The sequence below is a fragment of the Podarcis muralis genome, chromosome 12 (genome assembly GCF_964188315.1).
Source record: "Podarcis muralis chromosome 12, rPodMur119.hap1.1, whole genome shotgun sequence".
Taxonomy (NCBI): Eukaryota; Metazoa; Chordata; class Lepidosauria; order Squamata; family Lacertidae; genus Podarcis; species Podarcis muralis.
The window spans coordinates 2,038,619-2,157,368 of NC_135666.1; the positions used below are offsets into that span (position 1 = coordinate 2,038,619).

The window sequence follows — 118,750 nt, forward strand, 5'->3', positions numbered from 1 at the left end:
AAGGAAAGGATGCAACCCCCCTTTCTCCATTGAAGGCATGTTTGTAGTACAGTGGTACCTCAGGTTACAGATGCTTCAGGTTACAGACTTCACTAACCCAGAAACAGTACCTCAGGTTAAGAACTTTGCTTCAGGATGAGAACAGAAATGGCGCAGCGGCAGCGGGAGGCCTCATTAGCTAAAGTAGTACCTCAGGTTAAGAACAGTTTCAGGTTAAGAACGGACCTCCAGAATGAATTAAGTTCTTAACCTGAGGTACCACTGTATTTGTATTTTAAAAACATCTCTTCTGCGCAAAAGTGCTCTTACATTAAACAGCTTTTATCTGGTTCTACGGGAGGCAGTGATGGCAGCCAACCTAGATGGCTGGAGTCCTGTGAGTGCTGGAGTCCTGCTTAGTCATGTTACATGGGATCAATTCCAATCCGTTACCCCCGAGGATGTGGACAGGCTGCTTGGACGAGTGAAACCATCCGCTTGTCTCCTTGATCCTTGCCCATCCTGGCTGATAAAAGCGAGCCGGGAAGGGCTGGGCGATGGGCTCTGTGGGGTGATGAATGATTCCCTCTGTGAGGGAACATTCCCAAATCCGCTGAAAGAGGCGGTCATTAAACCGCTTCTTAAAAAAACATCTTTAGACCCGGCCAGTATGGCCAATTATCGCCCAGTCTCAAATCTTCCATTCTTGGGCAAGGTGATTGAGCGCGTGGTTGCTGAACAACTCCAGGCAAGCCTGGAAGAAGCGGACATTTGGATCCCTTCCAATCGGGATTCAGGTCTCACCATGGGACTGAAACTGTCTTGGTTGCACTGGTTGATGATCTCCGGCGGGCTAGGGACAAAGGTGAGAGCTGCTTCCTAGTTCTGCTGGATCTCTCAGCGGCCTTTGACACCATCGATCATAACATCCTTCTGGACCGTCTTGAGGGGTTGGGAGCTGGGGGCACTGTCATACAGTGGTTCCGCTCCTTCCTCCTGGGCCGTGTTCAGAAAGTGGTGTTGGGGGATGAGTGTTCAGACCCCTGGGCTCTTACTTGTGGGGTGCCTCAGGGCTCTGTCCTCTCCCCCATGCTTTTCAACATCTACTTGCATCCACTGGGAGAGATCATCAGGGGGTTTGGGCTGGGTGTTCATCGATATGCAGATGATACCCAGCTCTACCTCTCTTTCAAATCAGAACCAGTGAAGGCAGTGAAGGTCCTGGGTGAGTGCCTGGAGGTGGTTGGAGGATGGATGGCGGCTAATGGATTGAGGTTGAATCCTGACAAGACAGAAGTGCTGTTCTTGGGGGACGGGGGAGGGTGGGTGTGGGGGACCCCCTGGTCCTGATGGGGTAACTGTGCCCCTGAAGGACCAGGTGCGCAACCTGGGAGTCATTTTGGACTCACAGCTGTCCATGGAGGCACAGGTCAATTCTGTGTCAAGGCAGCTGTTTACCAGCTCCATCTGGTACACAGGCTGAGACCCTATCTGCCTGCAGACTGTCTCACCAGAGTGGTACATGCTCTGGTTATCTCCTGCTTGGACTACTGCAATGTGCTCTTTGGGGCTACCTTTGAAGGTGACCCGGAAACTGCAATTAATCCAGAATGTGGCAGCTAGACTGGTGACTGGGAGTGGCTGCCGGGACCACATAACACCGGTCCTGAGAGATCTGCATTGGCTCCCAGTACGTTTCCGAGCACGATTCAAAGTGTTGGTGCTGACCTTTAAAGCCCTAAATGGCCTCAGTCCAGTATACCTGAAGGAGCGTCTCCAACCCCATTGTTCAGCCTGGAAACTGAGGTCCAGCTCCAAGGGCCTTCTGGCGGTTCCCTCCCTGCAAGAAGTGAGGTTACAGGGAACCAGACAGACAGTGGGCCTTCTTGGTAGTGGCACCTGCCCTGTGGAACACCCTCCCACTAGATGTCAAGGAAATAAGCAGCTATCCTATTTTTAAGAGACATCTGAAGGCAGCCCTGTTTAGGGAAGCTTTTAATATTTAACGCTGTACTGTTTTTAACACTTGATTGGGAGCCCCCCCAGAGTGGCTGGGGAAACTCAGCCAGATGGGCGGGGTATAAATAATAAATTATTTATTATTCTTATTATTATTATTATTAAAAAGAGGATTGTACAAGAGGGGGGTTTCTTATGTTCTTTTCTACGTTCTTATGGGACTTGGAGGGGGGGGGGTCCCTTCCAACTCAGGAGGAAGAGACTGATTTCCACGAAGTGCTGCTGACCTGGAGGAACCTCTCAACTTCCTTTCTCAGTTGAGCAGATTTTGCTGAGGTATTTATTTTCATTACTGTGTGAGATTTTTGAAAGGACTTGAGGCCTCTGCGGCAGCGTTATTCTGAAACCAGTTCCAAAAGGGGCAATGATAGTTGCAGATGTTCAGAGGGTCCTCCATGACATTCCAGTCACCAGTCTGGTGCAGGACTGTGTTGAGGTTCACTAGCCCTGGTGGACACTGACATTGTGTGTACACTTTTTCACATTTTAAAAATGCATTTATCTAAATTTCTACAAAAAGGATAAGGAATAGGAGCAAATGTTAGCAGTCTTGTCTTGTAAGCTCTGCCCTGCTCTTCTGCCTTTTGGCAGCTTCGAGGTTTGGCTGGATCTAATGGGGAGTGCAGGGAGTTCAGACTGGGCTCTGCCAAGTGAAGTGAAAGCGGAAGAGACGAAGGCACAGGAAGCTCAAGTTCACAGCCGGTCAAGGCCAGTTGTAAGGAAGGTTTCTACTCAGCCAGAGCATTTCCCAGAAAGGGAGAGATTTCGCCAGTGTAAATACATCCCAGCCTACATCTGGTTAGGGTTTTCTGGTCAGGGGTGTGTCTGTGTGTGTGTTGGAGAAAATAATAATTTCTCTTCCAGCAAAGCCATCTTGCTGGGAAGCAGGAAAAGGGGGCTAAAGAAATAGGGAGAGGAAAGGTTTTTATTTGCAATTCACCTTCTGAAGTCTGAAGCTGAAACCCAAAGTCCTCCTCCATGCAGAAAAGCACGGGCAGAGAGCTATCTAAGGAGGACAGCTCCCAGGTTCACCAGTGTCCCCAGATCCCAAAAGCCCTCAGGGACCTAACTCTGACACCCACAGGATCTGGTGTGAGCATCCTTAGCCCCCCAGAGCTGGAGTGCGGAGTGGGCTTTGCCCAGCAAGCAAGGCAGGGAACTTAAAAGCTCTTTCTGTGCCAGGTCCACCTGGGTTATTGGGTACAAAAGGAGCGTTTAAGCTCTCCTCTCCGCCTTGCTTGCTGGGCTGGGCCTGCTCAGCATGCGGTCTCTGGGAGTACTGCAGGTTCCCTCTCTCTTCCCCTCAGCTGTTAGCAACAGGAGGGATCCAAGAGTTTGGTAAAGGTGGGTAAACGACCCCTGGATGGTTAAGTCCAGTCAAAGGTGAATATGGGGTTGTGGCGCTCATCTCGCTTTCTGGCCAAGGGAGTCGGCGTTTGTCCACAGACAGCTTTCCAGGTCATGTGGCCAGCATGACTAAATTGCTTCTGGTGCAACAGGACACAGTGACGGAAACAAGAGAGCGCGGAAACACCATTTACCTTCCCGCCACAGCAGTACCTATTTATCTACTTGCACTGTTGTGCTTTTGAACTGCTAGGTTGGCAGGAGCTGGGACCAAGCAACGGGAGCTCACCCCATCGCAGAGATTCGAACTATTGACCTTCTGATCGGCAAGGCCTAGGCTCTGTGGTTTAACCCACAGCGCCACCTGCTGCTTCTGCCTTTCCCTGGTATCTGAAGAAGTGTGCATGCGCACGAAAGCTTATACCCAGATCAAACTTAGTTGGTCTCTAAGGAGCTACTGAACAATTCCCACCCCCACGTCAGACCAACATGGCTACCTACCTGAGTCTGCCTTTCCCTGTTATGAGATGGGAGGTCTGTGCCATTTAAATCCCAGGGACTCAAAGCCTCCCTTACATTTGCCACCCAATTTATGCCCCTGAAATCTGTTTGTCTCCTGTCAAAATGCACATCAGGAACGTGAGCAGCTGCTAGCGACCCATCTCCTTCATGGGCCAGAGCTAAAAACATCCCCCACATCCAGACTAAAATACCAGCCATTCATACATTCAATTATATCTCACCTATTCTATTCACTGAAAACATGCCTTTTGGCTTTCACAAAAGTCTGCATAAAAAATGTGAGAGGCACACTCAACATATAAAAGCAATTTGAAATTAAACGATAAGCACTGACAGGATTCAATGGGAGAAGAAACCGACAACCCCAAGCAGCAAAACAGCAAACTGCAACTACAAAAAATGATTTCCCCCCTATATATAAAAAAAATCCAGTACATTTTATTTTATTTTGTTTCACAAAAAGTTTCCAAGGATCCATTACATTAAGCCGCCGCCGCGCTCGGGGAACGGTTCCACGTTAAGGGATTGAAAAGGAATCACGGATTTCTGCAAAGTCCGCGGCATTTTGGAGCGAGATGAGGCCACCAGCGAGGTCCCCCGTCCCCGGGGATTTGTGGAAGCCCCGGACGCGGAGAGACAGAGACGCGTCACTGAGACCGGCTGCCAATTCCTCGGCTGGGCACGAGGGGAAGACTGGGCAATGCTCCGCCCGGGCAACGGAGACGCGTCACTTTCACTTTCACTTTCACCTTCCGCAGAGAAGTTCATCTCGTGCTTCTTTGAAGTGCAGGAAACAATTCAAACGTGTTCAAGGCTGTCCGGGAACAGTAGCAGCCGTGGCTGAGCCCAGCAGACAATCTAGAAAAGAAAGGATTTGGCAGACTTCGTCGCCCTCTGCTCTTATAAGCAGGGATGAGAACCCAGAAGTGCCTTAAAATTAAAGTCACAGGCAGGGGTCAGCGACCTTTTTCAGCTGTCCGCCGCCCTTCAGGCCATGGGGGGCGGCGGACTATATTTTTTTGGGGGGAGGGGAATGAACGAGTTCCTATGCCCCACAAATAACCCAGAGATGCATTTTAAATAAAAGGACACATTCTACTCATGTAAAAACACGCTGATTCCCGGACCGTCCGTGGGCCAGATTTAGAAGGCGATTGGGCCGCATCTGGCCCCCGGGGCCTTAGGTTGCCTACCCCTGGTCACAGGGATGTGTGGGGCTTCTTGGCTCTGAAAGGGGAAAGACCCTGATCCCCTTCCCCTGTGCCAGCTAAGAAAGCAGTGGGTGCTCTGAGGTTGGGGGGGGGCGGCGGCGGATAGGGTGGAAGGGTCTTATGGCGTGTACCAACCCCCCCCCCCCAGCCACAAAGTTCACTGGGTGACTTGGGCTCCGTCACTCTCTTTTCTTAAACAAATATTTATATTCATTTTTCTCTTATCATCACAAATAAATCATAATCATGTACACTTGGATTCTCTGAATCCGCAGACTTTCCTCCGCCCCGCCCTGGTTTCCATCATTATGCTGGGATTTTTTTGCCTACGTGCTGTTTGATGCAGCTTCCCACAAAAGCAATTAAGAAGTTGGCGGAAGGCCAAGAAGACCGAGCAGAGGGAGTTATTCTGCTTAGAGATATGGGGCCTCTGCTATTGGTCAAGGTCTCCACATAGGCATGATGGCTCACGACCTTCCTTGTTCGTTAGGTTGTTGGTCAGTGGTGTTCTGAGAGTTGTTTGGAGTTTGTTAAGAGAGAGAGTTAAGATCAGTATCTGTATCTTGTATAGAGTAACTTGTAAAAGGTAAAGGACCCCTGACAATTAAGCCCAGTCGCGGACGACTCTGGGGTTGCAGCGCTCACCTCGCTTTATTGGCCGAGGGAGCCGGCGTACAGCTTCTGGGTCATGTGGCCAGCAGGACTAAGCCGCTTCTGGCGAACCAGAGCAGCGCACAGAAACGCTGTTTACCTTCCCGCCGGAGCGGTACCTATTTATCTACTTGCACTTTGATGTGCTTTCGAACTGCTAGGTTGGCAGGAGCTGGGACTGAGCAACGGGAGCTCACCCCGTCGCGGGGATTTGAACCGTTGACCTTCTGATCGGCAAGTCTAGGCTCTGTGGTTTAACCCACAGCGCCACCCGCGTCCCCTATTAGTAACTTGTAGAGTCTGCTGCAAATAATAAACACCTCTAAGTAATCAAGTTACTGGTAGCAGCGTCTTGTTCCTGCTTCATCCTTCCTGCCAGCAACTGATTGCTTCTGGAAGTCTGCGTATGCTCTGCTATATTCCACTGGGTCTGGCTAAGATCCTGCAACAGGTTAAAGTTGCGAAACATCAATATGCTATTCTTTTCCAACTGCATCTTATAACATTCTCCATATTTTCTCAATACGCTCGAGGTACCACTGTACTCAGTTTTCACCACAGTTCTGGCTACATTGCAAGTGTTTGTTTGTTTTATAGAATCCTGCCAATGTTTTTAATTGTTGACAATATTTTTCTAAGTAACTTATAAATTTCCCAAGTTCTTTATTAAATTTATTATCTTCTTGATCTCTGATCTTCCCAGTCATTTTCGCCATTTCAGCACAGTCCATCTTTATCAGCCATTCCCATCACTCTCTCTCAGCCTAATCTACCTTGCTGTGTTGCATATTCCCCAATATTCCTACAATGAAATTAGGGATCTCCTCCTCCTCTTCTTCCTGTCCATCCAGCCACAACATATATAAAAACATAATAAGACAATGGACATTAAAAGAATACTGGGCTGCCTTCAGATGTCTTCTAATGTTGTATAGTTCCTTATCTCCTTGGTTCCGGGGTCACATAACTCCAGACCCTCCGACGTTTCTCCAAAGAAAATAGGGACGTCCTAAGGAAAAGCAGGACATTCCAGGAATCAGAATCATAGAATCATAGAATCATAGAATCCTAGAGTTGGAAGAGACCCCAAGGGCCATCGAGTCCAACCCCCTGCCAAGCAGGAAACACCATCGGAGCACTCCTGACATATGGTTGTCAAGCCTCTGCTTAAAGACCTCCAAAGAAGGAGACTCCACCACACTCCTTGGCAGCAAATTCCACTGTCGAACAGCTCTTACTGTCAGGAAGTTCTTCCTAATGTTTAGGTGGAATCTTCTTTCTTGTAGTTTGGATCCATTGCTCTGTGTCCGCTTCTCTGGAGCAGCAGAAAACAACCTTTCTCCCTCCTCTATGTGACATCCTTTTATATATTTGAACATGGCTATCATATCACCCCTTAACCTCCTCTTCTCCAGGCTAAACATGCCCAGCTCCCTTAGCCGTTCCTCATAAGGCATCGTTTCCAGGCCTTTGACCATTTTGGTTGCCCTCCTCTGGACACGTTCCAGTTTGTCAGTGTCCTTCTTGAACTGTGGTGCCCAGAACTGGACACAGTACTCCAGGTGAGGTCTGACCAGAGCAGAATACAGTGGCACTATTACTTCCCTTGATCTAGATGCTATACTCCTATTGATGCAGCCCAGAATTGCATTGGCTTTTTTAGCTGCCGCTGGGATGGGTTCTGTAAATCCAGGACCGTCCCTGGAAAATAGGGTTGTCTGGGTCTGGGGTTGTTTATATTTTGATTATGTATTTTATGGTTTTATATTTTGATTTTATTCTGTGAGACCTCCAGGTTTAGGGCGGTATATAAATAATAAAATAATAATAACCATGCATGGTGTCTTGAGCTCTGTGGAGGAAAAGTGGATTATTAATAGTAGAAAAAGAATAATAAAATAAAGTCCTGCTACCCATTTCAGCTCTTCTGTTTCCCTGCCCCTCTCATTCTGGTAGTCTTCTAATATGCTTCTTAAGAAGCAGAGAATGGTAGAGTTGAAAGGGGCCATGAGGGTAATCTAGTCTAACCCCCTGACATCATGGGCATAGCCAATTTTTTTTGGGGGGGGCAGGATTTTGTTAGGGGGGCAGAACAGACGTGATAAGATTACTACTACTACTAATTTATTTATACCCTGCCCATCTGGGTGGGTTTCCCCAGCCACTCTGGTAGCTCCCAACAGAATTAAAAGCACAATAGAACTTCAAACACTAAAAACTTCCCTAAACAGGGCTGCCTTCAGGCGTCTTCTAAGGTTATATAGTTACTCATCTCCTTGTCATCTGATGGGAGGGTGTTCCACAGGGCAGGCGCCACCACCGAGAAGGCCCTCTGCCTGGTTCCTTGTAACTTGGCTTCTCGCAGTGAGGGAACCGCTAGAAGGCCCTCGGAGCTGGACCTCAGTGTCTGGGCAGAACGATGGGGGTGGAGATGCTCCTTCAGGTCTACTGGGCCGAGGCTGTTTAGGGCTTTAAAGGTCAGCACCAACACTTTGAACTAAGAGGGGGTGTTCCAGCCCCAATATCAGTCTTTTACCTGTGGCTGTGCTCTCCCCCACCTCATTTAACTTCTGCTCTGTTTTCACTCTGTGGTCTCCCTGCTCCCATCTGAAATTCAGGTTTCAACCTGCTCTGTAGGAAAATGAGCCACGCTGCTCCAGTTAAACTCTCCACACTCAACCAGCTATATAAAAAACAAACAAACCCACACACTGCCATCCAACTTTTTATTTGAATAGCTTCTTGAAATAGGTGTGTTTCCAGGAAGGTGACCAAGGAAGCGGGTTCTGAAAGGGAGTGGTGACAAGTGGTTGGAGGTAAACACAGATAAGTGTTTGGGAGTGTGGACACGCACACACTTTTGGAAGAGCAAATGGTTGGAGGAAACACACCTCCCTCCATATTTGGCTGTTTGCCCCCCACCCCAGAGCCAATCAGGGTGCTTAGAAATACGGTAAGTTGTTTTAAAAAACTTGTGAATTTTTGTTGTCCCTTTCTCATCCCCGACACAGGGACTTTTCAGTGACTCATAGCCAGTGCACACACAGAAAATAATGCTTTTAGTTTCACCCAGGCCAGAAGTGCAGCCAGTATTTGTGCTGGGGGGGGGGGGGCAGAAACCCACCTGTCATTATCCTCTGTCTGGCTCTGTCTAGCAGATTCAGAATGAAATGTCTCAACAACAGTTGTTTTTAAATTGCTTTTTCTTTTCTTTTTACCCCAAGTGCTTAGAACAACCTGCCCAAATCTTTCTACAATTTATTGTTGTTGTTGTTGTTTAGTCGTTTAGTCGTGTCCGACTCTTCGTGACCCCCTGGACCAGAGCACGCCAGGCACCTCTGTCCTCCACTACCTCCCGCAGTTTGGTCAAACTCATGCTGGTAACCTCGAAAACACTATCCAACCATCTCGTCCTCTGTTGCCCCCTTCTCCTTGTGCCCTCCATCTCTCCCAGCATCAGTGTCTTTTCCAGGGAGTCTTCTCTTCTCATGAGGTGGCCAAAGTACTGGAGCCTCAGCTTCACGATCTGTCCTTCCAGTGAGCACTCAGGGCTGATTTCCTTAAGAATGGATGCGTTTCCTTTTAGTTAAATATTTTCATTCTTTTACTTGATTTTTTTGGGGGGGGGCAGCTGCCTCACCCCAACCTTGGCTACATTCATGGAGGAGAATGCATTTGGAAGATGAAAAGGAATGAGTGGGTATGTTTCACCTGAAAAAGAGAAGACTCAGAGGTGATGGGACAGTCATGTTTGACTAGCTGGTGCGCTGCCACTTAGACGAGAGGAGGGAATAGAAGCTTGGCAGTTTTTTTGGTTTTTTGTTTATAATTTTTATTAAATCTTCTGTTTTACAATTTAGAATATTCATTTAAACAACCTTAAAATACTGATGACTTCCCTTCTTCTCTTCCCATGGTTTGCATAACATAAATCCCCACATATCTTATATAAATTAAACCATTCAGTATTCCATTATTACATCCATCAAAACTTATTTACATTGTTGAATTTATCTTAATGCTGCCAGCGTTTTCAAGTGTACACAATTCCCCCAAATACCTTCCAGTCTTCTTTAAATGTAGTCATACCTCGAGCTGCATTTGCTTCACGTTGCGTTTTTTCTGGTTATGAATGCGGCAAACCCGGAAGTGTTTACTTCCAGGTTCACCGCTTCGCACATGTGCAGGAGCGCTATATCGTGCCACGCGCATGTGCAGCGCTCTACTTACGGACTTTTCGGGGTGCGAACGACACCCTGGAATGGATCGCGTCTGTAAGTAGAGGTACCACTATATGTTCTTCTTGTTCTCTTATTCTATATGTTAGGTCTGCAAGCTGCACATATTCCATCAGCTTAAGTTGACATTCTTCTTTGGTTGGGACCTCGCTCGTTTTCCATTTTGGGGCTAACAAAACATGGGCCGCAGTGGTGGCATACAGAAATAACCTTTTTTGACACCTGGGAATTTCTGTCTGAATTATCCCCAACAAACAGGACTCTGGCTTTTTTGGAAGAGTGCTTTTAAACTTTTTAAAAATTCATTATAAATTATTTCCCAATACTCTTTTACCCTTGTACAGGTCCACCACATATGAAAGAACGTCCCCTCGACCTCATTGCATCTCCAGCACTTCTCTAATTCAGTCTTATACATCTTAGCAAGCCTACGTGGAGTCAGATAACAGCTGTAAATCATTTTAGATAATTCTCCCTCAGGGAATAACATGCTGTAAACTTCAGATTGCTCTTTCCGGAAAAAGTTCGTTTCTTGCTGCACCCAAGCCAATGGTTTCAAATTACCAGAAAGGTGATTCTTACTAGACATGAGGGAGAACTTCCTGGTGATAAGAGCTGGTCTCACCTTCATTGGAGGTTATTAAACTGAGGCTGGATTGCATTGGAGGTTATTAAACTGAGACTGCGATTCCTGCATGACATTGCAGGAGTTGGGTACCTTTCAACTCTTCAGTTCTGTGATTCCATGACAGGGGAGGTGGGATCAGGGACGAAGGAAGGGGGGTGGTGGCTCGCCCCAGGTGTCATCACTGAGGGGGGTGACATTTGGTGCGCCGCCCACCCGCCCACGACTCCCAAGTCTACCCCAAACCATTGGGGGAAGGAGCAGAGCTGTGCTGCCTTCCCCCCTTCATGCTTCATTTTGACAGCTCAGGGGAGGTTTGGGTGGGTGGCGTGCCGTTGCGCCCCCCACTCCCGGGGGGCTGTTTCCTTGGGGAGGAAAGCCTCCTCCGAGCTGTCAAAAGGAAGAGGGAAGGGAGGAAGGCTGCTGGCCAAGCGATGCAGCTCCCTCCCCACTGCCGCCCAGGAAGCAGCCCGCCATGGGTGGCTCGCTCCACCCCCTGGTCATCTTGCCCCCTGGGGCGCTTGCCCTGCCCCCATGTCCCCGCCCCTGGGTGCCAGAGCAGCTAGCTCCTCCTCTGGGTGGGATGCATGATTCTGCGGACAGCCACCCATAATAACCAGGGCAATGAGGACTCTGGAGGAACTGGGTGGGGTGTGCAGTGGAAAGGGTATTTAAGTAGGCAAGGAGAAGCAAACAGCAGGAGCCAGGAACCACAAAGAGCAGAGGAGAGCGCGATTTCTCCTCTGAGATTTCACCAGGACCCTGGAAATCTGGAAAAGAGAGAAAAGGTGAGATTGGAGCTGCTGCAGGGTGGTTGCAGGGTGGTTGAGACAATGGAGGAGTGGGGAAGATGGTTGTGCTGCTTTTTTTATATATTGCTCTTTGTTAGAAAATCTGGTAACAATTTGCCAGGTTTGTTTCCTTTTCCAAAGAAACACTGTCTTACAAACCTCAGCTTTTTTCTGTTTGAGCACAGTTTATGAGACCATATTGTTTTCTTAATACCTCTAATTTTCTATAATGTTTTTGTTGAGCAACCCCCACAGCTGCTCAGTTTGGACCAAAAGTTGCCTTCTCCCTTTGCTTATTTTAATGATGCCTTTTGAATTATTTGACCTCTCATTATTGCTTTTGAAGCCTCCCATACAGTAGTTTTTACCAGCTTTACAGAAAGATTAACATGGAAATGTTAGTTAAATATAAATTAAAAGGAAAAACAAAATGCAACCACGAAAACTGCAATTTTTACTGCAAGACCAGCACAGAGGGCTCTCTCTCTCTCTCTCTCTCTCTGTTAGTTGCCACTGAAGTCCCTCCAAAAACTTTGAAAATAAGCCCAAGAGTCCCAAATCCCAGCAGCAAGTGAAAATCCGTGTGGACATGTGACTCAGTTAAGAAACAAGCAGAGACAGACAGGAGGATAAGAGACTGCAGCCAACATGGTCTATTCAGGGGCAGAGGAAGGGGGTGCGGTGGGGGTGGATCGCCCCGGGTGTCTTCGCTGTCAGGGGGAGCTGCGCTGCTTTGACGGTGGCATTCCCCCCTTTCCCCTTCGTTTTGCCAGCTGGGGGAGGCTTAGGAGTTGCAGGCGGGCAGCGCACTAAATGTCCGCCATCGGTGGCTCATTCCACCCCTGTGAGCAGCTTGCTTCGCCCCCGGCTGCACGGCACATTCACTGCTCTGTGCACCTGAGCAGCTATCCCGCACCTGGGAGGGCACCAGTGTGGTGTAGTGGTTAAGAGTGGTAGACTCGTAATCTGGGGAACCGGGTTCGCGTCTCCGCTCCTCCACCTGCAGCTGCTGGGTGACCTTGGGCCAGTCACACTTCTCTGAAGTCTCTCAGCCCCACTCACCTCAGAGAGTGTTTGTTGTGGGGGAGGAAGGGAAAGGAGAATGTTAGCCGCTTTGAGACTCCTTCGGGTAGTGATAAAGCAGGATATCAAATCCAAACTCAGCACAAGATATTATGGGCTGTTCCGTGAATCCGCTGGATGAAATAGAAGAAGAACGTTGAGGAAAATTATCAGGGATGATTCACACCCTGGCTGGCACTTTCTTGATTTCCTGCCCTCGGGCATAAGATATAGAAGCATGATTAGTCGCACCAACAGGGTGAAGAACGGCTTCTATCCGTGGGCTGTTAGGCTGCTGAATGAAAAGATAACAGCAGGGCAACTGACTTTTGGGTTTGGTGGGTGTGCGTCAGTAAACAAGGGGAATTAAGACGAAGAGAGCTGAGTGGGAGGGTGCTCGAGTAATCTCACTGTATACAAGTTGTACAAGTGACAATAAAGTATTTCAATTTCAATTTCTTCTCTACTGCTGGGTCTATTCTGCTGCTGCCAACTTGCTGCATGAACATGGGATTGCTTCTCTCTGCCTCTCACTCCCGGCATGTCTACCTCTGTCTGAAAGTTAACTATGAAACACACACCCCTCCCAAGACACACAAAAGAATGTTTTCCAGTTTCCGACATTCTATATTTCTACATGAGTTGGATAGCTGGGGAGAGGGACTCTGTAAACAGAGGAAGAGAGCAGTAAGCAAAGGGCAAATTGTCCATATCTTTAGACGACTGAGATTAGGAAGGCCAACTCCCATCACTGCCCTTGGAGAAGACAAGGAAATGATTTTTAAGAGGTGACCTGAGCACCTGGCAAAGTGTGTTTGGAAACAGAAAGAAGAGGGTGATTGGTGTCAGGGTGTAGGTGTCTTTTGATGCAAGAATAAAGGTTCGGTTATTTGCTTTTTGCAAAGCAAGGGTGCAGCGGCAGTACACACCTACACACTCTGGCCAAAGAACAGCCCAGGATCCAAAAACCTCTTTGCTAATAGTTAACATTTTAAATTCCGGGTGTCAACCATAGCATCTCAGCTGGCTGCAAGCCAGAGGGCCTGGTTGAGAGCCCGGCTCTCACTGCGAATGAGCCCTGTGGTCATGTTGGGCCTAACCCTTGTCACCTCACAAGTAGACTAGTGGATGCTTGGTGAGACCAGAAGCCTTCTTGGAAAGGGTGGCTTCGATATGGATAGGGTTCAGAATGCAACATGGTGGCTAAGACATAACATAGCAGTGGGGGCTAGATTTCACCTCTGCCCTTGGTTACCCTCAAGTGATGGGAATCAAGTCTGTTTCGTTCTGAACAATTTGGTTCCTTCAGCTCCACAGCAAAGACTTTGGGGCAGGGAATGTGTGAGTTATGTTACTTTGGGGTGAGTGGGATGATGGCATTTGGGTCTCCCATATGCTCCAAATCATAGAGTGATAGAATTGCTGAGTTGGAAGGGGCCTGATCCTCTGCATTACTGGAATCACACCTGAATGTTCCGACTTGGGACAGTCCTGATTTTGTTAGTTTGTTTCTTTGATAACCAATAAATTCTTACCCGAGATATGCACCCAGGTTCTAACTGGTAACTCAGAGCAGGGCTTTTAGTGTGGCTGCCTCTGATCTGTGGAACAGCATTTCTGTCAAGATAGGACAGGCACCCAGAAAAAAATAGAAGACATCTTTCTGTTCCAACAAGTTTGTGCCTTGGCAGTCTGTTTGGCACTGGGTTTTTTTATTTTGTAAGTTGCAACTATTTGTATTAGAATATTTTTGAATTTTTTTTATTGCATTTTGTGTCGAAAGCAATAAAATCATAATGATAGGAAGAAGAGTACATTTATTTTTCTAATACATGTGTTTCTCTTTTAATTGTGACAGCAAGTTTGTTAAAAAGAAGATGGCGTCTTCCAGAACACAGGAAAGAAGTAAAATCAAACCACCTCAGAAATATCTCAAAGAAAGTATCCTTGTAGAAAGGGGTGAACCTTCTGTTTATGCATTAAAACTGAAAAAGGCGTCTGAAACGTCTCCAAAGTACCATCTAGGAAAAGAGAACTTGCAGATCGCCAACAAAGTGATCATGATGATGGGAGCGTCTGGATCAGGGAAAACCACTCTCATCAATGGGATGATCAACTACATCCTGGGCGTGCAATGGGGAGATGAATTCCGGTTCAAACTTATTGATGAAGTGACCGGCAGAAACCAAGCAGAAAGCCAGACATCCGAAGTGAGGGCTTACGTGGTGAACTATCAAGAGGGTCTCAAGATCCCTTGCTCTCTCACTTTTGTTGACACTCCAGGATTCGGAGACACGAGAGGAATAGAACAGGACAAAAAGTTAGTGGAGAAGATCCGTAAGTTTTTCTCCATCCCAGGAGGAATCGACCACATCGATTGTGTCTGCTTTGTGGTCAAGGCTTCCACAAACCGCTTAACAGCAGCCGAGAAATACGTCTTTGATTCCGTGCTCTCCATCTTTGGGAAAGATATCAAGGAGAACATCCAGTTCCTGATCACCTTTGCAGATTCACAGACTCCCCTGGTCCTTGAGGCCATTAAGACGGCCAACGTTCCATGCGCCAAAGATGGCAAGGGGAACCCTGTGCATTTCAAATTCAACAATTCCGCCCTGTTTGCCAACAATGTTGTGGGGGACGGGGAGAGCCCTAACTTTGACGAAATGTTTTGGAAAATGGGTATAATCAGCATGAAGACCTATTTTGACTCGTTAAGCAAACTGAACACGAGGAGTTTGTCTTTGACGAAGGAAGTTCTCAGGGAACGGAAAGAGTTGGAGACGGTTGTGCAGGGCCTGTTGCCCCAGATCAAAACCGGGCTGGTCAAACTGGAAGAACTGAAGGAAACGGAACAAGTCCTTGACCAGCACAAAGCTGACATGGCGGCCAACAGAGATTTTGAGTATGAGATCCCAGTCACCGTCAAAGTGAAGCAAGATCTCTCTGGAGCTCATCAATATGCAACCAACTGCAAGAACTGCAAGGTCACCTGCCACTATCCTTGCTGGGGTACATGGGACCAGCTGAACCGCCTTTGCTCCGCTATCAGTTTCTTCTCAGGAAAATGCAACGTTTGTCCCAGCAAGTGCTCAGCCAGCGACCACCACAACCAGAATTACCAATTTAAGGACGAAATAAGGAAAGAGAAGAAGACATATGCGGAGCTGAAGAAAAAGTATGAGCACGCCTACCATGGGGTTATGACAGCGGAGGAGCTGATTTGGCACCTCAGCCAGGAGTACATCAAAGTAAGAGAAAATTTGTTCGAAAACATCGAGAGAGCGTCTCAAAGCCTGCGGCGCCTGGAGGAAATTGCCCTGAAGCCCAACCCACTCTCCACCCCAGAATACATCGACATGCTCATTGCGTCTGAAGAGGAGGAATGCAAGCTTGGATATCAGAAAAGGATCCAGTTGCTCAAGGACGTGAAGAAAGAAGCAGAGATCATACAGAAGATTGCAAATAAGGAGGCTCTGCTGCCAGAGGAGGAGGAGATGATGAGCGAACGGGGGGACAAAGGAAAATTCCGCTTGATATACAGATATTGGAAGAGAAGGGCGGTGAATATTCTCCCTAAATGAAGGGGCAACACAACAACTCCTGTTTAGCCTTAGATCTCTGTATAAGCGCCCCCCCATATCCTTTTTGCAAAGTTTAGGGACTCTGAGGCTGGATCTACACTGACCTGTTCAATATTATTAGAACAATATCAGATATATTGTTCTAAAACATCACAGGGCAGACTTGGAAAAATAAAGTGTTTCTTACCTCCATCAAAGTGCTGTCTCCCTACTGCTACTCCTCCTCTCTGTAGGCGGAGAAGAGATGCAGAATCTCCTCCTTGCCCCTCCAGATTGCACATTTAATTAGGGGTTAAACCCCACCCCCACTCAGCTGTGCCCCTGAACTGATCTGGGGCTGGATCTGGGGTGCTTGACCCCTGGCCTGACTGATCCAGGGGAGATCAGGGTGACTCTGCACAGCCCTAATGGTTAAATAGCTCTAGGATAATTCACTATATATCTGGAAAAGCTTTTAACTAGTTGGAATCAGTGGAAGTTTTTTTTTGGGGGGACGACAATAAAAGTAGAATTACATAATAATTAAATAATATTACTTTTGCATGTCATAATTATGCTCTGCCCCCACAGCTGGAGGCATCAGTTCTTCTGAATAGCAGGTGCTGGAAGCTGCAGGAGGGGAAAGCACTGGTCTTGCATTCGAGTCCTGCCAGGGGGCTAAACCTTCGGGAGAACAGGATGCTGAGCTAGATGGGCGGTGCGCATGCACGCTCTCTCTCTGTGCAATGACAATATTTTATTGAAAGAATTTCAGCTATAAAAAAAGAAAGTGATACAGAGAAAAGGGGGGGAAGGGGGGATAACAAAGATGTGTAAGAAAAAAGAACAATATACAAAAATGCAATGCAATATACTCTCAAACATTATTATATAAATTGATACAGGGTCGTTATTATAATACACATGTAGATGTTAATAGCCATAAACTCATTTCAGATGTTGTCATGTTTATCTTAACAATGTCTAGCAGTGAAAAATGGATTGCAGAGATGGAATATAACATCAAATGGACTTGTGTGTGTAAAGTAAAAATAAAAAGGGGGGGAGGACGAGCAGCTCTATTCTACAAAAGGTTTATGATGGAAACTTAAGAGCGGACTCTTCCCTAGTCTTTATCATCCTCGGACTAAACTGAATTTAATTTAATTGGAAGTGTAACTCTTTATCTTTGGCTGAATGGAGGGATAAGAGGAAGCTGTGAGCTTACCAAAAAAGGTTCATTACTGAGTTATTTTAAGTTCGACAGCTTGCTCTACTCCCCGGGCTGAGAGAAAAATGGCGAAAACAGGATATTTTTAGGGACACTATGATTTTTGCAGCTGCTGCTAATGTTGCAAAACACTGAAGCTCCGGACAGAGCAGTGGAGAACTTCTGAAACAGCAGCGGGACACTAGCTCTGCCCAAGGCATGATGGAGAACAGCAACTGACAAAAGATAGACATAATATATTACAAGGACAGGAAGAAACATCATGGACAGAATAACAAAAAGGACAAAGAGAGAGTTTAAATGCTTCACCTGCAGGACTATAAATCACTGAATGTGTTAATGAGAAGGAAGTCGTTAAAATTACAGTTGGGGTATAAGGGTTTGTTTTTCTGACTGGAGTGTGGTGGAAATCTATAAGATTTTGCAAAGCAGAAATAAAGTAAATCATCAAACTGTTAATTCTAGCTCGTGAGGGGGGGGCACCTAAATTGTACAATTTGGCTTTTGAATGATTCATATTATTAATGGTACAGTATTATAATTTGGCACTGTTATAAAGAGGCTTTTATTGGAATATTGTAACTGAAAACTAATACAAATGATTTCCCAAACCATGTCTTCGTCTGTAAGCAGCCCGTTCTTAAGGGGCGAGTGTTGTCATAATGTCAAGGCATTTCTTACAGGGTCCCGGGTCTGGATTCTTCCCCTTCGTCCCTCTCTCTCTCTCCGGCCAGGCGTCTCTTTGCTCTGTGCGCCCCCTGGAGGCGGGGGGGGCTCTGCTCCCAGAGCATCTTCCTGGCCTCCCCCCCCCCCACGAAGAATAATTCTGGGGGTGCAGCAGCAGGGCAGCAGCAGCCCCCCTTCCCCCTGCTGAGTCTCTCAGGCAGACCTGGGGGGGGGGGGGCTGAGGAGGACCAGACCGGCTTGCAACTCACATCCCGGGCCAAGCGCAGCCCAAGCAGCACCGCCAGCCTCTTTTGGGGTTTTAGAAAAACATGAAACTGGGCGGGAGCCGCTGTGGCAGGAGCCTACATCGAAGCAGATTTACAGCAAGGGAGACGAGGGTGGCCATGGGGGGTTACCTTGGCTCTCCCCCAAAAGAGAGGCTCCAGGATCCCAAGGAAAGGCTGGGATGGAGAAGAGGCGAAGGTCTGCGCAGTGGCAGGAGGTGTCTTGGGCTCAGAGATGGCTCCATCAAGAAACCCCCCGGGGGAAAACCCCCCAGCTCAGCGAGTGGGGGGGGGGAGGAGGGGGTGGCTTCCCGACCAGGAGATTCCCCCCTCCCGAAAATGATCTCTTCCCCCCGCCAAGCGGATTTTCCTGCTTCTGCAGCCGCTTTCTATCCCAGGAAAAATAAAGGAGAAAGTGTCCCATGCAAGGAATGAAACGCACACGCGATCCTTTGGGTGGGGGAGACTCAAGGGAGGGGCACATGTGGAAGGCCCCCCCCTAAGAGAAATGACCATGCCTGCCTGCATGGGAGAGTAGGACTTACTTCTGAGTAAGCATGCCTCGGGTGGGGCTGCATAGCAGTGCTTCCAAAAGTGATGGGATCAGTGTGCGGATCTTACAAAATTAATGCCGTGCTCTTATAAACGCACAGGGATAAGTGCATTCACACATACAAGGGTTCACAAACCCCTGCGTGTAACTGCAGGTGATGCAATAGGGACCCTTTTGCTGGGAGTTTCCTGAAGGGATCTGCTTCACTTGGAATGCCAAGAAAGAAAAGTGTGTGTAGATTCTGAACATGGCTGCCGACGTTGCCCTTTTTTAAGGGAAATTCCCTTATTCCGAATAGGATTCCTCGCAAGAAAAGGGAAAAGTTGAGAGTTCTGATTCTGAAAGCGGAGGAATTCTGGAGGAAGAATTAGAAGGAGCTGGGAGATCCTGCACAGGTGGAATCTCCTGAAGAAGAGCAAGTCAGAATTATTGGGGCTGGACTTGTGGTGTTTTCTTTGCGAAAAGAAAGACTCGGGTTTCTAAAATATGGCTTATAAATTTCTAACCTGGAATGTGATGGACTAAATTTGAAATCCGAAAGGCATAAGATAACACGTGTATTAAGAAAGCAGGAATGAGATTTAATAAGCTTGCAGGAGACCCACGAAAAAGGACCCATGGAAAATGGTTAATCAGTAAAGCTTGAGGCCAATAATTTATACCTTCAGATAAATCGAAAAAGAGAGGTTCTTTATGCCTGCCCCAAAGCGGATATTTAAGGACTGTGAGGGAAGAATTCTTGGTTTTGAAGTGACATTGCCAGGAACGAATAAAAGTCCTGGTGTTAGGATTATACGCAGCAAATGAAAAGAAGTCGGACTTTTAAATGCTGGGAGGGATGCAGGCAGTGGCGAAGGGGTTGTTTATACAGCCTTTCTAGAGAGAGAGAAGCTTGAAAAGCGAGAGATAGGAAGAGAAATGAGGGCGAATTAGAAGAAATCCCCCGAGAAACGAGGCAGCCCAGGGATACTGCAGCCTGGCCTGCCAGGAACCGGCCTCCTTGGCGCCTAAAACGGAGGCGAGGCTCAGATTTCGAAAGGCGGGCAGTTGGGAAAAGGCGGGAAAAGTCGTTTCCCTCAGAGCCGCTGAGGGGAGGAAGGAGCGGGGGGGAGGGGCTCCTCCTCTCTTGCCCCTCAGAGACACAACGGGGACCCTCTTGTGGGGGGCGCAGAAAGGAGGGCTCTCAGACAAAGGGGCGGCAGGGGGGTCTCTCTGCCCCCCTCACCACCCCATTGCGTTCCTCTCATGGTGGAAGGCGTTGGAGAAAAGAAGCGATCAAGCCTGCCTTCAAACACTGAGGTTCTGTTTCAACCTCTGCTTGCAAAAGGTTTCAACCGACACCCAAAAGAAGGGGGTCCCTTCGGGGAATGGTTGATCTTGACAACCTGAGTTGTTTCATGTCTCACAACCTGAGTTGAGATGAGATGAGACAAAGCAGATGTTGGACACGACAAGTGGGAATCCTCCCTCAGAGGCGCCTTTCCTTGCTGGTGTTACAACTAAAGGAAGAACGTGTCGGAAGTCGGTGGTTTGCCTTGAAAAAGGGACAGATTTACAATTGAGGTGACTCAAGATAACAAGGAGAAATAGCAGGTGGTAGCTGAAGAATGAGTGCACATGCTCAAACACTTCATGAATATTATAGAACACACCTCTGTGGGAGAAATGGCTAATTTGAATGATCAAGTAATGTATGTAACAGGTGGGAGAACATATTAAGGAGCAAAAATGAAGAAGGCCTTGCGGGAAGCCTGTAAAGTGCAATTTCTTAACTAATAGGAACTGGAGGAGGGATATTCGGACGGTCTTAGGTTAAAAATTATCTGTGATGTGAACTGGAATGCGCACTCCCTCTTTCCAGCATGAGCTGGGGGTGTGTCTTTGCCCGTGCAGTGCTGTGACTCCTTCTTTCACAGAGACATCTGAATCCCTCTGGGAAAGAGCCCCTGGACAGTTTTTGTCTAACAGCCCCCCCCCCCCCCATGAAAGCCCCACAGGCAGGCATGGAAGCGCAGGAAGGTGGGGAGAGGGATGGGGAAGGTGGGGGTGCATGTTGATAAGGGAGGCAGCCCCTCACCATGGGATTCTCCCTCCTGACTCCCAACGCTAGTTCAAAGCAAGAGGGACATCTGCCATTCTTTCCCTGTGTTTCCGGCCAGAAAACCAGTTTATACTGGGCTCCCAGAACCATCTGACCCCATTTCCCACCCCAGAGCGGGGCTGGACCAATCAGAAGCCTCTGCATTGGACAGCTGGCCAATCCGCTTTCTTCGCCCACTTTCCTGAGGGAGTTTTCCTCCTGAGTCTTGGCTGCTCCCCCTCCCAGCTTCTTCTCCATTTCCCCTTCATTCTCTTCCTGTTCCTCTTTCCCCCATTGTTTGGGGGTCAGCTGGGTTCACCCCCCCCCCCCCATGGCCAGGAGGAGCCCACAGAGGCGGCAGGGCCAGGAGATGGCATTTCCCGCCATTTTCTGAAATAGGCAGGAACACCATATTGTATCTTCTGGAGGCCCCAGCCGCTCCCAGAGATGTCATGGCTCCCCTGTGGGCCACATGGGTCCCACGCTCTTGGGGTTTCTCCTCCTGGCTGAAGGAGGGTGGCACCTTTGGGTGCCAGCACTCACGGGGTCTCCTCAGCCGCCTTCCTGCCATGATGGCTTTGCCTCCGCAGGGCGGCCTCTTTCCTCGCCATGTTTGCCCAACAGAGGAGGCCTCTCCATTGGAAGAGGCCAGGCAAGCGGCCTCAAAAGAGGAAGCCATTTTGGAGAAGAAACAAGCTCGGCTGTTGTCTGCTGAGGGTCTCCTGCCTTTCTTCCAAGGCTTCCTGGGGGCTGCTGTTATGTACTGAATTGAATAGGATCCAAACTGCAGCAGTCTGATTGGTCCTAGAACAATAGGATCCAAAAGGCAGCAGTCTGATTGGTCCTAGAACAATAGGATTCAGAATGCAGCAGTCTGATTGGTCTTAGAACAATGCAGCAGTATGATTGGTTGGCAGGAACCACCCAATCATGCTCCAGATAGAAGTGAATCCACAACCTGATTGGCTTACAGTAGAATTCCAGAATTAGCCAATCATGTGCAGCCCATTGTGTAAATAATGTATATAAGCAGACCCCTCAGACATTCATCCATTCCTCCTCACCACGATGAGCTGAATAAAGAGCATTAAATCACTTTGCGACTCTGAGTATATTTCACTGGCGACGAAGGTGGGATCCCGCTGAGCTGACTGCCACACACAGCACCGCAGCACCGCCACCTGCCGCACCGCTGCCTCGCACCGTGTATCCAGGCTTCAGCTCCGGGACACAAGGAACTCAGAATGGCAACCGACAGCAGCTTCTCGCCGTTCAACCCAGCATCTGGAGACTGGGAAGCGTACGCCTCCCGTTTCACCTTCCTCCTAGAAGCCAAAGGGGTCACCGATGCAGAAGACGCCAAGAAGAGGGCAATATTCTTCAGTGTCTGCGGAGAGGAGACGTTTGAAATCGCCCGGGCTCTCCTTGCACCTGAAGACGTCGCTACTGTTCCATACAAAACAATAATGGAACAGCTGAAGGGGCACTGCAATGGCCAGAGGAAGAGACAGCCCCCCCCCAGCCTGAATCCCCTGCAGGGCCCTGGGCAGCAACCAGAGCCTGCATCACTTTCCTTTCCCAAGGCCTTGGAGGAACCTTGGGGTGCGGAAGGAGGAACCCCAAATGGAGATCAGGCTCCTGACAAATGGGGAAAGGAACTTTATATGGCCTCTGTGAAAGAAAACTCTGGGTTGAGAGACTACTCAGCAGCCCAGCTCGTTGGGGTACAAGTCCCCCACTGGTCCATGTGGTCAGTAAAAGAAGGAAATTCCAGCCAAGTAATTTGGAGCAAAACAGCAGTCAGTAGACTTAGAACCTTTATTGTTGCGCAACAGGTTCAAATAGCAGTATGAACTCTGAGCATGGGGCGACATTAACTCTTAAAACTTTCCCACCATATCCCAGAATATCCCCCCACCCTTCCCCACCGGTGGGTGGGGTTTGCAGCACCGAGCGGGGCTCGCCTGGGCGGGTGCCACCTACCTGCTTGATCCGGCCTTTGACCTGCCCTTGGCCAGCGAGGACAATGGACGGCCGGCCGGGGGTGGGCCTAAGGCCAAAAGAAAAGAGGATGACTCCGTTGCTCAAGCCTCTTTTGCTGTTGTTCTTCCAGGATCAGGATCAATATCAGGAGTGTGTCCAGGCGGCTGGATTGAGGTAAGTAGCCAGCCTTCTTGGCTTTGCCTGGAGGGGGGGAGGGGGAGAGATTTGGCCCCTCCGCCAGGCTAGGCCGCATTTTTGGCGTGCTCGGTTGGGCACGTTGCGGCCTTTCCGGCTTTTTTTCCGCAGCGTGGGAGGGAGCTTGACTGCTCTGCCACTGGCTGCTGGCCTGAGCCCCAGCGGGGCTTCTAGTGCAGCCTGCTCGCCTTTTGCGGCGGTGGGGGAGGCATCGCTTAATGCTGGCCCGGGGCCCCTGCTGACCCGGGAGGACATCGCGGGCCCAGCTAGGCTGCAAACACGGCCTGATTGCCTTTTGCGCCGGGAGGGGGGGGATCATCAATACATTGCACAGAATCATCAATACATCTTTTTTTTAAATAATATTTATTATTTTTCCAAAAACACTAAAAGAAAAAAGAAAAGAAAAAACAAGGAAAACAATACAACACATCAAATTAACAAAACAAGATTAAGACAATAAAATAAATCAACCAATTTCGTTATCCCATCTTTCATTCACTTATTTCCACGACCTCCTCACACCTCCCTTTTTGTATTCCACTTCTGTTAGTTATTTCAGCAATTCCTTTCCATCCTCCTCTGTTTTCAATCCTATAATTATCTTAACTCATTCTAACCTTATTTTTTTCTTTTAATACTCTATTAACCTATCTATACTTAATTCCTTATAATATTTCTACTAAAGCCGTATTACTTCATTCTAACATCATTCTAACATTCATTAATTTTGCAATATTTCTCTAAATAGTCTTTTAATTTCTTCCAATCTTCTTCCACCGACTCTTCTCCCTGGTCTCTGATTCTGCCAGTCATTTCCGCCAATTCCATATAGTCTATCAACTTCATCTGCCATTCTTCCCGGGTGGGTAAATCTTGTGTCTTCCAATACTTCGCGATGAGTATTCTTGCTGCTGTTGTAGCATACATAAAAAAAGTTCTATCCTTCTTTGACACCAATTGGCCGACCATCAATACATCATTGCTACATCGCTAAAATGTCAGAAAGGGGAGGGTTACACAAGATTAGCATAGGCAAATGTGTCAGGACAACACCCAAGTATAAGATTAGCATAGGCAAACATGTCTTAAGTACCCACCACCCAAAAGTACAACAGAACCACCTTTGCATGTCTGGAGCCTGAGCCAAGTCCGGTGATGAGATCTGGCTTCCCTTGGAGAACAATGTGCCCAGCAATTGTCACCTCTGGGCATTTCCTGGGTTAGGAGGTGTGTATACATGTCTTGACACTTGGAGAGGTGGCAGGGGAAAGAGTCCTTTTTCCAAGGGCAATGGAATGGAGGAAACTGGCAAAGGAGGTAATTTATATTTTTAAAGCTAAGTATCTTCCCTGAGCTGTCAAGTTGAAAGGATAAATTCAGGCAGAATATTTGTAACATTTAACAATTTTAATGGTGTGCCCCCCCCCCCGGTCATTTCCATCACACATCTTTCCAGAATAGTCTAGGAATTGCCTCCAAGGTCCAGGGACTGATCTGCCCTGGCTTCCTTCTCGGAGGTCCCTTCCAAAGGAGAAGGGGTCCCAGGTCTCCATGGAGGGGAAGCGTCCCTGAGGCCTGCATTTGAGGCCGATGCTTTCGCCTTTCAGGCTCCGGCCACCTTCTCTGTGGTGTTTATATGTGAGCTGTAGAGATGGGATCGCATGCAGACATCCCCAAATTTCATAAGGATCCTGTGAAAAAGATGGGCTCTGCTTTGGAATAATGCCCCCCCCCCCCAGTAAACTGACCTTCACGGTATGAAATTTTTTTTGTTTTGAAATTTATCGCTAATTGATTTTTTAAAATGTTTTAAAGAGTTGTTCTTACCAAAAATTTTAGTGTTTCAGTCTCATTATAAATCACTTTCATATTTATTTATTTATTTATTTATTTATTTATTTAATTCAGTCATGTGTATGTAGGAGAAATTCAAAAAGAGAATCCTAGACTGGAGGTTACCCGCAGAAAACCAAAAGAAAAGGAGGAAGTCTCCAAGTGGAAAGATAGGCCTTTATTGAATACAATTGTGCCTGCAAAGAACCACATCCCAAAAAGTGTTGCCACAGAAACTAGTGAGCTAAAGATGCTCGCCTAAAGAGGGGTAAAATGTCATGGCAAAAGTCTTGAGGGTAGAAACTGGAAAATACATTCAAAGCACTGATACGGTTTCTGACCTGTATGAGTTCTTTGATGGGAAGTGAGACGAACTGTGACAAAAGCTCTTTCCACGCTCATGGCATTGAAAAGATTTCTCCCCTGTATGAATTCTTTGATGGCTAGTGAGCTTGGCCCCTCTCCCGGAAGCTTCATTTAGTCTCCATCTTCTATGTGTTAATTGTTCCCTTTGACATATAACTAATATTGAATAGTGGTCTTAGATTGTTCTCCGTTGTATTTCCACTTTCCAACAAAGGAGCCAATTCTTTTGTTGCCCACACTGCATCTCTTCTACTTGTTGAGTTTTAAGCATTATAATAAAATGTATATTCCCTGTCTAATGGATGTTTGTCTCCATAAGTCCACTAATTTGTCATGTACAAAAAGGAATTAGGCATTTCCCCCTCCTTTTGTGTCCAATTTCTATATTATCCTGTCCTAACCTAATGAAACGGCCCCATTTAGATCTCCCATTAACATTATATTCCCTATAAAGTTTATATCCACCCTTTATAAAGTTCAGGTGTCCTCTCATTGGGAGCATATATTCCCAAAATTATCCATCGCTGCCCTCTGACGAAGAAATGACCAGTCCATAATTTTAACGTTAGGTTTATTGTAGCTGTGAGAGACAAAATAACGACAGGAAAAGCCCCAAAAACCCAGAAGACAAAAGTCAGAGATTGATGTGCATTGTAATGAGTGAAATAAGTACTTGATCCCCTATCAACCAGCCAGATGTCAAATCTACCTGGTATCTTTACTGTATGTAATAAACTGAGATTAGAAGCACCTGCTGTAAGGCAGAGGTCTTACCTGTTATCCCAGGTTGTTACAGTACCTGTGCAAAAGACACCTGTTGACAGAAGCAATCAATCATACCAGGGCATTGAAAATGGGTCGAGAATAGGTATTCCAGCATGAAAATGACCCAAAACACACGGCCAAGGCAACAAAGGAATGGCTCAAGAAGCAGCACATTAAGGTCCTGGAGTGGCCTAGCCAGTCTCCAGACCTTAATCCCATCAAAAATCTGTGAAGGGAGCTGAAGGTTCGAGTAGCTACACATCAGCCTCGAAATCTTACTGACTTGGAGAGGATCTGCAAAGAGGAGTGGGACAAAATACCTCCTGAGACGTGTGCAAACCTGGTGGCCACCTACAAGAAACGTCTGACCTCTGTAATTGCCAACAAGGGTTTTGCCACCAAGTACGAAGTCATCTTTTGCAAAGGGATCAAATACTTATTTCACTCATTATAATGCACAGCACATCAATCTCTGACTTTTGTCTTCTGGGTTTCTGGGGTTTTACTTGTTGTTATTCTGTCTCTCACAGATACAAATAAACATACCATTTAAATTAAGGATGGCTTATTTCTTCATCAGAGGGCAAACAGGCAAATTTAGCAGGGGGTCAAATACTCACCCCCCTCCCTCACTGTAACTCCGGACCACTTTTGTCCTTTATTATGGTAATTTTTGCACGAAATGTTCCTTTCATATCTCCAATTTTCTTGAACAGATCTTTGGTGTTTCACATTCTATTGTTATATGATACAAATGTGATAAAGGGTATTTTTAGTTATTCTCCCTCGTCCCTTTCTCTTTCCCATTCAACTGTGTTTGTACAGGTTGTTTAATAATTTTTGCTTTATTACTTTTATTTTTTGGTCTTCCCTCTGCATGAATTCTTTGATGGGAAGTGAGACCATCCTTCCGATTGAAGCTCTTTCCACAGTCCAAGCACTGATAGGGTTTCTCCCCTGTATGAATTTTTTGATGCTGAGAGAGCGTTCCACTTTGACTGAAGCTCTTTCCACATTCCAAACACTGATATGGTTTCTCCCCTGTATGAATGATTTGGTGCAAAGTGAGAGTCTTCCTGTGACTGAAGCTCTTCCCACATTCCAGGCATTGATATGGTTTCTCCCCTGTATGAATTCTTTGATGGACTGTGAAATTGGCACTGTTTCTGAAGCTCTTTCCACATTCCAGGCATGGATATGGTTTCTCCCCTGTATGAACTCTTTGATGTGAAGTGAGACTGTGACGGAGACTGAAGCTTTTCCCACATTCCAGGCATTGAAAGGGTTTCTCCCTTGTATGAATTCTTTGATGGGAAGTGAGATCACCTCTCTGACGAAAGCTCTTTCCACATTCCAAGCACTGATATGGTTTCTGCCCTGTATGAATTCTTTGATGGGAAGTGAGATTGGAGCTCTGACTGAAACTCTTTCCACATTCGAAGCACTGATAGGGTTTCTCCCCTGTATGAATTCTTTGATGGGAAGTGAGACTATCCTTCCGATTGAACCTCATCCCACATTCCAAGCACTGATACGGTTTCTTCCCAGTATGAATTCTTTGATGGGAAGTGAGACCGGAACTGTGACGAAAGCTCTTTTCACACTCATGGCATTGAAAAGGTTTCTCCCCTGTATGAATTCTTTGATGGGAAGAGAGCTTTGACCTATCCCTGAAGCTATTTCCACATTCCAGGCACTGATAGGGTTTCTCCCCTGTATGAATTCTTTGATGGGAAGTGAGACTATGGCTGAGACTGAAGCTCTTTCCACATTCGAAGCACTGATAGGGTTTCTCCCCTGTATGAATTCTTTGATGGGAAGTGAGATGTGCACTTTGACTAAAGCTCTTTCCACATTCTAAGCACTGATAGGGTTTCTCCCCTGTATGAATTCTTTGATGGAATGTGAGACTCAGCCGGATACGAAAGCTCTTTCCACACTCATGGCATTGAAAAGGTTTCTCCCCTCTATGAATTATTTGATGGCTTGTGAGCTTAATCTCCTTCTGGAAGCTCTTTCCACATTCCAAACACTGATATGTTTTCTCCCCTGTATGAATCCTTTGATGTGAAGTGAGACTACCCTTCTGGCTGAAGCTTTTTGCACATTCTTTGATGGGAAGTGAGATGGTGGCTGTAACTAAAGCTCTTTCCACATTCCATGCAGTTATAGGGTTTCTCTCCTGTATGAATTCTATGATGGGAAGCGAGACTGCCCTTCCGAGTGAAACTCTTTCCACATTCTCTGCACTGATACAATTTCTCCCTACTCTTGTTCTTTCATGTGAAGTGAAGCTATCACTCCTAACGAAGCTCTTTCTTTGATGGGAGGTGGACTGGGAGCTCTGACGGATGTTCTCTCCACACTCTGAATATTTATATGACTTCTCTGCTATGTGGATTCTGTTCTGGTCCCCCTTGTTCTTCTCTTCCAATTCTTCACCATCTGCAATGAAAAGAGACGCTAATTAGAGCCTCGGAAAGAAATGGCGCTCCAGATTATTGAACAAAGTCCGCCCCCCCCCCCCGCGAGACTTGAGAGTGCGCTGTTTCAGGCTCAAGCAGACATCCTTGGAGTCTAACTTAATGTCATTGACGATGTGTGGTATCTTTGACCCCCCCAGCATTTCTGCATGCCTGCGGGGCACCTGACTCTCTTGAAACCGATGGGGCCACACTGCCAGCATACTGTGACAGGGACGCAGATGACACAGAAGCATCAAATCCAACACCTGACCCCCCCTCCCCCAGCAATGCACTGCCATGTTAGTGTAAGTCATGCAACCTCTGCATCGCTGTCCTGGACCCAAACCCCACTCAGAGCGAAGGGGACATGGTTCACATCCATTATTGAACAAAGTTAATAAATGCTTGTGATAGAGGAAGAACTGGAGAGAGTTAGGTGTGAGGCCTTACTATAGTTTTCACTGCCTTTGCTGATTGGTATTAACTGACATACTGCTTGGCTTTAATCTGGGATAGATTTTGTTTGGCTCAATCCTGGAATCCACTCCATCTCCGAGGTCAGTCAAATGTAGACAGAAGCCAAAACAACAGACCTCACAGAAGTTATTTCAACTTCCCTAAAAGCTCTGAAGCCAATATTGAAGAAGGCCTGGAGGTTCAGACAAGCCTGGTCCTTGTTTTAAAAGGCATGACTAGATGGAGAACATTCACAGAGGAAAGAGTTGATATCCTTCCATTCAGGGTTTACAGCAGGGATGTTAGAATCCCAGACGCTGTTGGTCTCCCTCCAAACAGTGGAGGTTCAGGCAGGCAGGTGGAAGAGCCTGAAAAGGTGCTCCCCTTCTCCATCTCCATCCGCCTGCCTGCCTCCCCCCACCCCCAAACTGAGCAAGCCCCAATACCTCTCCAGCTCCATCCATCCATGTCCGCATCTCCACTCCCCTGGAACTCACCAGATCTCTTTGAGGTCCCTGGGAGGGTACGCTCAGAGGTTGTGGGGAGGGATGCGGGAGACAACCTGACCAGGTCAACCGTCCATCTTCCCCCTTCCATCCTCGCTAGCTTTGCAGGATCCGTCTCTTTCATCCTTCCTAAGGAGTCGAGGAGCCTGGGAGAGAGGAAGAAGCAAAGGGAACCTCAGAGGCCCTGCAGGGATTCTCCTGCCCTAGATATTCTCCTGCCGCTGAAGAAGCACAAATGGGGCAGCCCCTTCCCAACACAAGCCCTTTTCCTAAGCATCTCCAGTGGTTCCAATGTAGCCTTATTGGAGTTCACCGATTGGGTCTGCGTTGCTTCGTGACAGGAGGAAGGAAGTCAAAATGACACCGAGTTGGTTCAAAGAAAGAGTTTATTCTGCTCTCCGGATAGTAGAAGGCACTTGCGTGGTGAGTCCACAGCAAGTCCAAAGAAATGACAAGTTACATGCAGTATATATACCCTCCAGGCACCCTCTCCCTCCTTCCAACCACGTCAGCTTGTATACGTAGGTTGACAATGAAGCCTTAGCTTACAGGGGATTCATTTGCCCGCTTGCCCAGGACCGAGGAGAGAACAAAAGCACCAGGGAAGCAACTTCTTCAGAGAAAAGAGTTTTATTGAGATCTGCGCAGAGGCAGCCAGTGGAATATCTTCCAAAGACTGGCGGCCCGTATACTGTGTTCAGCAAGCATTCTTATACCTGGGAGCATACATTGGTCTCCCGAATCAGCTGGCAAGGTTACAACTTATTACCTTATATGGCATATGGATATATGGCTAGCTAAGCTCCCCTCCCTCCCTTCTATGTGTGTTCTTCTTCTCTTGCATTACTGAAGCAGGAAGCATGAAGCAGGAAACAGCTTCTGGCCTACATAGCTGAAGCAATTGTGGTTTTAACCACAGCTGCTGCTAGCTGCTTAAACACAACTGCAGCAGTTAGCTTGGGTCCAGATATTATTGAGATTAACCCTTCCCTCTCCCTTCACTCCCTCCTCTTCTTATGAACAACCTAATCCTTAGGTTCGTTCTGGGGTATGGGCCTATACTCTCTCACATATCCCACTGAACTCAGTGGGGCCTTTGGACAGAACTTGGTGGCAAAACCAGTGGCGCCCTGTCCCCAATCCTGAAAACTGCAACCCCAGAGCATGGGCAGAAAGTAGACAAGTAGCTATTACATGTGGGTGCCCCCATGCTAGGTGCTTTGAATGGAGAGCCAGTTCACACTCTTTGAGCTCTCTCACTGCAAGCCAGGCAGATGTTGTGGCCCTATTTGCCTCTGTCAGGGGTTGCCTGGGGACCAAATCTGTATGTGGAAGCAGAGGAGCTGGTGATGCCACATTTCTGAAAGATCATGAGACAAATACACCACTCCTCCTTAGATATTGTGTGTGTTTATACACAACCTTCGCAAGTCTCCAGTCTCAAAATGTGGCCCCCACCCTGGCATGGAAGCCATCAAAGTCTGATCTTCCACATGTCCTAAATCTGTAGTGTTCTTAAGAACACCAGGCATGTATACCCTTTATAAACTCCAGAGGTGAGCTTTACACTCCTCTTGTGACAAGATTCCCAAAGGCTGAGGGGAGCTTAGAACTAGCCTATTTTGAGACTGCACCAATTTCCATTTCTTTTTTATCAAAACCCACAGACGCTCTGCTAGATTTTTCCAGAAGGTTTTACAAGTACCTTTCAAGATGGTTAGAATCTTATTACAGATAGCCAAAAAGGATTTTATGTGTTCCATGTCCTCTGTTAATAGTACAAGCCACCCAATGACTGATAATCCCTCTTCATTTGTCCCAGAAGGTTGGGAGAAGGAGTCTTTTATCCTTGTTTAGCATTTCCTGAGGATAGATCTGAAATCTGCTTTCACATTAGTTTGTCTACTTGTTTAGTCTAAATAGGGGAGAGACATGTTTTGTTGCATCTGGGGCAGAGGAAGTGGCCCAGTTGTGCTGCTGCAGATGCAGAATGGCTTTTCTTTTCCCTGTGCTCCTCCCATGTGCAAATGTTCCCGTCTGGCTACAGCCTCTGTTCAGAAATGTGACTTATCCCTCAATCTGAAGAGGGTTTCTTTGCATGCCCCCATGCAGTGGCGTAGCAAGGTCAGGTGTTAGCCGGTGCACAAAATTTCCTGTCACTCCCCCCCCCCCCCCCATTGATTTTGTTTTGACTTTATTTCATATGCCATTTCATGCCACTGTGGACAGATACTTAATCTACAGGATGGGTTGTGTTTTGGCTTCTGTTATTTTATTTATATTTATTGTTTATTTAATAAAGTTTATTTTTTAAAACCTGCAAAACTGTTTACCAAAACATAAAACAAAACAAAAAATCACAGCAGTAAAATCAATAAAAATGAACAACCCTACTTTAAAACATACAAAATCTAAACTATTAAAACAGATAAAAATTCCTTCAGCTTCCCAAGCATCTGAGTAAGCTTGCCTAAACAAGACTGCTTTTAGCAGGTGCCTGAAAAGAGTCTAGCAAAGGCACTATTTATTGGGATTTCACCATGCTCTGTATTATCTGAAAAGGAAAACATTTATTTAAAAAGCAGGACTGCACAGCCTGGGAGTCTCATCATGATCAGCGGGACTTATTCCTGAGCCGACGGTGCATAAGGTGGGCTACAATCCTATGCACGCTCTGCATCCAACTTGTACCTAAAAATCTTCACAAACCTGCACCAGAGAGTTGCAGAGTAGGAAGGGACCCCTGAGGGTCATCTAGCCAACCCCCTGGGGCAATGCAGCAATCTCCACTAGACCATCCCTGACCGACGGCCATCCAGCCTCTCCTCTGTGTGCCTTCTCCACGAGAGGTCTGGGTGGTGGCAACACAAAAATGAACCTTTTTCTGCAGTGGTTCCCCATTCGGGGGAAGGTCTACCAAGAGAGGCTCGCCTGGCACCTTCCTGACATCTTGAGGTGCCAGGCAAAAACCTTTTTCTATAACTGGGCCTTTGGTTGGTTAGCATTCTATGGCCTTTTCAATATGTTTGTGGGAGGAGAGATCATTGCCTTTGTCTTTGTTTCATTATGCATTTGGTGTTCTAATTTTGCATGTTTATGTTGTGAATCGCCCTGTAAACTTTGGATGAAGGGCAGGATACACACCTAATAGTAGTAGTAGTAGTAGTAATAATAGCAGCAGCAGTGAACAGCTACAGTTAATCAGGGGTGCCAACTGAATAAAATATTAGGAGGGAGTAGGCATCGGGCATAGCCAGGATTTATGTTAAGGGGCAGAATCTCATTTAATGAAGGATTTAATTCTCCCCATCGGACGCCCATGGACCCAAGTAAGCCCCACCCTGCAAAACTGATCACAAGATGCAGCGTGCACACACCAGTTGAATGGCAATGCCCATTAACGGGGCGGGGGCCTCAAATATTTCATGGGGGAACCAAAGGGACCTCTGTGCCCTGGGGTATGTCAATCTATGAGGAAGAGAAGCAGGCTTTGTTGCTCTCTCTCCCACCATCCCCCCTCCCCACTTTTTGGGCTGGGTTTCTACATCATTCTGGCAGGCAGAAATCCAGCAGGTCAGGAGGATTTCCTGTCAATATTGTTGCTGGAAAGTTTGCAGTGACTGTGAGCTTCCATTGGATCATTGTAATGGATTGCATTACATTGCATTTGAATTATGGTGCAGAGTCCCATGGACTGCAAGAAGATCAAACCTCTCCATTCTGAAGGAAATCAGCCCTGAGTGCTCACTGGAAGGACAGATCCTGAAGCTGAGACTCCAAGACTTTGGCCCCCTCATGAGAAGAGAAGACTCCCTGGAAAAGACCCTGATGTTGGGAAAGATGGAGGGCACAAGGAGAAGGGGACTACGGAGGACCAGATGGTGGGACATTGTTCTGGAAGCTCCCAGCATGAGGGAGGCAGCGGAAGACAGGAGGGCCTGGCGTGCTCTGGTCCAGGGGGTCACGAAGGGGTTTCTGCACCAGGTCAAGGAATCTGTTGCCCCCCAATTACACCCCCCCACACCCACACCTGCATTTTGGCCAACCAAAGGTGCAACTCTACCTGAAGCCCAGGAAGGAAGCAGCCAAAGGTCCTTGATGACCTTCCTCCCCCCCGGGCGCCCCACCTTCCTTCCCCGGCTTGTTCTCCCCCTTTCCTGCCCCTTGCCCAGCCTCCTCCTCCTCTCCGCCCCTCTCGCCCCAACTCCTGGGGCGACGCCCGCCTGCCATTTCTCCCCTTCCTTCGCTGCTGCCTCTCCTTTGCCTTCTGCCCTGGCTCTCCGCTCTCTGCCATGGGGGTCTCCCTGCCCCCTGGGACCCCCTTCTCCCCACGGCGCCCTCAGGGGGAAGAGAGAGGAGACTCACCCAGGAAGCTTTGGCCAAGGGAGAGCAGAAAGCAGCAGCCTCCTCTCGGCTTGCAGGAAGGGAATTGGGCCAGGGAGGACCTTCACTTCCGGTGCCCTCTAGGAATCCAGCTCGGCTCCTCTTAACCCTTGCCAAGCCGAGGGCACCAAATCCTCCCCTCCTTCCCTCTCCCTGGCTGCAGTTTTCTCTGCCTCTGAGCTCGAGGGGCTGCCCCTGCTTCCCTCCCTCTGGGCCAAGGCCTCTGCCCCAAGGAGCCCACATCGAAGCAGACCCCTAACATAACAGCAAGGGAGGCGGGGGGGCCATGGGGGGTTACCTTGGCTCTCCCCCAAAAGAGAGGCTCCAGGATCCCAAGGAAAGGCTGGGATGGAGAAGAGGCGGAAGTCTGCGCAGTGGCAGGAGGTGTCTTGGGCTCAGAGATGGCTCCATCAAGACCCACCCCCCGGGGGAAACCCCCCAGCTCAGCGAGTGGCTTCCCAGACAGGAGATCCCCCCTGATGGGAAATTCTGCCTTTGCACATGAGTCTGGGAATGTTCAGTTCACATTGAGTTCATGAAACAGTGTGCCCTGACCTGTTCTTAACGCATTGTTGACCACATCTACGGAATGCGATTGTTATGCCTTTTCAAGGCATGCAATATCAATCATTAGTAATTGTGTATTATCAACCACTAGTAATAGTTTAACAAGGAGGATTTCATACCTGTCTAACCATGTGTTCCCTTTCCCTACCTTTAATCTATTGATGATTAATGCCTATATTCAACTATATTCAACCTTTGCATTGTATTTGTGTTAACCGATCAGCAACAAGCACATATCTGGTAATGCTGTAATATTAAATAAAAGGGACTCACCGAGACCTGCTCGGCAGATGCCTCCCATATGACACTTGCCATTCGTCTGTCGTTTATTTCAACCCAACACGACCCCCCCCCCCCCCGGAAAATGATCTCTTCCCCCCGCAAAGCGGATTTTCCTGCTTCTGCAGCCGCTTTCTATCACAGGAAAAATAAAGGAGAAAGTGTCCCATGCAAGGAATGAAACGCCCACGCGATCCTTTGGGTGGGGGAGACTCAAGACAGATGTGGAAGAGAAAAGAAATGACCATGCCTGCCTGCATGGGAGAGTAGGACTTACTTCTGAGTAAGCATGCATCGGTTGGGGCTGCACAGCAGTGCTTCCAAAAGCGATGGGATCAGTGTGCGGATCTCACGAAATTAATGCCGTGATAAGTGCATTCACACATACAAGGGTTCACAAACCCCTGCGTGTAACTGCAGGTGATGCAATAGGAACCCTTTTGCTGGGAGTTTCCTGAAGGGATCTGCTTCACTTGGAAAGCCAAGAAAGAAAAGTGTGTGTAGATTCTGAACATGGCTGCCGACGTTTCCCTTTTTAAAGGGAAATTCCCTTATTCCGAATAGGATTCCTCGCAAGAAAATGGAAAAGTTGACAGTTATGATTCTGAAAGCGGCGGAATTCTGGAGGAAGAATTAGAAGGAGCAGGGAGATCCTGCACAGGTGGAATCTCCTGAAGAAGAGCAAGTCAGAATTATTGGGGCTGGACTTGTGTTGTTTTGAAGCCTTAGTTTACAGGGGATTCATTTGCCCGCTTGCCCAGGACCGAGGAGAGAACAAAAGCACCAGGGAAGGAGAAAAGAGTTTTATTGAGATCTGTGCAGAGGCAGCCAGTGGATATCTTCCAAAGACTGGCGGCCCCTATACTGTGTTCAGCAAGCATTCTTATACCTGGGAGCATACATTCGTCTCCCCAATCAGCTGGCAGGGTTACAACTTATTACCTGATATGGCATATGGCTATATGGCTAGCTAAGCTCCCCTCCCTCCCTTCTATGTGTGTTCTTCTTCTCTTGCATTACTGAAGCAGGAAGCAGGAAGCAGGAAACAGCTTCTGGCCTACATAGCTGAAGCAATTGTGGTTTTAACCACAGCTGCTGCTAGCTGCTTAACCACAACTGCAGCAGTTAGCTTGGGTCCTGATATTACTGAGATTAACCCTTCCCTCTCCCTTCAGTTTTCTTTGCAAAAAGAAAGACTCGGGTTTCTAAAATATGGCTTATAAATTTCTAACCTGGAATGTGATGGACTAAATTTGAAATCTGAAAGGCATAAGATAACACATGTATTAAGAAAGCAGGAATGAGATTGAATAAGCTTGCAGGAGACCCACGTAAAAAGGACCCATAGAAAATGGTCAATCAGTAAAGCTTGAGGCCAATAATTTATGCCTTCAGATAAATCGAAGAAAGACATTGCCAGGAAGGAATAAAAGTCCTGGTGTTAGGATTATACGCAGCAAATGAAAAGAAATCGGACTTTTAAATGCTGGGAGGGATGCAGGCAGTGGCGAAGGGGTTGTTTAGACAGCCTTTCTAGAGAGAGAGAAGCTTGAAAAGCGAGAGATAGGAAGAGAAATGAGGACGAATTAGAAGAAATCCCCTGAGAAACGAGGCAGCCCAGGGACACTGCAGCCTGGCCTGCCAGGAACCGGCCTCCTTGGCGCCTAAAACGGAGGCGAGGCTCAGATTTCGAAAGGCGGGCAGTTGGGAAAAGGCGGGAAAAGTCGTTTCCCTCAGAGCCGCTGAGGGGAGGAAGCAGCGGGGGGAGGGGCTCCTCCTCTCTTGCCCCTCAGAGACACACCGGGGACCCTCTTGTGAGGGGCGCAGAAAGGAGGGCTCTCAGACAAAGGGGCGGCAGCGGGGTCTCTCTGCCCCCCTCACGACCCCATTGCGTTCCTCTCATGGTGGAAGGCCTTGGAGAAAAGAAGCGACCATGCCTGCCTTCAAAGACGGAGGTTCTGTTTCAACCAACACCCAAAAGAAGGGGGTCCCTTCGGGGAATGGTTGATCTTGACAACCTGAGTTGTTTCATGTCTCACAACCTGAGTTGCTGGAGACACTACGGATGAGACAAAGCAGATGTTGGAGACGACAAGTGGGAAGACTCCCTCAGAGGCGCCTTTCCTTGCTGGTGTTACAACTAAGGGAAGAACGTGTCAGAAGTCGGTGGTTTGCCTTGAAAAAGGGACAGATTTACAGTGGAGAGGTGACTCGAGATAACAAGGAGAAATAGCAGGTGGTAGCTGAAGAATGAGTGCACATGCTCAAACGCTTCATGAATATTATGGAACACACCTCTGTGGGAGAAATGGCTCATTTGAATGATCAGGTAATGTATGTAACAGGTGGGAGAACATATTAAGGAGCAAAAATGAAGAAGGCCTGGCGGGAAACCTGTCAAGTGTATTTTCTTAACCAATAGGAACTGGAGGAGGGATATTCGGACGGTCTTAGGTTAAAAATTATCTGTGATGTGAACTGGAATGCGCACTCCCTCTTTCCAGCATGAGCTGGGGGGGTCTTTGCCCGTGCAGTGCTGTGACTCCTTCTTTCACAGAGACATCTGAATCCCTCTGGGAAAGAGCCCCTGGACAGTTTTTGTCTAACAGCCCCCCCCCATAAAAGCCCCACAGGCAGGCATGGAAGCGCAGGAAGGTGGGGAGAGGGATGGGGAAGGTGGGGGTGCATGTTGATAAGGGGGGCAGCCCCTCACCATGGGACTCTCCCTCCTGACTCCCAACGCTAGTTCAAAGCAAGAGGGACACCTGCCATCCTTTCCCTGTGTTTCCAGCCAGAAAACCAGTTTATACTGGGCTCCCAGAACCATCTGACCCCATTTCCCACCCCAGAGCGGGGCTGGACCAATCAGAAGCCTCTGCATTGGACAGCTGGCCAATCTGCTTTCTTCGCCCACTTTCCTGAGGGAGTTTTCCTCCTGAGTTTCCCTCTTGGCTGCTCCCCTTCCCAGCTTCTCCTTCATTCTCTTCCTGTTCCTCTTTCCTCCATTGTTTTGGGGGTCAGCTGGGTTCCCCCCACCCCATGGCCAGGCAGGCCCAGGAGGAGCCCACAGAGGCGGCAGGGCCAGGATATGGCATTTCCCGCCCTTTTCTGAAATAGGCAGGAACACCATATTGTATCTTCTGGAGGCCCCAGCCGCTCCCAGAGATGCCATGGCTCCCCCGTGGGCGACATGGGTCCCACACTCTCTGGGTTTCTCCTCCTGGCTGAGGGAGGGTGGCACCTTTGGGTGCCAGCACTCACGGGGTATCCTCAGCCGCCTTCCTGCCATGATGGCATTGCCTCCACAGGGCGGACTCTTTCCTCGCCATGTTTGCCCAACAGAGGAGGCCTCTCCATTGGAAGAGGCCAGGCAAGCGGCTTCAGAAGAGGAAGCCATTTTGGAGAAGAAACAAGCTTGGCTGTTGTCTGCTGAGGGTCTCCTGCCTTTCTTCCAAGGCTTCCTGGGGGCTGCAATGGCCAGAGGAAGAGACAGCCCCCCCCCCAGCCTGAATCCCCTGCAGGGCTCTGGGCAGCAACCAGAGCCTGCATCACTTTCCTTTCCCAAGGCCTTGGAGGAACCTTGGGGTGCGGACGGAGGAACCCCAAATGGAGATCAGGCTCCTGACAAATGGGGAAAGGAACTTTATATGGCCTCTGTTAAATAAAACTCTGGGTTGAGAGACTAATCAGCAGCCCAGCTCGTTGGGGTACACGTCCCCCACTGGTCCATGCGGTCAGTAAAAGAAGGAAATTCCAGCCAAGTAATTTGGAACAAAACAGCAGTCAGTAGACTTAGAGCCTTTATTGTTGCGCAACAGTATGAACTCTGAGCATGGGGCGACATTAACTTTTAAAACTTTTGCACCATTTTTCCAAGGGCAATGAAATGGAGGAAACTGGCAAAGGAGGTAATTTTATATTTTTAAAGCTAAGTATCTTCCCTGAGCTGTCAAGTTGAAAGGATAAATTCAGGCAGAATATTTGTAACATTTAACAATTTTAATGATGTGCCCCCCCCCCCCGGTCATTTCCATCACACATCTTTCCAGAATAGTCTAGGAATTGCCTCCAAGGTCCAGGGACTGATCTGCCCTGGCTTCCTTCTTGGAGGTCCCTTCCAAAGGAGAAGGGGTCCCAGGTCTCCATGGAGGGGAAGCATCCCTGAGGCCTGCATTTGAGGCCGATGCTTTCGCCTTTCAGGCTCCGGCCACCTTCTCTGTGGTGTTTATATGTGAGCTGTAGAGATGGGATCACATGCAGACATCCCCAAATTTCATAAGGATCCTGTGAAAAAGATGGGTTCTGCTTTGGAATAATGCCCCCCCAAACCACCAGTAAAATGAACTTCACAGTATGAAAAAAATATGTTTTAAAATTTGTCGCTGATTCATTTTTTGAATGTTTTAAAGAGTTGTTCCTACCAAAACCTTTAGTGTTTCAGTCTCATTATAAATCATTTTCATATTTATTTATTTTTTTAATTCAGTCATGTGTATGTAGGAGAAATTCAAAAAGAGAATCCTAGACTGGAGGTTACGCACAGAAAACCACAAGAAAAGGAGGAAGTGTCCAAGTGGAAAGATAGGCCTTTATGGAATACAATTGTGCCTGCAAAGAACCACATCCCAAAAAGTGTTGCCACAGAAACTAGGGAGTTAAAGATGCTCTTCTGGCAGAGGGGTAAAATGTCATGGCAAAAGTCTTGAGGGTAGAAACTAGAAAATACATTCAAAGCACTGATACGGTTTCTGACCTGTATGAGTTCTTTGATGGGAAGTGAGACGAACTGTGACAAAAGCTCTTTCCACACTCATGGCATTGAAAAGATTTCTCCCCTGTATGAATTCTTTGATGGCTAGTGAGCTTAGCCCACACCCGGAAGCTTCATTTAGTCTCCATCTTCTCTGTGTTAATTGTTCCCTTTGACATATAACTAATATTGAATAGTGGTCTTAGATTGTTCTCCGTTGTATTTCCACTTTCCAACAAAGGAGCCAATTCTTTTGTTGCCCACACTGCATCTCTTCTACTTGTTGAGTTTTAAGCATTATAATAAAATGTATATTCCCTGTCTAATGGATGTTTGTCTCCATAAGTCCACTAATTTGTCATGTACAAAAAGGAATTAGGCATTTCCCCCTCCTTTTGTGTCCAATTTCTATATTATCCTGTCCTAACCTAATGAAACAGCCCCATTTAGATCTCCCATTAACATTATATTCCCTATAAAGTTTATATCCACCCTTTATAAAGTTCAGGTGTCCTCTCATTGGGAGCATATATTCCCAAAATTATCCATCGCTGCCCTCTGACGAAGAAATGACCAGTCCATAATTTTAACGTTAGGTTTATTGTAGCTGTGAGAGACAAAATAACGACAGGAAAAGCCCCAGAAACCCAGAAGACAAAAGTCAGAGATTGATGTGCATTATAATGAGTGAAATAAGTATTTGATCCCCTATCAACCAGCCAGATGCCAAATCTACCTGGTATCTTTACTGTATGTAATAAACTGAGATTAGAAGCACCTGCTGTAAGGCAGAGGTCTTACCTGTTATCCCAGGTTGTTACAGTACCTGTACAAAAGACACCTGTTGACAGAAGAAATCAGTCATACCAGGGCATTGAAAATGGGTCGAGAATAGGTATTCCAGCATGAAAATGACCCAAAACACACGGCCAAGGCAACAAAGGAATGGCTCAAGAAGCAGCACATTAAGGTCCTGGAGTGGCCTAGCCAGTCTCCAGACCTTAATCCCATCAAAAATCTGTGAAGGGAGCTGAAGGTTCGAGTAGCTACACATCAGCCTTGAAATCTTACTGACTTGGAGAGGATCTGCAAAGAGGAGTGAGACAAAATACCTCCTGAGACGTGTGCAAACCTGGTGGCCACCTACAAGAAACGTCTGACCTCTGTAATTGCCAACAAGGGTTTTGCCACCAAGTACGAAGTCATCTTTTGCAAAGGGATCAAATACTTATTTCACTCATTATAATGCACAGCACATCAATCTCTGACTTTTGTCTTCTGGGTTTCTGGGGTTTTTCTTGTTGTTATTCTGTCTCTCACAGATACAAATAAACATACCATTTAAATTAAGGATGGCTTATTTCTTCATCAGAGGGCAAACAGGCAAATTTAGCAGGGGATCAAATACTCACCCCCCTCCCTCACTGTAACTCCGGACCACTTTTGTCCTTTATTATGGTAATTTTTGCACGAAATGTTCCTTTCATATCTCCAATTTTCTTGAACAGATCTTTGGTGTTTCCCATTCTATTGTTATATGATACAAATGTGATAAAGGGTATTTTTAGTTATTCTCCCCCGTCCCTTTCTCTTTCCCATTCAACTGTGTTTGGTACAGGTTGTTTAATAATTTTTGCTTTATTACTTTTATTTTTTGGTCTTCCCTCTGCATGAATTCTTTGATGGGAAGTGAGACCATCCTTCCGATTGAAGCTCTTTCCACAGTCCAAGCACTGATAGGGTTTCTCCCCTGTATGAATTTTTTGATGCTGAGAGAGCGTTCCACTTTGACTGAAGCTCTTTCCACATTCCAAACACTGATATGGTTTCTCCCCTGTATGAATTATTTGGTGCAAAGTGAGAGTCTTCCTGTGACTGAAGCTCTTCCCACATTCCAGGCATTGATATGGTTTCTCCCCTGTATGAATTCTTTGATGGACTGTGAAATTGGCACTGTTTCTGAAGCGCTTTCCACATTCCAGGCATGGATATGGTTTCTCCCCTGTATGAACTCTTTGATGTGAAGTGAGACTGTGACGGAGACTGAAGCTTTTCCCACATTCCAGGCATTGAAAGGGTTTCTCCCTTGTATGAATTCTTTGATGGGAAGTGAGATCACCTCTCTGACGAAAGCTCTTTCCACATTCCAAGCACTGATATGGTTTCTGCCCTGTATGAATTCTTTGATGGGAAGTGAGATTGGAGCTCTGACTGAAACTCTTTCCACATTCGAAGCACTGATAGGGTTTCTCCCCTGTATGAATTCTTTGATGGGAAGTGAGACTATCCTTCCGATTGAACCTCATCCCACATTCCAAGCACTGATACGGTTTCTTCCCAGTATGAATTCTTTGATGGGAAGTGAGACCGGAACTGTGACGAAAGCTCTTTTCACACTCATGGCATTGAAAAGGTTTCTCCCCTGTATGAATTCTTTGATGGGAAGAGAGCTTTGACCTATCCCTGAAGCTCTTTCCACATTCCAGGCACTGATAGGGTTTCTCCCCTGTATGAATTCTTTGATGGGAAGTGAGACTATGGCTGAGACTGAAGCTCTTTCCACATTCGAAGCACTGATAGGGTTTCTCCCCTGTATGAATTCTTTGATGGGAAGTGAGATGTGCACTTTGACTAAAGCTCTTTCCACATTCTAAGCACTGATAGGGTTTCTCCCCTGTATGAATTCTTTGATGGAATGTGAGACTCAGCCGGATACGAAAGCTCTTTCCACACTCATGGCATTGAAAAGGTTTCTCCCCTGTGTGAATTATTTGATGGCTTGTGAGCTTAATCTCTGTCCGGAAGCTCTTTCCACATTCCAAACACTGATATGTTTTCTCCCCTGTATGAATCCTTTGATGTGAAGTGAGACTACTCTTCTGGCTGAAGCTTTTTGCACATTCTGTGCACTTATAAGGTCTGTCTCCAGTATGAATTCTTTGATGGGAAGAGAGCGTTGCCCCCTCCTTGAAGCTCTTTCCACATTCGAAGCACTGATAGGGTTTCTCCCCTGTATGAATTCTTTGATGAGAACTGAGATGGGAACTTTTTCTGAAGCTCGTTCCACATTCGAAGCAGTGATAGGGTTTCTCCCCCGTATGAATTCTTTGATGGGAAGTGAGATGATCCTTCCGATTGAAGCTCTTCCCACACTGCAAGCAATGATAGGGTTTCTCCCCTGTATGAATTCTTTGATGGGAAGTGAGATGGTGGCTGTAACTAAAGCTCTTTCCACATTCCATGCAGTTATAGGGTTTCTCTCCTGTATGAATTCTATGATGGGAAGCGAGACTGCCCTTCCGAGTGAAACTCTTTCCACATTCTCTGCACTGATACAATTTCTCCCTACTCTTTGTTCTTTCATGTGAAGTGTAGCTATCCCTCCTAACGAAGCTCTTTCTTTGATGGGAGGTGGACTGGGAGCTCTGACGAATGTTCTCTCCACACTCTGAATATTTACATGACTTCTCTGCTATGTGGATTCTGTTCTGGTCCCCCTTGTTCTTCTCTTCCAATTCTTCACCATCTGCAATGAAAAGAGACGCTAATTAGAGCCTCGGAAAGAAATGGCGCTCCAGATTATTGAACAAAGTCCTCCCCCCCCGCGAGACTTGAGAGTGCTCTGTTTCAGCCTCAAGCAGACATCCTTGAAGTCTAACTTAATGTCATTGACCATGTGTGGTATCTTTGACCCCCCCAGCATTTCTGCATGCCTGCGGGGCACCTGACTCACTTGAAACCGGTGGGGCCACACTGCCAGCATACTGTGACAGGGGCACAGATGACACAGAGGCATCAAATCCAACACCTGACCCCCCCCCCCAGCAATGCACTGCCATGTTAGTGTAAGTCATGCAACCTCTGCATCGCTGTCCTGGACCCAAACCCCACTCAGAGCGAAGGGGACATGGTTCACATCCGTTATTGAACAAAGTTAATAAATGCTTGTGACAGAGGAAGAACTGGAGAGAGTTAGGTGTGAGGCCTTACTATAGTTTTCACTGCCTTTGTTGATTGATATTAACTGACATATTGCTTGGCCTTAATCTGGGATAGATTTTGTTTGGCTCAATCCTGGAATCCACTCCATCTCCGAGGTCAGTCAAATGCAGGCAGAAGCCAAAACAACAGACCTCACAGAAGTTATTTCAACTTCCCTAAAAGCTCTGAAACCAATATTTAAGAAGGCCTGGGAGGTTCAGACAAGTCTGGTCCTTGTTTAAAAAGGCATGACTAGATGGAGAACATTCACAGAGGAAAGAGTTGATATCCCTCCATTCAGGGTTCACAGTGGGGATGTTAGAATCCCAGACGCTGTTGGTCTCCCTTCAAACAGTGGAGGTTCAGGCAGGCAGGTGGAGGAGCCTGAAAAGGTGCTCCCCTTCTCCATCTCCATCTGCCTGCCTGTCTCCCCCCACCCCCAAGCTGAGCAAGCCCCAATACCTCTCCAGCTCCATCCATCCACGTCTGCATCACCACTCTCCTGGAACTCACCAGATCTCTCGGAGGTCCCTGAGAGGGAACGCTCAGAGGTTGTGGGGAGGGATGCGGTAGACAACCTGACCAGGTCAACCGTCCATCTTCCCCCTTCCATCCTCGCTAGCTTTGCAGGATCCGTCTCTTTCATCCTTCCTAAGGAGTCGAGGAACCTGGGAGAGAGGAAGAAGCAAAGGGAACCTCAGAGGCCCTGCAGGGATTCTCCTGCCCTAGATATTCTCCTGCCCCTGGAGAAGCACAAATGGGGCAGCCCCTTCCCAACACAAGCCCTTTTCCTAAACATCTCCAGTGGTTCCAATGTAGCCTTATTGGAGTTCACTGATTGGGTCTGCGTTGCTTCGTGACAGGAGGAAGGAAGTCAAAATGACACCGAGTTGGTTCAAAGAAAGAGTTTATTCTGCTCTCCGGATAGCAGAAGGCACTTGCGTGGTGAGTCCACAGCAAGTCCAAAGAAATGACAAGTTACATGCAGTATATATACCCTCCAGGCACCCTCTCCCTCCTTCCAACCACGTCAGCTTGTATACGTAGGTTGACAATGAAGCCTTAGCTTACAGGGGATTCATTTGCCCGCTTGCCCAGGACCGAGAACAAAAGCACCAGGGAAGGAACTTCTTCAGAGAAAAGAGTTTTATTGAGATCTGCACAGAGGCAGCCAGTGGAATATCTTCCAAAGACTGGCGGCCCGTATACTGTGTTCAGCAAGCATTCTTATACCTGGGAGCATACATTGGTCTCCCCAATCAGCTGGCAAGGTTACAACTTATTACCTTATATGGCATATGGCTATATGGCTAGCTAAGCTCCCCTCCCTCCCTTCTATGTGTGTTCTTCTTCTCTTGCATTACTGAAGCAGGAAGCAGGAAGCAGGAAACAGCTTCTGGCCTACATAGCTGAAGCAATTGTGGTTTTAACCACAGCTGCTGCTAGCTGCTTAAACACAACTGCAGCAGTTAGCTTGGGTCCAGATATTATTGAGATTAACCCTTCCCTCTCCCTTCAGTAATGGATTGCATTACATTGCATTTGAATTATGGTGCAGAGTCCCATGGACTGCAAGAAGATCCAACCTCTCCATTCTGAAGGAAATCAGCCCTGAGTGCTCACTGGAAGGACAGATCCTGAAGCTGAGACTCCAAGACTTTGGCCCCCTCATGAGAAGAGAAGCCTCCCTGGAAAAGACCCTGATGTTGGGAAAGATGGAGGGCACAAGGAGAAGGGGACTACGGAGGACCAGATGGTGGGACAGTGTTCTGGAAGCTCCCAGCATGAGGGAGGCAGCGGAAGACAGGAGGGCCTGGCGTGCTCTGGTCCAGGGGGTCACGAAGGGGTTTCTGCACCAGGTCAAGGAATCTGTTGCCCCCCAATTACACCCCCCCACACACCCACACCTGTATTTTGCCCAGCCAAAGGTGCAACTCTACCTGAAGCCCAGGAAGGAAGCAGCCAAAGGTCCTTGATGACCTTCCTCCCCCCCGGGCGCCCCACCTTCCTTCCCCGGCTTGTTCTCCCCCTTTCCTGCCCCTTGCCCAGCCTCCTCCTCCTCGCCGCCCCTCTCGCCCCAACTCCTGGGGCGACGCCCGCCTGCCATTTCTCCCCGTCGCTGCTGCCTCTCCTTTGCCTTCTGCCCTGGCTCTCCGCTCTCTGACTTGGGGGTCTCCCTGCCCCCTGGGACCCCCTTCTCCCCACGGCGCCCTCAGGGGGAAGAGAGAGGAGACTCACCCAGGAAGCTTTGGCCAAGGGAGAGCAGAAAGCAGCAGCCTCCTCTCGGCTTGCAGGAAGGGAATTGGGCCAGGGAGGACCTTCACTTCCTGTCCTCTCTAGGAATCCAGCTCGGCTCCTCTTAACCCTTGCCAAGCCGAGGGCACCAAATCCTCCCCTCCCTCCCTCTCCCTGGCTGCAGTTTTTCCTGCCTCTGCCTCTGAGCTCGAGGGGCTGCCCCTGCTTCCCTCCCTCTGGGCCAAGGCCTCTGCCCCAAGGAGCCCACATCGAAGCAGACCCCTAACATAACAGCAAGGGAGGCGGGGGGGCCATGGGGGGGGGTTACCTTGGCTCTCCCCCAAAAGAGAGGCTCCAGGATCCCAAGGAAAGGCTGGGATGGAGAAGAGGCGGAAGTCTGCGCAGTGGCAGGAGGTGTCTTGGGCTCAGAGATGGCTCCATCAAGACACCCCCCGGGGGGAACCCCCCCAGCTCAGCGAGGGGGGGGAAGGATGGAGGGGGCGGCTTCCCGGCCAGGAGATTCCCCCTCCCGAAAATGCTCTCTTCCCCCCGCCAAGCGGATTTTCCTGCTTCTGCAGCCGCTTTTCATCCCAGGAAAAATAGAGGAGAAAGTGTCCCATGCAAGGAATGAAACGCACACGCGATCCTTTGGGTGGGGGAGACTCAAGGGGGGGGGCAGATGTGGAAGAGAAAAGAAATGACCATGCCTGCCTGCATCGGAGAGTAGGACTTACTTCTGAGTAAGCCAGCCTGGGTGGGGCTGCATAGCAGTGCTTCCAAAAGTGATGGGATCAGTGTGCGGATCTCACGAAATTACATGCCGTGCTCTTATAAATGCACAGGGATAAGTGCATTCACACATACAAGGGTTCACAAACCCCTGCGTGTAACTGCAGGTGATGCAATAGGGACCCTTTTGCTGGGAGTTTCCTGAAGGGATCTGCTTCACTTGGAAAGCCAAGAAAGAAAAGTGTGTGTAGATTCTGAACATGGCTGCCAACGTTTCCCTTTTTTAAGGGAAATTCCCTTATTCCAAATAGGATTCCTCGCAAGAAAAGGGAAAAGTTGTCAGTTATGATTCTGAAAGCGGAGGAATTCTGGAGGAAGAATTAGAAGGAGCAGGGAGATCCTGCACAGGTGGAATCTCATGAAGAAGAGCAAGTCAGAATTATTGGGGCTGGACTTGTGTTGTTTTCTTTGCGAAAAGAAAGACTCGGGTTTCTAAAATATGGCTTATAAATTTCTAACCTGGAATGTGATGGACTAAATTTGAAATCCGAAAGCATAAGATAACACATGTATTAAGAAAGCAGGAATGAGATTGAATTTGCAGGAGACCCACGTAAAAAGGACCCATGGAAAATGGTCAATCAGTAAAGCTTGAGGCCAGTAATTTATACCTTCAGATAAATCAAAAAAAGACATTGCCAGGAAGGAATAAAAGTCCTGGTGTTAGGATTATACGCAGCAAATGAAAAGAAATCGGACTTTTAAATGCTGGGAGGGATGCAGGCAGTGGCGAAGGGGTTGTTTAGACAGCCTTTCTAGAGAGAGAGAAGCTTGAAAAGCGAGAGATAGGAAGAGAAATGAGGGCGAATTAGAAGAAATCCCCCGAGAAACGAGGCAGCCCAGGGATACTGCAGCCTGGCCTGCCAGGAACCGGCCTCCTTGGCGCCTAAAACGGAGGCGAGGCTCAGATTTCGAAAGGCGGGCAGTTGGGAAAAGGCGGGAAAAGTCGTTTCCCTCAGAGCCGCTGAGGGGAGGAAGCAGCGGGGGGAGGGGCTCCTCCTCTCTTGCCCCTCAGAGACAGGCAGAGACACAACAGGGACCCTCTTGTGAGGGGCGCAGAAAGGAGGGCTCTCAGACAAAGGGGCGGCAGGGGGGTCTCTCGTCTCTCTGCCCCCCTCACAACCCCATTGCGTTCCTCTCATGGTCGAAGGCGATGGAGAAAAGAAGCGACCATGCCTGCCTTCAAAGACGGAGGTTCTGTTTCAACCGACACCCAAAAGAAGGGGGTCCCTTCGGGGAATGGTTGATATTGACAACCGGAGTTGTTTCATGTCTCACAACCTGAGTTGCTGGAGATGTTAGGGACTTCAGGATATAGACCAGAAATGCAAAGACAGGCAGCAGTAAGTTTTTTTTAAAAAAGTTTTATTCAATTGGATTTTTGTCAGACAAAAATGCAAAAGCAAATGGGTACATTCAGAAAATTGAGAGAATGCCCCCCTCCCCTCAGGTGCAGACAGTTTTTATACCCTCGGGCAAAGCAAAGGTTCAGCCCCTCAGCACCCCCCTTTAGCCAATGATTAACACTTCTTATGCATATTCATAAAAAAGCTCTACCAATCAGAATTGGCGACAGCCTTGGTCTGTTTCAAGCTGCTGCATCCACTAGATGTCGCTCTAGGCTTATTAACTGTCTGACCTCTTTTACAATTCCCAGTAAACCCTCAGCCACCTGTTTTCTCAGAAGCACGTCCTGTGGTTTTAACAGTTTTCTGCCTGAATCTACTTTTATGCTTCTGCGGTGAGCTAGCTTTCCTGTTTGTGCCAGCAGTCTGCTACAGGTGCAAACTGTCTAACTACACTTGGTTTTGCATAGCTGCAGTCTTGCTTTTGCGAAGAGAAATATCTTTTGGCTTTTTAGCTTGCCCTCTAAGATGCTCTATAAGATGGCTTTTTGGCTTAAGAAATGGCGTCAGTCTAGCTCCATCACTCCTTCATTCCCCCCTTTCCATCACGAAAATGCTGACTGGTTACGGTTCTTCATTTTCGTTTGATGGACCTATAAGTTCAATATCATAAAGAGCCAGGACATGGGTACGCGTAGCTGCATCAACTGAGCGGCTTACCATTCGGCGTACAAGCTGAATAAGGCATGGCAAAAGGCAAGATAGTAGCAATAAGGTAAGAAAGAGAAATAAAATCACAAGCAAAATCTCTTTTAACCATCCCCAACCTGGGAGCCAAGAAGTAAGCCAGTTCCACATACTAGGGAGTTCTCCACCAGCTAAACTGATTTTGTGATACAAATCCGCCTGCTTTTTAATGCGGTCAACATTACTCTCAACACGATCACTGTGGTTGTATATAGTTGCTAACTTCCTAATTTGTTCAATATTGGTCACTACTCGTTGGTCTTGATTGATATACACACAGCATGAGGTGTTCAAAAGAGTACAAACCCCTCCCTGGCTGGCCAGTAGGTAGTCCAGAGCCATCCTGTTCTGTAGAGTGATAGTGGCCGTTTGCCTGATTTCTATCTGAAGAGCCAGGAGGGCCTCAGCCGTGAGGTTGGCTATTTGGGCCATTTGCGCTACCTCCTGCTGCAGAGTGGTTAAGGCATCAGCTGTGGAGGCGGCAAAGATGTCCAGTGATGCTGAGACATTAACTAGAGCACGTTCCAAGTCGAAAACCCCATATCCCGGGAAGAATGCTCTCAGAGCCTAGTAGTAGGCGGTACCTCTGACCTCCAGGGGATTTTCCGCCAGGGAATACCAAGACCTGTGATAGCGGCTGTGCCTTCTCCCCGGGAGGGTGTCATGTATGGTGAGCCCGGGATTCACTGTTCCCAAGCTGCAGGTCCCATACCAATTGCGGGGTAATGTCTTATAAGCCGTGTGACCGCAGAGCCAAAACCATCCTCTGGTCCACCCCGGTGTTGTCCAGGGGAGGGTGTGCGGGCTCGTAACATTGTGGGTTCTATTGTATAGACTTGCACACCCTGAGTGATTGCCCACAAAGGTTTCGGCCGGGAGCTGCATCCAGGGGTATTCCTGCTGCCAAAAGCTAACGTTCAGGGGTGGTGCACTCCTGTGGATGCACGGGCCTCCCTCTATGACCCTGTCAAGTTTCCAAATATGGTGTTGGGGAACCACATAGGTGGTGTTCAGAAGCCTGACCTTAAAGAGCAGCTGACGAAAATCACTCTCATTCAGAGAAAAAGGAATCCCTGTCATTGGGATCCCCTGTCCCAGGTGCATAGGCACATGCACACATACCCAACACTCAGACCGGTTCAAACTCTTGGCTACAGTCATTGTCATGTTCAGGAAGGTGTTCCCCTTCCACCCTGTGGCCATTTGAGAGGTGAACACCATCAGGAGGCATGATATAATGTGAGTCCTCATCCTGACCTGAGGGATTTTCAGTGCCCCAGAACAGGGAAGCGTACCACCAGCACAGAAATACCACAAAAAGAACAACCCCGCAGCCAAAAGGGATGGGGGTCCACCAAGGCCAGGGCATGGGGCCGCTAACTTCTGGCCCTACTGTGGCGTGAACAGCGTCCACACACGAGACGTTCCCACTCTACACAGGGAAAAGCGTCTGCCTGGGACTGATATACTGCTAGGCCTCAGGAGCTGTAGGGATGGCAATAGACTCTGTAAAGTTCGAAGGCTGGTCCTATTCCCCGGATCAGGAGGAAGGGTCGATAAGCCCACTCCTGAACCTCTGTAGCTCTATAGAGCAGCCACAAGGGAATGTGGGGGTGTTCACGTAGGATGAAACTATGGTGGCCACACCGTAACGTTCCTTCTTGCAGACGGAAGCCTCTTCGGTCAACTGGTCGGGCAAACCACTTGTAACACTGTTGCTCCGACCAGTCCTCTCGGTATGGGTCTAAAGGGGAGGATCGCCTTTGCATATGAGAAGGTCTCTGCCCTTAATTGCCCAAATACCACTGGCGGAGTCCTGCCTGGGCCTGGAGGTATGCAATGTCCAGGATTTCCGCTATCTCTTGGCCATCAGTGTTCCAGGGTCTATACCAGGGTCTGGATTCCTCCGGGAAAATGTGCCCTGTCTGTCTACCTGCTGGGCCCACTGGGTGGCGGTCACCTACGTGACCTCTGATCAGGGCAAATGGAGGCTGAAATCCTGGGGTGGCAACCCTTATGCAGCCACAAGAATAGCCTGCCACATCCAAGGGGATTAGGTGTGGAGTTATCAGGCCTAGTAGTTCAGGGGGTAGGCTGGGGTTGTGGGTGGCCCGAGCTACCACGATAGTCACAGGTGGCGCTGCAGGATTTACTGGCACTTGTTCAGCAATTTCAATGTGCCTCTTGTTCGGGCTCCCACCCATGCACCCCTGGGTCAAGATTAGGGCCTGGTATACCAAATGGTATGCCGCTCTACCTCCTGATGTAACAGTTGATTCCAAAGGGAGTTGGTATGTTGCTCTGCTTCCCGATGTAGCACCCGGACCAGCGTGCGGGCCTCGTTGAGCAAATGGGGTTGGTACAAGGCTCTACCTCCCGATAACCAACTGGATATCCTCCCCCCACAGCAAGAACGGTCTAAAATTCGATAGATTTCGACCGTTTCTGCAAGTTCCCGTACCAGAAGTACCCACGTACGCTGTGCGGTGTCATGGACGATGACCCACAGTGGGAGAATGGGGTGTTGCAGTGCTACCACCTCACTCAACCCGTGCGTCCAGCAACCAACGAGTACGCCCTCTCTTACCACCGGCAAGACGAACCATTCGTAGCAGAGGTCAGCAGGCCACCAGGGGCGATATGGCTCGGTAGGGTATAGGTCCATAAGACATATAGCAACGCAATAAAGAAAGGAAGAGAGAAAAGGGGACAGTCTTTGTGAATGTCCTTGTGAGGATCAATCGCTGGACCTCATTGCCCGTGGCCCAACACGTTCCCGGTAGCGTCAGACACAAGGTGATGATCAGCCGCAGGATCTCGGTGCCCGTGGCCTAACGCGTTCCCGGTAGCGTCAGACACAGGGGTTTTTGGAGAGAGTCAGCTTCAGAGGGTCAGCAGGATTTCCTTTGCACGTCCAGGCACCCTCTGACTTCTTCAGACGCGTGTGATGTACCCAGGGCATCACCTCGGCTACTTTCACCGCAGTTGGGGTGGAGAGGAGGACGGTGTACGGACCTCGCCACTTGGGGATGAGAGGGTCGTGCCTCCACTCCTTCACGTAGACACTGTCACCCGGTTGGAACTGATGGACTGGTTCAGCGAGGCTACACGGCGTGCGTTCGAGGGAATACCTGGAAAGGGAAGCAAACACACGGGACAGGGATTGCACTTGTTCCTAGGTGATGTGATCTCCCACCCGCCCCAAACTGGCGGGGATGTCTCTGACGAAGGGGGGTGGCCTGCCATACAAGAGCTCAAAGGGTGATAGGCTCAGTCTCTTGGCTGGGGCACTTCGGATTCGAAATAAGGCAATGGGCAGGACATCTATCCAGTTGAGTCCCGTCTCTTGGGTCAGCTTGGCCAAGTGGGTCTTCAGGGTGCGGTTCATCCGCTCGGTCTTTCCGGAACTCTGGGGTCTGTAGGCTGCGTGTAGCCTCCAGTTGATCTGCAGCGCCCTGCACACTTCTTGCACCACTTTATCAATGAAGGCGGGGCTGTTGTCACTGCCAATACTCCTGGGGAGGCCAAATCGGGGTATAATTTCATTCAACAATTTCTTGGTCACCTCCCGGGCCTTCTCGGTCCTGGTAGGATATGCCTCTATCCAGCCTGTCAGCGTGCAGACAAACACGAGTAAGTATTTGATGCCCCTAGCCGGAGGCAGTTCAGTGTAGTCCACTATAAGGCTCTCCATAGGGGTGTAGCCCATGTGTTGTATGCCTGGTGGAGGAAGGTGACCTTGTGTGCTGGTCCCGGGGGTAAGGTACCGTGGGTGTAGCAGAGTCCACACGAAGAGGGGCGAGGTCCGAGGCGGAGAGCCGGGCGGGGAACAGGAACGCTGGAACAGGAGGCTGAGCAGGGAACAGGAACACCGGATGGTCGGGAACAGGAGGCCGAGCAGGGATCAGGAACACAGGAAGGTCCGAAGCCAACAACGACGTTGCTCCCGCAACCTGGGGCTGGGCTGACTGGGCTTTTATCCTCTTCTAAGGCCAGGGGCGGTCCCGGCCCCCAGGAGCCCTGCCTCCTCTGGCCTTAAGGCGAGCACTCCTCCTGGGGGCAACCAGTTCCCTTCGCCTCTCTGCCCTAAGCCTCTGCAGATCAGGAGAGGCCGAAGGGTTACTGGGCCCTGGAGGAGGCTCACCTGTGGCCACTGAGTCGTCAAGCCCCTCTGGGGCCAGAAGGGCTTCACCTGGGGCCAGCTCCTGATGCACTGCCACAGGTGCAGGCTCTTCAGCATCTAGGCCTTGCCCCAGTTCAGCCGGCCCTGGAGGCGGGGACTCCTGTGCAGGCTGGGATTCCTCTGTTTCATCCTCCGAATCGGAATCCCAGGCCATCACACCTTGCCTCGGGTTGTTCTTGGCACACAAGACACACTTTTGGGAGATAGCAGCAGTTAGTTGAGATAGGTTGGGGATGTAGAATATTCTCCCAAGGTGTGCTTTAGCAGCTGGGCTTCCTAAATGAGTGGACTCATGGTAATTCTTGACAATCACACTGGCCAGATGCTGGGGCACAAAGACCCGGTTGTCTGGTAGGCGAAACCATCCTTCATGGAGCATTCCTCCTTCTTGGCGCGCCCACTGTTGTTCATCAAGGGTGTAACACGGCTTCACGTCGTCCGGAGTGAGTTCTGGGATGAGGGCGGCGGCGACCACTGGCGGAGGTATCAGAGCTGCTTCACGAGCTGCTTTATCTGCCTTCTGGTTGCCTTTAGTGACCAAGTCCCGGCCTCTCCCATGGCCTTTGCAGTGCATCACCGCAATCTCTTCGGGGCCCCATACAGCTTCCAGTAACGTCTCAACTTCTGGACCGTATTTCAGGGCTTTCCCGTGGGCTCCAATCAAGCCGCGCTCCTTCCAGAGGGCTCCATGCGCATGCAGGGTCAAGAAGGCATATTTGCAATCTGTGTAGATATTCGCCTTGCATCCAGCTGCCAATTGCAGGGCCCTGGTTAGTCCAATCAGCTCAGCCTTTTGGGCAGAGGTACCGGGGGACAGGGGTTCTGCTTCCACAACTTCCTCATTGGTCACTACAGCATATCCTGCTTTCCGAACGCCGTCCAAAATGAAGCTGCTGCCATCTGTGTAATATACAACGTCTGGATTCTTTAGCGGTTCGTCCTTCAGATCTGGTCTGCTAGAATAGACCTCATCCATCACTTGGAGACAATCATGGTGTTCCACGCTATCCGTGTCTGGCAAGGGTAGTAGAGTAGCTGGATTAAGGGTGTTGACAACCCGTAAATGTATTCTAGGATTTTCACATAAAAGTCCTTGGTACTTGGCCATGCGAGGATTGGTCAGCCAATAGTTTCCTTTTAATTCCATGAGGGTGAGGATTGCATGTGGCACATTCACGTACATTTCCTGGCCAAATGTGAATTTGCCCGCTTCTTCAACCAGGGTGGCTGTGGCTGCCACCGCTCGCAGGCAGGGTGGCCATCCTTTCGCCGTGGGGTCTAATTGTTTGGAGAGATAGGCGATTGGCCGGTTCCAGCTTCCTAGCTTCTGAGTTAAGACTCCAGCCGCCACACCATTCTGTTCATGTACATATAGTTGAAACTCCTTCCCGGGATTTGGCAAACCCAGGGCTGGTGCGGCCATGAGGCATTGTTTGATAGATTCAAAAGCTTCTTGCTGGGCTGGTCCCCACTCAAAGGGGTCCCTTTCTCTTCCTCTGGTGCTTTCGTTGAGGGGTTTTGCTAAAATACTGAAGCCTGGGATCCAGATCCTGCAAAACCCTGCAGCTCCTAGGAACCCTCGCAACTGTTTTCTGGTGGTGGGTTCCTTCATGCAACAGATAGCTTCTTTTCTCTCGGGTCGCAGTGCCCTCTGCTGGTGTGACACATTAAAACCTAAGTATTTTACTTCGCTCTGGCACAATTGAGCTTTTTGTCGGGAAACTTTATATCCCGCCTCCCACAGCAGGTGGAGCAATTCTTCAGTACCCTCCCTACAGGTCTCATAGTCCACTGCAGCCAGGATGATGTCATCAACGTACTGCAACACCACCTTGTGGCCAGGTACGGAAGGATACTTTGCCAAGTCTTTTGCCAATGCTGTCCCAAAGAGAGTGGGAGAATTCTTAAAGCCCTGCGGGAGTCTTGTCCAGGTGAGTTGCCCCTTGGCACCAGTTACTGGGTCCTCCCACTGGAAGGCGAAGAGGGGTTGGCTTTGGGGGGCCAGGCGGCAACAGAAAAAGTCATCCTTGAGGTCCAGGACGGTGAAGAAGGTGGCTTCAGGTGGAATGAGACTCAGCAAGGTATAGGGGTTGGGCACGTTGGGGTGTAGGGTCTCTGTGGCTTGGTTGATGACCCTGAGGTCCTGTGCGGTAGTCATTGGTCTGAGGCTTTTTGACCGGAAGTCAGGGGGTGTTCCACTCAGATTGGCAGGGTTTGAGTAGTCCATATTTGAGCAAGCGGTCCAAATGCTTTTGAATGCCTTCCACCGCTTGGAGTGGTAAGGGATATTGTCTTATAGACACTGGCATTGCGAAAGGCTTCAATTTGACTATGATAGGTGGTATATTGATGGCTAGACCCGGAGGATTGTCCTCAGCCCAGACGCCTGATGGCGCTCTGAGATTGCTGGGTATCTGGCCGCTGCAGGGGGCTGGCTGTGGCTCTGTGGCTAGAGCTGCTATAAGTCCCCATGAATGCTCTCTAGGCACTGTGACTGACATTATGCCGCTCGCCTGTGGAGGCAGTTTCAATTCGGGTCCTTTAGGGGTGAAGGTGATTTGAGCCTGTAGTTTGGAGAGGACATCCCTCCCCAACAAGGGCACGGGGCATTCAGGTATATACAGAAACTGATGGGTCAGGTGTCGCCCCCCGATCTGACAGTCCAAGGGTTGCAGAAAAGGTTTCCTTGAGTGGTTGCCAGTTGCCCCAACTATGCTCACTGTTCTGTGGCTTTCCCGTTGTAGGGGCGTGGTTATCACCGAGTATTGGGCTCCGGTATCGATCATAAAATCTACAAGTCGGTTCCCTAATTTGATTCTGACCATGGGTTCTGAGTGGGAACCTGAAAAGGTTGGCTGAGTGCCTACAAAGGAGGAACCTGGTCTGTCCTAGTCTTGGGATTTTCCATGGCTGCCAGGCCTACAAGGTCTGTCCGGTCCGGCCCTCTGGCATATCGTCCGTCCACTAGCCTGCCCCTGCGCTCCAGTCCTCGGTTTCTTCCCATCCGTCCTGGCTGATTCTGAGGACATTCGTCTTTCCAATGACCTTCCTGCTTACACACTGCACACTGGTTTCTTCCTAAAACTTGACCTCTGCCTCCTCCCCGGCTTCGGGTCTCTGAATGGCTGCGGCGGACCTCTCGGGTCCCTGGGTTGTGAGCCATTGCCGCGGCTGTCACTGCTGCCTTTTCCTTCATCCATTGCTTTCCCCCCCTCTTTTCAACCTCTCCCCTTTGTTCAAACACTTTCTGGGCAATGGCCATAATTTGAGATCTAGACATGCCCTGGAACCCGGGTTGTTTTTGGATCTTTGTTCTGATGTCTTTGGCACATTGTCCTATGAAGGCGGCATTCACCATTAACTCATGGGCAGGGGCTTCGGGATCAAAGGGGGTCCAAATTCTGTAAGCTTCCACCAGGCGTTCCAAGAAATCGCCCGGACTCTCATCTGCCCTTTGCACGACCGCGAATCCTTTCTTGAAGTTATCTAACATGCATTGTAGGGGAGTTACTGGACCCTTCGAGCCTCCCCCTCCCATATTCAGTATGGCCCTGTGCAACGTCCCCACACCAAAAATTCACAGACTCACAGACTCAATTCACACTTTGCCCGGACGATGTCACTCTTTCCAAACATATACTTTTGCTGCAGACCGAGACTTGAACGAGGTCGCCCTGTCAAGAAATTCGCGGCCCTACTCACGCTTGACCAAAGGGACGCTAAGCCCTGGCCACTCATACACTCATACATACATCCTTTAACATACATGCACAAGAAGTGCCTCTTTCGTTGGACGTTACACGATACAGTAACCTCCCAGTTCCCCCCTTTTCCTTTTTCCCAATACTTTAACGTGGGTGACTGTCAGGGACTTTCCCTTCACAGCCACACGCCACGTTGGAGATGTGATCAATATCTCCCTTCTCCTTTTAAAAGGAGGTCTCCCTATTTCCACAGGACTTTCCCCAAGTACTCACCCCAGCCGGCTGCCCTGTCCTCTCAACCTCGGTTCTTCAATCCGTTGCCTCCTCTCCCAGGGTGCAGCAAGGGTCAAGATGCCTGCCACTATCCTCCGAAGAAAGGGTTCGGTGCGCGCCAGATCGCGGCTGGGCTTTGGCCCCCGCTGTCCCTGCCCAGAAAGGGCAAGGGAAGCTGCCTTCTGGTCTTTTGGGGACTTAAGGTCCCTAATCCGAATCACCTAGGCACCAGAAATGTTAGGGACTTCAGGATATAGACCAGAAATGCAAAGACAGGCAGCAGTAAGTTTTAAAAAAAAAGTTTTATTCAATTGGATTTTTGTCAGACAAAAATGCAAAAGCAAATGGGTACATTCAGAAAATTGAGAGAATGCCCCCCTCCCCTCAGGTGCAGACAGTTTTTATACCCTCGGGCAAAGCAAAGGTTCAGCCCCTCAGCACCCCCCTTTAGCCAATGATTAACACTTCTTATGCATATTCATAAAAAAGCTCTACCAATCAGAATTGGCGACAGCCTTGGTCTGTTTCAAGCTGCTGCATCCACTAGATGTCGTTCTAGGCTTATTAACTGTCTGACCTCTTTTACAATTCCCAGTAAACCCTCAGCCACCTGTTTTCTCAGAAGCACGTCCTGTGGTTTTAACAGTTTTCTGCCTGAATCTACTTTTATGCTTCTGCGGTGAGCTAGCTTTCCTGTTTGTGGCAGCAGTCTGCTACAGGTGCAAACTGTCTAACCACACTTGGTTTTGCATAGCTGCAGTCTTGCTTTTGCGAAGAGAAATATCTTTTGGCTTTTTAGCTTGCTCTCTAAGATGCTCTATAAGATGGCTTTTTGGCTTAAGAAATGGCGTCAGTCTGGCTCCATCACTCCTTCAGAGACACTACAGATGAGACAAGGCAGATGAGACAAAGCAGATGTTGGACACGACAAGTGGGAATACTCCCTCAGAGGCGCCTTTCCCTGCTGGTGTTACAACTAAGTGAAGAACGTGTCAGAAGTCCGTGGTTTGCCTTGAAAGAGGGACAGATTTACACTTGAGAGGTGACTCGAGATAACAAGGAGAAATAGCAGGTGGTAGCTGAAGAATGAGTGCACATGCTCAAACGCTTCATGAATATTATAGAACACACCTCTGTGGGAGAAATGGCTAATTTGAATGATCAAGTAATGTATGTAACAGATGGGAGAACATATTAAGGAGCAAAAATGAAGAAGGCCTTGCGGGAAGCCTGTAAAGTGTATTTTCGTAACCAATAGGAACTGGAGGAGGGATATTCGGACGGTTTAACCTAATAAAATTATCTGTGATGTGAACTGGAATGCGCACTCCCTCTTTCCAGAATGGGTTGGGGGGTCTTTGCCCGTGCAGTGCTGTGACTCCTTTCACATCTGAATCCCTCTGGGCAAGATCCCCTGGACAGTTTTTGTCTAACAGCCCCCCCCCCCATAAAAGTCCCACAGGCAGGAATGGGGAAGCCCAGGAAGGTGGGGAGAGGGAGGGGTGCATGTTTCTCAGGGGGCAGCCCCTCACCATGGGACTCTCCCAACGCCAATTAAAACCAAGAGGGACACCTGCCATCCTTTCCCTGTGTTTCCAGCCAGAAAACCAGTTTATACTGGGCTCCCAGAACCATCTGACCCCATTTCCCACCCCAGAGCGGGGCTGGACCAATCAGAAGCCTCTGCATTAGACAGCTGGCCAATCCTCTTTCTTCACCGACTTTCACCCACTTTCCTGAGGGAGTTTTCCTCCTGAGTCTTGGCTGCTCCCCCTCCCAGCTTCTTCTTCATTCTCTTCCTGTTTCTAGATGATGATACATAGATGATGCCTTCCTGGAACAGATGGCCAAGCATGCAAAAGGAAGGGAGATAGTAGTAATGGGGGACTTCAATTACCCGGATATTTGTTGGATGTCAAACTCAGCCAAGAGCATAAGGTCAAACAGATTCCTCACTGGACTTGCAGACAACTTCATTGTCCAGAAAGTGGGAGAAGCAACAAGAGGAACAGCCATTTTAGATCTGGTCCTAACCAATGTTGATGACCTGGTTAGTGGGGTAGAAGTGGAAGGATCATTAGGCGCGAGTGATCATGCTCTTCTGAAGTTTACTATACAGCGGAAAGGAGCAGCCAAGCATACTAGGACTAAATTTCTTGACTTTAAGAAAGCCAACTTCATAAAACTTAGGGAAGTGCTGGGTGAGATCGCATGGACAGTAATACTAAAAGGAAGGGAGTTCATGATGACTGGGAGTTTGTTAAGAGGGAGATAGTAAAAGCACAACTTCAGGCAATACCAATGAGACGGAAACATGGAAGGTGCCTAAAGAAGCCAGGGTGGCTATCTAAAGAACTTTTAACTGAGTTAAGATTAAAAAAGGATGTGTACAAAAAATGGAAAAGGGGGGAAACCACCAAAGAGGAATTCAAACAAATAGCCAGCACATCTAGACACAAAGTCAGAAAAGCTAAAGCACAGAATGAACTCAGGCTTGCTAGAGAGGTTAAAAGCAACAAAAAAGGCTTTTATGGGTATGTTCATAGCAAAAGGAAGAACAAAGAAACAGTGGGGTTACTCAGAAGAGAAGATGGTGAAATGCAAACAGGGGACACAGAAAGGGCTGAACTCCTCAATGCCTTCTTTGCCTCAGTCTTCTCCAATAAAGAAAGCAATGCCCGACCTGAAGAATTTGGAGCAAATGATTCAGCAGAGGAAACACAGCCCAGAATAACTAAGGAGATAGTACAAGAATACTTGGCTAGTTTAGATGTATTCAAGTCTCCAGGGCCAGATGAACTGCATCCAAGAGTATTAAAAGAACTGGCAGATGTGATCTCAGAACCACTGGCAGTCATCTTTGAGAATTCCTGGAGAACAGGCGAAGTCCCGGCAGACTGGAGGAGGGCAAATGTTGTACCTATTTTCAAAAAGGGGAAAAGAGAGGACCCAAATAATTACCGCCCAGTCAGTCTGACATCAATACCAGGGAAGATTCTGGAGCAGATCATTAAGCAAACAGTCTGTGAGCACCTAGAAAGGAATGCTGTGATCACCAATAGTCAGCATGGATTTCTGAAAAATAAGTCATGTCAGACTAACCTGATCTCGTTTTTTGACAGAATTACAACCCTGGTAGATGAAGGGAACGCAGTGGATGTAGCCTACCTTGATTTCAGCAAGGCATTTGACAAGGTGCCCCATGATATTCTTGTAATGAAGCTGGTAAAATGCGGACTTGACTATGCTACCACTCAGTGGATTTGTAACTGGCTGACTGACCGAACCCAAAGGGTGCTCATCAATGGTTCCTCTTCATCCTGGAGAAGAGTGACTAGTGGAGTGCCACAGGGTTCTGTCTTGGGCCCGGTCTTATTCAACATCTTTATCAACGACTTGGATGATGGACTCAAGGGCATCCTGATCAAATTTGCAGATGACACCAAACTGGGAGGGGTGGCTAACACCCCAGAGGACAGGATCACACTTCAAAACGACCTTGACAGATTAGAGAACTGGGCCAAAACAAACAAGATGAACTTTAACAGGGAGAAATGTAAAGTATTGCACTTGGGCAAAAAAAATGAGAGGCACAAATACAAGATGGGTGACACCTGGCTTGAGAGCAGTACATGTGAAAAGGATCTAGGAGTCTTGGTTGACCACAAACTTGACATGAGCCAACAGTGTGACGCGGCAGCTAAAAAAGCCAATGCAATTCTGGGCTGCATCAATAGGAGTATAGCATCTAGATCAAGGGAAGTAATAGTGCCACTGTATTCTGCTCTGGTCAGACCTCACCTGGAGTACTGTGTCCAGTTCTGGGCACCACAGTTCAAGAAGGACACTGACAAACTGGAACGTGTCCAGAGGAGGGCAACCAAAATGGTCAAAGGCCTGGAAACGATGCCTTCTGAGGAACGGCTAAGGGAGCTGGGCATGTTTAGCCTGGAGAAGAGGAGGTTAAGGGGTGATATGATAGCCATGTTCAAATATATAAAAGGATGTCATATAGAGGAGGGAGAAAGGTTGTTTTCTGCTGCTCCAGAGAAGCGGACACGGAGCAATGGATCCAAACTACAGGAAAGAAGATTCCACCTAAACATTAGGAAGAACTTCCTGACAGTAAGAGCTGTTCGACAGTGGAATTTGCTGCCAAGGAGTGTGGTGGAGTCTCCTTCTTTGGAGGTCTTTAAGCAGAGGCTTGACAACCATATGTCAGGAGTGCTCTGATGGTGTTTCCTGCTTGGCAGGGGGTTGGACTCGATGGCCCTTGTGGTCTCTTCCAACTCTATGATTCTATGATTCTATGATTCCTCTTTCCCCCATTGTTTGGGGGTCAGCTGGGTCCCACCCCACCCCCCATGGCCAGGAGGAGCCCACAGGGGCAGCAGCGCTAGGAGATGGCATTTCCCACCCTTTTCTGAAATAGGCAGGAACACCATATTGTATCTTCTGGAGGCCCCAGCCACTCCCAGAGATGCCATGGCTCCCCTGTGGGCCACATGGGTCCCACGCTTTTGGGGTTTCTCCTCCTGGCTGAAGGAGGGTGGCACCTTTGGGTGCCAGCGCTCACGGGGTATCCTCAGCCGCCTTCCTGCCATGATGGCTTTGCCTCCGCAGGGCGGCCTCTTTCCTCGCCATGTTTGCCCAACAGAGGAGGCCTCTCCATTGGAAGAGGCCAGGCAAGCGGCCTCAAAAGAGGAAGCCATTTTGGAGAAGAAACAAGCTTGGCTGTTGTCTGCTGAGGGTCTTCTTGGGGGCTGCAATGGCCAGAGGAAGAGACAGCCCCCCCCCCCCAGCCTGAATCCCCTGCAGGGCCCTGGGCAGCAACCAGAGCCTGCATCAGTTTCCTTTCCCAAGGCCTTGGAGGAACCTTGGGGTGCGGAAGGAGGAACCCCAAATGGAGACCAGGCTCCTGACAAATGGGGAAAGGAACTTTATATGGCCTCTGTGAAAGAAAACTCTGGGTTGAGAGACTACTCAGCAGCCCAGCTCGTTGGGGTACAAGTCCCCCACTGGTCCATGTGGTCAGTAAAAGAAGGAAATTCCAGCCAAGTAATTTGGAGCAAAACAGCAGTCAGTAGACTTAGAGCCTTTATTGTTGCGCAACAGGTTCAAATAGTATGAACTCTGAGCATGGGGCGACATTAACTTTTAAAACTTTTGCACCACATCCCAGAATATCCCCCCTCCCTTCCCCACAGGTGGGCGGGGTTTGCAGCACCGAGCGGGGCTCAGCTGGGCGGGTGCCACCTACCTGCTTGATCCGGCCTTTGACCTGCCCTTGGCCAGGGAGGACAATGGACGGCCGGCCGGGGGTGGGCCTAAGGCCAAAAGAAAAGAGGATGACTCCATTGCTCAAGCCTCTTTTGCTGTTCTTCCTTCCAAGATCAGGAGCGTGTCCAGGCGGCTGGATTGAGGTAAGTAGCCAGCCTTCTTTGCTTTGCCTGGATGGGGGGCGGGGGAGAGCTTTGGCCCCTCCGCCAGGCTAGGCCGCATTTTTGGCATACTCTGTTGGGCACGTTGCGGCCTTTTCGGCTTTTTGTCCGCAGCGTGGGAGGGAGCTTGACTGCTCTGCCACTGGCTGCTGGCCTGAGCCCCATGTTTTATATTAAGATTCCTTTATTTTGAATGAAGGAGGACACATAAAGGAGGACAGTTTTCCAGTATTCACACATTCCAAGAGACCGGAGACTTTTTTGTTAGGAATCATGACAACGGAAATTAAGAAGTCAAATAGACCATTATTTATCTATGCCACAACTGCTGCCAGGATTCTAATTGCGAAAAGTTGGAAAAGCGAAACCATCCCCTCAAAACTCAAATGGCAAACCAAATTGCCAGCATACTTACAGTTCAGAAAGTGGTGTTGGGGGGTGAGTGTTCAGACCCCTGGGCTCTCACTTGTGGGATACCTCAGGGTTCTGTCCTCTCCCCCATGCTTTTCAACATCTACATGCAGCCGCTGGGAGAGATCATCACGGGGTTCGGGCTGGGTGTTCATCAGTAAGCGGATGGTACCCAGCTCTACCTCTCTTTTAAGTCAGAACCAGTGAAGGCGGTGAAGTTCCTGTGTGAGTGCCTGGAGGTGGTTGGAGGATGGATGGCGGCTAACAGATTGAGGTTGAATCCTGACAAGACAGAAGTACTGTTTTGGGGGGACAGGAGGCAGGTGGGTGTGGAGGACTCCCTGATCCTGAATGGGGTAACTGTGCCCCTGAAGGACCAGCTGCGCAGCCTGGGAGTCATTTTGGACTCACAGCTGTCCATGGAGGCGCAGGTCAATTCTGTGCCCAGGGCAGCTGTTTATCAGCTCCATCTGGTACGCAGGATGAGACCCTCCCTGCCTGCAGACTGTCTCGCCAGAGTGGTGCATGCTCTGGTTATCTCTCGCTTGGACTACTGCAATGCGCTCTATGTGGGGCTACCTTTGAAGGTGACCCGGAAACTACAACTAATCCACAGTGCAGCAGCTAGACTGGTGACTGGGAGCGGCTGCCGAAACCATATAACACCGGTCTTGAAAGACCTACACTGGCTCCCAGGACGTTTCTGGGCACAATTCAAAGTGTTGGTGCTGACCTATAAAGCCCTAAAGGGTCTCGGCCCAGGATATCTGAAGGAGCATCTCTACCTCCATCGTTCTGCCCGGACACTGAGGTCCAGCTCCAAGGGCCATCTGGTGGTTCTCTCACTGCGAGAAGCTAAGTTACAGGGAACCAGGCAGAGGGCCTTCTTGGTAGTGGCACCCGCCCTTTGGAACACCCTCCCACCAGATGACAAAGAGAAAAATAACTACCAAACTTTTAGAAGACATCTGAAGGCAGCCCTCTTTAGGGAAGCTTTTAATGTTTAATAGGTTACTGTATTTTAGTGTTTTGTTGGAAGCCGCCCAGAGTGGCTGTGGAAACCCAGCCAGATGGGCGGGGTATATTATTATTATTATTATTAGCAGCAAGGATAACCAGAACAGTAAGAGGAAATACAATACAAGATGGTAATAAAGAATGGAAAGTAATCAAAGAATATCTTAAAGATTACTGTGATAACAAAAGCTTTATGGCAGATAATAATAATATTTTATTTATATTTTTTTAAAATAATTTTTATTAGGTTTTCACATTTTATATAGACAACACAAACACACAAAGACAAAAACAAAACATGTATAATTTCAAATCCTTATTTTCTTAACCACACTCCCTGACTTCCCCTCACCTCCCCTTCGTACATCCTCATTCCAATAGTTAGCTCAGCAAGTTCTTATCTCTCATCCTTAGAGTATTATTATTATTATTTTAACTTAGCTCTTCTTAATTAACCAGATTTATCTTATACAAATCTCTTATAAGCATTTGATCCTTTTCTAAGGTCGACCCAGGTTCCCTTCCACAAATTTCCCATTTTTACATTAAATATTGATCATACTAACTAAACACAAAAGTCCTAATTTTTTTTTGAAATTTCACTCTCACCCCCTCCCTTCCCTGGTTTCAATACCTTTCCAAAGAAGTGTCCACAATAACAGCTCTTAGCCTGGATTTCTCACGTCCGAGGCCTTCAAATCTCTGTCCGTCCCTCTCTGCCGGTTTTGTTGGTAGTCCTTTATGTTGGTCATTAAGTCTCGAAGGAGCTCTAACACAATAAAGTCAAAGTTTCTTCCAACCAGTTTTCCATATTCAGAAGGGTAGCCCCAATCCTATTTCTTATTTCTTTTAAATCCAGATATTCCAAGTGTTCCAGGGGCTCCCTCTTTCATCTTAAACAATGTAGGCTTCTTGTTGGTACTTTCCACCTGTACTTCTTCCACTCCTTCCCTCTCATCTAATTCTGAAGATATCTTTTCCAGTTCGGCTGCAGAGTTTTTTTCAGACAAGTCCTTAACACAGTCAGCAGAATTGCTTACTTTAGAAATCAAGGTCGCAATCCCTGTAGCCATAGCTGTGCTCTGGTCTTGTAACTTTCCCACGAGAAAGAACATTTTTTCCAGCTCAGCCTGTAATTTTCCATCTGCAGCCATTGTAATGTCTCAGAATTCCCCCTAGAGGGATTCTGGTTACTTAGTAATCCTTCTCCAACAGTCCATTACTTTGTTATTTATTCCTTCTTTGTTTCCAACAACTTAAATTCAAATGTAGCAGATTTAATCCGCAGAGGTAGTATATAACAGATTTTTCTAATTTTGACAGCTCGTTTGACAGCTGTCAAACTCCTTATTTCTCTTCAACAGGCTCTCACACACAGGGCGCTCCCGGGTCCGGGGGGGGGGGGGTTACACAAAAGCTTCTAAAAATCAGCTCTTATTCTTCAACACAAAACTTCTTATGCCAATCATGGAATTAATATCTTTTATCTCACAGGGATGAAAGTGATCTCTCCACCTTAGTTATCCGATTCTTGCTTTAAATAATCTGTAGGGAGGGGGTGCGGACTTCCCTTTAGCACATCCCCCGGTCGTACCGAATTCAAGGAAATAAATTTTAAGTCCAAATTCCGTTCTACTCACGGGTTGTTTCTTTTCAGGTCCGAATTTCAGGGGGAAAAGTCAGCGCTCTCCGGCCATGGCTCGCGGCTTCACTCCACTGAGGTAGCGGTCAACTCACAGCACCACGCCACCCTCCGTACCCTCTCCGAAGCATTTAAAAAGGCTATTCGTGGGTCGGGGGGCGCTTAAGGTGCCCGCCGAGTCACCAAGTCTGCAGGCTTCAGCGCCTGCGGTTTCTGAGGGTCTCCGCGTCGCCGCCGCGGCAAGACCCGTCCCCAGTAGAGCCGATTCCCTCCGGAGCTCGGAGGGAATCCGCCATTAACCGATCACGCTAACCTGGAAGTCCAATAATATTTTATTTATATCCTGCCCACCCCAGCCGAAGCCGGGCTCAGAGCAGGTAACAACAGTATATCGAATGAGTCCTTTCATATAAGGAAATATTGGAGAAAACTAGAACCAAAAAGGAGAATGTGAGGTGTGTGGGGGCGAAGATTTAGGAAACTAAAAAATTTAAGTTCAAAATAGTACAATGTGTATAGTCGGAAGGCTTTTCTTTATCGTAAATAACATCATTTTCAATTCTTCTACTTTCTCTCTTTTCTTTCATTTATACTTTTTGTGTATTCATAATCTGTAATGTTTGAATGTAATGTTTTATATTGTATGTGTCAGGAAACTGACATCGGAGCAGAGTGGAGAGGCTAGGCTCCCCAATGATGCCGGAGAGGGAACCCGTACAGGGGGAGAGAGGGCTTCCGCTGGGGAAGAAAGCCAAGGTGACACCAGGATGAAAGAAGGGATTGAGAGCACTTCAGAGGGGAGGCTCCGAGACTCTTCAAGTGAGGTCAGTGAGGAGAGTGGAGGACCACCGGTGGGGACACCCACTCTGCGCAGAAAGCTTCCGCGCAGAGAGGCGAGACGGAGGTTGTCCGTGAAGGAATTCTTATGTTGGAAGAAGTTTAGGAAACGCCCACTGATGGATTCTGCCAGCGACTGAAGCAGTCGTGCCCAAGGGGGGCTGCTCAGCCGGGGAAAACGCAACCGCCTCATGCAGTTTGGAGCAGGTGGAGGTTTACACACAAGCAACCCCAATTCCCATGATAGTATGTATTTTTAAAATTTCGGTATAATAAAGGTTTAAAAATTATCTAAAACAAGAAGATACCTGTTTCTCGAATCTACCAGCATGACTTTGACCAAACTGCGGGAGGCAGTGGAACACCGAGGTGCCTGGTGTGCTCTGGTCCATGGGGTCATGAAGAGTCGGACATCACTAAACGACTAAACAACCACAACAAAAACAGGAAGAGGGGGGAGGGACCTGCAAGGAATGCAGGGAAGGAAAGATCTCTCAGGGTGGGAGATGGGGAAAAGAGGGGGGCACCCAGGGGAGAGCTGTGGGAGCCTGCCTTTCTATGGGTTGATAAATGATATGATATATATGATACAAAGGTTATAAAGGGTATTTTTAGTTATTCTCCCCCCTTCTCTTTTTTATACACTTGTGTTTTGCAAGGGTTGTTTAATAATTTTTCCTTTTTTCCTTTTTGGTTGTCCCTCAGTGTGAATTCTTTGATGGGAAGTGAGACTGTCCCTGAGACTGAAGCTTTTCCCACACTCCTGACATTGAAAAAGTTTCTCCCTGGTATGAATTCTTTGGTGGATACTGAGCTTAGTCCCCTCCCGGAAGCTCTTTCCACATTCGAAGCACTGATAGGGTTTCTCCCCTGTATGAATTACTTGATGGGAAGTGAAATTGGTGCTTCGACTGAAACTCTTCCCACATTCAAAGCACTGATAGGGTTTCTCCCCTGTATGAATTCTGTGATGATAACTGAGATGGGAACTTTTTCTGAAGCTCTTTCCACATTCGAAGCACTGATAGGGTTTCTCCCCCGTATGAATTCTTTGATGGGAAGTGAGATGATCCTTCCGGCTGAAGCTCTTTCCACATTCGAAGCACTGATAGGGTTTCTCCCCGTATGAATTCTTTGATGGGAAGTGAGATGGTAGCTGTAACTAAAACTCTTTCCACATTCCATGCAGTTATAGGGTTTCTCTCCTGTATGAATTTTATGATGGGAAGCGAGACTGTACTTCCAAGTGAAACTCTTTCCACATTCTCTGCACTGATACAATTTCTCCCTACTCTTTGTTCTTTCATGTGAAGTGAAGCTATCCCTCCTAACGAAGCTCTTTCTTTGATGGGAGGTGGACTGGGAGGTCTGACGGATGTTCTCTCCACACTCTGAATATTTATATGACTTCTCTGCTATGTGGATTCTGTTCTGGTCCCCCTTGTTCTTCTCTTCCAATTCTTCACCATCTGCAATGAAAAGAGAAGCTAATTAGAGGCTCGGAAAGAAATGGCGCTCCGGATTATTGAACAAAGTCGTCCCCCCCCCCCGCAAGACTTGAGAGTGCTCTGTTTCAGCCTCAAGCAGACATCCTTGGAGTCTAACTTAATGTCATTGTCGATGTGTGGCATCTTTGACCCCCCCCAGCATTTCTGCACGCCTGCGGGTCACGTGACTCTCTTGAAACTGGTGGGGCCACACTGCCAGCATACTGTGACAGGGGCGCAGATGACACAGAAGCATCAAATCCTGACCCCTCCCCCAGCAATGAACTGCCATGGTAGTGTAAGTCATGCAAACTCTGCATCGCTGTCCTGGACCCAAACCCCACTCAGAGCGAAGGGGACATGGTTCACATCCATTATTGAACAAAGTTAATAAATGCTTGTGAAAGAGGAAGAACTGGAGAGAGTTAGGTGTGAGGCCTTACTATGGTTTTCACTGCCTTTGTTGATTGGTATTAACTGACATACTGCTTGGCTTTAATCTGGGATAGATTCTGTTTGGCTCAATCCTGGAATCCACTCCATCTCCGAGGTCAGTCAAATGCAGACAGAAGCCAAAACAACAGACCTCACAGAAGTTTCAACTTCCCTAAAAGCTCTGAAGCCAATATTTAAGAAGGCCTGGGAGGTTTAGACAAGTCTGGTCCATGTTTAAAAAGGCATGACTAGATGGAGAACATTCACAGAGGAAAGAGTTTATATCCTTCCATTCAGGGTTCACAGTGGGGATGTTAGAATCCCAGACGCTGTTGGTCTCCCTCCAAACAGTGGAGGTTCAGGCAGGCAGGTGGAGGAGCCTGAAAAGGTGCTCCCCTTCTCCATCTCCATCCGCCTGCCTGCCTCCCCCCACCCCCAAACTGAGCAAGCCTCAATACCTCTCCAGCTCCTTTTTTTTATAATATTTTTTTATTGCGTTTCTTTTCATAGGTTCATAAATTCAAGGGCATACAGAAGTAAGAAACAAGAAACAAATTATGAAGATACAAAATAGAAAAAAATAGATATATAACAGTTCCACTTTCCATAATTTACCACTGTCAATTGGACCTCCTCACATCTTCCAACCCTTGCGTTCTTTACAATACCAATGTCAGCAATTTGTTACCTTATTTCATGACTTACTGTGACTTTCAATTATTATGTTTCCAAATTCAAAATGTTGTAACTCAATTTTAGTACCTTTAAAATAAACATAATATGTTTGTTTCATAATGCCTCCTCTTTTTTGTTATCACTTACTTTATCATTTACTTAATCAAATTGCTAAAGCATAACATTTCCTAATCGTATGAATCTTAAGATTCATACAACTTATAATGTTTTTGCAAATAGTCTTTAATTTTTTTCCAGTCCTCCTCTGTTGTTTCCTCGTCCAAATCTCGGATTCTGCCAGTCATTTCAGCTAACTCCATGTAGTCCATCAACTGCGTCTGCCATTCTTCCAGTGTGGGTAAATCTTGTGTCTTCCAGTGCTTCGCAATGAGAATTCTTGCTGCTGTAGTTGCATACATAAACAAAGTTCTATCCTTCTTTGACACCTTCTGGTCCACCATGCCCAGGAGGAAGGCCTCTGGTTTCTTGGGAAAGGTATATCTAAATACCTTTTTCAGTTCATTATAAATCATTTCCCAGAAGGCCTTCACTTTTGGGCAGGTCCACCAGACGTGGAAGAATCTCCCTTCTGCCTCCTGACATTTCCAACATTTATTATCAGACAGGTGATATATCTTAGCTAACTTGACTGGGGTCATGTACCACCGGTATACCATTTTCATAATGTTTTCTTTCAAGGCACTACATGCCGTAAACTTCATTCCGGTGTTCCATAACCTTTCCCAGTCCTCGGACATAATGTTATGCCCGACATCCTGTGCCCATTTTATCATAGCAGATTTAACTGTCTCATCCTGTGTGTTCCATTTAAGCAGCAAGTTATACATTCTCGAAAGTATTTTAGTCTTTGGTTCTAACAGTTCCGTCTCCAATTTCGATTTTTCCACCTGGAAACCAACTTTTTTATCCATTTTAAAAACCTCTTGAATTTGAGCATAATGTAGCCAGTCTCGCACCTTGTTTTTTAATTTGTCCTGGCTCTGCAACTTCCAATTATCTCCACTTTTTTCAATTATTTCCCAATATTTTGGCCAGTGGGCCTCCATATTGGGTCTTTTTTGAGCCTTGGCCTCCACCGGTGATAGCCACCTCGGGGTCTTACCCTCTAGTAAGTCTTTGTATTTCATCCAGACCGCAAAAATTGCTTTTCTGACAATATGGTTTTTAAACAATTTGTGAGCTTTCACCTTGTCGTACCACAGATATGCATGCCAACCAAAAGCATTGTCGAACCCTTCCAGATCTAGGACATCAGTGTTCTCCAACAGGAACCAATCTTTCAACCAGCAGAAGGCTGCGGATTCATAATACAGCCTCAGGTCCGGCAGGGCAAACCCCCCTCTTTCTTTCGAGTCAGTTAGTATTTTAAATTTTATTCGGGGCTTTTTGCCCTGCCAGACAAACCTAGATATGTCCTTCTGCCATTTTCCAAAACATTCCACTCTGTCCACGATCTGTAGGGTTTGAAACAAAAATAACATTTTCGGCAATACATTCATTTTTATAGCTGCGATTCGGCCCGACAAGGAAAGTTTCAATCTTGACCAAATTTCCAAATCCTTTTTAATTTCCAACCATCCATCCATCCATGTCCACATCTCCACTCCCCTGGAACTCACCAGATCTCTTTGAGATCCCTGGGACGGAACACTCAGAGGTTGTGGGGAGGGATGCGGGAGACAACCTGACCAGGTCAACTGTCCATCTTCCTCCTTCCATCCTCGCTAGCTTTGCAGGATCCGTCTCTTTCATCCTTCTGATGAGTCGAGGAGCCTGGGAGAGAGGAAGAAGCAAAGGGAACCTCAGAGGCCCTGCAGGGATTCTCCTGCCCTAGATATTCTCCTGCCCCTGGAGAAGCACAAATGGGGCAGCCCCTTTCCAACAGAAGCCCCTTTTCTAAACATCTCCAGTGGTTCCAATTTCACCTGGTTGCTCCTCACTCCACTTCCTAAGGCTGGCATGGCCTGCACAGTAGTGACAGGAGAGTAGATCCCATTTCACACTCTTTGAGCTCTCTCACTGCAAGCCAGGCAGATGTTGTGGTCCTATTTGCCTCTGTCAGGGGTTGCCTGGGGACCAAATCTGTATGTGGAAGCAGAGGAGCTGGTGATGCCACATTTCTGAAATATTATGAGATGAATACACCACTCCCCCTTAAATATTGTGTGTGTTTATACACGATTTTCGCAAGTCTCCAATCTCAAAATGTGGCCCCCACCCTGGCATGGAAGCCATCAAAGTCTGATCTTCCACATGTCCTAAATCTGTGGTGTTCTTAAGAACACCAGGCATGTATTGTTGTTTTTGCAGAGTCCTGAACACAGCGGAAGGATGAGCAGTACATGCCACATGCTTAACTTTACTTTATCTACGCTTCAATGCTGAGAGATTACAAACATGCATCTTGCCTCTGCGAGAGCAGAGAAGCAACCTCCTTCTCCTCGGAGCACCGAGAAAACAGTGACAAACAGGAAACCAGTGTACGTCACATCCAGTCTCCCATTCCCGTGGGAAACCCAACAGTACTCTGACTATGGAATGCAAAACATTGTCCCGTGACAAGCACTTCGCTGCAGAGTGAAGAGAGCAGAAACCAACATGTATACCCTTTATAAACTCCAGAGGTGAGCTTTACACTCCTCTTGTGACAAGATTCCGAAAGGCTTAGGGTAGCTTGAAAGAGCTCACCTATTTTGAGACTGCACCAATTTCCATTTCTTGTTTATCAAAACCCACAGACGCTCTGCTAGATTTTTCCCCAGAAGGTTTTACAAGTACCTTTCAGGATGGTTAGAATTTTATTGCAGTCAGCCAAAAAGGATTTTATGCGTTCCATGTCCTCTGTTAATAGTACAAGCCACCCAATGACTGATAATCCCTCCTCATTTGTCCAGTAAGGTTGGGAGAAGGAGTCTTTTATCCTTGTTTAGCATTTCCTGAGGATAGATCTGAAATCTGCTTTCACATTAGTTCGTCTACTTGTTTAGTCTAAATAGGGGAGAGACACGTTTTGTTGCATCTGGGGCAGAGGAAGTGGCCCAGTTGTGCTGCTGCAGATGCAGAAGGGCTTTTCTTCTCCCTGTGCTCCTCCCATCTGCAAATGTTCCCGTCTGGCTACAGCCTCTGTTCAGAAATGTGACTTATCCCTCAATCTGAAGGGGGTTTCTTTGCATGCCCCCATGCAGTGGCGTAGCAAGGTCAGGTGTTAGCCGGTGCGGAAAATTTCCTGTCACTCCACCCCCCCCCATTGATTTTGCTTTGACTTTATTTCATATTTTCTTACAAAGGAATGTGGATTCTGGGCCTCTGATAACAAGTAGGCCACTGGGGACAGATACTTAAAACTACAGGATGGGTTGTGTGTTGGCTTCTGTTATTTTATTTATATTTATTGTTTATTTAATAAAGTTTATTTTTAAAAACCTGCAAAACTGTTTACCAAAAACAAAAAAGAAAAATTAACAACCCTACTTTAAAACATACAAAAGCTAAACTATTAAAACAGATAAAAATTCCTTCAGCTTCCCAAGCATCTGAGTAAGCTTGCCTAAACAAGACTGCTTTTAGCAGGTGCCTGAAAAGAGTCTAGCAAAGGCACTATTTATTGGGATTTCACCATGCTCTGTATTATCTGAAAAGGAAAACATTTATTTAAAAAGCAAGACTGCACAGCCTGGGAGTCTCATCATGATCAGCGGGACTTATTCCTGAGCCGACGGTGCATAAGATGGGCTACAATCCTATGCACGCTCTGCATCCAACTTGTACCTAAAAATCTTCACAAACCTGCACCAGAGAGTTGCAGAGTAGGAAGGGACCCCTGAGGGTCATCTAGCCAACCCCCTGGGGCAATGCAGCAATCTCCACTAGACCATCCCTGACCGACGGCCATCCAGCCTCTCCTCTGTGTGCCTTCTCCACGAGAGGTCTGGGTGGTGGCAACACAAAAATGAACCTTTTTCTGCAGTGGTTCCCCATTCGGGGGAAGGTCTACCAAGAGAGGCTCGCCTGGCACCTTCCTGACATCTTGAGGTGCCAGGCAAAAACCTTTTTCTATAACTGGGCCTTTGGTTGGTTAGCATTCTATGGCCTTTTCAATATGTTTGTGGGAGGAGAGATCATTGCCTTTGTCTTTGTTTCATTATGCATTTGGTGTTCTAATTTTGCATGTTTATGTTGTGAATCGCCCTGTAAACTTTGGATGAAGGGCAGGATACAAATTTAACAACAACAACAACAACAACAATAGCAGCAGTGAACAGCTACAGTCAGTCAGGGGTGCCAACTTGAATAAAATATTAGGAGGGAGCAGGCATCGGGCATAGCCAGGCGTGCTCTGGTCCAGGGGGTCACGAAGAGGCAGACACCACTGAACAACAACAACGGATTGCTTTGAAGGGATTTCTGCACCAGGTCAAGGAATCTGTTGCCCCCCAATTACACCCCCCCCCACACACCCACACCTGTATTTTGCCCAGCCAAAGGTGCAACTCTACCTGAAGCCCAGGAAGGAAGCAGCCAAAGGTCCTTGATGACCTCCCTCCACCCCCCCGGGCGCCCCACCTTCCTTCCCCGGCTTGTTCTCCCCCTTTCCTGCCCCTTGCCCAGCCTCCTCCTCCTCGCCGCCCCTCTCGCCCCAACTCCTCGAGCGACGCCCGCCTGCCATTTCTCCCCTTCCTTCGCTGCTGCCTCTCCTTTGCCTTCTGCCCTGGCTCTCCGCTCTCTGACTTGGGGGTCTCCCTGCCCCCTGGGACCCCCTTCTCCCCACGGCGCCCTCAGGGGGAAGAGAGAGGAGACTCACCCAGGAAGCTTTGGCCAAGGGAGAGCAGAAAGCAGCAGCCTCCTCTCGGCTTGCAGGAAGGGAATTGGGCCAGGGAGGACCTTCACTTCCGGTGCCCTCTAGGAATCCAGCTCGGCTCCTCTTAACCCTTGCCAAGCCGAGGGCAACGAGCCCGCCTCTCCATCCGCTTCTGCCCCTGCGCTCAAGGGGCTGCCCCCCTTCCCTCCCTCTGTGCCAAGGAATCTGCCCCAAGGAGCCTACATCATAGCAGACTAACAGCAAGGGAGGCGAGGGTGGCCATGGGGGGGGGGGTTACCTTGGCTCTCCCCTCCCCCGAAATAGAGGCTCCAGGATCCCAAGGAAAGGCTGGGATGGAGAAGAGGCGGAAGTCTGCGCGGTGGCAGGAGGTGTCTTGGGCTCAGAAATGGCTCCATCAAGACACCCCCCCCCCCCGGGGAAAAACCCTCCAGCTCAACGAGTGGGTGGGAAGGATGGAGGCGGTGGCTTCCCGGCCAGGAGATCCCCCCCCTCCCGAAAATGATCTCTCTCCCCCCCCAGCGGATTTTCCTGCTTCTGCAGCCGCTTTTCATCCCAGGAAAAATAGAGGAGAGAGTGTCCCATGCAAGGAATGAAACGCCCACGCGATCCTTTGGGTGGGGCAGACTCAAGACAGATGTGGAAGAGAAAAGAAATGACCATGCCTGCCTGCATGGGAGAGTAGGACTTACTTCTGAGTAAGCATGCCTCGGGTGGGGCTGCATAGCAATGCTTCCAAAAGTGATGGGATCAGTGTGCGGATCTTACAAAATTAATGCCGTGCTCTTATAAACGCACAGGGATAAGTGCATTCACACATACAAGGGTTCACAAACCCCTGCGTGTAACTGCAGGTGATGCAATAGGGACCCTTTTGCTGGGAGTTTCCTGAAGGGATCTGCTTCACTTGGAAAGCCAAGAAAGAAAAGTGTGTGTAGATTCTGAACATGGCTGCCGACGTTTCCCTTTTTAAAGGGAAATTCCCTTATTCCGAATAGGATTCCTCGCAAGAAAAGGGAAAAGTTGACAGTTATTCTGAAAGCGGAAGAGTTCTGGAGGAAGAATTAGAAGGAGCTGGGAGATCCTGCACAGGTGGAATCTCCTGAAGAAGAGCAAGTCAGAATTATTGGGGCTGGACTTGTGTTGTTTTCTTTGCGAAAAGAAAGACGCGGGTTTCTAAAATATGGCTTATAAATTTCTAACCTGGAATGTGATGGACTAAATTTGAAATCCGAAAGGCATAAGATAACACATGTATTAAGAAAGCAGGAATGAGATTGAATTTGCAGGAGACCCACGTAAAAAGGACCCATGGAAAATGGTTAATGAGTAAAGCTTGAGGCCAGTAATTTATACCTTCAGATAAATCGAAAAAAGACATTGCCAGGAAGGAATAAAAGTCCTGGTGTTAGGATTATACGCAGCAAATGAAAAGAAATCGGACTTTTAAATGCTGGGAGGGATGCAGGCAGTGGCGAAGGGGTTGTTTAGACAGCCTTTCTAGAGAGAGAGAAGCTTGAAAAGCGAGAGATAGGAAGAGAAATGAGGGCGAATTAGAAGAAATCCCCCGATAAACGAGGCAGCCCAGGGATACTGCAGCCTGGCCTGCCAGGAACCGGCCTCCTTGGCGCCTAGAACTGAGGCGAGGCTCAGATTTCGAAAGGCGGGCAGTTGGGAAAAGGCGGGAAAAGTCGTTTCCCTCAGAGCCGCTGAGGGGAGGAAGCAGCGGGGGGAGGGGCTCCTCCTCTCTTGCCCCTCAGAGACACAACGGGGACCCTCTTGTGAGGGGAGCAGAAAGGAGGGCTCTCAGACAAAGGGGCGGCAGCGGGGTCTCTCGTCTATCTCCCCCTCTCACAACCCCATTGCGTTCCTCTCATGGTGGAAGGCGTTAGAGAAAAGAAGCGACCATGCTTTTGGTGAAAAGAAGCGGCCAAAGATCGATCGTCGTCTCCTTCATCTGATTATCAGCCTCCATACAAACACCTTTCTGAGAATCAGGCTAGACAATAAAGGCCTAGTCTCCAACCCTGTTACCACCACTAGAGGGGTAAGACAGGGTTGTCTATTGGCCCCAGCATTGTTTAGCTTTTACATTAACTCACTGGTGACTCACATGGCCAATGATGCTTTCCACCCCCCCAAATTAGCAGGCCGATCTCTGAATGTTCTTCTGTACGCGGATGACGCTGCACTTCTTGCCAGATCCCCTATTGGACTGAGGAGAATGTTGCAAGCTCTACATGAATACTGTGATCAGCATGAGCTCCAACCCAACTATGCTAAGACCAAGATCATGGTCTTCTCTAGCCGACCAAGACTCCATCCATGGTCGATTAACGGGATCCCCCTAGAGCAGGTTAACTGCTTTAAATATCTGGGACAAGTAATACGGTCAAATAGGTCTTTTCTGGCCCATAGAGACTATATAACAACTAACGCATCTAAAGCAGCCATCCAGATTCGATCTCTATATGCTAAGAATCAGGCTCAATCAGTGAAGATAGCTTTGAGACTCTTTCAAATGAAAGTCCTCCCCCTTCTTTTGGTGGGCATCTCTTTAGGCTCCCGCAGGGATTTTTTGAAACTGGATTCTATCCAAACGCGATTCCTTAGAGCCATCCTTAGGATTCCCCCCTCGGTAGCGGGTGCGGTTATGGGATTAGAGGTCGGCTGGCAAGCTCTACGGTATGTGGCCTTGAAGACGAAGCTCTGGCTATGGCTCAAGCTTTGTTTTAAACCAGTGGGTATTGCCCCCTTGATATTGAGGGACGATTTCCAATCATCGTGGGAAAGGGAGGTCACTAACAAGGTTCAATCCTGTGGATTGTCTCATCTTTACTTTGAGTGTATGACGTACAATCAAGCTAGAGCTGTGATCTCCCGGAGACTGAGTGACATTGCCAGACAAGAGGACATAGCCCAGGTAAAACCAGGGATGTTCCTAGGGGACCAGATTTATCGGACCATACCAGCCCCCTACCTTGCAGAAATCCGTGAATAGTGAATAGAATTCGGTATTCACATAGTGAATACCGTAGACTTCTTACAGCGGCTAGATTAAATGTCCTTGACTCTGCGATATTGTGGGGAAGGTAGAGGGGAGTACCATACACTCAGAGAACCTGTCATTGTGCCATGGGTGTGGTTGAGTCCACCGAACACATTCTCTTGACTTGCCCTTCTTATGCAGAGCTTAGACAAAATTTTATAGACCCACTCCTATGTCAATTTAGCTTCCTACCTGGAGAAAACCAGGTTTTATACTTGCTGAATAACGTCACTAGAGCTACACCTTCCTTGGTGGCCAAATTTCTTTTTTTAGCTTTTAAGCGTCGCAAGACTATAATTGACTGTATTGATATGGGGCTATCTGTTTAGCCCATTTTAGTGTTGGCTAAGTTCTAAAATCTTCCTGGATGTTTTAACCGTGTATTGACAAATGTACTTTTTTCTGACTGACGGTCAAATAAAAGGTTGATTGATTGACCATGCCTGCCTTCAAAGACTGAACAAAAAAAATTTCCTTCCAGTAGCACCTTAAAGACCAACTAAGTTAGTTCTTGGTATGAGCTTTCGTGTGCATGCACACTTCTTCAGATACACTGAAACAGAAGTTGCCAGATCCTTCTATATAGTGAGAAGGTGGGGAGGGGTATTACTCAGAAGGGTGGTCATGGGTGATTGGCAGATAGCTGTGATGAGCCTGTTGACGACTCTTAACGACTGCAATAGGTCTTACAGGAAAAAGCAAGGGGTGAGAAGGTGAAAAATGGCTTTGTCATGTATAATGAGATAAGAATCCAATGTCTTTGTTCAGACCAGGTCTCTCCATGGTTTTAAGTTTGGTAATGAGTTGCAATTCAGCAGCTTCTCTTTCCAGTCTATTTCTGAAATTCCTTTGTAGTAAAACAGCTACTTTGAGATCTTGTATAGAATGTCCTGGGAGATTGAAGTGTTCTCCTACTGGTTTCTCTGTCTTGTGATTCTTGATGTCAGATTTATGTCCGTTTATTCTTTGGCGTAAGGTTTGGCCTGTTTGTCCAATATAGAGAGCTGAAGGACACTGTTGGCATTTGATGGCATACACAATGTTAGACAATGAGCAATTAAATAGTCCCGAGATGGTATGTGTGATGTTGTTGGGGCCAGTAATGGTGTCCAGGTGGCTGGATTGATGTAAGTAGCCGGCCTTCTTTGCTTTGCCTGGATGGGGGGCGGGGGAGAGATTTGGCCCCTGCGCCAGGCTAGGCCGCATTTTTGGCGTGCTCGGTTGGGCACGTTGCAGCCTTTTCGGCTTTTTGTCCACAGCGTGGGAGGGAGCTTGACTGCTCTGCCACTGGCTGCTGGCCTGAGCCCCAGCGGGGCTTCTAGTGCGGCCTGCTCACCTTTTGCGGCGGCGGAGGAGGCATCGCTTACCGCCGGCCCGGGGCCCCTGCTGACCCGGGAGGACATCGCGGACCCGGCTAGGCCGGAAACACGGCCTGATTGCCTTTTGCGGCGGGAGGGGGGATCATCAATATATTGCACAGAATCATCAATACATTTTAAAAAAAATATATATTTAATATTTTTCCAAAAACACTAAAGGAAAAAAGAAAACAAAAAATAAGGAAAACAATACAATACAACACATCAAATTAACAAAACAAGATTAAGACAATAAAATAAATCAACCAATTTTGTTATCCCATCTATCATTCACTTATTTCCACAACTTCCTCACACCTCCCTTTTTGTATTCCACTTCTGTTAGTTATTTCAGCAATTCCTTTCCATCCTCCTCTGTTTTCAATCCTATAATTATCTTAACTCATTCTAACCTTATTTTTTTCCTTTAATACTCTATTAACCTATCTATACTTAATTCCTTATAATATTTCTACTAAAGCCGTATTACTTCATTCCAACATTTTTCTAACATTCATTAATTTTACAATATTTCTGTAAATAGTCTTTAAATTTCTTCCAATCTTCTTCCACCGACTCTTCTCCCTGGTCTCGGATTCTGCCAGTCATTTCCGCCAATTCCATATAGTCCATCAACTTCATCTGCCATTCTTCCCGGGTGGGTAAATCTTGTGTCTTCCATTACTTCGCGATGAGTATTCTTGCTGCTGTTGTAGCATACATAAAAAAAGTTCTATCCTTCTTTGGCACCAATTGGCCAACCATCAATACATAATTGCTACATCGCTAAAATGTCAGAAAGGGGAGGGTTACACAAGATTAGCATAGGCAAATGTGTCAGGACAACACCCAAGTATAAGATTAGCATAGGCAAACATGTCTTAAGTACCCACCACCCAAAAGTACAACAGAACGTCCTTTGCATGTCTGGAGCCTGAGGCAAGTCGGTGATGAGATCTGGCTTCCCTTGGAGAACAACGAGCCCAGCAATTGTCCCCTCTGGGCATTTCCTGGGTTAGGAGGTGTGTATACATGTCTTCACACTTGGAGAGGTGGCAGGGGAAAGAGTCATTTTTCCAAGGGCAATGGAATGGAGGAAACTGGCAAAGGAGGTAATTTTATATTTTTAAAGCTAAGTATCTTCCCTGAGCTGTCAAGCTGAAAGGATAAATTCAGGCAGAATATTTGTAACATTTAACAATTTTAATGATGTGCCCCCCCTGGTCATTTCCATCACACATCTTTCCAGAATAGTATAGGAATTGCCTCCAAGGTCCAGGGACTGATCTGCCCTGGCTTCCTTCTCGGAGGTCCCTTCCAAAGGAGAAGGGGTCCCAGGTCTCTATGGAGGGGAAGCATCCCTGAGGCCTGCATTTGAGGCCGATGCTTTCACATTTCAGGCTCCAGCCACCTTCTCTGTGGTGTTTATATGTGAGCTGTAGAGATGGGATTGCATGCAGACATCCCCAAATTTCATAAGGATCCTGTGAAAAAGATGGGTTCTGCTTTGGAATAATGCCCCCCAAACCACCTGTAAAATGAACTTCACAGTATGAAAAAAATATGTTTTAAAATTTGTCGCTGATTCATTTTTTGAATGTTTTAGTGTTTCAGTCTCATTATAAATCATTTTCATATTTTTTTTAATTCAGTCATGTGTATGTAGGAGAAATTCAAAAAGAGAATCCTAGACTGGAGGTTACGCGCAGAAAACCAAAAGAAAAGGAGTAAGTGTCCAAGTGGAAAGATAGGCCTTTATGGAATACAATTGTGCCTGCAAAGAACCACATCCCAAAAAGTGTTGCCACAGAAACTAGGGAGTTAAAGATGCTCTTCTGGCAGAGGGGTAAAATGTCATGGCAAAAGTCTTGAGGGTAGAAACTAGAAAATACATTCAAAGCACTGATACGGTTTCTGACCTGTATGAGTTCTTTGATGGGAAGTGAGACGAACTGTGACAAAAGCTCTTTCCACACTCATGGCATTGAAAAGATTTCTCCCCTGTATGAATTCTTTGATGGCTAGTGAGCTTAGCCCACACCCGGAAGCTTCATTTAGTCTCCATCTTCTCTGTGTTAATTGTTCCCTTTGACATATAACTAATACTGAATAGTGGTCTTAGATTGTTCTCAGTTGTATTTCCAGTTCTTTTGTTGCCCACACCACATCTCTTCTACTTGTTGAGTTTTAAGCATTATAATAAAATGTATATTCCTTGTCTAATAGATGTTTGTCTCCATAAGTCCACTAACTTGTTGTCATGTTCAAAAAGGAATTAGGCATTTCCCCCTCCTTTTGTGTCCCAATTTCCATATTATCCTGTCCTAACCTAATGAAACGGCCCCATTTAGATCTCCCATTAACATTATATTCCCTATACAGTTTATATCCCCCCTTTATAAAGTTCAGATGTCCTCTCATTGGGAGCGTATATTTCCAAAATTATCCATCGCTGCCCTCTGACGAAGAAATGACCAGTCCATAATTTTAACGTTAGGTTTATTGTAGATGTGAGAGACAAAATAACAACAGGAAAAGCCCCAGAAACCCAGAAGACAAAAGTCAGAGATTGATGTGCATTATAATGAGTGAAATAAGTATTTAATCCCCTATCAACCAGCCAGATGCCAAATCTACCTGGTATCCTCACTGTATGTAATAAACTGAGATTAGAAGCACCTGCTGAAAGGCAGAGGTCTTACCTGTTATCCCAGGTTGTTACAGTACCTGTACAAAAGACACCTGTTGACAGAAGCAATCAATCATACCAGGGCATTGAAAATGGGTCGAGGATAGGTATTCCAGCATGAAAATTACCCAAAACACACGGCCAAGGCAACAAAGGAATGGCTCAAGAAGCAGCACATTAAGGTCCTGGAGTGGCCTAGCCAGTCTCCAGACCTTAATCCCATCAAAAATCTGTGAAGGGAGCAGAAGGTTTGAGTAGCTACACATCAGCCTTGAAATCTTACTGACTTGGAGAGGATCTGCAAAGAGGAGTGGGACAAAATACCTCCTGAGATGTGTGCAAACCTGGTGGCCACCTACAAGAAACGTCTGACCTCTGTAATTGCCAACAAGGGTTTTGCCACCAAGTACGAAGTCATTTTTTGCAAAGGGATCAAATACTTATTTCACTCATTATAATGCACAGCACATCAATCTCTGACTTTTGTCTTCTGGGTTTCTGGGGGTTTTCTTGTTATTCTGTCTCTCACAGCTACAAATAAACATACCATTTAAATTAAGGATGGCTTATTTCTTCATCAGAGGGCAAACAGGCAAATTTAGCAGGGGGTCAAATACTCACCCCCCTCCCTCACTGTAACTCCGGACCACTTTTGTCCTTTATTATGGTAATTTTTGCACGAAATGTTCCTTTCATATCTCCAATTTTCTTGAACAGATCTTTGGTGTTTCCCATTCTATTGTTATATGATACAAATGTGATAAAGGGTATTTTTAGTTATTCTCCCCCGTCCCTTTCTCTTTCCCATTCAACTGTGTTTGGTACAGGTTGTTTAATAATTTTTGCTTTATTACTTTTATTTTTTGGTCTTCCCTCTGCATGAATTTTTTGATGGGAAGTGAGACCATCCTTCCGATTGAAGCTCTTTCCACAGTCCAAGCACTGATAGGGTTTCTCCCCTGTATGAATTTTTTGATGCTGAGAGAGCGTTCCACTTTGACTGAAGCTCTTTCCACATTCCAAACACTGATATGGTTTCTCCCCTGTATGAATTATTTGGTGCAAAGTGAGAGTCTTCCTGTGACTGAAGCTCTTCCCACATTCCAGGCATTGATATGGTTTCTCCCCTGTATGAATTCTTTGATGGACTGTGAAATTGGCACTGTTTCCGAAGCTCTTTCCACATTCCAGGCATGGATATGGTTTCTCCCCTGTATGAACTCTTTGATGTGAAGTGAGACTGTGACGGAGACTGAAGCTTTTCCCACATTCCAGGCATTGAAAGGGTTTCTCCCTTGTATGAATTCTTTGATGGGAAGTGAGATCACCTCTCTGACGAAAGCTCTTTCCACATTCCAAGCACTGATATGGTTTCTGCCCTGTATGAATTCTTTGATGGGAAGTGAGATTGGAGCTCTGACTGAAGCTCTTTCCACATTCGAAGCACTGATAGGGTTTCTCCCCTGTATGAATTCTTTGATGGGAAGTGAGACTATCCTTCCGATTGAACCTCATCCCACATTCCAAGCACTGATAGGGTTTCTTCCCACTATGAATTCTTTGATGGGAAGTGAGACTGGAACTGTGACGAAAGCTCTTTTCACACTCATGGCATTGAAAAGGTTTCTCCCCTGTATGAATTCTTTGATGGGAAGAGAGCTTTGACCTATCCCTGAAGCTCTTCCCACACTCCAAGCACTGATAGGGTTTCTCCCCTGTATGAATTCTTTGATGGGAAGTGAGACTATGGCTGAGACTGAAGCTCTTTCCACATTCAAAGCACTGATAGGGTTTCTCCCCTGTATGAATTCTTTGATGGGAAGTGAGATGTGCACTTTGACTAAAGCTCTTTCCACATTCTAAGCACTGATAGGGTTTCTCCCCTGTATGAATTCTTTGATGGAATGTGAGACTCAGCCGGATACGAAAGCTCTTTCCACACTCATGGCATTGAAAAGGTTTCTCCCCTGTGTGAATTATTTGATGGCTTGTGAGCTTAATCTCTGTCCGGAAGCTCTTTCCACATTCCAAACACTGATATGTTTTCTCCCCTGTATGAATCCTTTGATGTGAAGTGAGACTACCCTTCTGGCTGAAGCTTTTTGCACATTCTGTGCACTTATAAGGTTTGTCTCCAGTATGAATTCTTTGATGGGAAGAGAGCGTTGCCGCCTCCTTGAAGCTCTTTCCACATTCGAAGCACTGATAAGGTTTCTCCCCTGTATGAATTCTTTGATGAGAACTAAGATGGGAACTTTTTCTGAAGCTCGTTCCACATTCGAAGCAGTGATAGGGTTTCTCCCCCGTATGAATTCTTTGATGGGAAGTGAGATGATCCTTCCGATTGAAGCTCTTTCCACACTGCAAGCAATGATAGGGTTTCTCCCCTGTATGAATTCTTTGATGGGAAGTGAGATGGTGGCTGTAACTAAATCTCTTTCCACATTCCATGCAGTTATAGGGTTTCTCTCCTGTATGAATTCTATGATGGGAAGCGAGACTGCCCTTCCGAGTGAAACTCTTTCCACATTCTCTGCACTGATACAATTTCTCCCTACTCTTTGTTCTTTCATGTGAAGTGAAGCTATCCCTCCTAACGAAGCTCTTTCTTTGATGGGAGGTGGACTGGGAGCTCTGACGCATGTTCTCTCCACACTCTGAATATTTATATGACTTCTCTGCTATGTGGATTCTGTTCTGGTCCCCCTTGTTCTTCTCTTCCAATTCTTCACCATCTGCAATGAAAAGAGACGCTAATTAGAGCCTCGGAAAGAAATGGCGCTCCAGATTATTGAACAAAGTCCGCCCCCCCCCCCCGCGAGACTTGAGAGTGCTCTGTTTCAGCCTCAAGCAGACATCCTTGGAGTCTAACTTAATGTCATTGACGATGTGTGGTATCTTTGACCCCCCCCCCCAGCATTTCTGCATGCCTGCGGGGCACCTGACTCTCTTGAAACCGGTGGGGCCACACTGCCAGCATACTGTGACAGGGGCGCAGATCACACAGAAGCATCAAATCCTGACCCCTCCCCCAGCAATGCACTGCCATGTTAGTGTAAGTCATGCAACCTCTGCATCGCTGTCCTGGACCCAAACCCCACTCAGAGCGAAGGGGACATGGTTCACATCCATTATTGAACAAAGTTAATAAATGCTTGTGACAGAGGAAGAACTGGAGAGAGTTAGGTGTGAGGCCTTACTATAGTTTTCACTGCCTTTGTTGATTGGTATTAACTGACATACTGCTTGGCTTTAATTTGGGATAGATTTTGTTTGGCTCAATCCTAGAATCCACTCCATCTCCAAGGTCAGTCAAATGCACAGAAGCCAAAACAACAGACCTCACAGAAGTTATTTCAACTTTCCTAAAAGCTCTGAAGCCAATATTGAAGAAGGCCTGGGAGGTTCAGACAAGTCTGGTCCTTGTTTAAAAAGGCATGACTAGATGAAGAACATTCACAGAGGAAAGAGCTGATATCCCTCCATTCAGGGTTCACAGTGGGGATGTTAGAATCCCAGACGCTGTTGGTCTCCCTCCAAACAGTGGAGGTTCAGGCAGGCTGGTGGAGGAGCCTGAAAAGGTGCTCCCCTTCTCTATCTCCATCTGCCTGCCTGTCTCCCCCCACCCCCAAGCTGAGCAAGCCCCAATACCTCTCCAGCTCTATCCATCCACGTCTGCATCACCACTCTCCTGGAACTCACCAGATCTCTCGGAGGTCCCTGAGAGGGAACGCTCAGAGGTTGTGGGGAGGGATGCGGTAGACAACCTGACCAGGTCAACCGTCCATCTTCCCCCTTCCATCCTCGCTAGCTTTGCAGGATCCGTCTCTTTCATCCTTCCTAAGGAGTCGAGGAACCTGGGAGAGAGGAAGAAGCAAAGGGAACCTCAGAGGCCCTGCAGGGATTCTCCTGCCCTAGATATTCTCCTGCCCCTGGAGAAGCACAAATGGGGCAGCCCCTTCCCAACACAAGCCCTTTTCCTAAACATCTCCAGTGGTTCCAATGTAGCCTTATTGGAGTTCACCGATTGGGTCTGCGTTGCTTCGTGACAGGAGGAAGGAAGTCAAAATGACACCGAGTTGGTTCAAAGAGTTTATTCTGCTCTCCGGATAGCAGAAGGCACTTGCGTGGTGAGTCCACAGCAAGTCCAAAGAAATGACAAGTTACATGCAGTATATATACCCTCCAGGCACCCTCTCCCTCCTTCCAACCACGTCAGCTTGTATACGTAGGTTGACAATGAAGCCTTAGCTTACAGGGGATTCATTTCCCCGCTTGCCCAGGACCGAGAACAAAAGCACCAGGGAAGCAACTTCTTCAGAGAAAAGTTTTATTGAGATCTGCACAGAGGCAGCCAGTGGAATATCTTCCAAAGACTGGCGGCCCCTATACTGTGTTCAGCAAGCATTCTTATACCTGGGAGCATACATTCGTCTCCCCAATCAGCTGGCAAGGTTACAACTTATTACCTTATATGGCATATGGCTAGCTAAGCTCCCCTCCCTCCCTTGTATGTGTGTTCTTCTTCTCTTGCATTACTGAAGCAGGAAACATGAAGCAGGAAACAGCTTCTGGCCTACATAGCTGAAGCAATTGTGGTTTTAACCACAGCTGCTGCTAGCTGCTTAACCACAACTGCAGCAGTTAGCTTGGGTCCTGATATTATTGAGATTAACCCTTCCCTCTCCCTTTACTCCCTCCTCTTCTTATGAACAACCTAATCCTTAGGTTCGTTCTGGGGTATGGGCCTATACTCTCTCACATATCCCATTGAACTCAGTGGGGCCTTTGGACAGAACTTGGTGGCAAAACCAGTGGCGCCCTGTCCCCAATCCTGAAAACTGCAACCCCAGAGCATGGGCAGAAAGTAGACAAGTAGCTATTACCTGTGGGTGCCCCCATGCTAGGTGCTTTGAATGGAGAACCCAGTTCACACTCTTTGAGCTCTCTCACTGCAAGCCAGGCAGATGTTGTGGCCCTATTTGCCTCTGTCAGGGGTTGCCTGGGGACCAAATCTGTATGTGGAAGCAGAGGAGCTGGTGATGCCACATTTCTGAAATATCATGAGACGAATACACCACTCCTCCTTAGATATTGTCTGTGTTTATACACAACCTTCGCAAGTCTTCAGTCTCAAAATGTGGCCCCCACCCTGGCATGGAAGCCATCAAAGTATAGATCTTCCACATGTCCTAAATCTGTAGTGTTCTTAAGAACACCAGGCATGTATACCCTTTATAAACTCCAGAGGTGAGCTTTACACTCCTCTTGTGACAAGATTCCCAAAGGCTGAGGGTAGCTTGAAAGAACTAGCCTCTTTTGAGACTGCACCAATTTCCATTTCTTTTTTATCAAAACCCACAGACGCTCTGCTAGATTTTTCCAGAAGGTTTTACAAGTTCCATGTCCTCTGTTAATAGTACAAGCCACCCAATGACTGATAATCCCTCTTCATTTGTCCCAGAAGGTTGGGAGGAGTCTTTTATCCTTGTTTAGCATTTCCTGAGGATAGATCTGAAATTTGCTTTCACATTAGTTCGTCTACTTGTTTAGTCTAAATAGGGGAGAGACATGTTTTGTTGCATCTGGGGCAGAGGAAGTGGCCCAGTTGTGCTGCTGCAGATGCAGAAGGGCTTGTCTTCTCCCTGTGCTCCTCCCATGTGCAAATGTTCCCGTCTGGCTACAGCCTCTGTTCAGAAATGTGACTTATCCCTCAATCTGAAGGGGGCTTCTTTGCATGCCCCCATGCAGTGGCGTAGCAAGGTCAGGTGTTAGCCGGTGCGGAAAATTTCCTGTCACTTCCCCCCCCCCATTGATTTTGTTTTGACTTTATTTCATATTTTCTTACAAAGGAATGTGGATTCTGGGCCTCTGATAAAAAGTAGGCCACTGGGGACAGATACTTAAATCTACAGGATGGGTTGTGTTTTGGCTTCTGTTATTTTATTTATATTTATTGTTTATTTAATAAAGTTTATTTTTAAAAACCTGCAAAACTGTTTACCAAAACATAAAACAAAACAAAAAACCACAGCAGTAAAATCAAGAAAAATTAACAACCCTACTTTAAAACATACAAAAGCTAAAGTATTAAAACAGATTAAAATTACTTCAGCTTCCCAAGCATCTGAGTAAGCTTGCCTAAACAAGACTGCTTTTAGCAGGTGCCTGAAAAGAGTCTAGCAAAGGAACTATTTATTGGGATTTCACCATGCTCTGTATTATCTGAAAAGGAAAACATTTATTTAAAAAGCAGGATGGCACAGCAGCAATCTACTTGCCTGTGAGTCTCATCATGATCAGCGGGACTTATTCCTGAGCCAACGGTGCATAAGATGGGCTACAATCCTATGCACGCTCTGCATCCAACTTGTACCTAAAAATCTTCACAAACCTGCGCCAGAGAGTTGCAGAGTAGGAAGAGACCCCTGAGGGTCATCTAGCCAACCCCCTGGGGCAATGCAGCAGTCTCAACTAGACCATCCCTGACCGATGGCCATCCAGCCTCTTCTTTGCGTGCCTTCTCCACGAGAGGTCTGGGTGGTGGCAACACAAAAACGAACCTTTTCTGCAGTGGCTCCCCATTCGGGGGAAGGTCTCCCAAGGGAGGCTCGCCTGGCCCCTTCCTGACATCTTGAGGTGCCAGGCAAAACCCTTTTTCTATAACTGGGCCTTTGGCTGGTTAGCATTCTATGGCCTTTTCAATATGTTTGTGGGTGGAAAGATCATTGGTTTGTCTTTGTTTCATTATGCATTTGGTGTTCTAATTTTGCATTTTTATGTTGTGAATCGCCCTGTAAACTTTGGATGAAGGGCAGGATACAAATTTAACAATAACAACAACAACAGCAACAACAACAACAACAACAATAGTAACAGTGAACAGCTACAGACAATCAGGGGTGCCAACTTGAATAAAATATTAGGAGGGAGTAGGCATCGGGCATAGCCAGGATTTATGTTAAAGGGCAGAATCTCAGTCAATTAAGCATTTAATTCTCCCCATCGGACGCCCATGGACCCAAGTAAGCCCCACCCTGCAAAACTGATCACAAGATGCAGCGTGCACACACCAGTTGAATGGCAATGCCCATTAACGGGGTGGGGGCCTCAAATATTTCATGGGGGAACCAAAGGGACCTCGGTGCCCTGGGGTATGTCAATCTATGAGGAAGAGAAGCAGGCTTTGTTGCTCTCTCTCCCACCATCCCCCCTCCCCACTTTTTGGGCTGGGTTTCTACATCATTCTGGCAGGCAGAAATCCAGCAGGTCAGGAGGATTTCCTGTCAATATTGTTGCTGGAATGTTTGCAGTGACTGTGAGCTTCCATTGGATCATTGTAATGAAGCCTTAGTTTACAGGGGATTCATTTCCCCACTTGCCCAGGACCGAGGAGAGAACAAAAGCACCAGGGAAGCAACTTCTTCGGAGAAAAGAGTTTTATTGAGATCTGTGCAGAGGCAGCCAGTGGAATATCTTCCAAAGACTGGCGGCCCCTATACTGTGTTCAGCAAGCATTCTTATACCTGGGAGCATACATTGGTCTCCCCAATCAGCTGGCAGGGTTACAACTTATTACTTTATATGGCATATGGATATATGGCTAGCTAAGCTCCCCTGCCTCCCTTCTATGTGTGTTCTTCTTCTCTTGCATTACTGAAGCAGGAAGCATGAAGCAGGAAACAGCTTCTGGCCTACATAGCTGAAGCAATTGTGGTTTTAACCACAGCTGCTGCTAGCTGCTTAAACACAACTGCAGCAGTTAGCTTGGGTCCAGATATTATTGAGATTAACCCTTCCCTCTCCCTTCAGTAATGGATTGCATTACATTGCATTTGAATTATGGTGCAGAGTCCCATGGACTGCAAGAAGATCCAACCTCTCCATTCTGAAGGAAATCAGCCCTGAGTGCTCACTGGAAGGACAGATCCTGAAGCCGAGGCTCCAAGACTTTGGCCACCTCATGAGAAGAGAAGACTCCCTGGAAAAGACCCTGATGTTGGGAAAGATGGAGGGCGCAAGGAGAAGGGGACGACAGAGGACCAGATGGTGGGACAGTGTTCTGGAATCTACCAGCATGAGGGAGGCAACGGAAGACAGGAGGGCCTGGCGTGCTCTGGTCCCGGGGGTCACGAAGGGATTTCTGCACCAGGTCAAGGAATCTGTTGCCCCCCAATTACACCCCCCCACACCCACACCTGCATTTTGGCCAACCAAAGGTGCAACTCTACCTGAAGCCCAGGAAGGAAGCAGCCAAAGGTCCTTGATGACCTCCCTCCACCCCCCCGGGCGCCCCACCTTCCTTCCCCGGCTTGTTCTCCCCCTTTCCTGCCCCTTGCCCAGCCTCCTCCTCCTCGCCGCCCCTCTCGCCCCAACTCCTCGAGCGACGCCCGCCTGCCATTTCTCCCCTTCCTTCGCTGCTGCCTCTCCTTTGCCTTCTGCCCTGGCTCTCCGCTCTCTGCCATGGGGGTCTCCCTGCCCCCTGGGACCCCCTTCTCCCCACGGCGCCCTCAGGGGGAAGAGAGAGGAGACTCACCCAGGAAGCTTTGGCCAAGGGAGAGCAGAAAGCAGCAGCCTCCTCTCGGCTTGCAGGAAGGGAATTGGGCCAGGGAGGACCTTCACTTCCGGTGCCCTCTAGGAATCCAGCTCGGCTCCTCTTAACCCTTGCCAAGCCGAGGGCACCAAATCCTCCCCTCCTTCCCTCTCCCTGGCTGCAGTTTTCTCTGCCTCTGAGCTCGAGGGGCTGCCCCTGCTTCCCTCCCTCTGGGCCAAGGACTCTGCCCCAAGGAGCCCACATCGATGCAGACTAGCATAACAGCAAGGGAGGCGGGGGGGAGCCATGGGGGGGGGGTTACCTTGGCTCTCCCCTCCCCCGAAATAGAGGCTCCAGGATCCCAAGGAAAGGCTGGGATGGAGAAGAGGCGAAGGTCTGCGCGGTGGCAGGAGGTGTCTTGGGCTCAGAGATGGCTCCATCAAGACACCCCCCGGGGAAAAACCTCCAGCTCAGCGAGTGGGGGGGGGAGGAAGGAGGGGGTGGCTTCCCAGACAGGAGATCCCCCCTCTTTGCATCCCAGGAAAAGAGAGGAGGAAGTGTCCCATGCAAGGAATGAAACGCCCACGCGATCAAGGGGTGGCAGATGTGGAAGCCCCCCCCCAGTGTAAAATCCCCACAGGCAAGAAAGGGGAAGCCCAGGATGGGGGAGGGAGGGGGGCTCATGTTGCTCAGTGCAGCCCCTCCCTCTTGTGGCAAGGCCACCTGGAAGAGTGGCAGATGTGGAAGGCCCCCCCCCAGTGTAAAATCCCCACAGGCAGGAAAGGGGAAACCAGGGAGGGAGGGGGCACATGTTGCTCAGGGCGCAGCCCCTCACTATGGGACTCCCTCCCGACTCCCGACGCCAGTTCAAAGCAAGAGGGACACCTGTCATCCTCTCCCTGTGTTTCCGGCCAGAAAACCAGTTTATACTGGGCTCCCAGAACCATCTGACCCCATTTCCCACCCCAGAGCGGGGCTGGACCAATCAGAAGCCTCTGCAGTGGACAGCTGGCCAATCCGCTTTCTTCACCCACTTTCCTGAGGGAGTTTTCCTGCTGAGTCTTGGCTGCTCCCCTCCCAGCTTCTCCTTCATTTCTCCTTCATTCTCTTCCTGTTCCTCTTTTCCCCCATTGTTTTGGGGGTCAGCTGGATTCCCCCCCCCCCCGACCAGGCAGGCCCAGGAGGAGCCCACAGAGGCGGCAGGGTCAGGATATGGCATTTCCCGCCCTTTTCCAAAAAAGGCGGGAATGCCATGTTGTTTCTTCTGGAAGCCCCAGCCGCTCCCAGAGACGCCATGGATTCTCTGTGGGCCTCACGAGTCCCACGCTCTCGGGTCTCTCCTCCCAGCTGAAGGAGGGCGGCACCTTCGGGTGCCAGCGCTCAAGGGGCATCCTCAGCCGCCTTCCTGCCATGATGGCTTTGCCTCCGCAGGGCAGCCTCTCTCCTCGCCAAGTTGGCCCAACGGAGGAGGCCTCTCCATTGGGAGATGCCAGGCAAGCTGACTTGGGGGATCTGCCAGGTTCTCAGCCAGAACAGGAGGAGGGAAATCCCCTCTCTGTCTCTGAGGCCAAAGAAGATGAATGGCTTTATCCCCTCAGAGGTGGATGGTTCCCTCAGGGGAGTTTGACCCCTGCTCAGAGGTGCATGGTTCCCTCAGGGGAGTTTGACCCCTGGACCAGCTTCCTTCGTCACCCCAAGAGCCAGAACGAGCAGAAGGGCTCCACCTGCAGGCCTAGGGGAAAGAGGGCTCTTCCCCAGGCAAGGCTGGAGACTCCCCTTCTGGCCCCACGGGGTCCCAGGAGCCCTTTCTGGATGGCCCTCACTTGCCCCCCAGATGGGCCAAGACATCTGTTCAACAGCAGTTCAACAGACGTTGCCCCCACTCCGGATCCCTACGGGTCTCAGGGGGCCACTGGAGCCCAGTGGGGGCACTCTGGGGAACTGGTTGAATTGGGCTCCTCCTGGTCTAGCCCAAACAAGAAAGGGAGCTCTCAGAAGAGGAAGCCATTGCGGAGAGAACCGAGCTTGGCTGTTCTCTGCTGAAGGTCTCCTGCTGTTCTTCCACGGCTTCCTGGGGGCTGCAATGGCCAGAGGAAGATACAGCCCCCCCAGTCTGAATCCCCTGCAGAGCCCTTGGGAGCAACCAGAGCTCTTCCTCTTTCCATGGCTAAGCCTGCCTTAGTTTCCTTCCCCAAGGCCTTGGAGGGGTAGGGATGATCGCGGGGTCCGGAGGGAGCACACTCCCCACCCACAGGCAGCCACAGTCTGCCTCCACGCGTGACCTTGGGGTGTGGGGCACCCCCCTCCACACACAGACAAACCACAGCTGTCTGAATATCGTATTCTCTGCAGTAGTCTGTGGTGTCCTGTCTGTAACCTTTGTCTCGGAGACCTTTTGTCTCCTTCATCATACACTGTGCAAGGGGGAAATGACACAGTGGAAACAGGTGCCAAAATAACTTTGTACCACCCCACTATCTTGGGACTGGAAGATGTGTAAAGGTCACAGCCCAAAATGTATCTGCCTGGGTTTGCATATTTGTGTCAATAAAAGGAGGCTCCACAGGGCTGGCTGGCAGCTTGCATGCAGCTCACCTGTGCGCAGCTCACCTGCATTATCAACTCCTGCCTCATGTCCATCACTTCAGGAGGAACCTTGTGGTGCGGAAGGGGGAACCCCAAATGGCAATTGGGGAAAGGAAAATTATACAGCATCTTTCCAGATGAGTCAACGAATCGCCTCCAAGTTCCTTGGAGTCCCAGGTCTCCATGGCGGAAACGGGGGGAAGCGTCCCTGAGTCCTGCGTTCGAGGCTGATACTTTCGCCTTTCAGGCTTCGGCCACCTTCTCTGTGGTGTTTATGTGAGCTGTAGAGATGGGATCGCATGCAGACATTCCCTAGTTTAATAAGGATACTGTGAAAAAGATGGGCTCTGCTTTGGAATAATGCCCCCCCCAACAAACTGTAAAATGAACTTAACAGTATGAAAAAAATTATGTTTTAAAATTTATCGCCGATTCATTTTTTGAATGTTTTAAGAGTTGTTTCTATTAATAATTTTAGTATTTCAGTCTCATTATAAATCATTTTCAAATTTATTTTTTCCATTCAGTCATGTGTATGTAGCAGAATTCAAAAAGCGGTTCCTAGACTGGAGGTTACCCACAGAAACCCAAAAGAAAAGGAGGAAGTCTCCAAGTGGAAAGATAGGCTTTTATTGAAATACAAATGTTCCCGCAGAGAACCACATCCCAAAAAGTGTTGCCACAGAAACTCGGGAGCTAAAGATGCTCTTCTGGCAGTGGGACAAAATGTCATGGCTCAAGTCTTGAGGACAGAAACCGGAAAATACTGGAAAATACTGGTTCCTTCCGGAAGGTTCTTTTCTGCTGAGGCAGCTGGATATATTTGCCTTTTGTTGTCTCAAGGTCATCTTGCTGAATTGAAGGGAAAAGGCTGGATATTAAATAATAAAAATAAATAATAATAATAAATTTTATTTATATCCCGCCCTCCCCAGCTGAAGCCAGGCTCAGGGCGGCTAACATCAATAAAATAGTACAACATTCTAAAATCATTTCATTATAAAATTAATTCAAATCAAATTGATGGCAACCATTAGGCTAAAGTTCTGTGAAGATTGTCAAAAGAGGGAGTCAGGCTGTTCCCTGACCAAAGGCCTGGTGGAACAGCTCTGTCTTGCAGGCCCTGCGGAAAGATGTCAGGTCCTGCAGGGCCCTAGTCTCTTGTGACAGAGCATTCCACCAGATTGGAGCCACAGCCGAAAAAGCCCTGGCTCTAGCTGAGGCCAGCCTAACCTCTCTGTTGCCTAGGACCTTCAGGATGTTTTTGTTTGAAGACCGTAAGTTCCTCTGTGGGACATACCAGGAGTGGTGGTCCCATAGGTATGAGGGTCCTAGGCCGTATAGGGCTTTAAAGGTTAGAACCAGCACCTTAAACCTGATCCTGTACTCCATTGGGAGCCAGTGCAGCTGGTATAGCACCGGGTGAATGTGATCTCGCAGCGAGGACCCCGTAAGGAGTCTCGCCGCGGCATTCTGCACCCGCTGGAGTTTCTGGGTCAGTCTCAAGGGCAGCCCCACGTAGAGCGAGTTACAATAATCCAGTCTGGAGGGCTGTGAGGGGGCACATAAAGATGATGAAAAGCATCAGGAAGAGTATCGCACCCTGAGGCACTCCACACACCAAGAAGTGGTGCGATGACAATTCCCCCCCAAGGGCCACCCTCTGTCCCCGACCAGAGAGAAACGAGCGCAGCCATTGAAGGACTGTGCCCTGGATCCCCACATCGGCAAGGCGGTGGTCCAAGAGTTTGTGACTGACCATGTTGAAGGCTGCTGACAGGTCTAGAAGAATCAGCAGCCCTGACCCGCCTCGATCCAGCTGCCTGCAGAGATCATCTGTTAGGGCGGCCAGAGCCGTCTCGGTCCCATGACCAGCGTGGAAGCTGGACTGGAATGGATCCAGAGCCGATGTTTCATCCAGAAACCCACCAAGCTGTTCAGCAACCGCTCTCTCAATCACCTTACCCAGGAATAGAAGATTTGAAACCGGGCGATAATTAGATAGATCTAAGGGATCTAATGATGTTTCCTTTAAGAGCGGGCGCACCGCTGCCTCCTTCAGTTCCCCTGGGAATGTCCTGGTGCCAAGGGACAAATTGATGATATCCCCTAGGGGCCCCCGCACCTCATCTGGACACGCTCTAATCAGCCAAGACGGGCACGGGTCGAGAGGACAGGTGGTGGGCTTTCCAGCTCGGAGGAGTCCGTCCACATCGGCTGGGGATATCTGGTCAAAGTGGTCCAGGACTTCCGGGGTGGCGCCTCCGGTGATGGCGGACTCCCTCTGAACTGGAGGGACAAGCTCCGCAAGAAACGGGTCTTTCCGCTGCGGCGTAGCGGGGACCCTTCTGAAAATCACAGGCGGATGAAGCCTGTGACCGTGGGACTCGGCGGGCACCTTTAGCGCCCCCCCAACCCACTAAGGAACCCAGAAACGGGTTCCGAAGTGAAGAGGGGGAAGTGGCGCTGTGCTGTGTGTCGACTGCTTTTTCTGCAGAGCGAAGCCGCACAGCCGTTGCTGGAGAGCGCTGCCTTTTTCCTGGGACAATTTGGCTTTGAAAATAACTAACCGTGAGTACTGGAACGCTACATAACTGGATTTTAATCAAGCATTGGCGAAATAAAAGGAACTTGGACTCTAAAAATTTGGTACTGATACGGAAAGGGTTAAACAGGAAGTCACCTTTCCGTTTTCTTGTAGTTACAACAAAGCAAAGTCAATGTAAACTGGAGCCTTAAAAATCACTTTTAAAGGATCGTCTTTCACCATTTAAAATTGTGGAACCCCCCTTCGGAAGCAGGAGAAGAAGGGGGATTTTTACTGAGTTGTTTAAACCTGCGGAAATAAAGTTAAAGTAAAGTAACTTTCCACTGTCCTGATCCTGGAGCGGGGTGTCAGATTTGACGTTTGAAGCTTATTGACCAGAAATAAATGCTTTGACAGATGGTCAAAAGCAGGGAAACATTGTGATTCCACTGTTTCCTTTCGCTCTTTTATGGACAAAATATTTTAAAGAAGAAACTCTGTTGCTATTGTTTTCAAGGAAAAGAACAATCAGAAGTTTCTCCCCCTAGAGGGGAACTATGAAACTGTAACTAATTCCTGGGAACTTGCAGCTGTTTACTGTACAACTGTGGGAAAGAGTTTTTGTGACCTTGCAGGACAATGCCTTCAGAAGCACTGTTGGGTGCTTTCTGTAATATAAGTGCCCTATTGGATCAGTTATGTCTGAAGATGGATTTTATGACAAAAGCTGCCAGTGCCTTTGGTCAGGTAGTGAAAAATCATATGGAGCCCACTGAGGAACTAAAACAGGAGTGTGCCACGACAGAACAACAGAAAGAAGAGGATTCTGCTGAATCTGGGACGCCAAGGATGGAGGGACTCTCGGCCCAGCAGGAAAGTGAGCTTTTGGATTTGGCAAATGAACTTGGAAAAAACCAGACTTGGAAAGATAAAGTTTGGACTGAACTGGAAATGGGGGGTTGGACTGACCACCCTATGCAGGGATATTTGGACTTTCCGAGTCTGGAAATGGGTCGCCAGAGGTTTGGAGCCGTTGGGACTTCCAATTTTGGAGGGAATCTGAAATATGTTTTAAAACACCATATGGAGCTTAGTCTGGACTATGAGAAAGGGGCTGATTTGTTGAAAAGGGTCAAAAACACTACAAAGCTGGAGTTCCCGCGAGTGAAAGGAAAATATGAAGAAGAGTTGCGAAAGGGACATGGAAGAGATTTGAAGGCCTCGGATATTAGGGCACCAGGTTAATGTGCCAGACTAATGGGAAAAAGAAAGGACTGACAACCCCGGGACCGGGGGGAGGGGACACTGGAAGAAGATTGGATTGCTTTTATTTTATTGTATTTTCTTTTTTGTATTATTATTATTAGAAATGTTTGATGAATGTCGGGAAAATGTTGAAAGGAAATTATTGGGCTCTTGCTAAAATGTTTAAAGAATTTGGTAAAAAAGGTAATGGTTATGAGAAGTTGGTAAAAAAGATTTAAGTTTTAAGCTTTAAGGTTGTTTTTATATGACAAAATGAGAATAGAGTAAGGTAACATAATGATTAAATATTATGAATTATGGATTTAAGTTTTAAGCATTAAGGTTTTTTTTATAAGATAAGATGATAATAGAATAAGGTAAAGTAATGACAGAATATTATGAACTTTGAAAAGGATTTGCTGTGACAATTATTAATCAAGATACAAGAGATGGAAGGAGGAAGAGGAGGTCATGGAAAGAAGGTAATGGAAATTGGAGAATTTGAAAAGGATGGTTCTATTTTTGTTTTTTCTCTTATGTTTTTGTTTTTTCTTCTTTTTTGTAATTTTGTCTTTTTTTGTGTGTATTTTTTTTAAAAAAATCTTTTGTTTCAATAAATATTATTATTAAAAAACAAACAAAAACAAAGTGGTCCAATACTGGGCCCGAGGACAGTCAAGGGGCCTCCAGTTCCTTTATTGTATCCAAATTGGCAGCGAGGTCACGGCGGAGCAACAGGACCTTCTCCGCAAAAAAGCTCGCAAATGCCTCACAGCTGTGTGTCAAATTGTTATTTAAATTTGGCTGTCCGTCCAGGGACATTAAAGGCCTAATTATACTAAATAATTGCGCCGGGCGAGAGCTAGCAGATGCAATGGAAGCCGAGAAGTAAGACTTCTTAGCGGCCTTCACTGCCATCTCGTAGGTTTTCATAAAAACCCTATAAGATGTTCTTGAGGCTCTGTCACGGGCACCCCGCCATACTTGCTCTAGCCGTCTGAGGTCCTGCTTCATTTTCCAGAGCTCCTCGGAAAACCAGGGAGCCCGGTTTCTGCGGGGTCGCAGAGGGCGCTTAGGTGCGATCTCATCGATGGCTGCCAGGAGCTGGGTATTCCAGCCCTCAACAAGCTCAATCAATGAGTCGCCAGGGGGAGCAAGGTCCCGCAAGGCTTGGCGGAATCTATCAGGGTCCATCAGCCTCTGCAGGCGAGCCCAAATTGGCTCGCCACCTAAGCAGGGTGGGGGTGGAAAGTCAATCCTGGCTTTCAGAGCGTAGTGATCAGACCATGGCACCTTCATTGAAGGAGACATGATCACATCTATACCTACGCCAAAGATCAAATCCAGCATGTGGCCTGCTTGATGTGTGGGGCCCGAAACAAACTGGGAGAGCCCTAGTGTCGCCATGGAAAACACCAGGTCCAGAGCCTGTGAGGAGGGAGTGGCATCATCATGGATGTTGAAGTCCCCCAATACCAATAGGTTCAGAAACTCCAAGGCCCAGCCGGCCACCGCTTCCAGTAGGCCTGACAGGGTGGCTGCTGGAGCGCTAGGTGGCTGGTACACCAGACAGACAGCCAAGCTCTCCTCGGAGCCCCACACTAGGCCAACACATTCAATGCCGGAGATCAATGGCGATGGTAGAGCCCTGAAAGGACAATCTTCCCGGATTAATAATGCCACCCCTCCCCCCCCGGCTCACAGTCCGTGACTGGTGGAGGACGGAGAAACCCGGGGGTGCCATCTCTCATAAGGTAACTGTTTCTCCTTCGCGCACCCAGGTCTCCGTCACACAAGCCACGTCGACCCCCTGTGAGGTAAAGAAGTCTCGCAGGGTGGCGGTTTTGTTGCCTATAGACCTGGCATTGCACAGCACCAGTGACGGAGGTGAGTAATCCTTGCTCACCCTACCCTCGTCCCTCGGGATGGGGCGCAGATTGGAAGGGGTACGAGCATATCTGTATCTCGATCCCCTTCGCCTATGACATTTGCCCCCACCGCCATACCTCCCTCGCCCCTTCACGGTAGAAACCCCAAGCCTCATACTAGCCTCCATTTACAAAATAGTAACGCAAAATAAAACAAAAACAATTATACTAAAATAAAACTAATCCCCACCCCACTCAACATTTATCCCACCCCAAAACAAAACAAAACAAGAATACATAAATAAAAACCACCGTTCACAGTGGTACAACAAAGTAAAAACACTTTCAAAACATTTTAAAATATGTAAAAACAGTTTTGACATTTGCTGCAGCAGCACCAGTGTCCTTAAAGCTGTGACGATAGTGAGTGTGGGCCCCGCCCCCTAGGCCTGGTGGAATTGGCCTGCAGGAGGGAGCGGCCTTCCCCAGCACTCACAATGGCGGCAGCAACAGCTGGGTTTATTCTGGAGCTCAAATTCTGAATAATTGTTGCTACAGATAATTTTCAGAAAGGGAGATGAGAGTTTCCTTTTCATCTATATTTGTATGTTTTATATTAAGATTCCTTTATTTTGAATGAAGGAGGACACACATAGGAGGAGGACAGTTTTCCAGTATTCACGCGTTCCAAGAGACCGGAGACTTTTTTGTTAGGAATCATGACAACGGAAATCAAGAAGTCAAATAGACCATTATTTATGTATGCCACAACTGCTGCCAGGATTCTAATTGCGAAAAGTTGGAAAAGCGAAACCATCCCCTCAAAACTCAAATGGCAAACCAAATTGCTAGCATACTTACAGTTCAGGGCCGTGTTCAGAAAGTGGTGGTGGGGGATGAGTGTTCAGACCCCTGGGCTCTCACTTGTGGGGTACCTCAGGGTTCTCTCCTCTCCCCCATCCTTTTCAACATTTACATGCAGCCGCTGGGAGAGATCATCAGGGGGTTTGGGCTGGGTGTTTGTCAGTAAGCGGATGATACCCAGCTCTACCTCTCTTTCAAATCGGAAGCAGTGAAGGCGGTGAAGTTCCTGTGTGAGTGCCTGGAGATGGTTGGAGGATGGATGACGGCTAACAGATTGAGGTTGAATCCTGAAAAGACAGAAGTACTGTTTTGGGGGGACAGGAGGCAGGTGGGTGTGGAGGACTCCCTGCTCCTGGATGGGGCAACTGTGCCCCTGAAGGACCAGGTGTGCAGCCTGGGAGTCATTTTGGACTCACAGCTGTCCATGGAGGCGCAGGTCAATTCTGTGTCCAGGGCAGCTGTTTACCAGCTCCATCTGGTACGCAGGATGAGACCCTCCCTGCCCATGGATTGTCTCGCCAGAGTGGTGCATGCTCTGGTTATCTCCCGCTTGGACTACTGCAATGCGCTCTATGTGGGGCTACCTTTGAAGGTGACCCGGAAACTACAACTAATCCACAGTGCAGCAGCTAGACTGGTGACTGGGAGCGGCTGCCGAGACCACATAACACCGGTCTTGAAAGACCTACAGTGGCTCCAAGTACGTTTCCGAGCACAATTCAAAGCGTTGGTGCTGAGCTTTAAAGCCCTAAACAGTCTCAGCCCAGGATACCTGGAGCATCTCTACCTCCATCGTTCTGCCCGGACACTGAGGTCCAGCTCCAAGGGCCTTCTGGTGGTTCTCTCACTGAGAGAAGCTAAGTTACAGGGAACCAGGCAGAGGGCCTTCTTGTTAGTGGCACCCGCCCTGTGGAACACCCTCCCACCAGATGTCAAAGAGAAAAATAACTACCAAACTTTTAGAAGACATCTGAAGGCAGCCCTCTTTAGGGAAGCTTTTAATGTTTAATAGGTTACTGTATTTTAGTGTTTTGTTGGAAGCCACCCAGAGTGGCTGGGGAAACCCAGGCAGATGGGCGGGATATAAATAATAAATTATTATTATTGTCAGAGCTGCCCGAGGTCCCAGCTCACAAAGGACCAACGCCAGTTCATTGTTATATACAAAGGTCTTTATTGAAGTTCATTTTCACTTTCACAGCCGCGGCGTGCAGCTCTACGTCTGAAACTCTAGACCGCCAAAGCTCCGTCTGAGTCTCCTCCCCCCAGACACCAGTTTAAGACTCTAGCCTTGCTCCACCTCTTCCTTTGCTCTTTCCTCCTCTGGCTCCGCCTGTCAGCTGGGGTCTCGCCCTTCCTAGACTCTTCTGACGCTGAGTCCCCTGAGTCTTCCCCCTGCCTCCGGCGGGCTTTAGGACCTGGTTCCCAATCCGGGTTTTCTGCTGTCCCACGCGCCTGTACATTCGAACTTGGCGCGCGCCCCCAGCCGGTAACCTTCCTCCTGACCGTTACACTGCTCCTGTCACTGCTTCCCCCTTCGGGGAGGCTAGCTGGACCTGACCTCCCCTCCGTCCCCCCACTCTCCGATAGAGGCATGGTCAGCCCTGACTCATCTTCTCTCCCTGCTGGAGGAGACGCTGGCCCTGACACATGGGACTCTTCCCCCCCACTACGCTCTGGTGGGGAAGCTGGTCCTGATTTCCAGCTGCTGCTTTGGGAGTCCCCTCTGGCCCCTTGTTTCTGGTGTGTCCCCCCTGGGACCCCCCTTGCCTTGACCATCGGCGCCTCCTTCTGGGAATCTTCTGATTCGCTGGAGCAGCTCATGGAATCTCTCGGGTCACTGCCATACTGTTGGTATTAAAGGGTTAAGAAGCTCTAATCAAGACGCTCTAATCACTGAGCAGCTGGAGGTAGTTAGGCTTCCAGGAATGTGAGTTTGTATAAATAGTCAACTCACTCGTGTGTTTGCCGCCCCCCTTCCCCTTTCTTTTGGGGCGTGTTTGCTGAAATGTGTGATTCTTCACCAGGGTTTTTTGCTTTGTGTAAATAAACCTTTTATTTGAGTTCCAAACCGCTTGCTCCAAGATTCCTTTATTGAAAAGATGCTGACTCTCCAGCCCTTCTTGAGCCGCTGTGCGAAAAGCTCTGCTGTAATGGAACGTTGTCGCATTGGAAGCGCACTGGACATTTGATAAGCATTAAACTAATTAAAGTTTAATGGGACAGGTTATGGCTGTTTGTACGTCAAGAGGGAGATAAGGAGTGCAGTTAAGAGTGATTTATGCAAGGACTGGAGCGAAGACAGAAGCGGTTGCCGACAACGAAAGCCTTCAAAGCAGCTTGAGTCCTGCAACGTGCCTAGGAAAAGTTTTAAAGAGGCACTGCGCAGTTTGTACTCACTGGAAGACGCCTTATTCCTCGAGGAGCCACCTCAGCAGCTGGGAGACGGTCTACAGGTCTGTGAGTATCGTTCCTAAGCCCCAGGGAGGATGGCAGAGTCCCAGGAAAGTTTTACTGTCCCATTTACGCGACTCAATGGGAAAAATTGGCAAGATTGGAAGGCTAGAGTAAGGGTTTGGTTGCCAGCAAAAGAGTTGTGGAGTTGTACTGAAGCACCGCCTTTACAGGCAGCTGCAGACGCGTCTGCAGAAGACAAAGCAGCAGCGGCAGTTTCTCAGAAACGCGACAGGAAAGCCCAAGGTCTACTAGTTTTGGCAGTGGGACCAGAGCAAATGCCTTATGTTTCTGAGTTAAAGAACACGCATGAGGTCTGGACGGTTCTGCAGCGGCTAAATTCCAGAAACACTGCGGGGGCCAAGATCCATGCTACAAGATGTTTGATTTACGTCTCCAACCAGGAGCGTGTGTGAAAGAACATATTGCCAAAATGGTGTCTGCCTTTAATCAACTAAGACAGCTGGGCATTCCTTTCTCTATGGAGCAGCAGTCATACATATTGTTGTCTTCTCTTGATAAAAGCTTTGAGACTCTAGCTTTAACTTTGGAAGCTATGCCTTCAACTGAATTAACCCTTGAATACATTTCTTCTCGACTTGCGGATGAACAGGATAATAGGCAAAGAGAAAGAGGTTTGTCTTCAAAGGGGAGTTATGCTGTGCCTAAGAGTGGGGGTGCTGAGTTTGAGAACACAGTAAATGCTTTTGCAGCTAGACACTGTTTTCGCTGTGGTTCCTCTTCCCATTTAATCAGGAATTGTACACGTGAACCTGGTCAAGACAGCACCAAGGCCGTTACCCCTAGTTACCAGACAAGGAGTTCCAGGGGATGTCGAAGAAGAGGAGGTCGTGGCTACTCCCACAGCACACAGCACATGGCTTCAGCAATGGCGTTGATGCAAGGGCGTGGCCAAGGCAGCAATCTACGCTGGTTGATCGACAGTGGTGCATCTCATCACCTGGTGGCGCCATCTAGTGTCCGTTTGCAGAATTGCAGACATTTGCAAACCCTTAAAGTTGTGACAATGGCAGATTCAACTAAACATTCCTTAGAGACTGTAGGCACAGTGTTTTTGAAGTGTTTGCAAACAGAAATTGATGCCTACGTGCTAAAGGGAATGAAGGGGTGTATTTTGTCTGTGTCAGAACTTGATAGAAATGGGTTTAAAACTGTGTTTGAAAATGGGGTTTGCACTATTTCAAAGAATAACGTATCTCTTTTGCAGGTGGAATGCAGAGATGGGTTATATTATTTTGAGACAAGTCCAGATGAAGTTGAACAGGTTCATGCTGGTTGTGTGAACTCGCCTACCCATAATTCTTGTGTTCATTTATGGCATCGCCGTTTGGGACATATTAATTTTCAGTATGTTAAAAGACAACCTGAATTATCAGAAGGGTGCAAATTGAACAAATGTACTAAGTATTTGGATTGTACTGCATGCAAAAGAGCGAAGGTTCATAGATGCAGCTATCCCAGTTCAAATAGGAAATCTGACAAAGTATTCCAACTTGTGCATATGGACCTATGTGGCCCAATGCCTGTTGCTAGCATGGGAGGTTCGAGGTGTGCACTGTGTCTCTCAGATGACAAAACAAAGGTTACATGGTTTTTTCCTCTCAAAACAAAAGCAGATACTGCAGAAACAGTTAAAAATTGGGTTCATGCAGTAGAACTTGAATTCGGTACTAGAGTACTTGCTTTTCAAACAGACAGAGGGTCAGAATTTATCGGGTCTGTGTTGCAGAATTTCTTTAAAGGAAAAGGGAATTAAGCATCGTCTGTCTACACCCTATTCCCCCCAAGAAGGAGGCGTGGCCGAACGTAAAAACAGGGTTCTGCAAGAGTTGGCAAACTCTATGTTGTTTGATGCTAAACTTCCTCAAAGTTACTGGGCAGAAGCCTGGCAGACGGCTACTCATGTTCTGAACTGAGTATATAATTCGGGAATTGATACTACGCCATATTTTGCTTTATATGGGAAGAAGCCCAAAGTTAATTACTTTCGGGTGTTTGGATCTCAAGCCTATGTACTTATCCCAAAAGCGTTAAGGAAAAAGGGAGGTCCAAGGGCTAGGAAACTCATCTTTTGTGGGTACGAACCACATGCCAAATCTTGGAGGTTCGTGAACCCAGATGGGGATACTACAAGAGTGGTCCTCAGTAGGAGCGCTGAATTTTGTGAGCAATCCGGATGGACTCACTTACATGCTAACCCTGACATTTTGAGAGATGATTTAGGCATTTATGCTGAGAAAGAAAGTTCAGAGGGTGATGAGCCAGAAGGGGATGGTGCACATGGTTCAGATGCAGATTCTGACCAGGCACAAGGTTCTTCTCTTAAGGTAGAAAAGCCAGAATCTAAAAGTGTTCCAACATCGCCAGTCATTAGGCCTAGCAGACAGCAAAAGCGAAGCAGGTCGCCTGCAACACCAAGCCCAAGGGAGGTATCTAAACGGAGGTCTTTATCCCTAGAGGCACGTCTAGACATAAAGTCTGAGACAGATCCTGACAGCCAACGGTCAGAGGGGGCACAAGAGGAGCAATTGCGCAGGTCAAAACGTGCCACAAAGGGCAAGCTGCCAGAGCGGTTTAAGGTGACAAGTGTATACGTAAATATGGCACAGTGTGAGCCAGATAGCTATATGGAGGTACAACAGCTTCCAAGCTCAGAAGCCGTAAAGTGGCAGGAAGCAATGGAAAAAGAGATGGCTTCAATGAAGTCTCTTGGTGTGTTTACAAGTACAGAGCTTCCAAAAGGCCAACAAGCTGTAGGTTGTCGATGGGTATATCGTTTAAAGCCCACAACTACTGAGGAGTTGCAATATAAAGCCCGACTAGTTGCAAAAGGGTTTTCACAGCGCAAAGGAGTTCACTATTCTCAAATTTATGCCCCTACTTCAAGATCGGAGTCATTAAGAATGCTTTTAGCCTCTTCAGCTAAGAAGGGAAATAAGCTGTTTCATTTTGATGTCAATGTAGCTTATTTAAATGCAGACTTACAGGAGGAAGTCTATATGACGCCACCACCAGGTTTTGAAGGAGACAAGCCAAACCAGGTCTGGCGCCTACACAAATCCATTTATGGGTTGAAACAGTCCGCCTGTAATTGGAATTCCTGCTTAAATGATGCTCTAGAGAGCATGGGGTTCAGAAAGAGCGCAGCAGATGCGTGTCTTTATCTAAAAGGCTCGGGATGTGAACAAGAAGCAGTCTTGATATTTGTTGACGATTTATTATACAGTGGAAAGGACGATAAACTTGCACAACAATTTGCCACAAAGCTTGGAGAAAGGTTTCAGATAAAATCACTAGGCAATGTATCTGTTTAGGAGTTAAAATTCAGCAAGATGAAGATGGGAACTATTGGCTCAGCCAAGAAGCTAAGATCCAGCAGTTGCTGGAAAGGTTTAAAATGGACAACTGTGCTGGTGTTAAAACCCCAATGGAGTTAAGTTACACAAAGGATGCTCAAACTGAGCAACAGACAGAGTTCTGTAATCCCGGGGTTTATCAGTCAGCGATAGGCAGTCTACTCCACATTGCACAGTGGACTCGGCCCGATATAACATATGCTGGCAACATGATGTGTAGACAAGCTGAAAAACCATCAATGCATGCTTGGCAAGGAGTAAAAAGAGTTTTAAGGTATCTCCAAACTACCAAAAGATTTCGCTTAAAACTATCAGCAGAGGGCAGCACACAACTTGAATGTTGGGCTGACAGCAGTTGGGCTGATGCTGGACCAGATAGAAAATCAGTGTCAGGAATGGCGATAAAATTTGGAAATGCACTAATTGGTTGGAGATCAAGAAAACAATCACTTATAGCTTTAAGTTCAACTGAATCTGAGTTCAATGCATTATCAGATGTATGTAGAGAACTGGAATTTTATAAGCAACTGGTACAAGAATTGTTTGGAGAATGTTCCCTACCTATCAGAGTGTGGGAAGACAATCAACCTTGTATTAAACTAGTTAAATCAGGTCAATTCAAGGCACACACAAAACATTTGGATATCCGTTATCAAAATGTATGCCAAAGTGTAAAACAAGGTTTAATTGAACTAAAGTATTGTCCAAGCCAAGAAAATCTCGCAGACGGTTTTACAAAAGCTTTGAGTCCGCAATCTCATAAATGTTTCTGTTCAGGTTTAAATTTGAATTAAGGTTGGTACATCTCAGTGTTACGAGCGAGAGGGGGTGTTGGTATTAAAGGGTTAAGAAGCTCTAATCAAGACGCTCTAATCACTGAGCAGCTGGAGGTAGTTAGGCTTCCAGGAATGTGAGTTTGTATAAATAGTCAACTCACTTGTGTGTTTGCCGCCCCCCTTCCCCTTTCTTTCGGGGCGTGTTTGCTGAAATGTGTGATTCTTCACCAGGGTTTTTTGTTTTGTGTAAATAAACCTTTTATTTGAGTTCCAAACCGCTTGCTCCAAGATTCCTTTATTGAAAAGATGCTGACTCTCCAGCCCTTCTTGAGCCGCTGTGCGAAAAGCTCTGCTGTAATGGAATGTTGTCGCATTGGAAGCGCACTGGACATTTGATAAGCATTAAACTAATTAAAGTTTAATGGGACACATACTCCCCTACGCTGCCCTCAGATTCTTCCCCTTCGCTCTCCATTTCCTCTCTCCCCTGTGCCTCTGTTCCTGAGCCCCTGACAATTATTATTATTATTATTATTATTAGCAAGGATAACCAGAGCAGTAAGAGGAAATAAAATACAAGATAGTAATAAAGAATGGAAAGTAATCAAAGAATATCTTAAAGATTACTGTGATAACAAAAGCTTTATGGCAGATAATAATAATATTTTATTTATATCCTCCCCAACCGAGCCGAAGCCGGGCTCAGAGCAGGTAACAACAGTATATCGAATGAGTCCTTTAATATAAGGAAATATTGGAGAAAACTAGAACCAAAAAGGAGAATGTGAGGTGTGTGGGGGCGAAGATTTAGGAAATTGTAAAAAAATTAAATTCAAAATAGTACAATGAGTATAGTTGGAAGGCTTTTCTTTATCGTAAATAACATCATTTTCTATTCTTCTACATTCTCTCTCTCTTTTATTTCATTTATACTTTTTGTGTATTCATAATCTGTAATGTTTGAATGTAATGTTTTATATTGTATGTATTTTTAAAATTTCGGTATAATAAAGGTTGAAAAATTATCTAAAACAGGAAGATACCTGTTTCGCGAAGCTACCAGCATGACTTTGACCAAACTGCGGGAGGCAGTGGAAGACAGAGGTGCCTGGTGTGCTCTGGTCCATGGGGTCATGAAGAGTCGGACATGACTAAACGACTAAACAACAACATCAAAAACAGGAAGAGGGGGGAGGGGCCTGCAAGGAATGCAGGGAAGGAAGGATCTCTCAGGGTGGGAGACGGGGGAAAGAGGGGGGCACCCAGGGGAGAGCTGGGGGAGCCTGCCTTTCTATGGGTTGATAAATGATATGATATATATGATACAAAGGTTATAAAGGGTATTTTTAGTTATTCTCCCCCCATCTCTTTTTTATACACTTGTGTTTTGTAAGGGTTGTTTAATAATTTTTCCTTTTTTCCTTTTAGGTTGTCCCTCAGTGTGAATTCTTTGATGGGAAGTGAGACGGATCCCCTGACTGAAGCTCTTCCCACATTCAAAGCACTGATAGGGTTTCTCCCCTGTATGAATTCTTTGATGGGAAGTGAGATTGGTGCTTCGACTGAAGCTCTTCCCACATTCGAAGCACTGATAGGGTTTCTCCCCTGTATGAATTCTATGATGGGAAGTGAGAGATGCACTTTGACTGAAGCTCTTCCCACATTCAAAGCACTGATACAATTTCTCCCCTGTATGAATTCTTTGATGGGAAGTGAGATTGGTGCTTCGACTGAAGCTCTTCCCACATTCGAAGCACTGATAGGGTTTCTCCCCTGTATGAATTCTATGATGGGAAGTGAGAGATGCACTTTGACTGAAGCTCTTCCCACATTCAAAGCACTGATACAATTTCTCCCCTGTATGAATTCTTTGATGGGAAGTGAGATTGGTGCTTCGACTGAAGCTCTTCCCACATTCGAAGCACTGATAGGGTTTCTCCCCTGTATGAATTCTTCGATGGGAAGTAAGAGATGCACTTTGACTGAAGCTCTTCCCACATTCGAAGCACTGATAGGGTTTCTCCCCCGTATGAATTCTTTGATGGGAAGTGAGGTTGGTTCTTTCACTGAAGCTCTTCCCACATTCGAAGCACTGATAGGGTTTCTCCCCTGTATGAATTCTTTGATGGGAAGTGAGATGTGCACTTTGACTGAAGCTCTTCCCACATTCGAAGCACTGATAGGGTTTCTCCCCTGTATGAATTCTTTGATGGGAAGTGAGAAGTGCACTTTCACTGAAGCTCTTCCCACATTCGAAGCACTGATAGGGTTTCTCCCCCGTATGAATTCTTTGATGGGAAGTGAGATGTGCACATTCACTGAAGCTCTTCCCACATTCGAAGCACTGATAGGGTTTCTCCCCTGTATGAATTCTTTGATGGGAAGTGAGATGTGCACTTTCACTGAAGCTCTTTCCACATTCCATGCAGTTATAGGGTTTCTCTCCTGTATGAATTCTATGATGGGAAGCGAGACTGCCCTTCCGAGTGAAACTCTTTCCACATTCTCTGCACTGATACAATTTCTCCCTACTCTTTGTTCTTTCATGTGAAGTGAAGCTATTCCTCCTAACGAAGCTCTTTCTTTGATGGGAGGTGGACTGGGAGCTCTGACGGATGTTCCCTCCACACTCTGAATATTTATATGACTTCTCTGCTATGTGGATTCTGTTCTGGTCCCCCTTGTTCTTCTCTTCCAATTCTTCACCATCTGCAATGAAAGGAGACACTAATTAGAGCCTCGGAAAGAAATGGCGCTCCAGATTATTGAACAAAGTCCCCCCCTCCCACTGTGAGACTTGAGAGTGCTCCGTTTCAGCCTCAAGCAGACATCCTTGGAGTCTAACTTAATGTCATTGTTGATGTGTGGCATGTTTCCCCCCCCCCCGCAGCATTTCCGAGTGCCTGCTGGTCACGTGACTCTCTTGAAACCGGTGGGGCCACACTGCCAGCATACTGTGACAGGGGGGCAGATCACACAGAAGCATCAAATCCTGACCCCCTCCCCCAGCAATGCACTGCCATGTTAGTGTAAGTCACTCTGCATCGCTGTCCTGGACCCAAAGCCCACTCAGAGCGAAGGGGACATGGTTCACATCCATTATTGAACAAAGTTAATAAATGCTTGTGACAGAGGAAGAACCGGAGTTAGGTGTGAGGCCTTACTATAGTTTTCACTGCCTTTGTTTATTGGTATTAACTGACATATTGCTTGGCTTTAATCTGGGATAGATTTTGTTTGGCTCAATCCTGGAATCCACTCCATCTCCGAGGTCAGTCTAATGCAGACAGAGCCAAAACAACAGACCTCACAGAAGTTATTTCAACTTCCCTAAAAGCTCTGAAGCCAATATTGAAGAAGGCCTGGAGGTTCAGACAAGCCTGGTCCTTGTTTAAAAAGGCATGACTAGATGGAGAACATTCACAGAGGAAAGAGTTGATATCCCTCCATTCAGGGTTCACCGTGGGGATGTTAGAATCCCAGACGCTGTTGGTCTCCCTCCAAACAGTGGAGGTTCAGGCAGGCAGGCGGAGGAGTCTGAAAAGGTGCTCCCCTTCTCCATCTCCATCCGCCTGCCTGCCTCCCCCCACCCCAAAGCTGAACAAGCCCCAATACCTCTCCAGCTCCATCCATCCATATCCGCATCTCCACTCCCCTGGAACTCACCAGATCTCTTTGAGATCCCTGGGAGGGAATGCTCAGAGGTTGTGGGGAGGGATGCGGGAGACAATCTGACAGGGTCAACCGTCCATCTTCCCCCTTCCATCCTTGCTAGCTTTGCAGGATCCGTATCTTTCATCCTTCTGATGAGTCGAGGAGCCTGGAAGAGAGGAAGAAGCAAAGGGAACCTCAGAGGCCCTGCAGGGATTCTCCTGCCCTAGATATTCTCCTGCCCCTGGAGAAGCACAAATGGGGCAGCCCCTTCCCAACAGAAGCCCTTTTTCTAAACATCTGAAGTGGTTCCAATTTCACCTGTTTGCTCCTCACCCCACTTCCTAAGGCTGGCATGGTCTGCACAGTAGTGACAAGAGAGTAGATCCCATTGAACTCAGTGGGGCTTATGGACAGAACTTGGTGCCAAAACCAGTCACCATCGTGTCCCCAATCCTGAAAACTGCAACCCCAGAGCATGTGAAAATCGACTAGTAGCTATTACATGTATGGAGAGCCCAGTTCACACTCTTTGAGCTCTCTCACTGCAAGCCAGGCAGATGTTGTGGCCCTATTTGCCTCTGTCAGGGGTTGCCTGGGGACCAAATCTGTATCATGAGATGAATACACCACTCCTCCTTGGATATTGTCTGTGTTTAGACACAACCTTTGCAAGTCTCCAGTCTCAAAATATGGCCCCCACCCTGGCATGGAAGCCATCAAAGTCTGATCTTCCACATGTCCTAAATCTGTGGTGTTCTTAAGAACACCAGGCATGTATACCCTTTATAAACTCCAGAGCTGAGCTTTACACTCCTCTTGTGACAAGATTCCCAAAGGCTGAGGGTAGCTTGATAAAACTACAGTGGTACCCCGCAAGACGAACGCCTCGCGAGACGAAAAACTCGCAAAACGAAAGGTTTTTTCGTTTTCGAGTTGCCTCGCAAGACGAATTTCCCTATGGGCTTGCTTCGCAAGACGAAGCTTGCCCCGGGGACAGCGGGTCTTCTCTTTTGAAGCAAGGGGCTGCAGGGAGATCGCTAAGACGAAGAGAATTGCGGAACGAATTAATTTCGTCTTGCGAGGCACCACTGTAGCCTATTTTGAGACTGCACCAATTTCCATTTCTTTTTTTTATCACAACCCACAGACGCTCTGCTCGATTTTTTTCCAGAAGGTTTTACAAGTACCTTTCAGGATGGTTAGAATTTTATTGCAGTCAGCCAAAAAGGATTTTATGCGTTCCATGTCCTCTGTTAATAGTACAAGCCACCCAGTGACTGATAATCCCTCCTCATTCGTCCAGTAAGGTTGGGAGAAGGAGTCTTTTATCCTTCTTTAGAATTTCCTGAGGATAGATCTGAAATCTGCTTTCACATTAGTTCCTCTACTTGTTTAGTCTAAATAGGGGAGAGACATGTTTTGTTGCATCTGGGACAGAGGAAGTGGCCCAGTTGTGCTGCTGCAGATGCAGAAAGGCTTTTCTTCTCCCTGTGCTCCCCCCCCCCCCCCCATGTGCAAATGTTCCCGTCTGGCTACAGCCTCTGTTCAGAAATGTGACTTATCCCTCAATCTGAAGGGGGTTTCTTTGCATGCCGTTTTCCTTGACCCAAAGCCCCCTCCCCCAAAAGGAAGGCAGCATCTGGATCCAAAGAAGCAACAGAGCTGCAGACTTCCTGCGAACTCGCCCGTCCCTGGCCTGGCTTGGCCTCCACTCCCTGACTTGGGGGTCTTCACCCACCAGGCATGATCTGAACAGGGATCCCCATGCACCACCTGGCAGTGGCGTAGCAAGGTCAGGTGGTACCTGGTGCAGAAAATTTCCTGTCACGCCCCCATATTGATATTTTCTTTTGGCCTGCAAAAATGTTTTGACTTTATTTCATATTTTCTTACAAAGGAATGTGGATTCTGGGCCTCTGATAACAAGGAGGCCACTGGGGACAGATACTTAAATCCACAGGATGGGTTCTGTTATTTTATTTATATTTATGGTTTATTTAATAAAGTTTATTTTTAAAAATCTGCAAAACTGTTTACCAAAACATAAAACAAAACAAAAAATGACAGCAGTAAAATCAAGAAAAATTAACAACCCTACTTTAAAACATACAAAATCTAAACTATTAAAACAGATTAAAATTCCTTCAGCTTCCCAAGCATCTGAGTAAGCTTGCCTAAACAAGACTGCTTTTAGCAGGTGCCTGAAAAGAGTCTAGCAAAGGCACTATTTATTGGGATTTCACCATGCTCTGTATTATCTGAAAAGGAAAATTTATTTAAAAAGCCGGACTGCACAGCCTGGGAGTCTCATCATGATCAGCGGGACTTACTTATTCCTGAGCCGACGGAGCATAAGATGGGCTACAATCCTATGCACGCTCTGCATCCAACTTGTACCTAAAAATCCACAAACCTGCGCCAGAGAGTTGTAGAGTAGGAAGGGACCCCTGAGGGTCATCTAGCCAACCCTCTGGGGCAATGCAGCAATCTCCACTAGACCATCCCTGACCGATGGCCATCCAGCCTCTCCTCTGTGTGCCTTCTCCATGAGAGGTCTGGGTGGTGGCAACACAAAAGCGAACCTTTTCTGCAGTGGTTCCCCATTCGGGGGAAGCTCTCCCAAGAGAGGCACGCCTGGCCCCTTCCTGACATCTTGAGGTGCCAGGCAAAAACCTTTTTCTATAACTGGGCGTTTGGCTGGTTAGCATTCTATGGCCTTTTCAATATGTTTGTGGGAGGAGAGATCATTGCCTTTGCCTTTGTTTCATTATGCATTTGGTGTTCTAATTTTGCATGTTTATGTTGTGAATCGCCCTGTAAACTTTGGATGAAGGGCAGGATACAAATTTAACAATAACAACAATAATAATAGCAGCAGTGAACAGTACAGTCAATCAGGGGTGCCAACTTGAATAAAACATTAGGAGGGAGCAGGCATCGGGCATAGCCAGGATTTATGTTAAGGGGCAGAATCTCAGTCAATTAAGGATTTAATTCTCCCCATCGGACACTCATGGACCCAAGTAAGCCCCACCCTGCAAAGCTGATCACAAGATGCAGCGTGCACACACCAGTTGAATGGCAATGCCCATTAAGGGGGTGGGGGCCTCAAATATTTCGTGGTGGAACTGTTAGGATATTTCCGTTCCACCTTAAAAGGGAGCAGGATGTTTGTGTCACAGCCTGTGTATTTCCTGTTCACAGGATGTTTATGTTTGCTATTGCTTTAGTTTTCTCTCTCTGCTTGAACACTGAAGCAGACGGTCATGTCTTTTCTTTGTTCTGATCAACGCTGAATAAAGCCTGTAAATATGCTCTCCTGACGTGCATCTTTCACTGTGTGAATACTGCTGATAAGAGTGTGCATGAGCCCTGGAATGTGGCAAGGTATTTCCAGGAAACTCGTGTCGCTAATAGCTCATACTGCGTGACTAAGGGAGATCGATGGATCGTCCGGCAGCCGCCTTGGGGGCCATGGACTTCATCTCCCTGGCAGTATCCCAACAGGAACCAAATGGACCTTGGTGCCCTGGGGTATGCCAATCTATGAGGAAGAGAAGCAGGCTTTGTTGCTCTCTCTCCCACCATCCCCCCTCCCCACTTTTTGGGCTGGGTTTCTACATCATTCTGGCAGACAGAAATCCAGCAGGTCAGGAGGATTTCCTGTCAATATTGTTGCTGGAATGTTTGCAGTGACTGTGAGCTTCCATTGGATCATTGCAATGGATTGCATTACATTGCATTTGAATTATGGTGCAGAGTCCCATCGACTGCAAGAAGATCAAACCTTTCCATTCTGAAGGAAATCAGCCCTGAGTGCTCAGTGGAAGGACAGATCCTGAAGCTGAGGCTGCAAGACTTTGGCACCTCCTGAGAAGAGAAGACTCCCTGGAAAAGACCCTGATGCTGGGAAAGATGGAGGGCGCAAGGAGAAGGACGAGATGGTGGGACAGTGTTCTGGAAGCTCCCAGCATGAGGGAGGCAGCGGAAGACAGGAGGGCCTGGCGTGCTCTGGTCCAGGGGGTCACAAAGAGGCGGACACGACTAAACAACAAGAACGGATTGCTTTGAAGGGATTTCTGCACCAGGTCAAGGAATCTGTGGCCCCCCAATTACACTCCGCCCCCCCACCTGTATTTTGCCCAACCAAAGGTGCAACTCTACCTGAAGCACAGGAAGGAAGCAGCCAAAGGTCCTTGATGACCTCCAGGCTAGGAGGGGAGCGCCTCCCTCCCCCCCGGGTGCCCCACCTTCCTTCCCCGGCTTCTTTCGGCCCCTCTCCCCCTCCTCCTCTCCGCCCCTCTCCCCCCAACTCCTGGGGCGACGCCTGCCTGCCATTCCCCCCCCCCCGTCGCTGCTGCGCCTCCTTTGCCTTCTGCCATGACTTGGGGGGTCTCCCCCCACTGAGCAGGGCCCCCCATGCCCCTCCCTGCCCCCTGGGACCCCCTTCTCCCCACGGCACCCTCCGGGGGAAGAGAGAGGAGACTCACCCAGGAAGCTTGGGCCAAGGGAGAGAAGAAAGCCGCCTCCTCTCGGCTGGCAGGAAGGGAACTTGGCCAGGGAGGAACTGCGCCCCCCTCACTTCCTGTCCTCTCTAGGAATCCAGCTCCGCTCCTTTTAACCCTTGCCAAGCCGAGGGCACCGAGCCCGCCTCTCCCTCTCCCTGGCTGCAGTTTCTCCTGCTTCTGCGCCTGCGCTCCAGGGGCTGCCCCCTTCCCTCCCTCTGTGCCAAGGCCTCTGCCCCAAGGAGCCCACATCGAAGCAGACCCCTAACATAACAGCAAGGGAGGCGGGGGTGGCCATGGGGGGGTTACCTTGGCTCTGCCCCTCCCCCAAAAGAGAGGCTCCAGGATCCCAAGGAAAGGCTGGTGTTATGTACTGAGTTGAATAGGATCCAAACTGCAGCAGTCTGATTGGTCCTAGAACAATAGGATCCAAATTGCAGCAGTCTGATTAGTCCTAGAACAATAGGATTCAGAATGCGGCAGTCTGATTGGTCCTAGAACAATACAGCAGTATGATTGGTTGGCAGGAACCACCCAATCATGCTCCAGATAGAAGTGAATCCACAACCTGATTGGCTTACAGTAGAATTCCATTGCAGCCCATTGTGTAAATAGTGTATATAAAGCAGATACTGTGAGGGGACTTTTATTCATTCCTCCTCACCACTATGAGCTGAATAAAGAGCATGAAATCACTTTGCGACTCTGAGTATATTTCACTGGCGACGAGGATGGGATCCCGCTGAGCTGACTGCCACACACAGCACCGCAGCACCGCCACCTGCCGCACCGCTGCCTCGCACCGTGTATCCAGGCTTCAGCTCCGGGACACAAGGAACTCAGAATGGCAACCGACAGCAGCTTCTCGCCGTTCAACCCAGCATCTGGAGACTGGGAAGCGTACGCCTCCCGTTTCACCTTCCTCCTAGAAGCCAAAGGGGTCACCGATGAAGAAGACGCCAAGAAGAGGGCAATATTCTTCAGCATCTGCGGAGAGGAGACATGTGAAATTGCCCGGGCTCTCCTTGCACCTGAAGACGTCGCTACTGTTCCATACAAAACAATAATGGAACAGCTGAAGGGGCACTTTTCGCCACAACCCTCAGTGGTGGCTCGTCGAAATGCCTTCTACGCAAAGCGGCAAGCCCCTGGGGAAACCATAACTGGGTTTGTGACCTCTCTCCGCCAAGCTGCCCGGTTCTGCAACTTCTCAGAGCTGGAGAACATGCTTCGTGACCGCCTCGTCGGTGGCCTGAAGGATGAGAAGCTGCAACGACGCCTCTACGCCAAGAAGGACCTAACGTTCCAGGTCGCTCTGGATGAGGCCCTGGCAACGGAAGCTGCCGAGAGGTCGACGCAAGAGGCACGGCCAAGTCTGCCACCCCAACCAAGGGTCCACCATGAAGACCTCACCGACGACTCAGGATCTGACAGGGAGGAGGTGCACCGAGTACAGCAGCGCACTCAAGCAGCGCACAGAACACAGCTGCCTCGACGAGAAGGAGGGAACTGCGCAAGCTGCGGGGAAAGTCACGAGAGGAGGACCTGCCGTTTCCGCAACGCAGAGTGCAGGCAGTGCAGAAAATTGGGACACATCGCCTGGGTGTGTCGAGCTCGGCCCACCCGACGCCAGGCATCAGATGACCAATCCAAGAGCCCCAGGTCCCGGGGCCCAACGCACCAAGGCAACTCTACGGAGCTCACGGACTTCCAGGTATACCAGTTGCCCCACCCCAACGTAGAGAAAATTTATGTAGAGGTACAGATAGAGGGGGCCCCATGCCGCATGGAGCTTGACACGGGTTCAACTCTATCCATAATCTCGGCAAGGACCTTAAGGAAACTGTGTCCTACTGGGGGTCCCAAACTCAGGCCGGCCCCATTCACCCTCCGGGACTTCCAGAAATGTAAGGTCCCCACAATGGGGGTGGGGACCTTCAGGGTGCAATACCGAGGGCGGACGCGGCAACTGGACTTGCTCGTGGTCAAGGGCCCCTACATTAGCTTACTGGGATTGGCATGGTTTGGACCACTGGGGCTAGCCATCACCGGGGTGAACCACACCACCTTACAAGTGGACGTGGACGCCATCTGCAAGGAATTTCCAGGGGTTTTCGATGGGAAATTGGGACAGTATACGGGCCCCCCCATTGCTCTACAGCTTGACCCCGCAGTACGACCGGTCAGGCTCAAGGCCCGCCGGGTCCCGTTCGCCCTGAAACCCCGTATAGACGAGGAATTGGACTGGCTCGTGGAGCAAGGAGTGCTGGAGCCGGTGCCTAATGCCCCCTGGGAAACCCCAATCGTCACACCTGTCAAGCCTAATGGTTCGGTCCGCATCTGCGCAGACTACAAATGTACCATAAACAAGGCCCTCACGGCCCATGCATACCCAGTGCCAGTAGTCAGCCATGTCCTTGCCACCCTGGCTGGGTCGAAAATTTTTGGCAAGCTGGACTTGGCCCAAGCATATCAACAGCTGCCAGTAGATGAGGCCACAGCAGAGGCACAGACAATTGTGACGCACAGAGGAGCGTTCAGGGTAAAGCGGCTGCAATTCGGTGTCAGTGTGGCACCAGGCATATTCCAGAATCTAATGGACTCGCTCCTTAAAGGGATTCCTGGCGTCACCCCCTTCTTCGATGATGTGCTGATTGCCGGGCCCACACCAGAGGAGTTTGAGGACCGCCTCCGCACCGTTCTGCACCGTTTCCAGACGGCAGGTCTCAAGGTGAAGCGGGAAAAATGTCTACTAGGAGTGCCTCAGGTGGACTTTCTGGGATTTATGGTGGACGCAGAAGGGGTCCACCCGACTGGGGACAAGGTACGGGCCATTTGTGATGCCCTAGCGCCCAAGAGCAAGACTGAACTTCAGGCCTTCTTGGGACTATCGAACTTTTACCATTCCTTCCTTCCCCACAAGGCAGCGGTAGCAGAGCCCCTACACAGACTCCTGGACAAGCGGGCCACTTGGGTGTGGGGCCAGCGCCAGGAGGCTGCATTCCAGGCAGTCAAGGACTTGCTTGTCTCAAACTCAGTCTTGGCACACTTCGACGAGAGGCTGCCGGTGGTGCTAGCATGCGACGCCTCACCCTATGGCATTGGCGCTGTCCTGGGACACCAACTCCCGGATGGAAGAGAGGTACCAGTGGCATACTTTTCCCAGACACTCAATGCAACCGAGCGGAACTACTCGCAAATCGACAAGGAGGGTCTGGCAATCGTGAAGGAAGTAAAAAAATTCCATGATTTCTTGTACGGGCGGCCCTTCACCGTGGTGACTGACCACAAGCCGTTGCTTGGCTTGTTTGCCCCCGAAAAGCAGACCCCCCAAGTGCTGTCTCCTCGCGTCCTCAGGTGGTCAATTTTCCTTGCCAGCTACCAGTATGCACTGATTCACCGCCCAGGGAAGGCAATGGGCCATGCGGACGCCCTCAGCAGGCTACCACTACCGGAAACAGGCCCTGACCCAGCACCTGCACAAGAGGTTATGAGCCTGGAGCTGCTTCCCAACCGCCCCATTCAGCCACAAGAAGTTGCACACCATTCCAAGAAAGATAGGGTCATCTCCCGGGTCCTGGACTGGGTGTGGAGGGGATGGCCCAGCAGCAGCCCTGGGCCAGAATTCGCTGGCTACACAACCCGCAAACATGAACTGTCAGCCCACAAGGGGTGCCTGTTATGGGGAAGCAGGGTCGTTGTTCCCCAGCCCCTCCGCAAAAGGGTCCTCACAGCCCTACACGAGACACACCCAGGGGTAGTAAGAATGAAGGCCCTTGCCAGGAGTTATGTGTGGTGGCCAGGGATCGACGGAGAGATAGAGGCCTGGGTCAAACACTGCCAGGCCTGCCAAGAATCACGCCCAGATCCCCCAAGGGCCCCAGTCCAGTCCTGGGAGTCCGCCCGAGCACCATGGTCACGCCTGCATGTGGACTTCGCTGGCCCCTTTCAGGGGAAAACATTCTTCATAGTGGTGGACTCCTACACCAAATGGCTGGAAGTCGCACTGGTACCGTCCACTTCTACATCCGCAGCCATCCGGGTACTACGCAGGCTGTTTGCAACCCACGGGCTCCCTGACACTCTCGTCTCAGACAACGGGACTGCATTTACGTCAGGAGAATTCCAAACCTTCACAGCACAGAACGCCATCCGCCACATCCGTTCGGCGCCGTTCCACCCTGCCACCAATGGCCAAGCAGAACGCATGGTGCGGACCACCAAGGACACCCTTCGCCGCATGATGCAAGGGGACTGGGAGTACCGCCTTGCCACATTCCTTCTAGCACAGCACAGCACCCCCAGCTCAACGACTGGCCGGAGCAACGCTGAACTACTAATGGGTCGGCGCCTTGCAATCAGATTGGACCGCCTTCACCCCGATAGAGCTCAGGATGAGGTAGTGGTGGGGGAAGGCAGGAACCCCCGGACCTTTGAGGCCCAGGACCCAGTGTACGCAAAGAATTTTGGGGCAGGCCCAGCATGGGTACCCGCCACAGTCACCAGGGTCACTGGCCCCGTGTCGTACGAGGTGCTAACGGATGGGGGACAATGCTGGCGCCGCCACTGCGACCAGATACGGCGACGATTCCCGGGAGAAACCCAGGAGGAGGACAGGTCAGAGGAGTCCCAAGGGAACAGCGGGGCAGTGAGGCCCATAGAGCAGGAGGGGCCAGCAGGAGAGGCAGAATCAGTAAATACAGAGAGGACCCGCGAGGCCGAAAGGACACCGGAACCAGAACCATGCCCGAGCGAGCCGGTTGCACCAGACCAAACAGCCCCATCACAGCCAGCATCCTTGGAACACGAGCCAGAACCTGGAGCCCGGACCAGGGAACACCCCAGGCCGCAACGCACACGTAGGCCGCCGGCATACCTTGAGGACTATGAATGTGACCTCCCGGGCAGGACTGGAACTTAGAGGGGAGGGGTGTTATGTACTGAGTTGAATAGGATCCAAACTGCAGCAGTCTGATTGGTCCTAGAACAATAGGATCCAAATTGCAGCAGTCTGATTAGTCCTACAACAATAGGATTCAGAATGCGGCAGTCTGATTGGTCCTAGAACAATACAGCAGTATGATTGGTTGGCAGGAACCACCCAATCATGCTCCAGATAGAAGTGAATCCACAACCTGATTGGCTTACAGTAGAATTCCGGAATTAGCCAATCATGTGCAGCCCATTGTGTAAATAGTGTATATAAAGCAGATACTGTGAGGGGACTTTTATTCATTCCTCCTCACCACTATGAGCTGAATAAAGAGCATGAAATCACTTTGCGACTCTGAGTATATTTCACTGGGATGGAGAAGAGGCGAAGGTCTGCGCAGTGGCAGGAGGTGTCTTGGGCTCAGAGATGGCTCCATCAAGACACCCCCCGGGGGAAAACCCCCCAGCTCAGCGAGTGGGGGGGGGGAGGAAGGAGGGGCGGCTTCCCGGCCAGGAGATTCCCCCCCCCCGAAAATGATCTCTTCCCCCCGCCAAGCGGATTTTCCTGCTTCTGCAGCCGCTTTTCATCCCAGGAAAAATAGAGGAGAAAGTGTCCCATGCAAGGAATGAAACGCCCACGCGATCCTTTGGGTGGGGGAGACTCAAGGGGGGGGGGCAGATGTGGAAGAGAAAAGAAATGACCATGCCTGCCTGCATCGGAGAGTAGGACTTACTTCTGAGTAAGCCAGCCTCGGGTGGGGCTGCACAGCAGTGCTGCCAAAAGTGATGGGATCAGTGTGCGGATCTCACGAAATTAATGCCATGCTCTTCTAAATGCACAGGGATAAGTGCATTCACACATACAAGGGTTCACAAACCTCTGCGTGTAACTGCAGGTGATGCAAATAGGGACCCTTTTGCTG

At 48.3% G+C, this 118,750-nt stretch overlaps 5 protein-coding genes across 7 annotated transcripts; 1 reads left to right on the forward strand and 4 right to left on the reverse strand.

Annotated features, from left to right (window-relative positions):
- The first annotated feature begins 11,236 nt into the window (after positions 1-11,236).
- Positions 11,237-16,223, forward strand: LOC114607295 (uncharacterized). Its single transcript, XM_028750379.2, has 2 exons — positions 11,237-11,380; positions 14,304-16,223. The coding sequence occupies exon 2, from the start codon at positions 14,323-14,325 to the stop codon at positions 16,024-16,026; it is 1,704 nt and encodes a 567-aa protein (XP_028606212.2). The 5' UTR covers positions 11,237-11,380; positions 14,304-14,322; the 3' UTR covers positions 16,027-16,223.
- Positions 16,224-24,965: 8,742 nt separating this feature from the next.
- On the reverse strand, positions 24,966-73,496 carry LOC144324987 (uncharacterized). The gene is given in 6 exon segments (XM_077916681.1): positions 24,966-27,949; positions 41,141-42,716; positions 66,679-67,098; positions 67,101-67,445; positions 70,214-70,367; positions 73,396-73,496. Coding segments are annotated over 5 exon segments (3,687 nt in total). The 5' UTR covers positions 70,347-70,367; positions 73,396-73,496; the 3' UTR covers positions 24,966-26,736.
- Positions 48,346-49,353, reverse strand: LOC114604423 (endogenous retrovirus group V member 2 Env polyprotein-like). The gene is made up of 2 exons (XM_077937052.1): positions 49,053-49,353; positions 48,346-48,938 (listed from the first exon to the last, which is right to left on the reverse strand). Exons 1-2 carry the CDS (start codon positions 49,351-49,353, stop codon positions 48,346-48,348), a joined length of 894 nt encoding a protein of 297 aa, XP_077793178.1.
- A 4,452-nt stretch (positions 73,497-77,948) lies between the features above and the next one.
- Positions 77,949-112,941, reverse strand: LOC144324974 (uncharacterized). Of its 2 annotated transcripts, none has more exons than XM_077916628.1 (3): positions 112,881-112,941; positions 84,209-84,363; positions 77,949-83,241 (listed from the first exon to the last, which is right to left on the reverse strand). In XM_077916628.1, exons 2-3 carry the CDS (start codon positions 84,339-84,341, stop codon positions 81,284-81,286), a joined length of 2,091 nt encoding a protein of 696 aa, XP_077772754.1. In that variant the 5' UTR covers positions 84,342-84,363; positions 112,881-112,941; the 3' UTR covers positions 77,949-81,283. The 2 variants fall into 2 exon arrangements, with proteins under 2 accessions (XP_077772754.1, XP_077772755.1); XM_077916629.1 differs by lacking the exon at positions 112,881-112,941 and adding an exon at positions 89,043-89,132.
- Positions 104,604-112,936, reverse strand: LOC144324978 (uncharacterized). 2 transcript variants are annotated; one of them, XM_077916650.1, is made up of 3 exons: positions 112,881-112,936; positions 108,403-108,556; positions 104,604-107,445 (listed from the first exon to the last, which is right to left on the reverse strand). In XM_077916650.1, exons 2-3 carry the CDS (start codon positions 108,533-108,535, stop codon positions 106,109-106,111), a joined length of 1,470 nt encoding a protein of 489 aa, XP_077772776.1. In that variant the 5' UTR covers positions 108,536-108,556; positions 112,881-112,936; the 3' UTR covers positions 104,604-106,108. The 2 variants fall into 2 exon arrangements, with proteins under 2 accessions (XP_077772776.1, XP_077772775.1); XM_077916649.1 differs by having other exon boundaries at positions 108,352-108,556.
- Positions 112,942-118,750: the final 5,809 nt, after the last annotated feature.

Coding starts and splice junctions, on each gene's coding strand:
- LOC144324974 (XM_077916628.1), bottom strand. CDS start 84,341: ATGAAAGAGACGGATCCTGCAAAGCTAGCGAGGATGGAAGGGGGAAGA. Junction 83,242..84,208: donor AGGGACCTCCGAGAGATCTG/GTGAGTTCCAGG, acceptor TTTTCATTGCAG/ATGGTGAAGAATTGGAAGAG.
- LOC144324978 (XM_077916649.1), bottom strand. CDS start 108,535: ATGAAAGATACGGATCCTGCAAAGCTAGCAAGGATGGAAGGGGGAAGA. Junction 107,446..108,351: donor GGATGGATGGAGCTGGAGAG/GTATTGGGGCTT, acceptor CTTTCATTGCAG/ATGGTGAAGAATTGGAAGAG.
- LOC114604423 (XM_077937052.1), bottom strand. CDS start 49,353: ATGCAGCTCCCGGCCGAAACCTTTGTGGGCAATCACTCAGGGTGTGCA. Junction 48,939..49,052: donor AAATCCCCTGGAGGTCAGAG/GTACCGCCTACT, acceptor CCGCCTCCACAG/CTGATGCCTTAACCACTCTG.
- LOC114607295 (XM_028750379.2), top strand. CDS start 14,323: ATGGCGTCTTCCAGAACACAGGAAAGAAGTAAAATCAAACCACCTCAG.